General features: G+C 40.6%; 1 protein-coding gene across 1 annotated transcript; it reads right to left on the bottom strand.

Annotated features, from left to right (window-relative positions):
* Nucleotides 1–53590: 53590 nt before the first annotated feature.
* pcdh17 (protocadherin 17) lies at nucleotides 53591–114218 on the bottom strand (the record flags this gene model as incomplete). Its single annotated transcript, XM_080026223.1, has 4 exons — nucleotides 53591–54366; nucleotides 86907–87079; nucleotides 87447–87505; nucleotides 111723–114218. 4 exons carry the CDS (start codon nucleotides 114216–114218, stop codon nucleotides 53675–53677), a joined length of 3420 nt encoding a protein of 1139 aa, XP_079882349.1. The 3' UTR covers nucleotides 53591–53674.
* Nucleotides 114219–144179: the final 29961 nt, after the last annotated feature.

Genomic DNA, 144179 nt, shown 5'->3' with positions numbered 1-144179 from the left:
CTTCTATATTGCCCTTTGACCCGGTGCAAAAGAGGTGAGATGATAGCGGAGCTGCACCTGTATCTTGCGGACACGGCCCGCACGGGATTAAAGAGTAAAGAAAGAAGCAGGGGAAAGGGGCCGAGGGCTCTATGTTATGGGCTGCTCCGGGCAAATAAGCATGAAGGTAGGAATACGTCTTATGTTATTCTCGCAGTGTCTGTGCATTATTGATTTAGTGGGTGCCTAATTAACAATGTAGGTTCAAAACAGTAGGCCTATCTCTCAATCTTCCTCGTGTCTCACTTTTGTTTGCTAGTTGCGATCGTCTCAACGGACACCCGCCCCCTCTCACTCTTCCTAGCATATGCCTGTCTTTTTTCGTCCTTTGTGTGTGTGTGTGTGCGTCATTTAGCCTGCTTGTTTTTTTGTGTTTTTTTTCTTTCGGCGCTAGTAGTTCCTAAATATATTTAATGTAGAAGCCTGGCTGAGGGGAGGAGACAGAGAGAGATAGAGAGAGAGAGAGAGAGAGAGAGAGAGAGAGACGAACGGTAGCCTATAGGCCTACAGTTGTTTATAAATAGGCATACAAGTGTGCGATTAATTTAGATTAATCACAGAGCCTGTAATTAATTAGATTATTTTTTTTAATCGCTTGACAGCCCTAAATATTACATAACATATGTTTTATTTTAATGTCATACACATTGTAGAAAAGCCATCATGCCAAGGAAATACACCAGGAAGACGACCTGGGGCAACCACACGGAAAGAGCACATTCTCATCTTTCCCTGTAACTTTCAGGGCTGGAATGTAGAGTAGGCCTAGTTGTAGAGTATGACTGATGTTATAATCCAGTTGGGTCTTCTCCTGTGTTCTGAGTCCCAGGCTGTTCTCGCTGGTTCTGATTTTCCTATGCTTTGACCCCCAGACACTAGCTGGCTCTAAGGGTCCTGTGTTCTGACCCCCAGACTGTGTTCTAATTTAACTGGTTCTATCTTTCATTTGAATCTTATTAAAACCTTTTGCATTATAATATGTTGTATTTGATTTTGTTCAGAGTTACTTTCAAGTGTTTAGAAAATTAGCTTTGTTTAATTGACCAAACCCCATCATTCTTTTACTAGTCCGACATTAGTTCTGGAATGTGTGGCTAGCTTTCAGGATTCTTACTGTTACAATATGTGTTGTTATGGTAGTTTCAGAGTGGAAAAAGTAAGTGGATCAGTTTACCCCACAGCTGGGGTAAAGTGAGCCACATGACAACTTTTTTTAAAACAATCATATTTTCACTGCCCTTTGTCTTGAAAAAATTCTGCTAATGCCCATTTCTAGGAAACATCCTGAATTAATGGGAAATATGTAAATTTGAGTGATAAATCATTTTAGGTCCCTTAGAGGGGAGCAAATGTAAAAAGTGGCTCAGATTACCCCGTTCTCCCCATATAGTATTAGTTATTTCCTGCAAATAAAAATTAAACAATTCTTTCATATTACACATCTGTATATCTAAATTATTTAACGAACGTTAAGTAACATTATCCTCCTTACTGTAACTGGTAGATTTCAAGTTGTGTTTTTGTGGTCTATTTCAAGGTACCATTTTATAATTTTCTTTTCCTCAATAAACCCTACACAGCTCCTTCAAAAGGAGGCCATGGAGAACAAAAACGACAAACTGTTAAGTCTGATGCATTTTCACAGTCCAATACACAATTCATTCGGACAAATGGGCAGTGGCGATTGCAAACAGCATCTTATTGTGCTCAATTTCGCTGTGGGGGTCAATTAGTGGACCCTCCTCCTCAGTCATGTTCTGCTATAGGACAAGGGCATGCATGTTTTCGTGATGGAAATCAGAAATTGTCACACATAATATGCAAGATGTATTCCTCTGATTACGTCCAAAGCAGTGGCAGTGGATATAGTGTCTTCACCTTCCTTCTGCAGTGAAGAGCAACAATGTTTGATGTAGGCTACTCAAAACCATCACCCACAATCTGAGGATGTTCCTGCTTCTCACAATCACACAGAGCTCTGCTGTGTAAAAAGGCTAATCACTCCATTAGTAACTGTTGCAATATGAACAAAGTCAAAGCCAACATCAGGGTTCATTGTTGGGCCAGAGGAACTGGGGGCTGGATTGAGGGAGCCCCCCTCATCCCTTGCTAATGGCAAAAGGATGAATGATACAGCTTTCATGTAGGCACCAGGGATGTCCTCGGCAATAGGCAATACTGTTTTGGCTGAAGGCCAGTTCATCAGCCTGTGAGAGAGGTGGTGGTGGTCGACCGCCACCCAATTTATGGGCCTCAGGTTCCTTCCTATTGGCTAGAATGAAATTCTGAAAGTGGATAGAGCTACACCTTATGAACTACATGTGTTCAAAACTTAACGAAGCCAGCAATTATTCCCATGCAAACACGTTTGCTGTTTTTGCAGTGTTATATGTTCCAGGAAAATATTCTCTTACTCTGCATAGGCAATCTAATATTTCCAATTTTGCTGGTGAGACATCTTAAACTGTGCTTTTTTGCATTTTTTGAAATGGTGAAATCTGCTATCTGTGCCTCTATTGATTATGATTGTTTGTGTTCAGAATGAATTTGCTTCCGCCAGGTTATACTGTACATACTCAGAATCGGTAAAACTAACTGTGATCAGCTGGGTTGGAACTGAAAACAAGGAGTTTTCTATTCCAGGGTTACTCGACTGAGTTCTCAAAATTAATTAAATCTGTTTTCTGAAACAGACAGCAAGCTTGGGCTAATTGGAAAAAGCGATGCTTTGACAGGTCAAATTGCTGTATCTTCTCTTGGATTTTGTGAATTGTCAAGTAGGTAGGTAGGTAGGTAGGTAGGTAGGTAGGTAGATAGATAGATAGATAGATAGATAGATAGATAGATAGATATAATTGTGGGTAAAAGTAAAGTTACCAAGGAATAAAAAGATATTAATAAAAATAAATAAAAATAAAGCTTTCATACTTTTCGTGAATTATTTTTTTACTCAATTTGGAAGATGGTGTGATAGTATCTAACAATATAACATAACTCCATTGAGATACATTTGGGCATAAGACATGGTTTTAATCACTTAAACCTAGATAATAAATAGCTCAACCAAAATAGATCTGTGTTCCGCCCCGCCTATTCCCTCATGTCTGAGTGTGTGCACCGTTGCTGAATAACCTCCTCCACACTCTGATGGTGGCCAGCTTCGAACTCAGATGGAGGGAAATTGGATGGATAGAAAAAGAAAAAGAAATAGGACAAGCTAGGCCTGAAGCAAATAAAACAGAAGTGGGAATCAATTTTATCATCCAATTATCATTGTGGCCTGACCCCTGTGCACTCAATATTACTAGTTTCAATAATAGATTCAAAAGTGCTTTCCCCACATCCTAATTAGTATAACTACATATACATTGAGATGGCCATCTTTTGTAATCACAATACACCAGGCTGAATTGTTTATCAAGATTGTACCATAAAGCAATCATACATACACATACTCACATATTCATGTCCATTAACATTAAAGTGACCTAACCAAATCTTGAATTAGTTACAGAATGCATATATTATTTCTTTATAATGAAGAACAGTCTCAAAATGAAACCCACCAGTGAATCATCATGACTAATTATACTATGCTGAGATATTGTGCAGCTTTATCCAGGAACCATCACACAATTGAGAGCTATTCCTTCAGATACTGTTTACTGCTTGTTTTGTTGGAACACATTTTTTTGTGTTTGAATGTTCCTAAAGAGTAATGCTGAATCAATCCTATTACAGATATTGTATATGCAAATTTAGTTTTCTAAATCAATTGCTACCGAACATCATAAGGGATCACCTGCCAAATGTCTGCATTTTGATTTAATTTAATCTCCACCAGTTAGTATATTTGGGGCGGAAAGGTTGTATTGATTACATTTTTGAACAATCAAATTAAAAGATATACATAAAACCAAAAACTTCATTGAAGATCGGCAGTGCTGACCCAATGAAGTCGTATAATAATTAAACGTACAGGTATAATGAATGAAGATTGTGTGTCATTGATGGGCATACAGTGCATTAATGTGAAATGATATTACTTGTACACTACAGGTTTGTATACTATAAGTTACAACAAACAGAATTCAATTCATATCTTCCTGTTGCTGGTATCTAACTTATATATTAGAATACATGGTGTAGCTAAGCTGTTCAGAAATGTATTAACTGTTGTAACATTGGTGTTGTTCACTAAATTTACGTTTTAAATTTAATATATTCAGTATTTAGATATGCACTTTAAACTATCAAGAGCTACTCACGTTAGGTATTATTTTAAGATGTATTTTGTAAGAAATTGTGTGTGAAATATCCATGCCTAATATTCTAGCATGCAGTGTTGGCAATGAGTAGCCTGCTGTTATACTGTATGATATTCATGTGACCATTGCATTCCTCTTTGTTAATGATATAAAGATTCCACAATTGTTTTCACTGTATGCAGCCTGCTTGACAGTCATTATATAAATTGATCCTCACAGCTTAGGATCAGTTGATAACTATGTCCGCACAAGTTAATTTTAGAGTTGATATAATCTTAATAGTATATAGTAGGGGAGAATAAAATGGAGATTTGATTTCTTGAAGTGGACTGTTTTATTGTAACACTAAAATTACAGATACATAATAGACCTCTTCTTATTGTGATTGATTTTTCAGAAAAACTCATTCCATTAACAGAAAAATACCAAATAATTACCCAGCTGAAGATAGGAGAAGTCAAGTCTTTCTCCATATGTCTAGCAAAAATTGTCTGATGTACTATTATGTAATAGCACCTCACTTTCCTGTTGCACAATGTGCAGACACCAAGTGTGTTTTGACTAGCAGGGGTCCTGACCTTTAGCCCACACGAACAATTTGTGAACCTTTTCGGCCTGTTTGTGTGCCCCGTGTGTGCTGCCGTCACTCCTGGTCATTCCAGTGGCAGCCAACAATGACCTCTGCCAGCATGTCACAGACCTGAGCTGCTCTCGGGATAATGGACAAATTATGCAAGGATCCGAACAAATAGAATGAACACACAGGTCTCTCCTTAGCTCCCTCCTTTTCCCCCCTCTCTCATGACACGGACGTTATCCCAGTTCAAAAGTTCAGTTGATTTTCCGTGTTCAAATCAATTAATTCTCTCACATATTCCAAAATGGAGAACTGCACTTTTGATTCGATACACATAGGGACCGGTTGAACATTGAATGGTGAACTGAATACCTCACAGAAGTATTCCCTCCTTACACAGACCCTTGAGACATGCAAATTGAAGAATGCTCATTGTGCAATCAAAACAGCAATGAGACCCAACACCGACTTTAATAGTATCACTCACTCCATCAGAACAAAAAAGAAACACACCATAGCAGAACAACTCTTCTCTTGACCAAGAAAAGTCCAATACGCTGTCTATACATTCTGCTATAAAACAATATTACAACCATTTATATAAATTAAATTAATACATTTCTGATGTGTTAATCATTTTATAAATATGGCTATATAACAGATGTGAAAGCCCCATTTTAAGCATGCTGTCACAATTACCAAAGCAGAAGTCATACATTCAAGGATGATAAGGGTGTATCCAAATGCACATGGTCTATAGCTGTGTTGCTTCAGTTATTGTCTTATTAGCCAGTCACTACTTTGCCAGAAACAACATGTACATGCTACATGCAAAGAACAACATACTATGCACACAATGATATATGCTGATCTTATTTCCATGTGTATTGGTGCATGTTGTCACTGTAAATGAGGGCAACCTCAGTGTCTCACAAGTCGAAATAAATGTAATTGAATTGAATTGGTGCTGTTTAGTTTAAAACTAAATAATCCACAAAAAGCTATTTTTACATAATACAGCTTCAAATGACCAATTCATCTAAACACTTGTCTAGAAGGTATTGGTATACTGATTCATTATCGAAGGTTGGGTGCTACTTAGTTATTTTACCTATATCCATTTTAATTCATTGTGTAGGAGGCCCTTCAGTGTAGGGGACCCTCACCAACTGCTTTTGCTTTAATGTTTAGGGTAACATCTGCTGGGTTATATGGTAGCATTTGAACTACTAAAATGTATGTAATTATTTTAAGTGTGCCAAGGGAGACACTGTGCACAGATGCAGGCCGGCACAATGTGGCTAGGGTTAGTAATAAAACTCAAAGTAATTGTAACAGGTTCCGTAGAGACTGTTAGTAATCCATACGGGAACCTTGCAGAGATTATAGCTTTTGACCTCAGTATGGACCCTTTTAGGCAGTCAGCCAACCCCTCTCTCCCTCCCTTTCCCTCTGCCACCAAATACCTCTGGACTCTTTTGTGCACTGTTTAGAATGTATTAATTGTATATGTATATATATATAGATATATATATATACAGTATCTCACAAAAGTGAGTACACCCCTCACATTTCTTCAAATATTTCATTATATCTTTTCATGGGACAACACTGAATAAATGACACTTTGATACAATGTAAAGTAGCGTGTGTACAGCTTATATAACAGTGTAAATTTACTGTCCCCTCAAAATAACTCGACACACAGCCATTAATGTCTAAACTGCCGGTTACAAAAGTGAGTACACCCCTGAGTTAAAATGTCCAAATTGGGCCCAAAGTGTCAATATTTTGTGTGGCCACCATTATTTTCCAGTACTACCTTAACCCTCTTGGGCATGGAGTTCACCAGAGCTTCACAGGTTGCCACTGGAATCCTCTTCCCCTCATTCATGACAACATCACGGAGCTGGTGGATACTGGAGACCTTGCGCTCCTCCATCTCCTGTTTTAAGAAGCCCCAAAGATGCTCAATAGGGTTTAGGTCTGGGGACATGCTTGGCCAGTCCATAACCTTTACCCTCAGCTTGTTTAGCAAGCCAGTGGTCGTCTTGGAAGTGTGTTTGGGTTCGTTATCATTTTGCAGTACTGCCCTGCGGCCCAGTTTATGAAGGGAGGGGATCATGTTCTGCTTCAGTATGTCACAGTACATGTTAAGATTCAATGAACTGTAGATCCCCAGTGCTGGCAGCACTCATGCAGCCCCAGACCATGACACTCCAACCACCATGCTTGACTATAGGCAAGACACACTTGTCTTTGTACTCCTCACCTGGTTGCTGCCCCATACTCTTAACACCATCTGAACCAAATAAGTTTATCTTGGTCTCATCAGACCACAGGACATGGTTGCAGTGATCCATGTCCTTAGTCTGCTTGTCTTCAGCAAACTTTTTGTGGGGTTTCTTGTGCATCATCTTTAGAATAGGCTTCCTTCTGGGACGACAGCCATGCAGACCAGTATGATGCAAAGTGCGGCGTATGGTCTGAGCACTGACAGGTTGACCCCCCACCACTTCAAGCCCTGCGGCAATGCTGGCAGTATTCATACGTCTATTTTCCAAAGCCAACCTCTCGGTATGACACTGAAAACGTGCACTCAACCTTCTTAAACTGGGCCGCAGGGCAGTATTGCAACATGATAACGACCCCAAACACACCTCCAAGACGACCAGTGGCTTGCTAAAGAAGCTCAGGGTAAAGGTTATGGACTGGCCAAGCATGTCTCCAGCCATAAACCCTATTGAGCATCTTTGGGGCTTCTTAAAACGGGAGATGGAGGAGCGCGAGGTCTCTAATATCGACCAGCTCTGTGATGTCATCATGAATAGGTGGAAGAGGGTTGCAGTGGGAACCTGTGAAGCTCTGGTGAACTCCATGCCCAAGAGGGTTAAGGTAGTGCTGGAAAATAATGGTGGCCACACAAAATATTGACACTTTGGGCCCAATTTGGACATTTTCACTCAGGGGTGTACTCACTTTTGTTGCCTTCAGTTTAGACATTAATGGCTGTGTGTCGAGTTATTTTGAGGCGACAGTAAATTTACACAGTTATATAAGCTGTACACACGCTACTTTACATTGTATCAAAGTGTCATTTCTTCAGTGTTGTCCCATGGAAAGATATAATAAAATATTTGAAGAAATGTGAGGGGTGTACTCACTTTTGTGAGATACTGTATATAGATATATATATATATATATATATCTATATATATATATATATATATAGAGAGAGAGAGAGAGAGAGAGAGAGAGAGAGTAGGAATAGAGTTGTGATGCTGCACATTTGTCTGGGGACAGCTATAAATTAATTTAAAAAAGCCTGAGCTTCATCGGTCCACCGTGAGACAAATCATCTACATATGGCTTTAAGAGTGACTGAACATCTGCCTAGAAGTGGACTTCCTTCAAAAATATCCACAAGCACCACAAAAAAGTGATTTTTCAGTTAAAAGACAATACAACCATTACATCTAGTGATTTGCAGACCTCTCTTGCACCATCTGGGACAGATGTGCATGGTTCCACAATAAGGATAAAACTCAGTCAACATGGCTTTCATGGGAGGGTTGATGAAGAAGCCTCTGCTCTCAAAAAAGAACAAAACAGCTTGTCACAACTTTGCCAGAGAGCACCTGGAGATACATGAAGAATTATTCTGTGGACAGATTAGTCCAAAATTGAACTGTTTGGTCATAACCAAAACCGCCATGTTTGGGCAAAAACACAACTCTGCCTACGACCAAGATAACCTTCTCCCAAGTGAAGAATGGTGGTGGCAAATGGTCTGCAAATCTCCAGATGTAATGTTTGGGTTGGCTTTTACCAGAAAAATCACTTTTCTTGTGACGCTTGAGGATATTTTTGAAGGAAGTCCACTTCTAGGCAGATGTTAAGTCACTCTTAAAGCACTCCATATGTAGATGATTTGCCTCACGGTGGACCGATGGAGCTCACACTTTTTATATGAACTTATAGCTCTCCCCAGACAAATGCGCAACATCAAAACTCCATTCCTGAGATCCTCTGAGATTTCCTTCCCCTTTTAGCATGTCTGACCTGTATGGGTTCACTTTGGTGGGTCTAAACTGACTTAGTTTTATCGCTGTTTTACCTTGTGTCACCCAATTTCTTCCCTAATGATCTCTCATTACATTGGTCTATTTCATCAATCAGTTTTGGCCACCTGATTGTTTTTACCTGCTCGATTTAAGCAATGCAGCTCAGGGTTCAGAAACTTTGCACACAGTTGGAAAATAATTAGTTTTATCTCTTTTAACAATTGATTTCTGGAAAAGAAAAATGTTGAATTGATAAACAGACACCTGTTATTTCATATAAAAATACTGCTATTGATAAAAATGTATTAATAATGGTTAAAATAAATACAATTCCAAAATGCTCAAGGGGTTCACAAACTTTCAAGCAGATGGCTGCAAAGTGTAAGTGCCAATTGATATAACAATGCCACTAAATGGCTCTACCACCAAACCCATTTTGATTAGGCCCAGGCTACTGATGTCTTGGAGCAGAAGTGCTGTCTACCCAGTTTGGTGTCTTCTTGATCACAGTCCCCAATATGAAAAAATCACTCCCACGCAGGTTCTGTCTGGAGAAATGAGACAAGGCCTCAAGAGTACAAGACAATATTGAAAATATAGTGGAAATTGAGACAGAGGATAATACATTTGCTGTGTCATATAAGACAGTGAAACACAAGTACACTGCTGTTTCATCCTCTGCTAAGTGGCTGAGATATATGTTTGCCAATACAAAACATATAGATATGCACAATACTTTCCCGTTGACAAAGGAGACTGTTGAGTTGCGTTTTTGACTAGTGCTTTCCCTTTGTAAAGTTTTGAAAGATGCACTGCTCCAAAGAAACCTCTGTGTTGTCATGACAACATTTTGAAAAATCTATTTTAATGGTGACTTGTCTGAAATTAAAACCTTGGAAGAATCTTTTATTTTGATCATCATGTGGTATAATGTGTTTGGTTGTAGTGTACCTTAGAATTTGAACTAGGAAATCCTGTTGGAAATTTCTGTTTTAAGGAAGTTAGAAATTGTGCATTATACAGTACAATGAGCTCAATACATATTTAGTGTAGGCCTAAATGAAAAGTTAAGAAACATAATGCTTTGTTGGCCTTTGTTGTGAGAAATTATTATTTTTAGATAGTGGATAACAATCTGCTTTGACCGACAGTATTCCAGTGTCCCTGAAACTAGAGGGTAGTCAAATCAGGTTGAATTGTTCAGCCATGTTGCCTTTTTTCTTATATGCAGTAGTATTGCATTTTGCTAATTACACTTCATTATTTTATTTTCTAAGCATAAGTTTAGAATATTCATGAGAGGGTGGAGTAGGTATAACCTATGCAGCACATTGGTGAAGCAGCGGTGGCAGCCACAATGCTCCGCCAGTGTGTACACAGGATGTGAGACACATTACCAGCAACAATATGCTGCCACTTGTGGAAATGTGGCCAATACTGCACATACAATGAATTTATGCAAATCTCATTTTGTGAAGGAATGTAATAGGGGAAAAGGGGGAATGTGAGACATCGGGTAATGGAACACATTTTTGGTCATGTGAGATACATGTTTTCAAGCCTCTCTCATTTTCCCTTGGCCATGAAAGAGAGGACCTCATGGTGATGTTGTAAGCATGTTTTTTTCACAAACATTTCTTTTTTGCATGTAAAAGTAAATTTTCTTGCTGTCAACTTAATCAATTGTTGTGTCAAATCAAATTGATTCAGGTAGAAACACTTCTATCATACATGTTGATGAACTACCAACATATGAAACCATGTGATGATGATAACTGAAGATTAGCCTGAATTGCTGAGAGAGGTAGTTTTTTCTGAAATTGTGGCAGTGGGGTAAAGTGAGACAAATGCTGTGGGGTAAAGTAAGACAGTGTCTGTGCCCTCTTTTAATTAATCCATTATATTTAAGGTAGCAAGGAGATAGTTTGAATAAGACAAAAGACAATGTGGGCTGGAGGTGGGGGTTGATGGTTGAAGGGGTGTCAGCAAGGGCATGGTTTGGCATGTACAGTGCTGCTTGAAAGTATGTGGACCCCTTGAGCCTTTATGAATTGTATTTATTTTAACCATTATTAATTAATTTAGATAAATATCAGTATATTTTATATGAAATAACGGATGTTTGTGTATCAATTCAATATTCTTTTCTTTTCCGGAAATCAATTGTTAAAACAGATTAAAAAAAGTATTTGCCAACTTTTGTACGTGCAAACGTTTGTGAACCCTGAGCTGCATTGGTTAAATTGAGCAGGTTAACACAATCAGGTGGGCGAAATTGAGTGATGAAATGGACCAATGTAATGAGAGATCTTTAGGGAAGAAATTGGGCGGTACTAGATAAAGAGAGACAAAACCTGGTCAGTTTAGGCCCACCAAAGTTATCCATACAGGTCAGACTTGCCAAAAGGAAAACAAAATCTCAGAGGATCTCAGGAATGGAGTTGTGATGTTGCACATTTGTCTGGGGACAGCTATCAGTTAATTTTATGTTAATGTTTGGGTTTGCTTTTACCTGAAAAATCACTTTTTTCAGGAGATCCACTTCTAGGCAGATGTTCAGTCTGTTACGATCCTGCCTGTGCCTCAAGCCCTTTGTGGTTGTGTTCTCCCCTTTCCCTTGTCTGATTGCAGGGTTGGAATCAGGTGTGCAGGAGCCAGGCACCAGCATCCACAACAGCCACCAATCTTCTAATGTACTGCTCTACTTATACCCGGTTCAACCTTCCAGACACTGCCAGATTGTAAACTCTGTTACCCAGTCAGTAACTCTCCAGCCACCCAGACTCTTTGTAGTTCCGCCTGCATTTAGCTTGTTGCTTTTTTTAATTGTTGATAGCTGTCCCCAGACAAATGTGCAACATCTCAACTCTCCTCCTGAGATCCCCTGAGATTTCCTTTCTCTTTTGGCATGTCTGACCTGTATGTGTTCACTTTGGTGGGCCTAACTGACCTGGTTTGATCTCTGTTTTATCCAGTGCCGCCCAATTTCTTCTCTAAAGATATCTCACAACATTGGTCCATTTCATCAATCATTTGGCCCACCTGATTGTGTTTACCTGCTTGATTTAAGCAATGCAGCTGAGCTCAGGTTTCACAAAGTTTTGCACACAAAAGTAGGCAAATCATTTTTTAAAATCCGTTTTGAAAATTGATTTCCGGAAAACATTTTATTTGAATTGATAAACAAACATCTGTTATTTCATATAAAAAATACTGGTATTGATAAAAAATGTATTTATAATGGTTAAACTGTATACAATTCCAAAATGCTCAAGGGGTTCACATACTTTCAAGCATCACTGTATATGTGTGGGGGACAGGAGAGTGACCTTTAACATCAATAGACCCTAAGTAACATGTCTCTATTCAATGAATGATCCCAATAAAACAAATGCAGAAATATATTAATCAAAGACTCAAAAGATGAAAAATGACAGCTGGGTCTAGTCCTGTGTTCTGAGTCCCAGGCTGTTCTAGCTGGTTCTGATTGTCCTTTGCTCTGACCCCCAGACACAAGCTGGCTCTATGGGTCCTGTGGTCTGACCCCACAGACATTTTTTAATTGGTCTAAACTGGTTCTATCTGTCATTTGAATGTTAATTATTGAATATGAATTGTATATTGCATTTTTTCAGTTACTTTCAAGTGTTTAAAAAATTGTTTTTACTTAATTGACCAAACCCCATGAATGTGTTATAGTGTTGTTTTTGTCAACAAAATGTATGACTAAATATCGTCGTCAACTAACCTTTTTCACGTGACACGAGACTAGACGAAAATAGTCACAGATAATATTGACTAAGAGAAGACTAAAAAGCTCAAGACATTTAGTCGACAGAAACTTGACTAGACTTAAAAGAGTTTAAACGTGACTAAGACTAATAAAAACTAAAATTAAAGTTTGACAAAAAGACTAGACTAAAACTAAAATTAAAACAGGCCGCCAAAAACAACACTACTCCTGTGTTCCCTGCTCTCCTGTTACATGCAAAGTCATGTTGAAAAAGTATTCCTTGTTTTCTGAACGAGTAGTAACCCTTGTGGACGTCTATCCATCAAAACTATGACGTAGGTCCTTAGCAACGGTCATTATACCCCTGTTATTGTAGCTCTAGCATTCAAGCACATTGTTTCTCTTAATTAAACTTGAATGTAATGTACATTTTTTTCTGGCATTGTCATTTGAAGCTATTTTATTTAGGCCTATTTATTTTATATAAATGTACGTCATTAGACAGGAGATTTTGAAACACGAAGAGAAGCTGTCCGAGCTCCACCAGACTGCTGTTCAGGTTGAGGAATCCGGCATTCTTACATGTTTGGTAGCTCAAATAAATATGATGTAAATTCAATCAGAGCGTCTTCCGTGTCTGGTATTGCATGTATTCTTGAGTCTATAAGGTAACAATAATATAATAAGATAAGATAACCTTGTTTGACTTGTGAAATGGGGGACTTAAAGAACATTTTGATTTTGGCTGTACTATACTAGGTAATTGTACTATATTAACTGGGTATAATTGCATTACTAAAAAGACTAAAATACAAAAGTCATTGACTAAGACTAGACTTAAATGTCATCAGCTTTTGTTGACTAAGACTAGACGAAAATAGTCCCAGATCATTCTGACTAAGAGCAGACTAAAAAGCTCAATACTTTTAGTCAACTGAAACTTGACTAGACTAAAAAGAGTTTAAACGTGACTAAGACTAATAAAAACTAAAATGACAATTTGACACAAAGACTACTAGACTAAAACTAAACTTAAAACAGGCCGCCAAAAACAACACTAATGTGTTACTACTCCGACATTAGTTTTGGAATATTTGGTTTTCAAGCTAGATGTCAGGATTCTAACTGTTACAATTTGTGTTGTTATGGTAGTTTCAGAGTGGAAAAAGCAAGTTAACCCCCTTGATTTCTCTGGTCTGTCTCAGTTTACCCCACAGCTGGGGTAAAGTGAGACACAAGAAAACTTTTTTTAAAACAATCATATTTTCACTGCCTTGAATAAATTCTGCTAATGCCCATTTCTAGGAAACATCGTGAATTAATGGGAAATGTGTACATTTGAGTGAAAAATCATTTTAGCTCGCTTAGAGGGGAGCATTTGTAAAAAGTGTCTCACATTACCCCGTTCTCCCCTACTCAGTAGTACAAAATATAAAAAAATATAAAAAAAACTAATTCCATATTAAAATCATACACTATTTGTATTACATTTGGCATTCATTTAAAACATGTCAGTGTATTCAGTCTGTTTGCTAGCAACTCTTTCACTCTTTCAAATACATTGGGTAACACTTTATATTAATGGTACATGAATCATCATGAATTAATGTCTGAATGAATGCATAAAAAAACATGAATTCATCCATGTAGTACTTTATGAACTATCAGTAATTCACTAGGATGTATGGTATCTCATGCATGATTTAACAAAGGAACAATGCTGAGGTACGTAGATCACCAAGTGTTGAAATCATGATGAACTAATAAGTATTATTACTTCATGACTTCATCATGTTTGTGGCCCCTGAAATAACCATTATCTCAAGGTCACTACTTATACATTGGTGACCTTTTATGCATAGGTCACCACCAACACTATTTGAAGTGAAACACACATGATGAAGTGCATGTTCATGCATTATTTCAGACATGAATTCATGATAATTCATGTACCATTATTTTTAAGTGTTAACATGAATTGTTTTTCATTTACGAGGGTCTTTGTGTTGGTGGTTGGGGCAAGGTTTTTTTTCAATTTGGGTGCAACTGTTGCTCTGCCTTGTACAAATAAAACACATACTGGACCTAAGTAAATGCAGCTTTTAGGTGGGAATACATTAACAGCACACATAGTTAAAGCTTGGGTATATGATTTGTATATGATTGTATATATTGATATTGATTCAGTTGGGATAGAGATTCGAATCCAGATACCTCAACCGCTCCACTTGTGTTCTCTCTGGTCCATCCCTGACACGCTCTACACCAACAACGTTGGTGCCAAGATGAATGGACAGTCCCAACAGCTAATAAGAACGGAGAATCGGTGTCAAAGTGTACATGAGCGGTGGCAATTTTTGGGGCTGGCTCACAGAGTCAGGGGAGAGCAAAGTGATGAGTAGATATTCTCAGACCACTTCACCTACATATGGCTGAATGGCTAATCTGACATTTTTGCCAAATATTCCAGTAAAAAAGTTACCCACCCCAGCTTTGACAAATTTCAGTAATGGCCCATCACATCCGCTCCTTTTACTCACTTTAATAGACATTGTTCTAATGGGCAGGAGGAAGTGTCTATGCCAGCTTCTTGTTAAAGAAAGCAAACGAGGGACAAAGATCCAAGTCTTCAAAATACTGCCAGGGGCAGATGAGGTAACCTTTCAAGCTAAATGAATCTTAGAACAGGCTAAATCCCTGTTATCCTAAATCCCTAAATGTTAGTATTTTTAGATGATAGTGATGTGACAGTGTAACACTCATATACAGTACAGACATGTCACATAGGTTCAGGTATTTAACTGGGCCGTATTTAAGCAACCAACATCATATTTTGCCGTCACGTAAAGATACAAATACATTCAGTAACAGATTTCTGTCTGATTCAAATACAAACTGAGAGCATTATATCACTTTCATCTTGGTCAATTCCCTGCATTGACGGGAGATCAATAAGACATGCTGTTCTCCTCCCGTGGTGTTTGAAGATCATGTCAGGATGGAGTGATGAATGGCAGAAGAACAGGCTCAACAGTAGGGGAAAATGAGCTGGAGAGGGAACAGGAGGTCAACAAGGTTAATGATGTTGGCCAAGATTATTTGCAGGTGCGAATGATGTGAGATTAATCATTCAGGAGGGAGGCTTGAAAGACACCAGATGAGAAATGGCAATGATCAAACTGGTGAAAACATTCCCGGGCTTTGCAAAACCTATACTGATGTAGACCAACAAAATTAAGAAGGGGGGATGGGGGGCCAGCTGTCGATAAACCACTGCATGTGTCAAGACTTATTAGAAAGTTCCAGGATGTGTTCTGCAACTATCTCGGCATTGTGGACCTTTGCTAATTAATTATGAGAAGTAAATCATACAACTCGATTGTCTATCATAACCTAAGGACAATTTATCAGCAACCTCAAATTAGAACAAAGGATGTGTAGTGTCTTTAAAAGTTTTGGTGATTAAATTGTGTCTGTGGTACAGGCCACACAGCATTATTTGACATTATTTTACCTGCTTGAGATGCACAGTCCTATTTCATCATAAGAAAAAAAAGGGAAAAAAAGATGCTAGGTCTCAACCATTTTATAATTAACAAAACAGCTGCAGGCACATTATTAGGAGAATAACGATGATTCAAATGAACGCAAAATTATTCTTAAGAGCTAAAAGCATGACTTCAAGGGCGTTTGTGGCATTAGCTTTATGTTCAGATGTATCTGCATATATATTAGAACAAATAACAACAACAAAAAACATCTCAGGTGCATTCACAGGAAATATGACCCACTCCCTGGACTGTCAGTGCCATGACAGACTCGTTGCACTCGGTTACCCAACTGGACTAAAGCAGATTACCCAAGGCTCTGACAAGAGGAGATACATATATATGTTTTAAGACACACTTGAGAACCCCAGGAAGCAGCTGATATAGATTTATCTGCTCTGTTTAAAATGCATCTGCACGTTCAGAGCCAACTGTCTGTGTGGTGCAATCAACGGCATATACTGTAGTTCTGGGAATATTACTGCAACAAGGAAAAGGTGTGGGTACAGTTCTAGAAGGAATATATAAATATAACGAAAATGGTAAGACAATTTATGTTTACATTCAGGCTCTGTAAACAGGCAAATAAACAAAGGGAGTCGGACCAGACCCTTCTCCAACCAATCAGCTACAAGCAGTTGTTGTCACGTTTGAAGCAACAATCCTATTGGAAAGGTAGCTAGTGACTACGACTACTGTGGCAGGCAAGGCACGTCTGGGGGCAGAGTCTCTAAAGGACCATGAATGATGAATATACTATCAACCAACTTTCACTGGAATGACTTACTACACCTTCTAGTTTTAGGACATTAAGAATGTATCCATGTTTAGAAAGTGAGGGAACTTTGGATTAACAGAACTCTTTAAAAGAGGTTGCTTTCACAAACCTGGGCTCATTACAAATGGACAAAGCAGAGTAAACAAGGAGTCATATGGTTATCATTCATTGGACAGTTTTGGTGACAGTCGTCCTGCATCCTTAGAGCTTCACGTACCCGTGTAGAGAAATACATTTTCCAGGAACTGACAGCAAGTCATAGCGTACTTTACTGACACAAATGTGATTATTTATGTGCTCTGGGGTCACAAAGACCTCACCAGAAAATCAAATCCCCTGGTTGGTCCACTTTGCTTTCACAACACAAATATTCCACCCACTTTTTAAGCATTCTCAGGCCGCTTTTCTAGTCTGGGCTATAGAGTTTGATTGACAGCGTTCACAACGGCCTAAATGAGCTAAACCAAATCAGCAAACGCTCCCAAGGTTGTGTGAACTAAACCAAACTGATTTGCTTGCCCTTTTTCATATAAGTTTAAGCTGAGGAGTTAGCTGCTTAGAAATACAATGTAGGGGAGAACGGGGGAATCTGAGGCATCGGGTAATGTGAGCCACCCCCTGTATTTAGGCAACGGAAAACATTTGTGGTCATGTGAGATATGTTTTCAAGCCCCTCTCATTTCCCCTTGGCCCTGACAGAGAGGACCTCATGGTGCTGTGGTAAGCATGTTTTTTTTCACCAAAATAGGTATTTTGCATGTAAAAGTAAATTTTCTTGCTGTCAACTTAATCAACTGTTGGGCCAAAGCAAATGCATTCACGTAGAAAAACTTCTATCATACGTGTTGATGAACTACCAACATATAAAAACCATGTGATGATATTAGCTAAAGATTAGCCTGAAATGCTAAGAGAGGTAGTTTTTCTCAAATTGTGGTGGTGGGGGAAAGTGAGCCAAATGCTGTGGGGGAAAGTGAGACACTGTCTCACTTTCCCCCACCATGAGGCACAAGTTAAGTTTAGTCTTAAACATATTTTAATGTAATATTACATAACATATGTTTTATTTTAATGTCATACACATTGTAGAAAAGCCATCATGCCAAGGAAATACTCCAGGAAGACGACCTGGGGCAACCACATGGAAAGAGCACATTCTCATCTTTCCCTGTAACCTTCAGGGCTTGAATGTAGAGTAGGCCTAGTTGTAGAGTATGACAGGCTGATGTTATAATCCAGTTGTGTCTTCTCCTGTGTTCTGAGTCCCAGGCTGTTCTCGCTGGTTCTGATTGTCCTATGCTTTGACCCCCAGACACAAGCTGGCTCTAAGGGTCCTGTGTTCTGACCCCCAGACTGTGTTCTAATCTAACTGGTTATAACTTTCATTTGAATCTTATTAAAACCTCTTGAATTATAATATGTTGTATTTGATTTTGTTCAAAGTTACTTTCAAGTGTTTAGAAAATATGCTTTGCTTAATTGACCAAACCCCATCATTATTTTACTAGTCCGACATTAGTTCTGGAATGTGTGTCTAGCTTTCAGGATTCAAAATGTTACAATATGTGTTGTTATGGTAGTTAAGTGGATCATTTTAAACCCAGCTGGTTCACTTTACCCCCTTGATTTTTCTGGTATGTCTCAGTTTACCCCACAGCTGGGGTAAAGTGAACACACATGTTTTTTAAAACAATCATATTTTCACTGCCCTTTGTCTTGAAAAAATTCTGCTAATGCCCATTTCTAGTAAACATCCTGAATTAATGGGAAATGTGTAAATTTGAGTGATAAATTATTTTAGCTCGCTTAGAGGTGAGCAAATGTAAAAAGTGGCTCAGATTACCCCGTTCTCCCCTATGTATGTGAGTGTAAATAGAACGCAAAAGAAGGAAGAAAGGTGTTCCAAGGCAGTCTATCACGGACTCATATGTCGATGCATACACAACTGATTGCAGTTTACAGCCATCATTTAACATATACATTTCCCATGATACTCTTTAAAGTCCTGTGGTGATATTTAATTCAACATATGGCATTTACTGTAATGCACACATTATTCATCATTTGTGGACATATTGTCCATATGTGTCAAGGGCTGACTATCGCCTGAGCAAGAGATGCACCAGGCTAGATTCACAGGAATGACATGATTTGTCGCAAGTATTGCAGATGCTGTTTTATTGTGCAGCATTTAAATTCTTGTCATTATTATGACAAGTTCCATTTTCATACGGCACACATTTAATCACCAATAGAAAAGGTATGGGTTTCTGCCAATAGCCTGTCATTGCATTAAAAGCAAACACCATGAGTCTTAAGCTAATCAATGAAGTGACCTCCCACGGAGCTGTTTACGTTTTAGGCGTCTGACACATAATCCATTGATAAAAGTGGATTCATGAAGTTGGATCAATCATATGCCTCATTCAGTGTTGCATTCCGTGCATGAGCAGCATGACTGAGCAAGCATCCTTCAAATGATTGATAGGAAACTGACGCAGGGAACAACATTGAAGCCACATCCAGTGTATTGCTGTACATACTAGCCGCCGTGGTAACTGTGGATGTTTTTTTAATTGGTGGGGAAGCCGACATACAATTTAGTGTACATAACTGAGGTGAAGCGTTAAGTTCTGCAACTGCAATACATTCATTAATTTCACATATCATAGATGCTATGGGCCGCTCTCTTATTCTGAATGGCAACCTTGATTGACTAGTTATTTAAGTTTAAAATGACCTCTTTACCTTGAGACATATTATATCTATAAATGCAGTACATCTTAAATCTACCCATTCCTTGCATTTTAAATATGTGTTCAAAGCCACCTATAATATGTGAGCACAACATCCTTGGTGCGCATGACAAATGACAAATGAAAAATGGACAGCCAATAATGAAATGTGTGCTGTTTTCTATATAAAAGGCAACCGAATGTTTAAACCAATTGACAGTCTGTTGGATTTTGTATTGTTGTTGCATTGTTTTGTCTTTATAAGGGGCACTTAATAATTCACTTTGATGAAGAACACAGATCTCACTTAGTGTTTTCGAAGATACGCCATTTATTGATCTAGATTATAACCACTTATGAAAGAGTTGGTGGTAAGAAATGACACTACAAAATAAAAATACATGATTAAAGCTAAAGGCCAGGACACACCAGTCCGACTCGTTCCTACTACCCAAAAACTGGAGTTGCCGTTTCAGGAAGATCCAGTCTTTCCGTCGCGGCCAAAAAACACACCGAGACGACTGCTTATTTTCCGTACGCTCTGCGCTTGCGCGGGACGTAATGTCTCCACAACAGCAGGCGGCGCTAATCTGTATTGTGGGCCGAAAAAATACGGAAGCCGGAAATGATGGGACAGCTCTCTAGAGCATAAACATAGATAGAAATACGTATTTATATTTATGGACCATAAGAGCACAATTTTTAGCAGAGAGTGTCGAGCATGGTGTCGAGCAGTCAACAAGGGTTGATGCATGTGAGTACTCGCAAAACGAAACGAACAAACACATTAAAACGATGGCTAGCTGTTGTTAGCTGTTTGTGCTACCCGCCTCACTTCCGGGCTTCACTGATTCGCTAGCCCTCCACCAATCAAATTGCTCCAAATGAAAGACAGTCGGCCGCCGATTGAACATGTTCGGCTCAAAACAAGCCCGACGACCTCTACGTCGGCCGACGTCACGGCACACACCAAACAGATTCGTGTCCCGACCCCCTACCGACACTACGACGGCGATTATCTGGCCGGTGTGTCCTGGCCTTAATATGAATCAAAGAAGAGTCAAACGTTGACAAATATACATACAAATTAAGCCAGTAGTGCAGGACAGTCATTAAAGCGGCAGTTGAGAGTTTTTTTACTGTAATATTTGGCAAAACTGTCATAATAGCCATTCAGCTATATGTAGGTGAAGTGGTCTGAAAATATTTTTTTATCACTTTGCTCCCCCCTGCCTCTGTGTGCTGCCCCCCAAAATTGCCACCGCTCATGTTAATTTTGACCAATCAGAGCGAGGTCAGATTCTCCGTTCTTATTGGCTGTGGGACCTTGGCAACGACGTTGATGCGTCAGTTGCGTGAGCGTTCACGACCCTAGCAGTCTGACACTAGCCTACTGTTTGGTACAAGGCTACTACGGCGGACAGCGAGTGGCAATGTCTTCACAAACGAACCCTCAATTTACCATTCCCAGGATACTAACACCGCTAAGACAGCAAAAAAACGAGGAAAGACGAATATTGAAAAGTTAACTGCTGAAAGGGAGACGGAGAGAGCTTGAAAAAAAGTACACCGGCCATGTCTTCTTGCCCTATCACATCAAGACCTCTCCGACCGCGACCTCGCAACTTTTTTTCAAAACAGCGACAAGCGACAAATCTAGCTTTTTTTCTGGTGTTATTGGTGACTTTTTTCGCCAAAGCAAGTATCATCTCTTCTCAACGAGCAGCGGGAGCCCCGAGCTGAGAGGTGTATCTCCTGCTCTGACCGCAGCTGGGAGGGGCTGCTGCGCGAGGACCGGGCCGTCTGTCAGTGCTCTGTGACGGGGGACGGGCCAGGAGGCTCCCACTACTCGTTGAGAAGCGTTAAAAGTGATATTTGCTTCGGCGAAAAAGTCACCAATTACACCAGAAACAAGCTAGATTTGTCGCTTGTCGCTGTTTTGAAAAAAAAGTCGCCAGGGGGGCTGAAAAGTAGCTAAATATAGCGACAAAATCGCTAAGTTGGCAACACTGCCCGAGCAGCCCCTTCCAGCTGCGGTCAGAGCAGGAGCATTGATAGGAGATACACACACACACACACCTCTCCGCTCTGTTACAATTAGTTTGCTATCTTGCCTGGCTGTTACAGCTACTTTTGTTAGGCCTACCAGCACACTTACAATGATTTTAAGCTAACATACATGGTATGTCTGTGATTAAAATGTATGCTCAATATGTACGTATGTCTATGTAGTTATCATTACTAATGTTTAATCACCTCGGAATAGGACATAGTGTCTGTCTCCTGTCAATGTAACTGAATTCACATGAACGCGCGAAGCTGTCGTTCAGAGGGAGGAGCTACAGCAGGGATCCCAACGGCTCAAATTATCAACTGCAGCTTTAAGTGAAATGAATGTGTCAAAGTAGCAGCAAAGTATATAAGTAGGACATAGGTAGAACAGTCTACTGTAATACCACACAATGGAACACTGTATATCAGGGTTTTTCAAAGTGTGAGAGAGTTAGCCCCCCCTCAGAGAACAAATTTCCCTATTTTACACATTTTAAACATATTTTTGAAACATTCTAACATCTTCATCTTTATATTTATAAGTATGTTTTTGTTTTGCTTTTTCCAAATACATTTGAACATCTTAATCCAGTGGTTTAATCCTGCTTCCTTTAAGCGTGGATAGTAGTGACTGAGTGTGCAGTGGAGTGAGAAAGATAGGCAGACAGACATTCACACACGTGTTTTTTCGCTAGCGCCTCCAATGTCCTGCTGGGTGAAGATAGTAGGCAGCAGAGATCCTGACCCTCCTAGGGGGGTCCGGGGGTATGCCCCCCGTGAGATTTTTTTTACCTTTTTAAAGTGATATGCATGAATCTGGTGCACTTTGAGAGGAAAATTAGGAGGCTCAATATGAGGAATTTTGTGTGAACAAATAATTTGGAGACACTGAATATTGAATATGAATTTAAAATAAAATATGCAGAGTCCTCTGGGTTGGGCTTGGAACTTTTTTTCTTTAACGAGACATATTTCTCTGTAATATAGTGAATGCATTTAAATGCAGTGAGAGGAACGAAGCAGAAGAACTCTTGTCCAGCTATCTTTATTTCCACAGACGAGGCTGAAAAAGGCTGTATACTATACACAGTGCATGGGCAACTGACAGCAGCCCCATTTCCAAATGTTTTTAAATAAACTCAATACACATGGACGTGACGTGATCAGTTAACCTCAGATTACCTCCCAGATGATTAACTATCTAGACCAAAACATTGTATTCCTTTTGTTGTATGATAACTTACATTTGCGTTATATGATGTTAATATCAAAAACACAAACTAAAAAAAAAAATATATATATACACTCAACAAAAATATAAACGCAACACTTTTGTTTTTGCTCCCATTTTTCATGAGATGGACTTAAAGATCTAAAATTCATTCCAGATACACAATTGTACCATTTCTCTCAAACATTGTTCACAAATCTGTCTAAATGTGTGATAGTGAGCACTTCTGCTTTGCTGAGATAATCCATCCCACCTCACAGGTGTGCCACATCAAGATGCTGATCTGACATCATGATTAGTGCACAGGTGTGCCTTAGACTGTCCACAATAAAAGGCCACTCTGAAATGTGCATTTTTTTGCTTTATTGGAGGTCTGGGGACTCAGAACCAGTCAGTATCTGGTGTGACCACCATTTGCCTCATGCAGTGCAACACATCTTCTTCGCATAGAGTTTATCAGATTGTCAATTGTGGCCTGTGGAATGTTGGTCCACTCCTCTTCAATGGCTGTGCGAAGTTGCTGGAGACGGCTTATGGTGGAGAAATGAACATTCAATGCACGAGCAACAGATCTGGTTGACATTCCTGCTGTCAGCATGCCAATTGCACGCTCCCTCAATGCTTGTGGCATCTGTGGCATTTTGCTGTGAGACAAAACTGCACATTTCAGGGTGGCCTTTTATTGTGGACAGTCTAAGGCACACCTGTGCACTAATCATGATGTCAGATCAGCATCTTGATGTGGCACACTTGTGAGGTGGGATGGATTATCTCAGCAAAGCAGAAGTGCTCACTATCACACATTTAGACAGATTTGTGAACAATGTTTGAGAGAAATGGTACACTTGTGTATCTGGAATGAATTTTAGATCTTTAAGTCCATCTCATGAAAAATGGGAGCAAAAACAAGTGTTGTGTTTAAATTTTTGTTGAGTGTATATATATATAGGGGAGAACGGGGTAATCTGAGCCACTTTTTACATACGCTCCCCTCTAAGGGAGCTAAAATGATTTATCACTCAAATTTACACATTTCCCATTAATTCAGGATGTTTCCTAGAAATGGGCATTAGCAGAATTTTTTCAAGACAAAGGGCAGTGAAAATATGATTGTTTTAAAAAAAGTTGTCATGTGGCTCACTTTACCCCAGCTGTGGGGTAAACTGATCCACTTACTTTTTCCACTCTGAAACTACCATAACAACACATATTGTAACAGTAAGAATCCTGAAAGCTAGCCACACATTCTACTAACTGACTAATGTCGGACTAGTAAAAGAATGATGGGGTTTGGTCAATTAAACAAAGCTAATTTTCTAAACACTTGAAAGTAACTCTGAACAAAATCAAATACAACATATTATAATTCAAAAGGTTTTAATAAGATTCAAATGAAAGATAGAACCAGTTAGATTAGAACACAGTCTGGGGGTCAGAACACAGGACCCTTAGAGCCAGCTAGTGTCTGGGGGTCAAAGCATAGGAAAATCAGAACCAGCGAGAACAGCCTGGGACTCAGAACACAGGAGAAGACCCAACTGGATTATAACATCAGTCATACTCTACAACTAGGCCTACTCTACATTCCAGCCCTGAAGGTTACAGGGAAAGATAAGAAGGTGCTCTTTCCGTGTGGTTGCCCCAGGTCGTCTTCCTGGTGTATTTCCTTGGCATGATGGCTTTTCTACAATGTGTATGACATTAAAATAAAACATATGTTATGTAATATTACATTAAAATATGTTTAAGACTAAACGTAACTTGTGCTTCATGGTGGGGGAAAGTGAGACAGTGTCTGGGACACAGTGTCTCACTTTCCCCCACAGCATTTGGCTCACTTTCCCCCACCACCACAATTTGAGAAAAACCTACCTCTCTTAGCATTTCAGGCTAATCTTCAGTTATCAGCATCACATGGTGTTGGTAGTTCATCAACACGTATGATAGAAGTTTTTCTACGTGAATACATTTGCTTTGGCACAACAGTTGATAAAGTTGACAGCAAGAAAATTTACTTTTACGTGCAAAATACATATTTTGGTGAAAAAAACATGCTTACCACAGCACCATGAGGTCCTCTCTTTCAGGGCCATGGGGAAATGAGAGGGGCTTGAAAACATATATCTCACATTACCCGATGCCTCAGATTCCCCCGTTCTCCCCAACATAGGCCTATTTTTTTTTTGTCACATATTCATCCGCGACCCCTCTGCCATCACTCCCCCCGGGGGGGCGCGCCCCACAGTTTGAAAACCACTGGTGTATATAACGTGACACAAAGGCATATGTTAAATAGTTAAGTTGTTGAGGGACTCCATAGACGAACCCTACAGGCAGTTCTATTTGGAGCAATCAGCTGGCAAACCTAGTACTTATTGGGTTTAGGTGTGAGGAAACTTCAGTAAAACGACAAGCCTGAGGCAGCAAATACACCATTTCTCTTAGTCGTAACTGCACATGCATGTTTGTGAGGTAGTTGGTATCATCCACACAGGGAGTGAACATTATTTTGCAAAGACAGAGAAAAACAGCTCAAGAGCACATTGCTCGGAGTGATTGTGAGGTGCCATATTTGTTTTGGCACCTTGCAGATCTACTTTATAGCTAATTTCTTTCATGAGTTTTTCCACAGGAAAAAGCCTGTGCAAACTCTGCACTTCATTAAGGCTTATATGCTCCAATTGAGTGCGTAAATAGAGACGTACGTTTTCAACGTTATATCCGTCACTGCCCTCATACTTCCATGCGTCCTTTATGTTGGAATTGGCATTAAGCAAATCAACCATGAGCGGGCAGTAAATAGTTACTAAAATAGGAAGAAGAAGAGTCAAACAGTGAATTAACTTGAATAAATATTGTATAGCCTAATAGGTCCATGGAAGAAACAGCTTTAGCGATATAACCGTAGCGATGTAAGAGGCTAAACTGGAGGCTGTATTATAGACAGCGAGGGTCAGTGAGGACATTAATCATGACATGTCCAACAAACTATTCTCGCACGGACCTCCGGTACTTCTCTTTTGCTGCCGTCTAGCTGACAGCCTGCCGTCTATCTGACAATCTTCCCCGTGTGATCCCCGCTCATGCTGCTCTGTTTTAGTTGTCTGTCCCTGTACCCCGGCCGTGTAACATCATAGATAGATAGATGTGTAGCTAATTTCGTACCAACTCACAAAAACAAATGTACATTAAGTGAAAGTGAACTGTTGGTTATGCACCCTCCCACGATTTTCGGTAGTAATGCTCCGTGCTGTCTGTTTGTTATGCATCCGCAAGCTTGCAGGATACGTGCAGAAATACGGACGAAATGTACGCAGGGTACGGACAGAAGGCTCCGTCCGTATCCGTATGGGTGCCTAACTTTGAGCATGAATGCTTTACACATCTCTTGTCGGCTGTGGACTTGAGTGTACTGTTTTTCAAGGGAGGAGAGGAGCTGATCTAATTGGCCATGATTGATGACAGCCCATTTCACACCCAAAGACAATTGATGTCTCCAAAATCCAACCACTTTCACAACTTCTGCTGCCCTTGGATCTGGTCATGAAATTACAAATACATGTATTGTCATGGCCAAGTGAGGCTGAACCCCCATCCATACACCCATGTCTTTAGCAAAAGACAATAACTAGGAAGTTGGTAATCTGATGATTTTTTTTTCCTCAATTGTTTTTATTTATTCCACCAACACAAAAACAAACAACATAAAAGGCTCTGTTGCTCTTATTACATTTTGTATGCTAGAATAGAACTATATCAATGGGGGTGGTAGAGACTAACAACAGCCTTGACCTATTAACTCACATGTTTTTAATCCAATAAAAGCAGTGCAGAGTGGTTCCATTACAGATCTTTTTCTTAACACATGCAGACATGCCTTGAGTGAATATACTGCATCTTAATTAATTAGCTCGGTGGGAGATAACACATTTGGTTTATTTGTTTATAGGGTTCAAGGTAAACCCTCAACCTCCCCCTTCAGTTAAGTGGAACTAACTATCAGCAATAGCACATTAGTCCAAACCTCAGTGCATGTGCAATGATATGCCATGAAGTCCACAGACATCAAAACACTCTTACCATTGACCTTTAACCTTTGGTGCATCCTTAAAATAATCACACTCTGCCCCCTAAGGCCTTTTGCGGTATATTGAGAATTGATATGTATATAAAAATAACATATTTTTCCACCAATTTCTTTACATAACTTTCTTTTTCAACTTCAGTCCTCACCATACAAACCACATTCATCTCTATATTAAGGATTTTAACCCATTAAATTCCAGTTGTTTTACAAAAAGTCACTCGCTTTTTTGTGTGAGAAAACAATTAGTCTACATTGGATTTTTTATTGATTTGAATGCATTTTATTTATTTATTTTCTGTCTAAGATTTTTTTTAAACTCACACTCTGCCTCCTAAGGCCATTGGCCTATTAATATTTTCTATACGTATTTGTACAACTCATGGTAAATTAAATAGGTTGTTGTGAATGTTTTGGGAGTATTTCTCCACAGCTTATTCAGACATAAGAATTGGAGAGTTGCTGTGAATATTATTGTGTTCTTTTCTTACATTGTCATCCTAAGCATATCAAATGTGTCATTGATGCCAAACAATCCCAATGATTTCAAAGTGAGAGTAAAAATCCAAAGTAAATATATAGCCTATAGCATTTTCAATGGAAATTCGAAAGAAAGGGCAAATACAAGATCAACAACTAAATGTATTGCTGGATCTTCAAAACAGTAAGTACACTGTTGTTTGGTTCATAAATCAAGGAGCTGGATACACCTTATAATTGGAAAACCTTGAAGAAATAACCAACAATCCCTCTACCCATACCCTTTTTTATTTTATATTTTCTTATACAAATGTGGGAAATGGCATCAACTGTCTCCCTGTCTTGACATCGTCTGGGGAATTAGTTAATGTAATAATCGACCACTTGACTATCTTGTATCTGAGATAATGCTCTCAAGCACAGTCGTTCTGTCTTTTAGATATAAAATAGCTGGTTGACCTTGCTGGCTATACATTTCTTGATGGCAAGCTTCTGTCAAAAAGGGAGAGTTTGCTAATCTTAAGCATCAGAACATAAAGTCAGTTCCAACATAAGCATTCTTAAGCTCTCCTTGGCACAATGCTCCTCCTGAATGGTTCTGTAAAATCTCGGCCTGATGTTGTGTTTCTAGCTCAGACCAAAGAAAAAAATAAACGTTCCCATAATAAGGCTTTCTTGCAATGGTGAGTGCCCATTATACTAGAACTAAAATGGACAGCAACAAAATGAAGGTTTGCCCAGCTGGCCTCCAAGCCGCTGTTTTGAGAAGAGTCACAGGGACATTTTACAAAAGGTCCAACAATGTAATGTTCCTCAGTAATGCTCAGTAGGAACTACAATAAGGCTGATTGATGGACACAAAAGTCAGTCCAAACACCTCTGCGTCTCTGCGGAAAATTCTAGAGGACAGGGAAGCTCCAGAATAAAATATTACCTTAAAACCCAACACAATATAAAACATTCAATTCATTCCAGTTGGAGTGCCAGGGTTACGGGCAGGGCTCACACTCATTCCCCTCCTCCTCCCCACTCTAACTAATGAGAAGCTATAAATGAGGAGGTTTGGATAGTGTTTATCTATGTGGCTCTGAGGGGTCCAAGGTGCCCTCACACACAGCAGTGTGTAGAGAGGGTGACTGCTGGGCATAATACTTCACACATCAGCTGCCTCTCGCATATGGCTGTCCTCGGCTGGCCCTGGCTCCTGCCCCATCTGCCTTCCCACCTCAGTCCCCAAAGTTTTTTTGTTGTTGCAGCCAGTGATTGGCTGCCTCTGAGTCCTTATTGTGTTGCCACATTGCCCCCAAAGCCAGGGCCAGTTCTATCATCCAATGCCCTCTTCTCCATTGTCATGAGATCACAAAAATCCACCCCACTCCCCTCATCGCAAAAGCCCCGTAACCCGCCCTGCCACCATAACCATCCCTCCATCTCCCCCCTGGATGACTGCCCTCGTCCTGCCAAGCATGGCGTAGGGTCACATCTGGAATGGAGAATTATTGCCGCCCCGTGCTGGCCCTCCCTTCTATCTACTCACAGATGGCCTGTTGATTTTAAGCTCTCTGCAGAACAGTGAATGCAGTCTGTTGGCATACAGAGGACGGTTAATGTGGGGGGAAAGCCTATCAAGTGCTGCAGTGCCTAAATTGATTTTTTGGAAAAACAGATGCAAAGATTATTACTAAACATTCCAAACTTGTAATTTATACCAAAGTAATGATCTGCTCAGGTGACCATGCTTGGCTTACTGCTTGGTAAGACCAGAGAGATATGCACTGATATATTTGACAACTGAGCTTGACCAGAGGGGTATACTACGAAGCAAACTCAACAGAGCCTCGCTCTCTTTTATTGATCTGGTTTAACATAACACAAACCATAGAGCATAGAGTGGCGCTGCATACAGTAGGCTATAGGCGTAGGCTATTTTACATTTTCTGCATCAATAGCCTAAAGCCTGATTTATAGGCCTACTTGTGCGGTACCGCGTGCACAGAGCCTCCGCGGAGCCGCAGAGATCCTGTGCGGTGGCCTCAGACCCCCGCAGAGCCGGGTCGCGTACCAACTGAAAATCGTGGCTACGCGCCAGATGCCGCAGACGCCGCAGAGGTTTGGTTGGGCATCAAAGCAACAAGGAGGGATTTCAACAGCACAGGAGCTCTTCCTCATTGTCATCAAACTCAAAATCTTCCAGTTTTCATTTGTTTAGCAACGGATTTCGCCGATTTACATCAAAAGTGCAGTGTGCAATCTGCGACACGGGCGAAACTACTACCAACGGTTCATGAGAACGTTCGGTGTCCGTGCTACCCGGCAGAGAACGCAGAGGCGCAAAGCCGCACAAGTATAAATCAGGATTTACTGTATGCATGTGGTAAAAAGCCGCAGCGCAATGTTACAGTTCACTCTGCTCTAAGCCAAATGTCACGGCTTCATTTCGATCAATAAGTTTAGATGTAACAGTTTCCTCAGTGAGAATGTAGCGCTCAGACAATATTGCCAGGTCCGCGGGATTTATAATAGTTTCCTTAAAGGGCAGCGCTCTAAGAGCCGAATTTAAGCTCAAACTCTGGAACAAAAACTGGTATGAGCAGGTTAGCCGTGCAGCCTCTGTTACCACGGTGATCTAACGAGGTAAAAAGAGAGCCACCTTTCGTGATACTGAACACTCTGGCTTAAGACTCAACAGACCTCGCTCAGCCCTTAATCTCGCTTCGTAGTATACCCCTTTGGCCAAAAATGGTTTGGATGTATTGAGCATGAGAATACATAAGAGGTTTCACTGCTATGTATTTCTGAATTCTTGTTTTCTTCTTTTAGATGTTTTACTGTGCTTTCGTTTTTACTGTATTGAAACAGCTATTGAATGTTTATAGTGTAACAGAGACAAAGGGATCTCTTACCTGCCACTGATCCATATACCGTACATTACTCTGCACTCCGTATTGATCACATGGTATGGAGGAAGCACAACATGTACATACAGTATCTCACAAAAGTGAGTACACCCCTCACATTTCTTCACATTTTTCTTTATATCTTTCCATGGGACAACACTGAAGAAATGAGACTTTGATACAATGTAAAGTAGTCAGTGTACAGCTTGTATAACAGTGTAAATTTACTGTCCCCTCAAAATAACTCGACACACAGTCATTAATGTCTAAACTGCTGGCAACAAAAGTGAGTACACCCCTTAGAAAAAATGTACAAATTGGGCCCAAAGTGTAAATATTTTGTGTGGCCACCATTATTTTCCAGCACTGCCTTAACCCTCTTGGGCATGTAGTTCACTAGAGCTTCACAGGTTGCAACTGGAACCCTCTTCCACCCATTTATGACAGCATCACAGAGCTGGTGGATATTAAAGACCTTGCGCTCCTCCACCTTCTGTTTGAGGATGCCCCAAAGATGCTCAATAGGGTTTAGGTCTGGAGACATGCTTGGCCAGGCCATAACCTTTACCCTCAGCTTTTTTAGCAAGCCACTGGTCCTCTTGGAGGTGTGTTTGGGGTCGTTATCATGTTGCAATACCACCCTGCGGCCCAGTTTACGAAGGTTGAGTGCACGTGGTCAGCGTCGTACACAGAGGTTGGCTTTGGAAAATAGACGTATGAGTGCTGCCAGCATTGCTGAAGGGCTTGAAGGGGTGGGGGGTCAACATGTCAGTGCTCAGACCATACGCCGCACTCTGCATCATTAGAACATCATACTGGTCTGCATGGCTGTCATCCCAGAAAGAAGCCTATTCTAAAGATGATGCAAAAGAAACCCCACAAAAAGTTTGCTGAAGACAAACAGACTACGGACATGGATTACTGCAACCATGTCCTGTGGTCTGATGAGACCAAAATACATTTATTTGGTTCAGATGGTGTTAAGAGTGTGGAGCGGCAACCAGGTGAGGAGTACAAAGACAAGTGTGTCTTGCCTAGAGTCAAGCATGTTGGTTGGAGTGTCATGGTCTGGGGCTGCATGAGTGCTGCCAGCACTGGGGATCTACAGTTCATTGAATTCTAACATGTACTGTGACATACTGAAGCAGAGCATGATTCCCTCCCTTCATAAACTGGGCCGCAGGGCAGTACTGCAACATGATAACGACCCCAAACACCCCTCCGAACGACCACTGGCTTGCTAAAGAAACTGAGGGTAAAGGTTATGGACTGGCCAAGCATGTCTCCAGTCTTAAACCCTATTGAGCATCTTTGGGGCATCCTCAAACAGAAGGTGGAGGAGCGCAAGGACTCTAATATCCACCAGCTCCTTGATGTCCTCATGAATGGGTAGAAGAGGGTTCCAGTTGCAACCTGTGAAGCTCTAGTGAACTACATGCCCAAGAGGGTTAAGGCAGTGCTAGAAAATAATGTTGGCAAAACAAAATATTGACACTTTGGGCCCAATTTGGAAATGTTTTCTTAGGGGTGTACTCACTTTTGTTGCCAACAGTTTAGACATTAATGGCTGTGTGTCGAGTTATTTTGAGGGGACAGTAAATTTACACTGTTATACAAGCTGTACACTGACTACTTGACATTGTATCAAAGTGTCATTTATTCAGTGTTTTCGCATGGAAAGATATAATGAAATATTTGAAGAAATGTTAGGGGTGTACTCACTTTTGTGAGATACTGTATGAATAATTGCACAAATGGTACTTGCAGGAAAAGGGTTCGCAGGGAAAAAAGACGATTGTTTCCTGTCATGTTAACAAGGTTTTCAAATATTTCAGCCAAGTTTGGTTACATAGCTATGAATATGAAACAAAAAACACACTGTTAGTGTTGTACCTTACTAGGGCTCTGTAATATTCATACTATATAGGTAGAACACAGGGACACTGGGAAAAGCCTCAACAACAAAGTAAAAAAAAGGAGAAGGGATGCGTTAGTTATCGTAAAAAAAATAACAAAGCAACTTTCAATGACGATAACAGTAAAATAAACCGAGGAATAAAGGTTTTCATATGTTTACCATAAAATAGCCTTCTCTGAACTATGTAATACATTGTGTTCCAATAGACTATCAATCTTCTCTTCTGCTTGATAACAAAAAGGATTTTTATCTTTTTTTCTTCAAACTCTGGACAATGCCAATGGAAAAACTCTCAAAATGTGTGTCATCTTTTGTAATTTTTCTATGGATCTGTACTTGTTGACATGGCCAGTTTATTTTTCTTGCCTTATTTCATGCATGGATAAAGGGAGGCAAATTCGGTTAGCCTGGTACTTTCCATCCAAACCAAGAAGCTCTGACTCACAGGAGGTGCAACAAATTAATACTATAGTTAAAAACACAAAATGTCAAATGAGGGAAATAATGCAAAATAGAGAACAGTTCAGTGTTTTCATTGGAATTGGATTGCTCTGCAGCAGCCTTTTGTGTTAAACAAAACAGTTTGCCCGGGGAATTTCTGTCTGTGAAATTGCATTTGGCTAGCTTCCCTTAAATACCTCTTTTCCCTGATAGTTCTCTGCCGGTATATATTGGCAGCACTGATCTATCTTTATTTAGGGTTAGTTATTATCTTAGTATTATAGGTGGATGTTATATGATACAATATGTGTAATATATTCACAAGATACAAGCAATAGAGGATACTCTTTTAATATAGCCTTGCACCTTATTTTGCACCTTTTTTCAGTTGCTATGCAGGTGAAAATTATATAAAAGGTGAACATACCTGTTGGTCTGACTGCTATACTCATGATAAGGTCATTCTGTTTTCGAGCAGGTCTTCTGGAGCAGGTATGGACTACTGACGTACTATCTTGCTCAAAGACATTTAAACAAGTTGGATGCCTGCTGTCACAGGGTACTGAAAGTGGGCCTAGCAGTTGAAGTGTGGTGTCCCTGCTTACACTAGTCTGCTGCTTATTTAATGGGATCTACTGACAGGGAAAGCAGAAGTATGTTGTCATGATTGTGGGACCATTACTGACTAGCTGTAGCCTTGCGGTATGTGACATAATCATGCTATAAAAATGCAGAATTACTGCAGTCAAGGAATGCAGCGGTCTGGCAGTAGACCCTGCATACTCATGCAGTCACTTTGGTGAGTCATGGTCCGTTGTAAGATTGGAGACAATGGGCTAATTTTAGTTTTCCTACCCTTTTCCTGCAGAAAATCTGCTGATGATATCAGCTTATTTTTGGCAATTTACAGTAGAGCACAGTGTAGATGCAGTGCTGTTCTCAAACGGTGTAATATAAAATCCTAATATCTCAAAAAATATCTCAAAATAATTATTTCACACTTGACCGGATTTCTTAGTAATTCCGTAATGACCTTTGAACCGTATATCAGAGGAAGTATATTGCAAACTGTCAATGCACGAGGACCCATTTACTGCCGTATTCACTAAGAAACAAAAAAAAACACTTTTGTTTTGCAGAAGGAATGTGCAATTGGGTAAATACTATTAATTTTTTTCTTTAAAAAACATTATAAGTGGCAATTTTAAAAACAAAACAAACTACAGTATTTGTACAAATAAGAGGCTTTCTGATTTCTGTGGAAATCCCTTTGTCTGATTATTACTAGTGGTTTCAGAACTTAGTGCACCAGTATATCATATTATGTCTGCTTAATTTTAACAAATGGAGTGGACTTCTGATAGCCACCTCTGATAAAATAAGCTAAGGCTCTGGGCAGGACCTTTTTGGCATATGCCCATGGCCAGTTTCTACAATGATGAGGAAACCATTTAAAAATTGTGGATAGGGGAGGCTTGTCAGAGTTCAGTGATTTAAACAGCCCTTTATCACAAACACGGTAGTACAAATGCATGTGGGGAAAATTAGACAGGAATACAAGCATCAAACCTAGCTAGATGTAATAACAACACGACACAATGCAAAGTAACAGGTCTGTATTGTAAGCGGTACGCATCTAGTGGATGACATTATCTGGCATCACTCGACATCCTGAATTCAAACAAAGTGAAAAAAAAACAAGAGAAAGAGAAACAGCGTTCTGACTGAAAATTTGCCAGCTCTGGACCGACCACAAAAAGCTGAATAAATACCACTCTTACCCTCAACAGCTGCCATCAAAGCGTAGTTGAGCAAGGCACTGAACCATCAATTGTTCAAGGGGAACTGCACAGTTGCCAACACAGAAAAAAGCCATAATGGTGCTGGGCAAAGTGTAGAGTGTAAACCCCTGAGTGGGTGTCAGACTCTCCAGCTTTTAACTTTCGGCCATTGCTCTCTGTCTGAGTAAAGATATATTTTACATCAACTTGTTGTTAAGTCAAACCCCTAAAATCAATTGTACTGTATTTTGGAATTTCACTTTTACTATGAAAGTCAATGTATTCATTACATCACCCTGCCCCCCTTTTGTATTATTGTGAGAATGGCAACAGGTGTGAGTTGATTACTGATTAACCTTGTTTTGTTGCATGTGAAAGTAACATGTTGTGTTAGTACGGCTCAGTCAGGCCGGGCGGGATTGATGGAGGTGCTGAGCCCTTATGAGGATAGAGGTTACAGTCTCGTTCTCATCGGCAACTATGAAACTTTGATGAGTGGAGGTTTGTAGTTTTGACTGACAACTAAATGCGGAGGCCTGTCACACACTTATATTTGGATAAGAGGCAGCATGCTACTCTAATTTCAGGAAAACACTGCAATTTGCAAAGCATAGCAAGGCATGGTTATAGAGCAGTGTAAAGAGAGGAGATACAGAAGAAAGCGCCGGTTTGTTGCATCATCAGTGTGGTGCACAACTTTATAAACGTACAAGCGTAGTGCAGCTTCATCCCTCACCGCAACATAAAGGGGTCTAGACAGAGGCAAACATAAACAGGAAATCATGAAACTCTTGCACCATCCCAGCAGAGCTTGTTTTCCCAATTGAACCTGATAAAAGAAGGGGTAAACAAAACCAATCTCAGGAAAAAGGGGTTTTCTGTATGAAGTGAGAAGCGATGACTGGCACAGACATAAGTAAGAAAAATTGGTCTTTAGCAGCACAGAGGGGAGCTATTTCCCCTTACTACAGACAAGAAAAACACAATTACATTATAATCATTACATTGGTAGTAAGCCATGTTAATCATAAGCTATCCCAGTTTTTTCTCTTTTTTTTACATAGGGGCCAACATCGCTTAACCTTTCAATGTCATTTTTTCATCTGTTCCAGCATCTGTTCATTTTATAAAATGCCAAAAACAGAAACAAGCATTAGCAAATGTGTGAAATACAAGTTGACTGCCTGGCATCTCTCTTTCTCTCTCCCTCCCTCCCCCTACGTCACATGTTGGATTTACGATGATATGACCTCTACTAAAATCAAAAGGGACAGACAGAGGTTAGCCCCAAACGGTGCACAAAATACATTTGGTCAACACGATCCTTGCCAATGACATATCTCCCCTTTCATGTCTCTCTTTGGTCTTGTGTTCGGTTCTCTTTGCTTGAGTGCCTGTATCACAGATTTCCGGTCCCCTCAAAGGCAAGACATCAGTTGGCAGTGTATCTAACTCCACAGGCCTCCTTCATCACAACAGAACTCCAGCTGTCACATAGACAGTCCTTCCAGTCCCCACAATGAGGGGAGAAGAGAGAGGTTCAGTCCAACAGAGCCCGCGCGGGTTCTTTCTCCGACACATCAAGCAAGAGCAAAGGGAGCTTTTCCTCTGTCCCGCGGCTCAGTGTGCAGAGCCAGTTATTATCGGTGGGAGGAGGTGAGAGAGCACTTTAGGAGGCTACAAGGTGCCGATTGAATGCATCTCTTTCTTCCCTTTCTCTCTTTTCCTTGTAATGCGCCCTATACGGAGTTGCCCCCTCGCTGTGCTTCTTTCACCTTTCCTCTCTCCCCATGCCTCCCCCCTCTGTGCTCCTGCAACACAGGTAATTCTGACTAATGTGACAAATAAACTCTTCTAATCTCGACAAAGTGGCTGTTGCTCTCCGTCGTGCAATCATCTGTGTTAAATAAAAAGGTTTTATGCAAATAAAGGTTTTTACAGGGTCTTACTCATCCAAATAAGCAGCTAGACGCAAAGTTGTAAGCCGGACAGCTTTGAACGTACTATGTAAACAAGTGTCAGGCTTTGTGCTTAAAAATGCAAATGTCCCCAACGTTCACCTGTCAAATGTGGAAACTTCTGGAAAAATGACATCTTTTCTAACGAGGCAACATCTCCCGTGGAGAGGGGTTTAAGTTTTTTAATCAGGTGTGTCTGGAGAGTGATTCACCTGATCTGCTATTTGAAACTCCTGTGACCTTAAAGAGCTTAGCGAAACATTCATCTCTTCCAACCCATAGCCTTACTGTATATGCAAAGCTTTGGGGCTGTCAGCTGTGCAAACCAGATAAATGATGTCGGTAAATGCAGCAAATACGTCAAAGATTTGCCAGTCTGGTCAATCATATTAAAAGTTATATCTCCAAATAAGCTTCATGCATGCTTTTTTTTCTTCCATTTTTCCCCTGCTTGTCTGTGGGGAAGTACATTAGTGTGTTTTATATTGGCACAGCAGAAGAGTAGTTGTTAAACATTAACTACAATACATCAGGATATATGGTTCCTGTCAGGGTGCATTCTGAGTGCGGGTGGGAAACACATCACCAAAGCACAGCTGTCTTGCAAGCGAGGGAAGGTTCAATGCAGCAGAAAAGACAAAGCGTCACCCTGCAGTATTTATGAACAATTTTTAGAGGGGTGGTGCTGAGTGCTCTCCTTTGTACTCGCCAGTCTACATATCCTGACCTACATAACCTATGTGTGACAACAAGCAGTCGTCTGTTGAGTGCTGTCTGCTCTCCAAAGGAAAAGTCTTGTTTTCCTCAAACATTGGCAACACTTTGTACCGGGTTTAATGTGCCAAACAATTGGTTCATTGGGATACAGGTGTACAGGGAAAAGCTGCAACTCATGACAATTCAACCCCAAATAACAAGCAAACATTTTTCCCCCACCCCCAAGTGGTATAAAGCCATGCAGATAGCTTTGGTTGTATTTGCCAACGTTCTGAGATCTCTGCCAGTGAGAAAGCAAGCCAAACACAATGAGGGGGAAAGGAATTGTGTTGTGCTCCGAGAATGAAGAATTTACATTTCAAATGTGAAACAACAAGCCTTTTTAGATACTGAAGATTATTCTGAGTAGAAGTGATGGTGTCTTTACATTTCTTTAGCCCCATGTTTAGACCAAAAGTAGTATCATGTTCAAAGTGTAAATGGGAACAGGTCTCCCTTGCAAAAGAGTCTCCGGACTCAATGGGATATACCTGTATAAATAAAGGTTAAAAAAAAGAAAAGAAAAAGTGATTTCAATGATTTAGCCTGTAAAAAAAACAACACCAATATACTGGTTTATTGATAAGTGATTATACAATATTTTTCCAAAGAATGGAATCTGTTCTCTTTCCCTGTGACCGATTGCCATACAAGATGATAGTGATTATGACACACAGGGCAGTAACAGTAGCAGTAATTACATCACAGGCATAATGATGCAACACACACTGAATTTAGGTCAACACATTTAGATAAGTTGAATACCCAAGAGACCAAATATGTCAGGATTTTTTTTCTTAATTTTTTCACAAGCCTTCCAGTAGTTGTGCTGTGTGTAAATCATTCAGTAATACATATTTCAACAAATGGGAGAAGAAACAAAAGCATGCTAAACAGTGGTTTATGTTACTTACCTAGAGTGTTGTAATAATACAGCAGGGTTTCATTACAGTGAGTAAGAGCTGTACAAATACATACGTTCCAACATAAACACAGAATTTACTTATCTGAATGGTACTGTATGCCTGAAATAGAGCACATAAACATACAATCAAGCCAAAGATAATAATTTTCTTGATGTACTTTGCCTTCATGCATACATAATCACAGTTTTTTTTCTCTTTGACATTTTGTAAACGTTGTTGGGCAGTTCTTCATATGACCCAGCTAGTCATCATCGTGCATCAGTGTGTGCCCCAGTGGTCCGAGATCATGCCATCAGGAATGGATGTGGTCTAGATACCACACAGGCCTCTCAATACCATGCCAGATGCAGCTTTGCCACCCGTGGCACCAACTCAACCTTTTGAAATTTAACGGTTCATGTACGTCAGGGCTGAACCATCTGGCCCATTTGAAGAGTTTTGCATGTACAATGACTTTGGAGGTGATGGAATGGACATGTGAAAAAAATATGTGTTATGCCCTTTTTGTTGCTTTTCTTTTCTTTTGATCACTGGTTTGATGCACCATGCATTTTGTTTATTATGAGTGAATCACATTGTTAATTTTGATATGTCTTTCAACCATGTTGTAAGTGTTTGTCTTTCATTTTCCATTGGCTAAGACAGTTCTAAGATCTAATGAGTTTCTAATCCATTACAGATAACTCTGATAATGTACTCTGCATACAGTGTTTCTTTCATTTATCTTTACTTATGTAGGGTAAAAGGGATGGACAAAATCCCATTTGACCATTACAAAAATGACTCAAATCAGGTTTTAAGTTTGTTTTGTCCTTCTTATTTTTGCGCAATTCCATGCTATAACCTTCTATCTCTTTTTTTCTACTGAGAAAAGTCCTACATCAATACAATTGAAAAAAAGAAAAACATAGTTCAATTTAGCTCTCTGATTGATTACCAACTGCTCCAGGGTCTACACCACCTCACGCCCTGTGTCACATTGGATTGACACCACCCCACCGCGACCCTGTGAGAATAAGTGCTACAGCTGGATGGATGGACAAATGTCTATATACTTATATTCAATATTTTCTGAGCAAATAACTTGTGTTTCTTTAAGGTACTCCGAGGAACTTTCAGTTTGTTTTCATTCTTGTATCCTCTTTTAACAAAAGTGGTAGTTTTTTTTACTTCGCCAGCTGTAGTTCCTGGGTGAGCGTATCCATGACAAAGGCGTAAAGAAAAACTATATAAAAAAAAGCATTATTTTCACTGATGGTCTCGTTTACTCTTACATGCCATTTATGATCATCAGAGAAAAATTGGGACTGTTTCAGAAATATTTAAAAGTTCCTCATAGCACCTTTAAGACAAGCCCAGTTCTATGGGGATATGTTTGTGAAAATATTACCATGAAATATAGATGTGTCTTCTTAGCCCATATGGGCCTGCCATTGTGGATGCATGACACCATTGCAAAGCCAATCAATAAATCTATCAACAGCTTACTCTATTGAGCAGCCACTGGATCCATACATTGATCAAACAGGATGCATAATGACATTCGGAAACAAAATAAGTCATCCAACCTCATTTTCTTGGATGCACAGTGTCACACCTTATTGTAAACTAGTGTCAGGCACATTGTGTCACACGGATCTGAGACAGCACGTTCCCTGTCCTTCTGCCATTCAACTGACACTTGAAAACAACAGTGTGTTCAGATGTGCACTGGGCTGAGATATGAGCTGTAACACTAGCCAAGATGCACAACACACACACACAGTTACACATTCAAGTCCCTCACTGCGATAGTCTTGGTGGTCCAGTGGAAAAGAGAGAGAGAGAGATAGAGAGAGAGAGAGAGAGAGAGAGAGAGAGAGAGAGAGAGAGAGAGAGAGAGAGAGAGAGAGAGAGAGAGAGACACAGAAAAAGAGCAGTATAACTGAAGACGGTTACAGTAGAAGGGCATGTCTAGTGTTTTCCATTAAGGTAACAGAGATGTGATGGCAGGGATGTTAGATCGCATAAGAACAGAAAGGGACACAAATGGAAAGGGAACCCTTTTTCTCCCCTTGATGACCTCAGGCTAACAAGATTTCCAGACTCAAAATGCTCATGTTGTAGCTGTCCTTCAGTGAAACTTTGCATCACCGCTTCTTAGAGAACACTAGCAAATATAATATTCTGTTGATTATTATGTTATATATGTAGCACAGAGATCTGCAGTGGCACCTCAAATAGGGAAAGAAAGACAGAAGCTAGTACCATTGTAAGGTCATATTCTGAATAATCCTAAATATAATTTCTCAACAGCTGGTTAGGTAAATGTCAGATAGCATTCAAATAAATCAAACATCCAAACCAGGGAGTCTTTGTGTTATGTTGCGCGCGTCTCTGGGGACGGCTTGTTATTTATACCCTATCATCTTGTCTAGGTTGGTGCTGTGTGGATGCATCGCATTCTCACTTTGTTGTAGATCAGCTTTTCGACTGGTTTAACTGTCAGTCACAAATAAAACTACACTTTAAATCCCTCAAGGCCCATTCTATTTGCACTGGCCATTAGTCGCAGAAAAGGCCGCTGTCTGTCGCCCAGCATATTTAGGAACTCTTGTTTGTTTTTTCCCTTGCTGATTCCTATTTGATCGTTACATTCTGCGCTCCTCATTGATGCAGTCTGCGTGTTCGTTTTTTCTGTCAGTACTTTATTGTATACGTTTGGGGAATAGTTAGAGCTGGGGGTGGGGGTTCAACACTCTGAAGGATGGTCTAATCACATGCAGGCATGCTGTCAAAGGCTTTAATCGCCTTTGTCAGCCGTGTCTCTGAGTTCAGATAGGGGCCGACGTCCCTGCATGATACCCACTGCTGTGCTCATACTGGAGATACATAAACTTTGAAAACAAAGAGAGGAAGGCAGAGGCAGAAAGGCTTTGATCTCGCTAAAAAGTTGCCAGTCGCCATTGTCGTATATCATACAAAAGTTTGTTTTGACCAAGGCTGAGTCTTTGAAAAGGAGCCAAATCACCAAAGCCTCACAGAATTTTCATTGTGGTCTATTGACAGTCAACGCAAAGTCTTCCGCCATCAAAGTGAAGTATTACTGTGGCAGGAGAATTCTTCAGGCGAATGATTCTCTGTGAGTTGCCATAACTTCACCACAGTTGACAAGAACAGACAATGTGTAAACTTTCATCTTAAAACAGAATGTCCACGCACAACCACAAATCTAAAAAATGTAACCCTTGTTTCCATCTTTGTGACAATGCATTTCTCAGCAAATACTAAGGGCTCAGATTTGGTTTATTTTTTGTGGGGGTGGTGTGTGTGTGTGTGTGTGTGTGTGTGTGGGGTTCGTGATTTTAGAATTCTTATGAAATGAAGGGGGAATTGGATGTTGAGGATGGATGAATGGATAGAGGATATGAGTGTTGGGATGGAATGTGCCCATTACAGGCCCCAGACAGTGCCGGGAAAATGTGAGATCTGAGAGCTATGTACATAATTTAGAGGGGGAGAAAGGAAAAGGAAACTTAATTAAATGCTTAAAGCAAATCATGACATTTTACATGACTCTATATTATTTGGAAAACAATATTCTTGTGTTTTGTATGCGGCAAATTATGACATTTTATCTATAAATCTCTGCGGAATAATGTGATAAAGGTACGTATGTATTTCGCTACCACAATGGACACACCCTTTCTGAGAAAAGCAGCGCTGATATGAGAAATATAAAAAGAGATGTGACTGCCGGCATTAAGTCAAATAAATGTTTGCAAATGTTATTTATATTATTGTTTTAAACAGATAAAGTAAATATGGCAGATAAGGGGCACAAGCTATTTAGGTGAATTTAATTATCTGCACCATTACATTATTTTCCCAAACATAATATTTTTCATGCAGCAAAAGTTGTTGTTTGTTCACATATCTGCATTCGAACTTACAATGTTTATTGCAGATAATGTCATGCAAAGTGCTCTATACTAGCTCAAGATCAAACTTGCACAAACGTCCATTTTCCAATAATTTTTTAAATATACAGTAGATAAAACGGGTGACTCAGGATATATTGTCAAGAACATTGTCAAAATGACATTGTGGTAAAGCTCTGTTAATGATGACATTGCTAATTGATATTAGAGCAAAGGATCAATGGTGCAGCTCTGCCAAAGGAGAAGGGGCTTAAATAGTTAGACGTTTGTCCCCAAGGTCATATTCTGTTACTGCAATATTGACCTTCCTGTTCCTCCCTCCCTCCTGACATTCTGTCCAAAATCACATCCTGTTGTTATCGTACAGCCATTTAGGTATCTGTCTTCTTTTTCATCTAATGCATCCTCACGGTAATACCCTTAGTGGCAAGTTATCAAAGAATAACCAAATAAGAGAACTGATCAGAGCATTATCCTTGGGAAATAACTGTCATTTTACCCACATATTAAACAATTATAAACAGTAATATAGTGGTTCAACATGGTCTCTGGTGTTTTGTTTTAACATTATATCGCCATTTTATTTTGCCTCTTTATGTAATCGAGAAAAATTATGTGGGGAAGCATGCGATTAGTGCCTGAGTAAATAAAAAAAAAATATATGACTCTACCGTTGAACATTTCGAGGAGGTCCCCTCAACGATAGCCTGGTCGAACCAGACCATCGTACTTCATTTCATTTGTGCAGAAGTTCTGGAAGTGCTGTAATTGGCAAACGTTCACTCGCTTGGAGGCAGGTGTCTGTTGAAGTTTAAAACTGTTTGATCTGCCCAGTGCCACTCTGGATTAGCCAACCAATTGCATCACGTTTGGTCAGACGTATGTCATGAGCCGGCTTCTGACGGTGCGTTTCAGTTGTACAGGGAAACCGGAAATTTCCGACTTATCTACATATTGTAGTCTATGGATCTACCGGTACCTGGCAACGGTAACTTGCTAGAGCCTAATGTTTAGTTATTTGGATGAGGAAGGTTGTAGGCGTCCATACTTTCCCGAGCAGATGCACTGGAACACAGACAGGTCGGAACTCGGAACTACCAAGTCCGAAATTTCCGAGCAGCATTCAACTGAAACTGGAGCGCGACTTCGACGTCATCGTTCTCAGCCACTCGCTCTGTTCACTGATTGGATGACTAAAAATTTGGACGAGCAGATTCCATGAACACACCCCACCCCCAGACTGAGGTTGCGTTCCGAATCGCATACTTTCTACTATATAGTATGTAGAAAAAAGATTTAGGATGTCCCGATTCTTGTGGCCAGATTTAGGATGGTTAGAAGTACCCGGATGTCCTACTTCATGCAAAACTGCATCCTATTTGGGCGATTCTGACCCACAATCCATTGCGCACATGAAGTGACGTCACATCGACGAAGCCTCCATATGAAAACAAACAGGGATGCGACGGATATAAAAGCAAGAGGCAAGATCAAGGCGCAATGTTATGATGAAATAAGAGAGTAAAGTATGTCCCAATAGTATGCCTACTGCATCCTAAATAGATTATTTTTATCGTCGGATGTAGTATGTAGAATAGAAAAAAGAAAGAGTATGCGATTCGGAACGCAACCTGAATACTGAAGTGAAATGAAAATTGAGCGGAAGTAGGTAGGCGGGCGGAGCCAGGCTACTCAACGAAGCACTGCAATTGCAAAACTAGAAATTACAAAAGTGAAGACAAAGAAAAGTAACTGCAAACAAAAAAGATGAATACCATTGGTCTAAGGTGGCATTTAGTGAAAGGTCCTCATCACTCTTGAGTGTCTTACACACCAGTTATTAGATATTTGTAAATTGATTCAGCAGTGTCAGTCAGACCTACACTTTGCCAGGGGCACTAATCCATGCAATGGAATTCAAATGTCTACTTCATATTATCCCAGTGTTGCTTATTGACCTTTTCATCTACCATATTCCCCCCCCCCCCCCATCACATAACCTGTCAAGAGCTATTATTTCTTCTATTCTGCTTCTGGTAGGCTATTCTGTGTCTTGCCGAGAGCACAGCAAGACGCGCGTCATAATTGCGCAGGTCTGAACAAGACGGCTCCTTCTCAAACAAGGATAATGTGTTGACACCCCATGGTTGACACCGGCACACTTTTATTGCTTCCTGCCTAATTACGTGTCGGTCATGTGACATTGTGATCCCACAATACAGTGCTGCTTGAAAGTTTGTGAACCCCTTGAGCCTTTTGGAATTTTATTTATTTTAACCATTATTAATTCATTTTTATCAATACCAGTATTTTTTCAATGAAATAACAGATGTTTATTCATCAATTCAAAAATGTTATTTTCCAGAAATCAATTGTTAAAACAGATAAAACAAATTATTTGACAACTGTTGTATGTGCAAAAGTTTGTGAACCCTGAGCTGCATTGCTTAAATCAAGCAGGTAAACACAATCAGATGGGCCAAATTGAGTGATGAAATAGACCAATGTAGTGAGAGATCGTTAGGGAAGAAATTGGGCGGAACTAGATAAAACAGAGATCAAACCAGGTCAGTTTAGGCTCCCCAAAGTGAACCCATACAGGTCAAACATGCTAAAAGGGATACAAATCTCAGAGGATCTCAGGAATAGAGTTGTGATGCTGCACTTTTGTCTGGGGACAGCTATAAATTAATTTAAAAAAAGTTTGAGCTCCATCGGTCCACCGTGAGGCAAATCATCTACAAATGGCTTTGATCTCGCTAAAAAGTTGCCAGTCACCATTGTCGTATACCATACAACAGTTTGTTTTGACCAAGGCTGAGTCTTTGAAAAGGAGCCAAATCACCAAAGCCTCACATCATTTTCATTGTGGTCTATTGACTGTCAAGGCAAAGTCTTCCGCCATCAAAGTGAAGTATTATTGTGGCAGGAGCATTCTTCATGCGAATGATTCTCTGTGAGTTGCCATAACTTCACCACAGTTGACAAGAACAGACAATCATAATAAATAAATAAAATAAAAAATCCCTAATAATAAAAAGAAGAATGATATAGGCCTACATACAATACAAATAGGTTTATTAATCTGAATGTACAACATGTTCACGATGTGTAAGGTGGCCGCCATATGAACAAACGAGGGCTGAGAACAAGGCTACTGATCAGATAAATGATCGATCAAACGTAAAATCATCAGTACATGATAAAAACATCCCGATGGAGATTTATATGGATTGATTTTGCTTTAAACTGTATAGGGACGCGTTGTAACAGTGACTCTTTCTTCAGTAGGAGCTGCAGCGTAACAAACTCAGGGTAGGTCTAACCACCTCCCGAGCAGGTTAGAGCCACGGCGTATGTTGCCGCAGTAACTGACTCTCGGTTGTGCTGAACCAGTTTCCTGAAACGGAAAACCGAGAGTTTCCACTAACTCACAGCGAACAGACTCTTGGTTGCCTCAAAACCAGCTACCTGAAACAGGGCTCTGGTCAGACATGCTAAAAGGGAAAAACATCTCAGAGGATCTCAGGAATAGAGTTGTGATGCTGCACTTTTGTCTGGGGACAGCTATAAATTAATTTAAAAAAAGTTTGAGCTCCATCGGTCCACTGTGAGGCAAATCATCTACAAATGGAGAGCTTTAAGAGTAACTGAACATCTGCCTAGAAGTAGACTTCCTTCAAAAATATCCACACGAACCACAATAAATTCACTTTTTCAGTTAAAAGCCAACCCAAACATTACATCTAGTGATTTGCAGACATCTCTTGCAGCATCTGGGACAGATGTGAATGGTTCCACAATAAGAAGAAAACTCAGTCAACATGGCTTTCATGGGAGGGTTGCTGAAGAAGCCTCTGCTTTCAAAAAAGAACAAAACAGCTTGTCACAACTTTGCCAGAGAGCACCTGGAGATACCTGAAGTCTTATTCTGTGGACAGATTAGTCCAACATTGAACTGTTTGGTCATAACCAAAACCGCCATGTTTGGGCAAAAACGCAACTCTGCCTACCACCAAGAGAACCTTCTGCCAACTGAAGAATGGTGGTGGCAAATGGTCTGCAAATCTCCAGATGTTATGTTTGGGTTGGCTTTTACCTAAAAAATCCCTTTTCTTGTGGTGCTTGAGAATATTTTTGAAGGAAGTCCACTTCTAGGCAGATGTTAAGTCACTCTTAAAGCTCTCCATTTGTAGATGATTTGCCTCACGGTGGACCGATGGAGCTCAAACTTTTTTATATGAATGTATAGCTGTCCCCAGACAAATGTGCAACATCAAAACTATTCCTGAGATCCTCTGAGATTTTTTCCCCTTTGAGCATGTCTGACCTGTATGAGTTCAGTTTGGTGGTCCTAAACTGACCTGGTTTTACAAACATCTGTTATTTCATATAAAAAATACTGGTATTGATAAAAATGAATTAATAATGGTTAAAATAAATACAATTCCAAAAGGCTCAAGGGGTTCACAAACTTTCAAGCAGCACTGTATGTTAATTGCTGTGTGTTTTTCCTTGTCCGTTTATTCACGTTAGAATGATTGTTGTGATAAAAGTCGTACAATTTCTTTTGATGTTCCAGTTGAGACAGGATTGCTTTCATTCAGACAAGGAGGAAGTTCAATTGAGTCTGAATCGGCAACCACATAAAAACTCCGCATATGGCGTTGTTTCCGATTGCCAACACCTCTTTTTATGTAAGATTAAACTGCTTTTCTGAAACACCCACTCATGCTCTCAGCCCATACATATACTCAAAAAAATATAAACGCAACACTTTTGTTTTTGCTCCCATTTTTCATGAGATGGACTTAAAGATCTAAAATTAATTCCAGATACACAATTGTACCATTTCTCTCAAACATTGTTCACAAATCTGTCTAAATGTGTGATAGTGAGCACTTCTGCTTTGCTGAGATAATCCATCCCACCTCACAGGTGTGCCACATCAAGATGCTGATCTGACATCATGATTAGTGCACAGGTGTGCCTTAGACTGTCCACAATAAAAGGCCACCCTGAAATGTGCAGTTTTGTCTCACAGCAAAATGCCACAGATGCCACAAGCGTTGAGGGAGCGTGCAATTGGCATGCTGACAGCAGGAATGTCAACCAGATCTGTTGCTCGTGCATTGAATGTTAATTTCTCCACCATAAGCCGTCTCCAGCAACTTCGCACAGCCATTGAAGAGGAGTGGACCAACATTCCACAGGCCACAATTGACAATCTGATAAACTCTATGCGAAGAAGATGTGTTGCACTGCATGAGGCAAATGGTGGTCACACCAGATACTGACTGGTTCTGAGTCCCCAGACCCCCAATAAAGCAAAAAAAGGCACATTTCAGAGTGGCCTTTTATTGTGGACAGTCTAAGGCACACCTGTGCACTAATCATGATGTCAGATCAGCATCTTGATGTGGCACACCTGTGAGGTGGGATGGATTATCTCAGCAAAGCAGAAGTGCTCACTATCACACATTTAGACAGATTTGTGAACAATGTTTGAGAGAAATGGTACAATTGTGTATCTGGAATGAATTTTAGATCTTTAAGTCTATCTCATGAAAAATGGGAGCAAAAACAAAAGTGTTGCGTTTATATTTTTGTTGAGTGTATCTTCTTGGTGTCTGTTTTTTTGTCATTGGCATCAAATCAAAATAGTCTGTTCCTGATGTGAGATATACATTCATATTTCCAACCTATTTTACTCAACGATACACACACACACTCCACCCCCCCCCCCCCCCCCACCCCCTACACACACACAAGTTACTTCGATTAGCCTACTCGTTGAACACTATCAGATGAATACCTTCTCTGTGATGAATACCTTCTCTTCTATAAGTTGAAAAGATCTTATCTTCATGTGTCCTTTTAGCCTGCTCAGACCAATACTTGATTAAATTCCTCTAGTATAGTTTTTTGGATCAAGGACCATGATTAAAATGAGGAACTATGCTCAGGATGTGTTTTAGCTTGTTTTTTTGTATCACATTATGCACCAGTTTCTGCTCTACTATACATTGGCATTGCCATTCATTTAGCACACTTTGTCAAGGTTTCCGTTACAAGATGTGATCTGTGAAGTTCTAAGCGACTTAATTGAAGGTGAATAATGTTAATTTTTTTTCCAAAGTATAATAGGTAAATGCTTTTGGTTTAAAGAAAACTCTAAACAGTGAGCCAAGTGTGAGACAGCTCCTCGTGTAACATATGTAGTTTTAGAAATTGTGTTTTTAAGCGAGCCTCTCCTATCTTCTTAATTAATATCTGCCTTGAGGCGGCTAGTCTGATATAAACAGAGTAGGTGCATACAAATGTTGTGCACATCCAGTATTGGGTAATGCATTCCCTTTGGGGTCAAAATAAGAATTAATTTGATCGAGTCCTCTTCCAATAATGTATCTTGATGTATTTGAATTAGTCCTTATTAGCATTGAACTTCTCTTGAGTTCATTTTAGAAATCTAAGGGTGTTAGGATGGATTTGAAGACAACTTTAAACATGACTTTAGTTATTCATCAAATAATTTTAGTGTTACATTTTAATAAAAAAAAACAAGGAGTGCAGTCTGTGAAATCACTCAATATAATTGCCAATTGATGTGGGTAGTCATGGAATCATACAACCACATGTACCTCTGCAATTAAACAGCATTGATGGAATTGTTTTGTGAGTTAAATGCAATGGTGTATCATATGATTCCATGCTCTGTCATGTTGTATTGAACTAAACAACACCAAAGAGGTCACATCCGCCACATCTTAGTACCACTCTTAGCGTCTGACACCTAGGCTATCCATTAGTTAGACATTAGACAAACCAGATTTGACAAAGCAAATGGGAAGACTACAGTACATTTCTCTTACCACAGGCCAGTGTTGAAGAGGCTTTAAATTGGCCTCCAAATGCAAATAAGGGTGCAGTGCAACATCTTATCGCAGAAGCGTTAGTATACGTAATTTCCAGGACCAATTATTTTGACTCTGAGCAATTACTAAATAAATAAATAAATGATTTGCATGAGCAGTAATCTTTTGTGTGGCGAAAATGTGTTCTGATGTGTTCTGATGTAGTGAAGAATGATTTGCCCAAAGCACATTGTGTGCGTGTCTCTATGTGTGTAAGTGGTATATGTGGGGACACGTTGCATGCATATGTGCATTTAAAATCAAGAAAACAATGAAAAAAAACAATTTTTTTTTAATCTAAGACAGCTGGCACTAAGAAAGTAAACAGTGCAATCCTATTTGAGAAGGCAAAATTGGCTGCGTAAATGCTTTAGGGAACAAAAACATCGGGTGTGCGAGGTTATCTCTTGGGGGGAAGGAGAATTAAATCAAAGCCAAGACCAGCCATTTTTCAACCAACTCATACAAAGACAAGAGCAAACATGATTAGTAATTGCTTTTTTATTTGATCTTTTCATCTTTTTTTCTCCAGATAAATCACAATGAACACAGCCTTTAGACAATAGCAGTTGAAATAATCCATACAAATGAATGTCTCTGGTCTTTTCACCAGTTGCCCGTTGTAGCGTGGAGCCCTAAGCTATCAGTGCGGGCTTGGGGGGGAGGGGGGTAGGGAACGACACTGACAAACATTGGGTGCTTGTTTTAACTAACCAAAATTGCATGTTGTCTTTATATGTGTGTGTGTGAAGCAGCGGCTGTCTGTGTCTGTGTGGACCTGCACCAGTGTGAGTCAGAGACCACAGGCGGTTAGCCACATTACACAATGCCCTTTTCCTAATCACATGGTAAAACCAACAGTCTCAAGTGGGCAAAAATAACCCACTCTAAATTTGAGTAATGCACTGCCAACAGTGTATGATGCCAACAGTGTGTAATTAGACAATAATGAGAGGCCTTACATCCAACTATGTGTTGACCTCAGTAGCAGCCTCAGCTCTATTAGACAGCAAATAGCCTGAGAGAGGGGCCATGGCTTTAAAGAGTACCTTCCATCAAGTGAACCCAGCTCATTTCCTTCCCACAGTTTGTGAGTGTACAGACCGTGGCCAGTGGAAACACCATTAGAGGGGACAGCACTTGAAATGCGCCTGAACTGTGACAGTGACTGTTTGTGGCAGCCAGACTGAGTAATAGACAGAATCCTGGGTTGACCTCAGCACTTTGTTTTAATTAATGCCCAAAATAAAAGAGAAACCACAGCAGCAGAGGTTTAGTGTGAGTTAGGATTAAATTCCATCGTGCACAGGTAACACAAATTAAATCGGAAGAAAGGAATTGTTTTGTCAAACAATGAGAGCATGAAAGCGCATCAAGCATGTGCAAGCACACACACACAAACAAATACACACACACACCACACGCAGAGAAGAGAATGCTTGATCCGGCGTGAAGACTGAGCACCATGAGATAAAAGCAAAATAAACCATGAAGACAAGTGTGAAAGTGTCACATTTGTCCGGCTAGTTTTTTGCCCTCTCTATCAGCCTTGTGTTTACCTCTGAGGTGCTATGCATTCAAAAGGAATTGATTGAGCTGCGGACGGTGTGTGTGTGTGTGTGCGTGTGTATGTATCTCTGCCAGCCTTTTTGTTAGGATCACAGTTGCAGTGCGCACTTTGAACAGCACATTTTAACCATCTGTACTGTTTGTACAATGTTTGACATGCTTCCTTGATTTATGCAAATATTCAAGAGACAAAAGATAATCCCATTTAAGAATACATACATAGACAATTTCCTTCTCTGTCGAAATCTTCCAAGCCCTCTCTAAAAACAGCCTCTGCCATCACCAAAGGAAAAGCGCCAGGGTAAACCCAGACCAAATACTTAACAGACTAAAGAGAGCGGAAAAGCTAACAGTTACTTTGCTCCTCAGAGGCAAGAAAGCAAACAGCTGTAGAGAATAAACATAAGGAATAGTGAAATAATAAAGAAGAAGATGGCAAGTAGGCAAAAGATACAGCACAATGGCAGAATGACAGGAGATTGTCCAAACATAATCTTTTGAAATAAAAAGCAATAACAGAAATACCAGAGTACTCAGATGTGACATGTGTGCAGGATGCGTTATATCTGCTGTCAAGATTTTCACTCAGTTTAGACACACTTTACAACACACTAGGAGCCGTATGCATGTAAGTCACTGTTCCCTCTCATGGCTGCATCTAACATAGATTTGGTGATTGTGGTCATATTCTGCAGAACATACCTAGTCTAATAGCCTACTGCTTATTTTACTGTCAGTGAATATTAGAAAAAGCATCTCCCATCCTTATTTCAGAGAGTGGCCGAAATGTGCCAAAATTTTTCAAAAATAAATGTCTGTATTATTTCTTTTTTTAAGAAAGCCTGAATGTGAAGACACTTGGTTATACAAACCGTTGTACCTAAACAGCTAAGACATCAAATCCAAAGAATCCAAATTTCTCTGCAAAGTATGAGAATTCTAACACGCATCGAGAAGGAGTACATACATAAACAACACAGACTGCTGAAAAAGAACCTTGTTTGGTCCTTTATAGAAAATGCACATTCTGGTGGACCAGGGCTTTATAAGCAGTCACAAGCTCCACAGATACAACAAGCTCTCCGCAGAGACAGTAAGGCAGTTTTATGATCACCAAGGAAACCACTCCACTTTCCATATGGCAGGTTTCTTTTTTTGGAAAGAAAGTAAAAACATAATAAAAACAAATATATGCAATAGTTATTGTTAAAGAAAATAGCTGCCCTGTAAAAATCTGCTCAGTAAAAATATTCAAACTGTTACCTTCTGGTTGTTGCTTTTTGTTGTTGGTTTGATTTGTATTCTAGATCAACTGGCTCATTAAGCTTTCAACAGTTATTGTATTTGATCCATCTGGATCTCAGGGTAAAAAGAGGCGACATCTCAAAAGCACTGAAGCCAGCCTGCAAAGATTCAAAATGAACAGGAAAAAAAAACACCAACAAAAACCCAAACTAAAGCAAACTCACAGAGTTCGACAGCTACTAAGGCAACTCTTGCCAAATACAATATAAGCCCATGTATATTGCAACACAACTATATATTAATTTAATAAAATACACAATATAGCTTTTGTACACATAACAATTTGGCTCAAATGCACAGAAATTGCAATAAAATCAATAGAAAATATGTCAATTTTTTGATGTAAACACATCGAAATTGGATACATTTACACATATAATGATATTATGTATAGTGATAATGTGAAGGGACATTTTCTTGCTTCATATTTTTGGATATTTGTCTTCAGAACAATGGCAGTGTCCTTCGCAGTTCTTTGAATTAACAACCCACTCTTAACTTGAGGACACTTTTTTTCTGAGATTCCTCATTGCTTTTTTTTTCTCAAAAAATGTATAAATATTTTGTTAATATTTGGACACTATACATGGATTCATACATATAATCATCTATATAATCATATAGATATTGTCTTTTCACAGTTGAGGAAAAATGTCCCTTTTTATACAACTTTTGATTGCCTTAGGGCATAGTCACACACATGATAATTCACTGTACACAAGGGACTGAAAGCTGATGATATTCATGTTTAAGACAATTACACAGATGGCCAGTTGTGTGTAAGCATTATTCTGTGTATGTGTTTGTGAGTGAGGCATCAGTGCATGTGTGTCAGCATGTGTATGTGCAAAGTGTAGTGCACATGTGTTAAGTTGGTGCTTGCAGCTACACCAGTCAGCAACATGAATGATTAAATAGAGGCGTGAGACGGACACAACTTACACGTGTTGCTACAAATGACAGGTGAAACATGGTTACACTGTTAATAATTCTCCTTCAGTGACTAATTTAAGCCCCTTCAACCCCATGTCCATAACCAACCCCTGCCAACACAGCTCTGAATAACCAATCTCTTCATGTTCTGATACAAGATTCATCACACGTTAAACGCCTAAGTTAGAGTCAAAAAAGATACGGTTGTTTTGTGTATTTTCGATATTTCATTGTCCCCAATAATTTAGAATTCTGTTTCTCTTGTTTCCGTATCGATTGTCTGTCTGACCATATATAGTCCTTTTTCATTCAGTTTATATGGTCATCACACGTAACAGAAATCCACCTACACACACTTGAATATGTAGGATTTCACGAGAGACCATGAACAACACACTTATGAGCTGGTGGGCACTTAGATAATAGCTTGCGAGGTGCCAGAGGCATAAGCCTCTGCAATTTCCTTAAGAATCCAACACAAAAAGAGTTCATAAATTCAGCAGAATTCAGATGTTTGTCACCCAGATCCTTTTTGTTGGTAGGGATCCTAACACCACAATTGGTGCCAAACGACTGTCATAAATGTTTTTCATTATCTGTCCAGTGACGGTACTTTTCAACAGCAAGTACAGTGAAAAGAGCTCCGATCATAATAGTCCTTTGACATTTTTGATTTCTATTGGTGACAGTTTTGGCATGAGAGTTTTTGGAACAGCATTCCATTCCTCTCTCTTCCTCCCTACATGTTTTCCTTGTAGTCCTTTCTGTTACTTCCTGAGTGTGCCAGTGGCCTCACTTCCTCTGCAGTCCTGCAATAGTTTGTCGATGTCTCTCACCACCTGGTCAGCGTCCATTCTGTCATGACTGGCGTCAGGTTCCACCTCCTCCAGGACACACTCCATTTCTCCTGCTGCCTCTTGGCTGATCCTGGATCTGGCCTCTGCCAGCACCTTGGCCACTGGGTCTGAGTGAGGCAGGTAGACCCCCTGCTCTCTGCTCTGTTTGCTTGGGGACAGGTACTGACCGTCAGGAGGCCCGTAGTGGCCCGAGCAGCTGGCCGGAGGAGGTTTGCCTTCAGCCCCGTCAGCTGGGCTCTTCACGGAGGAACAGGGAGACATGGTGGAGCAGCCCTTGGTGGGACTGCCAGAGGCTGAGGGGACCTCTTGGAGGAGTGGACTAAGGGCGCGTTTGGCCTTCAGGTAGGGCTTGACATTGGCGACCAGGATGGTGTGGTCGCGCCGCTCTTTTCCAAACGTACAGAAGGTCTTCTTGCCGTTGGGGTTGACGGTCTCGTAGGTCTCGGTCTCAGGCAGAGTCTCCATCCCCGCCGGCACAAACACATTGTTGCGGTAGTCCACGCCCTCGGCCTGGTTTCCTCCAGCGGGGAACTGGGGCATCCAGCAGCGGTCAGAATGGCCCAGGACTCTGCACTCCTCCGTACAATTCACACAATCCTCATCTGTAGATAGTAAGAAAAAGGGGGGGGGGGGGGGTGGGTGGAGAAGAAAGTGATATTTATGTCATCAGTGTGCATAGAAAAGAGTAAAACCATACATGGAGCAGGTAATGGAATCATTGCACAAAGTGCGGAACCCAGAACTTGATGTTTAATAGGAAGAGCCAGCTGAGGACGTCCCATTCCAAACACTAGAGATGTATGCCCATGTGCATGCACACACACACACACACACACACCTTTCCAAGGGACTGGGGGACACCTGCTAGCATTTCCAACACTCTGATCAAGGGGATGGCAGAGCATACAGAAGGGATGGGGAGGGAGCGAGAGAAAAACAACAACAGTTGAGGCTTGGCAAAGGCATAGTGCCGTTATCATAAATTCATGTCAGTGGGCTTTGAAGCCCTCCCTAGACAGAGAGACAGTGCCAAATGGCTTGTGCTTCTTCTTCCCTGTGTGTTTGTGCCTGTTTATTTGTGTGCTCCTTGTTGCTGTTGTTGTTGTGTGTGTGTGCACGTGTGTATACGTGTGAGTGTGTGTTCCTGCTTTCATCTCTATTCAGAGGGATGCACACTCTGGCTGATTATGAGAGTGTTCATGCCTGTGTCAAACAGATCCAGAACTTGGTTAAAACAAAGATGAATTAAATAAAAAAGAGCAGCCTGTTTTTTTCCTTCTCTTTGGCGTGAAGTGAAAAAATAGAGAGGAAAAAAACTGAGCATCTGTTGTCCCATAAATGGATTTTTTCCATTGGCCGGGTGGGATGAAACCAAGAGAAGCCACACAACAGAAAGAGGAGCCTAACAGTGGTGACTATGTGTGAAATTGGTACAACTAGTTTTTTGTTTCGCATCCTCATCCCCACATCAGGCAGTGTAATATACTGTGAGAGGCCAGTTACAGCAAACTCTGATGAAAATACATTCAAACTCTGATTACGTGACATGTTTGGTGCTGTTGCAGCAAGTGCAAACAAGACTATTTGTACAAAATACTTGAAAGATTTTTAAATGCTGCCTGACAAGCCTCCATCAATCATTCCATCAGTTGAAGTGTGAACAAACCAGCAGTTAACACTACTTACAAATTAAATCCAATGATTTGCTAACAAATGCAGCAGCTAAGTATAATTTGAATATTACTTTTGAGACATATCTCCACCTGTTTGTGGAACCAAATGCCACACTTCTAAATCATAACAATGCAACACCTGCTTTGCTTCTAAAATACACTTTTGGGTACATACTAACTGCAACAGAACAGAGGCAGTTTTTCTTTATTTACAGGAAAGTATAGTCATAGGAGGTTAATTTTTGAATTGTCGATGTTTGTATAGGCCAATTAAAGTAACAGACAGCAATATTTGAACAAAAACAGTCATAACTTACACTTAACTTTAGAGTGATGATTCTAAGAGTAACAAAAGGCAGCTTCTTGTCATCTTGAAAGTAACATTCAAAGGGGGTAGAAATAAGGCTACTGAGAGACAAATAGCTTATCCAGTAATTATTCTCGACTACATGTGAGAAGAAAGAAGAGAACATTACAGTTAGGCGCTGTGAAGCCACCCCATCAATTGCATTATGTTATGCATGGAACTTTTACAGCATGGACGAGAGTGCTGCTTTAAAGACCGCAAACTTGGGACTAATACGATCTTCCGTTGATGCAAATGAGCCGGCAGAGTGGATGTGCTTGAGTGCACTTGGCCAGGCTGTCTTGTGCTGTGTTGCGGGGTCAGCAGCCTTGATTCCCCAGAGACCCCCTTCCTAAGCTGTAGAGATGAACTTAACACTTCACAAATGTTTAAAGAAGCCAAACAGCGCTGGCAAAGAGAGCCTGACATTTCCCATGTCGAGGCAACCATCTAAAGGGGGAATAAGGTGAGCCGAAAAGCAAAGGCCAGGGCACTTTCAGACGGACTGAATTTAAATAGTGTGGGTGTGTGTGTGTGTGTTGGGGGAGGGGCTCCGCACACACTGAAAAACGATTGCGTGCTCTGCACACACTGAAAAACGATTGCGTGAGTGTGCCTCTGTTTGCGCAAGAGTGACTCAAGATTTGAGTAGGAAAATATAAACAACACGTCAGGGCGCAAAAGATCGATGATATGGTCGAACGCTTGTACACCCATAATACAAACCTGAATACACTTTTTTCCGACCAGAAAATGCTATTACTAAAATCTGTCACCAAGCCGTAAAATATAAACCACACTTTACAGCTGGACAACCCACTGCATTTTCACACACCCTAGCTCGCATCGCGTTCCAGACACACACAATTAACTTGGCCCCTAAGATGTCTTCATGCTCTGAGGTGATTGTCCATTCACCGTGTGCATATTAAAGCATAAATAATCCATGCAGACATAGCTGCCTCTATTTAGTTGGAGGAAACCTCTGATAGATTATTCATGTCCCAGCTATACGTTCAACCTTGAGGCATTCTACTCATATCTATGGCTAACAATATGACATATGAGAGCAAGGGTGACATTCATATCTACCCCCCTCCCTCTCCCTCTCTCTCTACGTCTCTTCACCATGACTCCACCAACTCTCTTGGATGGGCAATAGGACACATTTGCCTGTGTTGATTTGGCTCAGTCATTCACTCTCTTTATCACTCAGCTCAGTATGGTCCAAGATAAATTACACAGAGATGAGCGAAGCTGGAATATGCAATCATTTGTTACAATTGGATTCGCCAATCAGTCAAGGATTTCATATGTTACAATGATGAAACAGATTGATAATCTGTTTTTTTCTCCATTATTTTGGAATACCCAGTAAATCAACAAGAAAAATAATCATATATAAATTAATTGTTGCCTTTAAAATTATAATGAACAATAACAAATAGTTAAATATTCTCTTTTTTATTGTGTCCTTTATTCACAGATAATTTGCAAGTCTGTCTCTGTTAGGCTTGTTTTTTTCTTTGTCTTGTGTTACAAATAGTTATAGTTATAAACTGATTAATACTTGCACATTACTGTCACGTATTTAGACACATACATGAACAGACATGCATATGCAATTTCAATGTTCACTTTAAAGAGATACTTAAGGGATTGCTCTTCACATCTTATACATGGCACATCATTGGTGCAGAAATAAATAACACAATAACACATTTTCACTTTCACTTACACTGGTGTATCTCACCCCATGTACTGCAAGGAGGGACATCGATATCTGATGTTGACAAACCAGGATGGTTTACCTCTTGTCCTTCTCTTTGCAATGTTGCTGATTTGGTAAAGGTTTCTTTGAAACTATGTGTCTTTATAACTATTGCTCGAATATTTCTTAGATCAGCTTTTTAACTTTAATATCTACTTCAGGGGCTCTTAGTGCTAAAGATAAATGGCAGCTACATAGCTGTTCCGTCTAACACATCGTTACCCAGGCTTGCTATTCTGCCCTAAAGAAAGCCAATTAACCCTGTCAGAGGTAGTAAGATAGGGCTTGCTACTGGCAGCATCCAGAAACATGTGTGCAGTCGATTTAACTTTTTTTAATGGCAATAGAAGTGTATTAAATATCTGATTTCAATCAGGGATTCAGGCCATGTGTCTATAGGGCTAGAAACATCCACTGTCTGCCTGGGAATTCTGTCACAGTTTCAGTTACACTGTCCTTGTAAGTGAGGCTGAATTGATGCTTCTTCTCTTCTTTCTGGATGGCTAATGCTACGTTTAGAATTCATGCAAAATTGGCACATTTTGAATTTTTCTGCTCATGTCTGAAATTGAATTTATTCTTTTAAATTATGATTTGTGGTCTTACATCCAAATGTAAGCTCAGTCTGAACAGTCATGTCGGAATTCATGCGACTTTTACATCACTCTGATTGATACTATTCATAATTCTGCACTGGCCACCGGGGTGAGACAGATGTCATTAAAACTGGCCCTTGACACCTTCAATTTTGGATGGAATCTGTTTCTGTGAAGCCATTCATGTAACGAACCCACCACCTCTGGTTCTTACTCCACATCCACGCACACCTGCGTACAGAAGAAGCAGCGATTTCTCCACAAAAAGCCACGATTAGAAAATGTGGCAGTCTTTCTTATCATCCTCTGCGCATTAACTTATGAATAAAACCATTCACGCTGGCATCCATAATACAGCATGCCGTGAGTGACGTCTTTGCTATTGTTCTGTCATTTGAGTGTGTGTCTCATTTTTCCCCCACTTGTGGATACGAGATGTACTTTCCATTTGCTATGTTATAAAATGGTATTTAAGGACAAATTTTATCAAGCCACATAACATTAGTGCTCGAGATTACAAACTTGTAAAAACAAAGGCAAATAAACATGTGAAAATGTGCAGGTTCAAAGTGAGAAACACCCACAGCTAATATTGTGATTTTCTTTAATTTGTTGTAACAAAAAAAGTCTGTTTGAAGAAAATCATACGGATATAGCATTGAGACTGAGCAGTTGTTGTGTAGTTAGAGTTACAATAACAGGAAACTATTATTGGTATCTCATTGTTCAACCTAACCTTTTCTAATACTCATTGAGGAGCAAAGTTCAGATGCAACAGAAAATACACAAAACTATTTAGGATTGTGGGTCATTCGCACACACACACACACACACACACACACACACACACACACACACTAGCCACCATAACAACTGCACTTGATATGATTCACAGCCCAGTGTCCACTCTAAAATGTCAAGACGGAATGAAATAAAAAAAAATAAAAATAACCGTCCAATAACACAGAGCGTTTCAAAATAAATGCTGGAGGGAAACAGTTAAACCCCGTGGACTGCTATATTGTGTGTTCTGCTGTCATTTAGCTAGTAATCTTAGACAAACAGACACATTTTATCACCTTCTCATATCAAGAGAGTTATCGTTATCATGAAAACCTCTCACAGCCAATATCAGCATCACAGTAAAAGGGGTTTTGTCTAGAGCCGTAAAATGTCTCTCATTTATTTCCAAATTATTAAAGAAATGCCCCTCTGCTTTCCTTTCCCAGAGACAGCGTTTTACTTAATTAACACTTAATTAACGAGCGGCGCGTAAAATCCCAGATATGTGGGCAAGAAGGCACAGAGCTGTACCTCAATACGGACTAATAAAACAATAACTGGTCTCTCCATTACTAACATATTGTGAGTTGTTTTTTTCCCCTCCGCTCAATTAAAACATTTTTTTTAAACTAGCAGGGTGGAGGCTTTCCGTGTGGCTCGTGAAGCATGTGCACCTAAACCTGTGAAAGTAAACGTGTGCTTGTGTATCAGTGTGTGTCATAAAGCATGGTGTGATTTCCCTAAACACCTTTTTCTCCCTCTAGACGCCTCCCCCCCCCCCCCCCCCCCTGGCCCTACATGCCCATCCCTCCTCGCTTTATTACTCAGCCCTGTGATTAATGTCCTTCTGCCACACTCTGTGGTTAGCGGGGAGGGAGGGAGGAAACCAAGAGAGAGCTATACACACGCATTCCATTGCTAGCAGAGCAGAAGCAGCAGCATCAAGCCTAGTGTTCCTTCAGTTCCAAAAAAGGTGCACAAAAGTGAAAAGCTTCACACACCTAAAAATATAGCAACCATCACAGTGGTGGTGAAGTACGTTTACCATCATACACCTGGGAAGTCTGTTGGACAGCTCTATGAGCTACCAATGTAGCCCATAAGGATGGAGAATGATGCGTGATAATGAGTGTGTGTATTTTTTTTCGGTGAGAATCCCCCAACCCACCTAAGGTGGACAGGAGGAATGGCAGCTGACACATTGCGTATAGAGCATCTGTGACAGACCATGACTGCACCTGTTCACCTGGGGGAGCACACAGTGTGTGTTTGTATGTGCATGCGCGTGTGTTATTGTGTTTTTAATCTCCTTGCCTACCGCTATCTAGCCCAGCTGATCCATGCAGCTTCCCGCGCGGTGTTCTCAGCCAATCAGGTTGACTAAATATTTGAGCTGCACAGATGAGAAAGTCTCCACTCTGACTGAGCCTAATGTTTAGTAAATATCTCATGAGTTCTCAGGTCGCAGCGGTGAAAGAGAGAGAGAGAGAGAGACAGACATAGAGAGAGAGAGAGAGAGACAGAGAGAGAGAGACAGAGAGAGAGACAGAGAGAGAGACAGAGAGAGAATCTGGGTGAACAGTGTGTGCTTTGGAAAAAATGCAGATTTTGTTTTCTAAGAAATAGGCTTACAAGGTTGACTGGAGGGCCAATTTGTCCTGGGGCTATTTTATACATTTCTACAGTATATACATGTAAACTGTATACAATATATTAATAAAAATATATTACTGCTACTTATAATAATACAATATGGTATAAACTGTTGAAGTAAATCTTACAGTTGACACTTTTTTAATCTGTGGAAATTACTAAATTTTATACACAAACTGCTGTTTTCTTTGTGTACTCAGTTATTCATTGTGCTTTGAACTTGCCATGAAACACACCCAAATAAATCGAAACATTGTGTTTTCATTATTTCAGAGACATACAACGTTAGTTTATATTCATCCCTCCATACACAGCATTGTTCTAGTGAAAACAAGATCATGACCGCATCATGAAGATCACGAAGCATTGGATATTGTTATGTTTCTAAAACTGAGTGGTGCTGGAAGAACAGGTTCTTCCCCACAGTTGACCAGTCTGTTTTGACAACAGCATTTCAAAGGGTTGGAGTACAACAGCATTTCCACGAAACTGAAGTTGTTAGTGTATTGAACGTAGTTTGCTAAGGGGCCTGCAGTTTGTTCTGGCCTACTGCTCTGCTTGAAATCAATCAACAACAGTAAATGGTTTAAATTATGTAATTTAAAAAAGTCATTTCGAATCAACTGCAGTTTTGTATACATTTACCCCCTAGTTTCTTTGTTGCTTAAACTTTTCATTGATGGAAACAGAGCCCACAATGAATACAATGGGTCAAAATACTGTGGCTGTATATACAAATTGAAACAGCTCCATGATGTTATTTGATAAACTGTTGGTCAGTGTACAACTAATAATTTAAAGTTGTACTGTGAGCATGGGTTGTGTGTCTAGGGAATAAGTCTGGATAATGTTTGCAGTGGGTGGACTTGCATCAAGTGAAGGATAACTTCTATTCAGCGTAATAGCTTTTATCACAGTGGGAGGGCAGGAGAATACAGATGCGTAGTAGAAAATGCTCGGCGGCAGCAGCGGTGGGGGACAATCAAGGACATATATCTCAGGATCAAAACCGTCTTCTCTTCAGGCTTTACCTCACAAACTGCGGGCATCTCCGGCAGCTAATGCCTTGCTAAGTTGTTCAAAGAAGAGCCTGAGGAGAGAGGATATATGCATAATACGGATGGGGATGAAAAAAAAACAAGAGGAGGGAGGAAGAGGAGCATAAGCTCATATTCAAACAAAAACAAACAGACAAAGCCTAATCAATGATGAGCAAGCAAGGCTGTGTGCTGTGGGTGGCGTAAAAGGTCTGTGGGTTGTAGAGATGAGGGGCAGCTGGACAGCCAGATTGATGTTCTCAAACAGCACTTTCCCTTTAACACAAAGCGGCCATGAGGGCCCTAAAACGCACAATGTGGTCCTTATAAATACAAATTTGTTTGCGGATGACCTATCTAGTTATAAAAAAAGGCCGTACTTGTGTGTGCATGTGTGTACATGTTTGCCTGTTGGTCCATCACAGACACAGTGCACTAAAGGTCTGCCAGTGTGGGTGTGCCTGCAACTTGAGGGGCATATTGACTGTTTTTTAATGAATCTACTTGAAGACACTCCATTAAAATATGATTAGCTTTTCCTTGCATTCGGTATGTTTTTCACTGTGTGCTTCAGGTTTGTCAGTCACAGCTGTGCCATGGGCTGCCCGCACTCATCTCAATAATCAAAGGTTCTTGCCTCCTTTAATTGTGAAGTCGGCCTTGGGAAAACTGTGTGAAAAAAAGTTTGGTGGGGGGGGGGGGGAGTTAACGCCGTTTTCCCTGTTATCTGTTGACAGACTAAACAAATAAAGACTGAAAAAAAAGAAAAAAAGACAATCTCAACAAACAGGTTCAACGCACAGCCATGGGAACCTTTCCAAGGCCAAAAAGCGCTGAGAACAGGCAAACTGAGGTTTATCTGTAACCACATCTGTGACGTGACAGCCCTCTACATCATATTCCCACTGCTGTTTTTGTGGGCAACCTATTCAAACAAGTTGGTGCTTTCTTTGCTAGAGACAGAAGAACAGGGAGGAATTAAACTCTCACTGAGACATAACTGTTGCAGTTTTTCTTTTCTTTTTTGCCATCGTGAATACAACAGCTCAGAGCATTCTCTGCTCACAGTGGCCAGAGGCAGCCAATAAATACAGCAAGGTCAGTCAAGGAAGATCGTTGCTTCGGCCAATCAAAAAATAGGCTGAGCACCTATTCCAACCTGTGACTTAAGACCTAAATTCACATTTCACACCTCTCGCCATAGCTCACCCTTCAACTCTTTCCCTCAAGACTACAGAGGGTATAGGCAACATTAAGGTAGGCTGGGAAATGGAAACATTAAGAAAACATATACGTACATATTTTACCTCATGATAAACAGGCAGATTGTGCACACTATACAACCCATATACCCCAAAGCAAAACCTACACATACAACAACGACGTGCACTTGAGTTTTCTTCTGATGTTTTAAGTACACAATGTAAAAAATATTGAGCGTAAAATGATGAGAACAGCTAACAAAACGAGTCTGCTGCACAGCCTACTGTTAAAATGGGATTATGGGGTGCGGGGGGGGTGTTGTTGTCTGAGGCAGACATGGCGGCAGGGAAGGAACAAAGAGAGACAGAAAGCCGCAGGTCAATTGTATATTGCTACCTTTACCTGGAGAGAGACATGGAGGGTGGCGCAGAGGGTGGCAAGGAAACAAGAAGGGGTCTTATTAGACGATGAGGCGAGAAGTGTGGTGAATCAGTGTCTAATCCTCCGTTTCCTCTAAGCCTGTGTAATTAGGACATGGGGGATTGCGCCGTGACAGGGGGATGCTTCTGGACCGCCTTTGCTTTTTTCCCTCTCTTTTGTTTATTTCCGTACTCTTCAGACGGGGTTTTATGGCAGTTTGTCATCCAAACATAGCGTGTGCCTGTGTGTGTCTTGCCTTTATTGTGCAGGTTTTGGAGCATGCTCACTCATAAGCAACATAAACAGACACAGCATGCCTGCACTGTGTTTTATTTCTACTCAATACCACTCACTGTTTGCACTCTACTCGTTTTTTTTTCTTCTGTTGCTGCTTTGGTCGCTGTGTGATACCCTTAGATTGTATTTGGGCATATTTATGGGAATCAAATGGGCTGTCTCAGTCGAACAACACTGCCTACTCTACACTGCACTACACACACACACCAAACAAACAAACACACCATGTTCGAATGGTGCCTATAAACTGGAGAGCCTGAGGAGAGAGAGAGAGAGAGAGAGAGAGAGAGAGAGAGGGCACAGTATGGACCAGACATTATATTAGAGACCAGAAAGGCCGATCAGCGTCTTACTGTCCGTTAATAGCTTTAATCTACTTCCTTCCCCGTGTAGTCGGCAGGGAAAGTTGCCTTGGCCCATTTAGAGATATAGTGTGCATTAGAAATAAAGTGAGAGAGGGAGTGAGAGCAGAGGGGGCAGGGAATTGTAAAAAATTAAGCTGAGAGATTCTATGCCTCACCAGCAATATTACATAAATCCTGTTTCTATCCAAGGAGAAAACAGATTTAAATCACCCTATTAAAGATAGAATGAAGAGAAACCTTTTGTTGCTAATTCACAGAGGGTCGTCTTTTGAAGTGCTTCAGTCCTACATTTTTTTCTTCTTCTTTTTACATTTTAACAATGCTACTTTAATGATGCTATTTCCAACACATGATCTCTTCTTCAACTGATTGGGTTTGATGACTAAAATGAGGCACTGTGGCCCTGTCCTGATAACTGGCCCAAATCAACAGACATGAACACATTGCAATGTAGAGGCTTCACCAAGACAATCCATACAATAATGAGATCTACCAGACAGCATACAATCCTGTCACACTTGCTGAATTAAATCACTTTGTTTTTTTCTTTTCTTTCTCTCTCTCTATGTCTGCCTCTCTGTTTGTCACTCTCTTTGGAACAAAGGGATTTGAGCGACTCCGGGTGTCATGGCTTTGTGCAAGTATTCATTCCCATGTGTCCTGCTTTAGCAGGATTAGAGAAAGTGCCTCTGCTTCTGTTTCACAAATGAACCATCACTGTAACACTGCAACACCCACATACTTAAAGGGTACGCAGTAGGGTAGTGCTGAACTTATGGTTAGGTTATTTGGTATCAAATGACCTTGATCAATTGTTTGCGTTTTTGAATGTAGAATTAATCTAAGCTCTGAGTCAAAAGAAACTTATGTAATTAATGAAACATGTGCAATTAATCAAAAGCATCAAATAGCTATTTAGGAAATGATTTGACTAGTAAAGTTATTTGAAAAGCCCCTTTTGCTGGCAATACCTTCTTTGAATGGCTCCAACAGGTCAAACTCAACACAGACAGAAGTGTAGGTGAAACGTCTCAAGAGGCTATTCACTGGAGCCTACTGCTTTCCAGGAACTGGGCCAAAAACCTAGAAAAATTGACCATGGCTAGTGTTGATCCAGGGTTATGAAAACATTTATTTCCAAACCCAAAATACCAGGAAATATGTTTTGAATACATCTATAAACAAGCTGATCAAAATTCTTCATCGAAGTTTGGTAGTTACATATTATAATAGAAACCCTTGTCTGACTATGGTTAGATAAAGATACAGTAGTGTTGATGATCTGCAATGTTAAATGTCAGATTCAAACCTGCAGACTGTGGTAACACCACCAGGACCTCCAGCATTTCTCAGAGGAACAGATGGGAGATTTGTGAAGATCTGCCGTGTCCCTTTCTAACATTCATTCAGCTAAACAAACTGCATATGCAGCTGTGCAAATAAAAAACTGTGAGGTTTGGCTCACACACCTGATGTGACACCAGTCAGATGTTTTCAAACAGCGTAATCTGACAAACCAAGTCTGTTTACAAGTCTGTGCAAATGTGTTCATTTTCCCCTCCACTTCCACTCACTGGAGCACACAGTGTCAGGCATTTTTACTGTGTGTATTATTCATTACAATTCCTAAGAGTGCACTCACTCAAATGCACATTTACATGTAATCTGGAAAATGTATGGGAGTTCCAGTGTCAAAAAAAAAAGTTTTGGCATGTAAATGTCATTGCTCAAGAGACCACCATGTGCAATAAGAAAACTGCACACTATAGCATATAGGCATTTGATCAATTGTGCCAATGAACAGCGGAGTAGCTCCCCTAAGGGTATTGGCGTATTTTGAACAGAGGCTAAGTGGAAAGGTGCAGAGAGGTAGGTTGAGTCGATGGTGTTGGCTTTCTTAGCCCCAGGGCCTAACACATTTAGAGAGCTAACTGACACACTTTGGATGTATTAGCCACAGTGTGCTCTGCCAACCTCTCCTCCATGCCTGCTGCACCTGCTCCTCCTTCTCCCCCTCGTCCGACCGCCGTCTGTCTGTCACTGCAATCTCTTCTCCATGCAAGACTCAGGAACGTGCCTAGTGTTTCAGCGGCATTGCTTTAGCATTGATGTTCCTTCCTTGCCCTGGCACAATTGGTGTTTGCTGTCTAGACACTGGTTGCTTGTGTCTCTGTATATGGATAAACATACGCAGACACCAACACTCTCGGGCGTCTGTTTATAGGCATGATTAGATTAAAAGAAACGGACGGAAATGCAATAACGGTCTATTAGTCTGCCCGTCAGGGGGGATAATCATTTCAAATAGAAATGTGTTTTCCATCTCCCTATCTAATTTATGTTTTCTTTGCCATATGTTTCACCCATGGGATTGGTGGGTTATGAGCGCAAGATTTTAAAACAGACTGGGGTTCAAATCGAGGCCAAAGCAATAAAACCCAAATGAATAGAAATATACAGCAATAAGGTACCTCTCAGGCTTGGCTTGTATAGAACGAGAGAACCCAACGGCTAGAGGACCCCAGCACTCTCACTGACAAATGTATGCATTGAATTTGAAGGTGAGAAAAACAACTCTCCTCAATCTGCGCTACCCCATTCTATGTGGTGGTTTAAGATTAGGGTCAAAGATTAGAAGGCTTACACAAGATAAGAACAGGATTAAAAGAGCTCAGAGATGTAAAATTACAGATCAGAGAACTGCTGAAAACACCTGAACTGTAAACAAACTCATAACACCACAGCCACCTGTGAGGCTGGACAATCCTGGCATCATGGGGGCAAAAACAAAACAATGTATTCCTGATGAGAGAATAGTAAGTGAATATTATGGATACATATTTCTAATCCAGAGAGGAATTCAGCGGCACACATCAAAGGCTGCGACTGCAGTAAATCTGTTAGATTTGGGATTAATGGACTCCAGAGGGGCCTGGACACACACACAAAAGCAGGCACACACACACACACACAAACAAAATCAACCAACACAATTCCGCCTGATAAGATTCACAACCCAGGCTAGCAAAGCACTGCAGTGCAGAACACATCTATTCTAGTAACTCTCCACAGTAGACTCTACCACAGCATGATGCTGAGCTACACACTGGAATAAGTTAGTGAGGGCAGTTGGTGTAATTTTCTTAACATTCGAGTGCATTTTTTGGACAATAAATGCTTCTACTGTCCAGGTGGTCCGAGTACAAATGTCCATGAATGCAGCAAAGGCTCTTTCCAGACATGTCTAGTAATGGATTGTTTGTACATGTTCTTTATTTTGCTTGTCAAATTACAGAGCACATGTCCAGACATACGTGCACAGACAACCGTAAATTGCCTCCAAGCTCCAATGAGCTCATGCAAATTACAGAAATGCAAATTCTGATGGGTAGGCTCAGCTGTCCTTTGATGCATTTTGAGGAAAACACAACACAATGGTAGGAAACTCCCAGTGAATCTTTTTCCTTTAATCTCAGACAGACAGAAAGACAGCCTAATCCTGAACCCTGACTGCCTTTCCACCCCAATGCCCAGCCTCTCCCCATTCTGCCACCCCCCTCCTACCTCCCCTGCCCTCTTGGCTAAAACCACAGGTGCAGGCAAATGCAAACCACTGGGTGGAAAATGCTTGTTGACAGCATTCTGGTGTGTTTGCGATTGGTCAGTGAACAATGAGGGAGTTTCCTGAACCACTTGTCGTGCTGATGGAACTGCTGGACACAAGCACCAGACACGGATCAGGGTGGGAAGAGACCAGACGGAACAACAGGGAACTTAAAACTCAAATGAGATTCAGCAGAGCTTAAGCTCATTGTCATTTCACAAACTGTTTGTGAGTCGCAAAGAATGGATACAAAATCAGAAGGGACACAATCAAAGCTAACAGACAGTGACCTGCAGGAAAGTCTCTACATTCATGTTTTGTTCCTATTTCACATTGCAATTGTGTTTTCCCATAAATAAGTAATAATGCAACACATGAAATAAGCTGTGTACAGTATGGTATGTCTAGTAATACTGCCAAGTGAAATGGTTGTATATTAGGGGAGAACGGGGTAAGTAGGCACATTTTTTACTCTAGTGAGAATTGCTTATCACCTAAACATCTTTCAATAGTCATTCCTACATTAAATTGAAGCTTAAGGTGTTGGCTTGAAATGTGTACCCCTCACTTTTTCTATCTTATTGTAATAAAGAAGAAATTAATCATCAAAGACACCCTTACACATTGTGACAACCAACCCCATCAAGGGGTCGGTTGTCAAACACTATGGGGTTGTTTGTCACAATGTAATCTTAATGGGAATAATCTTAAAAATAAGGCAAGAAAGTAGAACTAAAGTTGAAAGTTTAATTGCATTGTCAAGTTGACAAATAGGCCTACATAACTTAATGTAGCCTTGGCAGCTGGTCTAGTTTGGGATGCAATGGGTTGTTTTGATTGTGTTGCCCTTTTTTCTTTTGCATGCTAGCTGCCTTTTCCTGCTCTATTATTTCCTTCTCTGGGGTGTCAGTAAGGATACAGCTTGACAATTTCTTTCATTATTGGGTTCCTTTTCTGGCTGCAGCCTTGAGATAACATGTGACAACCAACCCCCCAAAAAATGTGACGACCAACCCCAACTTGAATTTCTTGCTAGCATCAAGGCCAACAACCATCTGACAACTAATTAGCTTGCTAACCACAATCTAAACTATAGTTTACCCTTCACACTTTGTATGGGTAACACGTGTTTTGTTATAAACCCATTGTGTAAAAGCCTAGAAGAAAAATACTGAGGAACTAAATATTTTCAATTTGACATGAAAAACACAAACAGTCGTCTCACCTCAAATTCAGCAGTCTAACTCCAAGAAAGACTATGTAGGTGACCTCTGATCCCAATTCTGGATATTTACATACAAAAATTTCACAGACAGCGCCTTCTGGTTCCGAGATATAACGATTGTGACAACCAACCTGTGTGACAAATGACCCCGTTCTCCCCTAGTTCTCATTTGAGTAGAAGTGGGAAAATCTCAAGGCTGAAAAAGGAAGATGGTGGCAGTCACCTGCTGTTTCATGTATCTTGAATTCTGATGTGGTTGCCTGGATACAGCCACTGCAAGAGTGTTTATTTTCCAGCAGTCTACGTGTACTAATTCATTGGCTCTCACTCTGCTTTTGTCTGCCCCTTCTCTTTTGAACAACACCACCACGCAGGCACTCGAGTACACCCAAGCACAAGCCAACCGCCACGTGCACACCCCCGGCCTGCTCTCCTCCACATGCTCACCCTGAGCAGCATTATCACAATCTAGAGAACTAGATTATCCCTAGGCTCAAAACTTCATCCGCTTTGATCCCCACTTGAGAGGGGATTGAGAGGCGGCACGGGGGGACCATCACCATGATTTCCAACTTGTTAATCAAGGCAGATTTTGATCACCTCTAGGGACAGATGGGCAACTGTCTTCAAAAACATCACAACACATTGGGCCAGCTTGCTCCAGGAACCACAACCTTTAAAATGACTACTGCATACATTTCAATTAATATGATGTATTGTGCAGTGCTTTAGAAAAACTTTGCACCTGTACTGCATTCCCCTTACAAATGTTTTGCTACACTCTATGGAATGCTTCAATAAATATTTTCAACTCTGTAATTCTAACCAGAAAAACGGAAACACAAGTGAGGCTACTAGTTAAGGAGTAACATGTAGAGGTTAGTCGACTGAGTGAACCTACAAATCTGCAAAACTATCCGTTCGTCTTCCTCAACGTGGTCTGAATTTCAATGAAGTGTGCGCGTGTAAACCAAATGAGGAGGTGCAAACACACTCCATAAGCACTATATGAGGATCCATCACACTTAGTTGTTTACAATGCAAGCATTCACAATCTCCATAATAGATCTTTGTTGTGGTTTGAGGTGGGATAGCGAGGTCAGCTGTTAATTGGCTGCTGGTAATTACAGATGCATCCTAAGCTTGCTGACACTGTCCATGGGGCTTTGGGGACCCGCAACTAATGCAGAGCAGAGATTACGGCAATGTACAGACAATTACGCAACTCTCATTCATGCATACTGAGGCTGCAATTAAAAAACTCCTAATTTTAAGATTAATCTTTTTCCCATCCGGGTCAAGTCGCACTTAAGGTATGTAATGCATGAATAACATTTAGGTTGAGTAGGACACATTGTTCGTTTAGAGATTTAAGATCATCACCCTGTCTTTACCACACATATTTTCATTTAAATGTTCAAGCTCTTCTTCCCATCAACTATCCTAGTAGCCAAAAGGGTGTTTTTTTCCCCTCTGTGGGGCCGCTTCCCGAGGAAGAGAAGCAGCGCAGGGACAATAGCAGCCACCCAATTAAAGCTGTGTTGGCCTCGCAATTCCTCAAGGTATTGCCATGTGACAGTTTAATTAACCAAGCCCCTTATCTTAATTTAGCAGGATCAAAAAGTAACAAACTGAGGTTATCGGAGAAAAACACTCCCAGTCGCCATCCTCACATACCCACCAAGACACACACATGCACATATTCCGTCTCTCAATCTCCATCAAAATGACAAAGCTAAAGTACCGCGCCACACATGTAGCAGATATATTTCTTTCATTTTTTTCCCGCCTTCAACACAGACACACACAACAAATAACCATTCATTGTGCAAATGATTTAACACATATGTATTTATCACATCTGTAGGGGTCGGCTTAATGTCTTTTAATGCCGCCGCCGTGTGTGCATGCACGTACGTCCCTGGGTGTGTGTGTACACATGACTGAGTTCAGACATGTCTTAGCAGGGGATGTGTTTACGTTGACAGGTTTTTCTTTTGAATTTGAACCGGAGGCTCAGTAACAGCAGGAAGCCCAGCACCATGCTTCTTAAGCCAATCTCCCATTGGGCCCACCTGCTGCTGCTGTCCCACCTCTCTTCATCCAGCCATCCATCCATCCACCAATCAGATATTTCTTCTCATCATCTCATCGCTTGTCAACATGTTGCCATGAATCCTCCTTCCTTCTGTGTCTTTGTTTTTTTTGTTCTTTAAATGCACTGTGAGTTTTGCATTTATTTCATACATTGAAGCCCTGCTATTGTTCCATCAAATATGTCATTTGTCTGACATCTCCGATTATCCCATCCACTGTCACCACAACAAAAAAAAACATCCTCTCTTCCTCTCTTGTTTTAGTGTTTCCTCTTTTTCAAGCACTCCATTATCTATAGCACTGCAGGCAGTGGCTGAAAGGCCAGTGCTAGTTATGGTTGAAAAGCGAAGAAGTCCTGATGCCTCGGACAGGCCAGACCCATTTATCTCTCTGGTTCCTGATGCAGTGTAACATGGGGAAACAATGCCCCAGGGCACCACACATATTCATTCACATCAGCCTAGGAAACAGCCCGGGCCCCTTCCCTTGTATCTTATTGATTCAAAGTTGTGCTGAATTCCCTGTCAAGGGACATTCTTTACCAGGCATTTATTTTTCACATAATCGAAGCTGAACAATTTCCCCCAGTTTGTATCCGCCTGCTTAGAATTGATCAAACAATCTGTCACTAATTAATAACATTGCTTCATCCAACATAATATACTGGTCACAATGTAAGTTGAATCATATAACTGTGTGATCCAAACCTCAGCAGAATCTGGCTGTCCCAACAAGAACATTTATACAGTATACATTAACCACACGCTTCTAGATACCACTTTTCCACTGGGTCTTTATAAGTAGTACAATAACTTAAATATGCCTTAGCTATTGAGCTACACAAAAAATGGAAACAGTGCTTAGTGCCAACCGGTTTGCTAATTCAAAGTATTTTTAAAAAATGGCAGTGGAATTGGTAGATATCACACCAGAAAAAGGAATTGCTAAGGAAGCAGCGGAATTGCATGGGAAATGCGTATGCTAAGTTAAGTGACAGAAGTCATGTGAAGTCAACTCCTACACTCTTGTCACCATCTTATGAAGGAAACTGCTTTTAATTGGGAGAACAAGCTACAGGTGTAAAGCTGTCAAAAGCAATACATCAGCGCTAAAGAGTAATATTCTTGTCCCTTCATATGTCCCTTTATAATAAGGTATAATGCTGTAGACTCTTGGTTTCATACTACCATACTTTGAGATGTAAATTCAGGTAAGGTTAAAGCATGAAATAACCCACAGCCCATTAATAATACAAAAGGTATACAGCCAGTGAAGGAATAGAGAATATTTGAGTAGTGCTTCTCCGTAAAAAAAAGAAAATAAATAGTAATATTAATACAGTATTGGAAGTACAGTTCACATAGCCTTCATCTTTATTGCAACCCCAGGACATAAAAACTAAAACCCAAACTGTTACATGTCATTATCTGCAGTCTTTGTAATGTTTCATTAATTTTACGACATGGATTCTTGGAAGATTAGTTCCTTGTGGTCTCAAATAATCTAATTCACACACTGCAGCACTGCTTTGACTGCTACAATACTATCTTACATAACCCACAATGATACTAAAGCTGCAACTGATAAATGTTTCTAAACTAATTATTTGTACCATGAAACACATATTTAGCCTATAAAACATTGCTAATAATTACAAATACCAAATGAACCAAGTAATTTATTCTTAATTCAATTCAAATAACAGCTTGAAGAAGAGAAAATCCAGCAGGTTCTGCATTTTCTTTCAATGTATGCATCACATAAGAGGTTACAGTTTGTTCTGCTCAGCGATCGCTCAAACAATCATCAAATTTGGAAACAATGAAATATACAAAAAAAAGTAGATCAGGGCTGTAATGGATGAAAGTGATAATGTACACGAGTGAAACAATGATAGTGATGAAGTGAAAGAGGCTATCAAAGCATATGCAAAGCTGTGTGGTTAATGTCTAGAATTACACCCGAAACACAGACACACACACAGACACACACACACACACACACACACCAATGCCCGGCTGTCCATGGACAGTGGACAGATGGCCGCCGAGTGGCTCTGGTCCAGGAAGTGACGATGTTCTGTATTATTATAATCTGCTCCGTAGTATCCTGCCTACTGCTGTGCTGGACAACATGTTTCACCAACTGAGAGCAGATACTGGAACAGCTCTGCTGCTCACACATTCCCTCAAGAGTGGTGCTGTGAGGACAAAACTAACTTGTTTAATGAGTGCTCCTTCATTTAACCCCTTACAGTGCATAAGGACAGCGCAAATCTAAAGCAGCAGCATTGCTCTAAAACACATCCACTCACCCCCTTTACAAATCAGCCTTGGATTGTTTACAGAAGTTATTTCTGTGAGTCTGTGTGTGTGTTTCTCACACACACACACACACACACACACACACAAGTGCAAGGCGGCGTAGCATTGAGTCTGATTCACTGTTCAGCCTGTTTGTTGTTTTTGGTAAAAGCTCACTCGGGCACCACTCCTAGGCTGCAAAACTGCATCAATGTATCCGCTCTCTGACGGTGCCAGCAAGCTTCTATCTTCAAATATCTCAGCCTCAAACGTTATGATAGCATACTAATTGTGTGTGCTGTTATCAAAAAAATCTAACTAAGCTTTTCAATTAGTGGTTAATGCCTTTAAAAAAACAACAACAAAAAAACAAAAAAAATTAAAACTGCGAGCAGTGATGACCGGGCCCTCGTACCTCCGTGCTGCACGCCGTGCTGGCCGTCCTCGGCGCTCCGGGCGACCGCGTGAGAGAACGCGCCGCGGTCTCCTCCTCTTCGGGGTGCGCGGCACAGCGATAGTTGTCGCCGGAAGCGCGGAAGTTGCCGCTATATTGTAGAGGACCATGAGGCTATATTGTAGAGCACCATGAGCTGTACATGTGTAATCAATTTCAAGTCAATCAGAGTCGGGTGATTTTTGTGGCGCCCCCTATGGATTAATCGCGATAAGCCTCGAGGGACATGCTACCACATGACTTCTGCACATACCCAGCAAGTTTGATGATGATAGGACCTACGGTTAAGGAGTTATGGCCAATTTGTGGATAGGCCCGCCCCTGTGGCGCCCCCTATGGGTTAATCGCGATAAGCTTCGAGGGACATGCTACCACATAACTTCTGCACATACCCAGCAAGTTTGATGATGATAGGACCTACGGTTAAGGAGTTATGGCCAATTTGTGGATAGGCCCCGCCCCTGTGGCGCCCCCTATGGGTTAATCGCGATAAGCTTCGAGGGACATGCTACCACATGACTTCTGCACATACCCAGCAAGTTTGATGATGATAGGAGCTACGGTTAAGGAGTTATGGCCAATTTGTGGAAAGGCCCGCCCCTGTGGCGCCCCCTATGGGTTAATCGCGATAGGCTTCGAGGGACATGCTACCACATGACTTCTGCACATACCCAGCAAGTTTGATGATGATAGGACCTATGGTTAAGGAGTTAGGGCCAACGTGTTATTAAGCCCCGCCCCTGTGGCGCCCCCTATGGGTTAATCTGCTTCCACATGACTTCTGCACATACCCAGCAAGTTTGATGTTGATAGGACCTACGATTAAGGAGTTATGGCCAACGTGTTATTAAGCCCCGCCCCTATTCACATATTTCACTTTAAAAAAATTCCTGTTGATTTTGGGGCGGGGCTTCAAGAGGCTTTTTTGTGGGGCCTGCAAAGATATATTTGGGTTTGAAATTTGGTGCAGCTAGGTATAACACAGCCTGAGTTATGATGAATTAAAGTTTCATGAGGTGCGTATTTACGCGAACTTTGACCCCCAATAGCTCCCTGGTACTATGGAATTGTAGAAATCTTTTCGCAATTTACCATCGGGCAAGCGTTTTGAGTATTTGAGAAGTGGTTCGACGTCCCTGCCGTCAAAACTCTAGGAGCCTTTCGTCGAAATGCGAAAAGATGTAAAGTGGCGGTTTTAGGCACTAAATCCAACATGGCCGACTTCCTGTTGATTTTGGCTAATGACATATAAATTGCATTTATGTGCGCCTTGGGCCATTACATGTTGTCCTAAAATTTCAGGCTTCTAGCCCAATTTTTGAGCATGCATTTCCTGAAAAACTGTTTTTGGCCATAGGGGGCGCAATTTTTGAGATCAAATCCTGAACCACTGATACATTGCAATTTTTTGCAGGTCTGATGGGTACGCAAAGTTTTTCAAGTTATGCATGAATGGAAGGGGGTGAAAAGTGCCAAAAATGACTACAAATAAGAATAATAATAATAATAAAAAGAATAAAAATCCTAGCGGTTTCAATAGGGCTTCGCACCGGTCGGTGCTCGGGCCCTAATAAAAATAAATAACGCAGGCTGTACTGCCATGGGGCTCTGCAACACAATGTTAATTAATTTCATTTATAGAACCGACACCGTATCTACAAGGTTGTTGTTCATGTGATTATAAAGAGAACAACTGGGAGCAGAAACACGTCTGTTGTGATGATGGAGCAGATAAATAAACTGAATTTCCCGTGCTGCTGCTGCCGTGTGTGTGGTAGAACAGGTTTCGGGAGAAGGTTTCTTTGTTGTCGGGGGTTATTTTTCCCTCTCACCAGTGCAATAACTCACACCCTGGATGATAATAGTAGGTTACTAGTGTGTTTACAGCAAACAAGCCTGTGTGCATGTATGAACTGTAAACATTAAATATGCAAACTCATCAAACCGCCTAACCCCAATTTCCAAGTTCCATTACACACAAATGAGGCATTAAAACAAACAAATTCAAATTCATCTGCAGCTGCCTCCTGGCAAGAACAATGACAAAAAAAATATCTACAGGTTAGGTCAGCATACAGAAGTATGTTTAATACTATTCATGTTATTTTAAAAAATCCAGGAAGCTGAGTAAGACAAAAATAATCATAGTGATAGTCAGTGAGGCGTTGCTGGATGGGCTTATGGAGGACAAACAATACGTTTTAAGGGGCGATTTACTTTCCATCTCCATGAGAAAATAGTAAGACTAGTCATTGTATTCAACTAAACCTACTTTTTTATTGGGCCTTGAATAACATTTCTAGAGCATTTAATGGCTTTGTGTGCTTTCCCAATGTCTAATATGAGTAAGCACACACTTGGATTAATACCCTGCAATGTTCTCATTACAGAGCATTGTGCGGGGAGAGGGCTGGGCAGCTGTATGCATTTTCAAGGGCTGCTGGCAGCCTTTTGCTCCAAGGGGCAGGAGAAAAGCACTCTCAGTGGGATCTAATACAGATTATTTTTCAAGATGAAAGGTCCAATCATGCAATGATGAGAGGTTGTGTCTGTGAAATAAGACATATTTTTGCTGATTGCTTCCATAAACATGCCATAATTACTCAGTGCTACTACCAGAGTAAAATGATCATGTCAGAGATTTATAGCCCAAGTGGTAAGAGTCCGAGATATTCATCAATCCTCTCCACCACTGTGGTGCCACAGTGCTTGAGATAGGCTTCGCTGGCTGAATGAGGATCAGGGGGTGAGCCGCCATGCAGGCGGGCTGAGGTTTACAAGTGGAAATCACATCCACCAACCCAGCCAAATATCACACACAGAGACACACACATCACAAGAGGCAGGACACACAAATGGACATTGCCCTTCATGAATCACAATCATAACAATATACTTTAATAAAACGTTGTGTTTAAAAAAAATAGACTAATCCCTTTAAATCTTCCATAATGAGAGAAAAAAAATCCTAAAACTGTGATATTTCCCCTCCCTTCGCCCTACAAGATTTTAGGCTTTCCACGGGATTCCACTAGCTTAGCCGCAAATCGCTTAACCGCTGTGCGATAGCGGTATATCCTCCAAGAATGGGGTGAACACAAGATCTGGCGCATGTGTATTGGTTGACAAACACACACACACACACACACACACACACACACACACACACACACACACACACACACACACACTCACTAACAGAAAGCTTATTTGACTTTGACTGATGCATCCTGCAGAACTCCAGATTGCGGATGGTTCTCATTTTCCACAGCAGGAAAGTAGCTGGTGATGTTGCCATGAATCAGACCATCAGCCCGGCCAGGGACAGGCCATGGAGAGCTGAGAGACTAGGAGCAGGGGGAAGATGAAAGGCTCAGAGACAAATCCTCTCTGTCCAACGGCTCGCACAAACAGCAAGAAGAAACATGAGCATCTGGCTGCCATTTTCAGACGTTGCATGCTTCTCCTTTATCTACTCCCCAAGGACATGCTGCAGACTTTTAGATCGATTCAATGTTTTTTTTTGTTAGACCATGACAACTACGTCATAAAAAGGAAGCAAAAATGTATTTTCATTTTTGAATTATCTACTGATTTAAATAGCATCTATCTAGTGAGATTGTAGGCATAGAGGAGCTCCTTAACTCGTCAAGTCCTCTGCATGTTCACAACATCCAATGGGTGTAAACACGCCCCGATGGCCTCAATGAATCATGTTAGAACAGTTACATGTGACAGCATCACAGGTAACCATGACTCGTCCATGTGCTACCTTTCAAGTTATTTCCATAAACTAACTAATTACAATGCTCTACAATGAAGGCTCTCTGTTAGCAGATGTTAGCAAAACAATTACGTTAATATGGTGTGAAGAATTGCACATTAACCATGCCCTCTCTTCACAGGAGAGTGTCCCCTGACACGTGCTGAACACAAGCTTATTGAGCTTACTGTTCAAAATGTAAGTAATAAAGGGCTACGTTTGTTATTGCTCTTGTAGCTTTGACAAACTAAGCCTTTGCTGTAGAACAATATAGGTACAAGCACTCCATTTTTCATTCTTTCTTGTTCTAAGTGTAAATCAATGAGAATTCATTGTGCTTTATGTGTTGTTGTCAGCAATGATTTATACATTTGCTAAGGACTTGGAGTTATTACTGCAATATTGCAATGACGCTTCTTGATCAAACTGCCAAGCAGTATGAATAATATATAATCCTAATATCACATATACAGACGAATTTCACAAGTACGAAAGAATATTCATAAAAGTAATGTTCTGGCTGCACCATGGCTCCATCATGTCTCCATTTTGGATCCAAAGCCAACTGGAAATGTTTCAGACCAAGTGTGTCTTCGAGCAGCCAGACTTTGTATTATTTCATTCATTTGTTTTAGGGATTTGATTGTGCTGTGTCTGAACTGTGAAGGAAACTTACAGTTTTCTCTCTGTCTGTCTCTGTTCTGTGTCAACTGAGAACTTTACATTAACAACAATTTTCTCCATGATTCTAAAAACGAAGAAAGGTATAAATCCAACCGTCAGACTGTGATAGACCACCCTTGACACTTTTGAATGGCAACAACCACAAGCAACAACTTCATGTTTTTAAACATTTGTTCTAGAAAACAACAACTTAAAGTATATAAATATAAATTAATCTTTCATGCACGGTTATTCCTATAAACTTATAATGACATGCATTTTAAACGCATGCATCATTAACAGCAAACATCATTGTAATGTATATTAACTGTATAGTGAAGTGCACTATTTGTAACATCAATGACATAAAGGTCAACAATAGACCTCATGACAGGCTGAATGTGATGCATTTTGAATGCAAATCATCCAAGCAGTCAAACAACTGAGGAAATACACATCTACCCACCCTATGAAAAACGTGTCTGCATTTATCTGTCAATGAAATATGAATGATGTTGAATAGAATGCCCTTTTCCAACAGTCAAATAAAGGTTTATTGAAGGCCAGAGTGAGCATGATAGAGGTTGCTATGGCTACAAGTGTCGAAAGGGCATCTGATCTGACTTCTGACCAGTCAATTAATCTTGGAATTTAATTTTTTTCTTCTTTATCAGGTTAATTTATATTTCAAAATGAAATGCTGCGAATAAAAAGGGGGAGAAAAAGGAAAGGCTGAGATTGCGGGGATGGGGGACTTAAAACATGTTAGAAAAGTACAGTAATGCTGGAGTCTTAAGATTAAGACAAGGGAAGATGGGTGAATATTTAAGATGGATTAAAGTCTACATATTGAGTTTGTTTAGTATGGAATGAAATCAGTATCAATATTAATGAATGCACAGAGAAGGATTCACACTTGTATTTTGTGATTTATATATAAATGACTCTCTTCTCACAAATACATTTCAGTGCACACACAAATGAAAACCGTCATATATAAATGTAAAATAAATCCATCTATAAGAAAAACGTTTCACAAACACATTTCCGATCCACACACAAATGAGTATTGTTTTAAATAAATGTTATATAAATCCATAAATATATTAATTTAAAAAAGATTTGCAATTTTCATCAAAAATGTGTTTGGATGTTGTTACATTTATATACAAACTGTTACATTTGAATTTACAAAATGCTTTTAATTTGTGAACTTCCTTGCATTCATGTGTGAATTGGTCTGTATTTGTGTGTGGAATTTTGAGACTCCCCTGAGGTCGCTGGTTTCACAAATGTGTTTTTTTCAACCAGGAACTACCTTTAGCCAATCGGATGTCTTCCTCGTTTTTAGCCAATCACATGAGCGCAGTCTCACAAAGGTCCGTTTACGCCCAGAGACAGAGGACGGTACGGCACGACTGAATGAGCTCAACCTCAATGCATTATTTTTAAAACTGCCGTGGAGTTGTTTTGCCGCAGTGGACCACGTTTTTGGTGAATCATAAACGAGTCACCAAAAATTTCAGCATTTGCAGCGTCCATTTCTCCAAAGAAGAGTTTAGTAACTTTGGCTAGAAGGCTGCTGGCTTTGCAGAGCAGCTATGTCTAGCTGATACCTGCTGGAGCTGCCTTTCTTTACTTACTACCGACCCTGTGCTGATTGCCGATCATGTAAGTCACTTATCAGCTTAGCTGTACATTACATTTTACTGTCTCATTAGCTTTAGTTATGCTACTACAGTGTATTTCACTTGTGTGTGTTGCTAACATTTAGCCCTAGGCCCAGTGTTTGAAGCTAACGTAGCTAACGTTGTTATCATAGTAGCCTACTACCAAATGTTTATTTTTAGCAGGTCATGCTAGCTACCTTGATGACAATCACACAAAATATAGCCACTGAATTAAGAATTATATTATACCCTAACAGAATATCTCTGTATTACAGCATTACAGCCAGCCTATGCCAGAGTGAATGCTAGTGTTGAGGGCTAATGCGACATTGAGCCTGAACCTCTCATCTCAACCCGGGACCCTGGAAGACAGACGATGTGACCTACACCTGCAGTAGTTAAAGAACCATGGAGACGAAAAGGAACAGAGGTATGATGAAGAATCTACTCATGCTAATGTAGTTAAAGATATCCTAAACAGCATAGAACTCTCTGTATATTATATTTGATTGTTTCACTTAATAAGCTTATTAGGTGAACAAGCAGACTGCATTTATTCTTCTCATAAGGACTGTTTTCTTCAGTGTCATCATTGTAAATATATTCAATTTCTTCTTAAAAGCAGAAACAAGGTTTTACTCAAAGACATCTTGAAGCTCAGCCCACTGTACCAGACCTCCAACTTGGAAGTCATCAAGGTGTTGTCCAGGAGTGTCCTCTGGTTGCCTCATTTTCATACTTTGGATGCAGATCAGGTACTTATGAATACATATGCTAATCTTATAGTGTATGTACAATAAACAATTAACAAACAACATATTGTACTTGCAGGTGTTCCCGTGGAGAGTCCCAGACGACGACAGTAACTATTTGAAATTGTATGTTGCAGTTTGTAACATTGGTGTGCAGTAAATAATAAATGTATTATACCTCTCAAATCTCTTTATCTATATTCTGTGATGGCTTACCTTGGCTGAAGGAGCATAAACTAAATTACTTTTACTATGAAAAACATTGTTGCTGTACCAGTGCATGTCCCTGTACAATAATACTTTCTCCAGGTCAGGAACGAGGTGCTTCAGGAGCCTCCAAAGTGCAGGACGCTTCTTCAAGGCCTTGAACCAAATGTTTCTCAACCCTTATGCCTTAGAAGCTGCTCTACAGGGCACATTATGGAACCCTGCCTTTGAGAGGGAAAGCAGCTTACTAGATAACTCAATATCCATCATTCTTCAATAATACTGTATCTACTATTTGAAAATGCTTCATCATTTATTACACTTCAATTATATTATAATTAAAATAATTATTTGAAAATGCATAAATACACATGCACACAGCGTTGAATGAAAATATGTGAGGCTTTATTTAAAGAGTTTGAAGTCAGTAGGTCTTTGAGCAGGACACTTCCACAAAAACACTTTGTCCTTTCTCGTCCAGTTCTTGATAACTGCAAAACAAAAGCACAGTGACAGAAAATAGGTAAAGGTTTGCTTATGGTTAACACACACAGGCCTGGCTAACTGTTGTCAAATGATCTACAGTGGGTTGCAAAAGTATTCATACCACTTGAACTTATTTTACAAGCCACACTTTTCATTTTTTTTTATTTATTTAAATATAAATATAAATTATAAGCAATGCTGTGTTGGTTTATTACATGAAATCCCAATAAAATAAATGTACGTGTGATTTATCCATGTGGAAAGGTCTAAGGGGTATGCATAGTTTTGTGAGATTGTGAAGATGCACTTCGAGATGTCTTTGAGTAAAACCTTGTTTCTGCTTTTAAGAAGAAATTGAATATATTTACAATGATGACACTGAAGAAAACAGTCCTTATGAGAAGAATAAATGCAGTCTGCTTGTTCACCTAAAAAGCTTATTAAGTGAAACAATCAAATATAATATACAGAGAGTTCTATGCAGTTTAGGATATCTTTAACTACATTAGCATGAGTAGATTCTTCATCATACCTCTGTTCCTTTTCGTCTCCATGGTTCTTTAACTACTGCAGGTGTAGGTCACATCGTCTGTCTTCCAGGGTCCCGGGTTGAGATGAGAGGTTCAGGCTCAATGTTGCATTAGCCCTCAACACTAGCATTCACTCTGGCATAGGCTGGCTGTAATACAGAGATATTCTGTTAGGGTATAATACAATTCTTAATTCAGTGGCTATATTTTGTGTGATTGTCATCAAGGTAGCTAGCATGACCTGCTAAAAATAAACATTCGGTAGTAGGCTACTATGATAACAACGTTAGCTACGTTAGCTTCAAACACTGGGCCTAGGGCTAAATGTTAGCAACACACACAAGTGAAATACACTGTAGTAGCATAACTAAAGCTAATGAGACAGTAAAATGTAATGTACAGCTAAGCTGATAAGTGACTTACATGATCGGCAATCAGCACAGGGTCGGTAGTAAGTAAAGAAAGGCAGCTCCAGCAGGTATCAGCTAGACATAGCTGCTCTGCAAAGCCAGCAGCCTTCTAGCCAAAGTTACTAAACTCTTCTTTGGAGAAATGGACGCTGCAAATGCTGGAATTTTTGGTGACTCGTTTATGATTCACCAAAAACGTGGTCCACTGCGGCTAAACAACTCCACAGCAGTTTTAAAAATAATGCATTGAGGTTGAGCTCATTCAGTCGTGCCGTACCGTCCTCTGTCTCTGGGCGTAAACGGACCCTTGTGAGACTGCGCTCATGTGATTGGCTAAAAACGAGGAAGACATCCGATTGGCTAAAGGTAGTTCCTGGTTGAAAAAAACACATTTGTGAAACCAGCGACCTCAGGGGAGTCTCAAAATTCCACACACAAATACAGACCAATTCACACATGAATGCAAGGAAGTTCACAAATTAAAAGCATTTTGTAAATTCAAATGTAACAGTTTGTATATAAATGTAACAACATCCAAACACATTTTTGATGAAAATTGCAAATCTTTTTTAAATTAATATATTTATGGATTTATATAACATTTATTTAAAACAATACACATTTGTGTGTGGATCGGAAATGTGTTTGTGAAACGTTTTTCTTATAAATGGATTTATTTTACATTTATATATGACGGTTTTCATTTGTGTGTGCACTGAAATGTATTTGTGAGAAGAGAGTCATTTATATATAAATCACAAAATACAAGTGTGAATCATTCTCTGTGCATTCATTAATATTGATACTGATTTCATTCCATAGTTTAGGTCTCAGTATTAAACTGTAGAGAAAACCAATGATTCGCTAAAAAAACATACTGTATAAAGACTTAATGATGATTTACAGATAAATAATTGCCAAACACACCCTCGTAATGCCTGGAAGTTTCACAATGCCACAATGAGGATTATCTTGTGCTTAATGGTTTGGATACCATATTTAATTAAACATGCTCATGATAAGAATAAGAATAGCAGTAGATGTATCAGCTCTTTGTCCAAAAGAATGAATAAGCTCTAGTGGACTCTCTTTATTCCTAGAGGTATATTAATATGAAATACTTTACAGTATCCCTTGATATCTTTGATGACAATGTTGTCTTCAAATGGCTAAAATGTCAAATTAAGATGCAGGAAATATGCAGATGAAGGATCAACAAGAAAGCACTTAAGAGCTCTGACATGCTGCTAGTTATTTAAATATAAAATAATTGAGCTTTAAATTAAATATTTATATAAAAGTATGGGTGTCTAGTTTTTGAGGTTCTATCCTACTCAAGATAAAACATTTCGAAAATTGCTCATTTCATATATTATATATTGTTCATGTAATCCAGTTAAGAGGGTTGACAGACAGCCTCAGCACCATAGATTACTTAAAACAAGTGTTATATACAGGTGGGGTTTGGGTAGTGATAATTATATAGTATGCCAACATCAACATTTATTTGTTTACAGTATAAACTGCATGTCTGTGACTGTGTGCATACACATAATTATTTGGGCGTGCATGGTGAAGAAGTTTGCATGTGTGAGAGCAATCTGACAGAGCACGACATGGTATCCCTTATTCAAGCCATTCACAAGCTGAGGGGGGATTTCTATCACCTTGCAACACATTACAGGAGGAAAGCCAATTCCACCACCAATAACTGCTGTCATATGAGATGTGTTCTTCTGCTGTCTCGCTTCACTGTAACCACGACGTCCTTGTATTATCACACAGTCCTCCCATCTCCTTCCTGTCCCACTCATGCCTCCCTTTAAAAACAAGGGAGTAGGCAGTTTGATTATCGCACTCCAATCGCAGCTAATTGGGACAGGTCAGCTGGTAGAGTCAAGCAGTGTCCCTGTCAGACAGTGTTCCTCCACACTCTTCCTCCAGTTCCTTCAGCTCCTCCATCATCCCTCTCTCTCTCTCTCTCTCTCTCTCTCTCTATCTCTCTCTCCATTTCCTGGGACAGCCCTATCAGTGGATAACATCTCCGTACAGCTCTGCCTGCTGTCTGTTCCAGATAGCGACTGTGGCAGTCAACTCCACAGAGGCGAGGGATGTGCTGCCAGCCACTCCACTAGAGCCAGACGAGGCCCGTATCAGCGTCTGCTGCAGACGCTCTGGAGCGTCAATTAATTACCATTTAAAACTGGCAAAAAAAATGCATTTGATATACTTAAGCTTAATGAATACATTGCTACCAATTTTGCAGGGCTAATTAATCAATTTCAGACTGGTCCCCTGTGCGAAGATGTCCAGATTATGTTGTCTGGAAGGGAAACCACACTGAACATCAGAGAAGAAGATTAATTACAAGTAGTGAAATAGGGAGTTGTGTGTTTGTTTAACCGCTGCCTATTATTAGCAGAGTATGAATAGTGAAATGAAGGGGAACGAAGTATGATATAAAAGAAACAAGGCCAAATCAGTAACAAAAATGGAGCAGGACACACAATTGTGTACACAGTCACTAGGCCAAAACCTAGTGACTTTTAAGAATAAGAAGTGAAACAAGGCTGGGGATTGATGGGATTGAACTACATGCTTTGTGCACTTGTAGCTCTGTTTATACTGAGCCAGTGAGTAAGGCTGCAGTGTCCTGGCAGACAAGCAGAGAGAGCTACATAGAGTAATTGGGAGGGCTATGCTTGGAGAGAAACAGAAGACTTAGGATGGGATGAAGGAGGGAAAAGGAGAGCGAACTAAGAAGTAGATGCTGCTTAGTGCTGAGAAAAATAAGCCTGCAGAAAAGTGACCACAGGGCCAGTGACCAATGACCAGCTTCCTTTTCTTCTTCTATTTATTTTAGAACATCCAACAGTATACATACAGTACATGTGTGCTCCCATGTGTACAACGCAGTAGTGCACAGGGAGTTTTATTTAAATCAGATATAGCAATATACCTGAATACAGATCGGCAAATTGCACAATATTTCCTTTTAGGAGTTGTAGTTTCAGTTTCCTCTAACCCTAAAATGACCTGTACTTGAGTGAGTTACATACAATGTAGCATGTAAGACTACTCTTGAGCTCACTAGGTAGAAGGTGAATATCTTGAGATTCATATTACACAACAGGAGGAGATCAAACAAAGAAACACACCTCTCAAAAGAGATGACATTGTAATTTTAAGGGGCGCATAATATAATATTCCCATGCAAATATTAACTCAAAGTGAAGCATAATTTGCTGCTTTCGAGCGTTCAACCGGTGGCCTTGCAATTTAATAAAGATGCACTGGAACACTGCCAGAGGGATGTTCACCACCCCGTACTTCTCATCGCTGCTCTTGCATGATGCGCCTTGGCCTCCTGCATCTGCCCTACCCCACAGTTTAGCTAAGCCCACATGTTCTGTGTGTGTGTGTGTGTGTGTGTGTGTGTGTGTGTGTGTGTGTGTGTGTGTGTGTGTGTGTGTGTGTGTGTGTGTGTGTGTGTGTGTGTGTGTGTGTGTGTGTGTGTGTGTGTGTGTGTGTGTGTGTGTGTATGTGTGTCCATTTGTATATGGGTGTGAGAATCTCCTGTCCAAGCCCATCAAACAGATAATGCTTGTGAAGACAAAACACTTAAAAGGTGGATGGACAGGCTGGTTGTTGGCACTTTGAGGCAGTCGCAGTGTGTGCGCATCACAAGCCATGGTGACTGACTATAGGCCTACTGCCCCACACACATCAAGCGCCCTTTTCTGTGTGTTTTCTGTGCATACATTTGATTCTTTCAGTCTCTCATGGACAATTAAATGGGACCATTTTCAAAATGAGAAACATATGGAGCCGGTTAATTGGCCAATTTCTCTTGCCAATGTGTGTGGCTTTTTTCTTCATTCTAAAAAACAATGTAAAGGGGAAAAGAATGCTATGTAGTCAGACATGCACATTGTAGCACAACATTGTCATTGTCCTTCCGCAAGGAGTAAAACAGCCCTTCTGTTCCCTGGATTAATAGCACCATTATCAGTACACACCAAGATACTTCTGGATCCACTGAGTCAGATACATAGTTTTTGCTGTAAAGTTTTTAGTGAATTTGTACTACTATGGGAATATCTTTTTCTTCTTATTTCCTAACAGGTAATGGTCCATACGAGGTACATGAGGCTGCAGGGGGAAATCAACCTCCCGTCCAATTACTTTTCTATAAATATATATATATATACTATATACATACTGTGTAATCTTGTCTTTCTTGCCTCCCGTGACCCTGCACTAACCAGCTGAGGTGAAGAGGACTGTGACAACTCATATCTGGGGAGTTATTGTTCTACACATGTCATGTGTAATCTGCCCGACCCACAGCGCCTAGAATAATTATTCATATTTAATCACCACGCTACCAAGCTACATCGCCTGCCGCTCACTAAGTCATTTTCCATGTTCCATTATCAAAGTTTCAGAGACGGGTGCTCGGGGAAGGGAGACTAAATGGAGAGGCTGAAGTAGTTGGGCTTATAAAAACATAATGGGCTTGTCTGCTTTGATAAACTGAGGACGTGTATTGAATGCACACTCGCTCACACCCCCGGATACACAATAGACATACACACACAAACACACACACACACACACACCACGCGCACATTCAATGAGAAAAGTGAAGAGAACAAAGTAGGGGAGTCTAAAGTAGCCGAGTGTAGGCTCAGATTGTGAGCTTTCACGCCAGCCAGCAGTGCTATTGTTAAGACAAATAACTGCAGCACAGACAATTGATTGATAGTCATTTGCCGTGCGAGGGGTTCTTTAATTTTTTTTTGAGGAGCCAAACTTGCCAGTGAGGTCTCACCTTGCTCCAGAGGTGGTGGTTTCACTCCCGTAGCCTTCAACTTGAGGGCTTCCTTTGCAGACATATCACAGCAGGAACCTTTGTTGGTGTCTTGGTCGCTGTCAGCCTGGTCACTGTCGCCATGACCACTGTCTCTGAGGCTCGCCCGCTCGGGGTCTTTGAATGTTGAACTACTAGACAAATGAAAAGGAAAATAGCATTAGACACAGTGTAAGGCTTTGTATTGTTTGTTTTGTTGACCTAGGTGGAGGTTTAGAGACAGGGTGAAACATTGACGAGTAATTTAAAAATAAAAAACAATGAAAGAGATCTTGTGTGTTATCACATTTGATTTATTATTGGGAATACTGTTAATGTTAGTGACCATTTTCAAACCCTAGCTAATTGAATATGCCCTTCCTCTCCCTGCTATGCCTTGGTACAATGAATTCTCTGTTAAGTTACTACCCCATGTTATTGTGATGTGTTGTTACAATTAGAGAAAAGAACACAACAGTCTGAGATGTAGCCTAGTGATGGTTATACATATAGAACTCTTACCTTTGAACAAACTGTTGTCTGCTTCCCATGTAATTAGGCTCAGTGGGGAAATTATCCGTCTGCGGAGAAGAGAGAGAAGACAAAAAAAAGATGTAGTGGGCAATACAGAAATAAGTCCTAATGTGCAACAAGATTTCCTGGTGACATGTGATTAATTATGCAGAAAGAATGAGGTATGGGACAGAGCAGGGGTTAAGGTTTGATAATTATAATTACTACATAAAGAAGGTGGATTAGCCATTTGAAATAAAGCTAAAGAACTGAACAACAACTCTGGAAGATACAAGATAACTAACCAATAACCACTAGTCTTGACGAGCGTCGAAAAATGCAGTTGTTGAACTGTCTGGTGTTTATTTGATATGAGGCTACCTGTTTCTGATGCAGAGGGGGGCTTCACGCAATGTGGATTGGTGGAAAAAAAGGGCACGAACACACACAAGCACACACTGACACGGTGAAGTCTTACCTTTTACATTCACACAAAGAAACAGTATGGTATGTCAAAATACAGTAGTATAATGGAATACTGGTACAAACAAAATGCTGCAGAAACAGCACAAACAATCTTCAATTCTCAGCACGGTATGCAGCAGTACATCACATTGGCACTCGAACGTACTCTGTCTCCTAGTATGTCTCTCTATCTCTCTCTTAATTATGTCAACATATGGTATATGGGGTTTTTAATCATGCCAATTGAAGTAAAAGGTCACAAAGAATCCCACTTGTGTATGGTATGCTATTTACAAAGGCACCCGTCAACCTTGCTAATAAAGAAAGCAACTAATGTAAAAATCAATCAGGTGTATAGACTTCATAGTAAGCCACAAGGGAGGACAGAAAGTAATGCGTTTAACTTTTGTTAAAATTATTATAGTCCTTGCTGGGTAGGTGTAGGAAAGATGGAAACAAATTCCTTCAGGAGATATAGCTTTAGTACTGTTGTAGAGGTATTCAACACAGTTACACAAAGAATGTCCCTATGTAGTGCACAGCTCTCTGTCTTGAATTGATAGCAGTAAAATGTCATGTTAGTAAGTAATGTCTCCTTGGGCAAGGCTTTTTCACATGCACAGCTTGACTCACAGTCGATAGTATTTCAATGTCATCCGCGCTCTGCGGTGGCTCAGTATGAAAAAGGGTGCGTGAAGGTCAGACAGGCCACCTCAGTTCTTTGACCTTCCATGCTTTCGCCAAAACCTTTATCTCTACCTCAACACTTTATTCCACCTCAGCCTTCGCCGAGATTAAAAGAAAACACCCACAGAATATATCAAAGGCTGGAATCTAACCAAGGAGTTAAGGGAAGAATGGATGTTCGAAAAAGTTTGGCATTGAAATGATAACAGCCTGGGCTTTTAAAAGGGGAGATGGAAGTCTTTATTTTGCTGTTCACATTCTGTACTTTAATGACCAGCGACCCGTCCTTGGACATATACTTTTAATCTCTGCTGGCATTGAATCTGATCAGGATGAAATGACATTACTAGAAAAAGGTTTTTATTGATTGTTATATGGTTTTTACATCCGTGTATATAGAGCAAATATATTGTGCACTTTACATTTTCTCCATATTACAACAGATTAAAAAGTGTATTTTACTGTAACGTTTACTAGAAATATAATCCTGAGTCACATAGAAAGTTAATTATTATTGTAGTTTTTTTTTCTTACAATGAAGAAAAAGGAATACAGACATTGCACTTAAAGTAGCATGTTCTAAATCCCTCCATCACATACCCCCATACAAGCCAATAAAAAGCACATTATGCCACTTCATAGAAACCACTTTCCTTCCAATTAGAGTCCAGGCTGATCTTAAGCCTCCATCTCTTCCTGTCTGTCCATAGTGCCCAGCCCTTTCACTACAATGGGGCACTTTCCAATTAATGGATCGATAATAGTCTGTATGGGCTGCTTTGTACTTAGCCAGTCAGAGCCCACAATGAATACAGGGTCATTTGATGGGGGGACGATACATCCAGTTGTTTAATAATACTGTATGTATGTGTGTAGCCTATAGTATGTGTGTGTATGTGTGTGTGTATATATATATATTGCATGTGTGTGTGTGTGTGTGTGTGTGTATGTATACATATATAGTATACATATATTCACACACACACACACACACACACACACACACACACGTACAGTATAAAAATGCATGTAGCATTGTAATTATGTTTTACTTTTTCATCCTGCCTCCCTACATTTCTTGAATTTAACTAAACTAAACTGACCTACTGAACACAGACCTGACCCAAACTGCAGCATCTGTATATTTGGCCTTTAAGATGATAACATATTAATCATTTATTGACGTACCAGACATTTTTGACCTTAAAGGTTCAGAGGATCACTGAACCTGTTCAACACACACTAATTCCAGCACTTCTGGGTCAATGGACTTTTTGTTGATATCAGCAGAGGTTAGGTGGGTTTGATGTGTGGATATGAATTGCAAAAGCTTGTAGTTGGACTGTAACGAGTGTTGTGTTGTATCCAGTGCATGCAGCAAGGCCACAAAGGTCAGAGAAATATCGAGTACAGTGAGCTGAATAAGTGTAAAAAGCAGCACTCTATTCTGTATTCCCGTTGAGACCCTAAGACTGACTGAGCGGACAGCAGGCCGATTGAGACAAATGGGTTGAGCATATTGGAGTGCTATTCTTCTCTCAGGCCTTGTTGGTGCATTTTGGGACACTGGTTCATTTCTACGGGACTATGTTTGTGTGTATCTCCCTGTGCTTGTGTGTTTGATATCTTAGGGGTGGTGAAAGAGGACAAATTGAGGCTTCTCTTTCACACACCATTGGATAGCTCTCTTGTGTTCACATGAACATGAGTACAGCCAGTCCCTTTACCCACCCTCCTAGGTATGATACATGCATGAGTCCTTTACTGTCACCTAAAAACACACATAGTACTCTGGGTGCGTGCCTGTATTTCTAAATGACAGTGAATGGTTTCCAAATTGAACATAACATCATTGGTAAGCAAAACAGATCTGTACTGCAGCTTTTAATTTGACAAACTATGCCTTTGTTGAGTGAGGGTATGGAAGTGTGATGTTACCACTAAGAGAGTGGGTAAAGGATTAAACAGATAGAAATTGAGCTGAGAGGAAATCAAACACACTGGTGAAGGGGGATGCAGTAAAGGATGAATGTAGAAGAAGGGGCGCAAAGTGGCCAAGTGAGAGGATGAAGAAAGGGAGTAAAGAAAAAGGGGCGGAGAAACTAGACAATCATTAGACTGCATTGATTAGCTAGTGGCTGTGGAGCATTTGAAAGTGATCAAATCTAATTAGCTGGTCCTGTACATCTTCCTGGAGATAGCAGACCAATCAATCAAGTGGCTTAAGTGAACGTAAAGCCATCACAGCGTCTACTGCCTGCTAAATATCTTCCACTATCTTCCAAATAGCTTAAAAGAGGTCAGGTCCAAATGACTTTCAGACAATCAAGGAAGTGCTACTGATGCCATTCAATGGCGACTACACAGATTTCAACCACATTGAGGTCTTATCAATCCAGATGGACACCTTGCTAATGACTATGGACGGTACTTAATCATATACCAGGCTTTGAAAGAATACATCTTACCCATTTGAAGACACGTTTGGATTTCAAGGTGACAGGGGTCATATTGATGGTGTGCCTCACATCTGAATCTGATATTTTCGTGTTCCATCAAAATAATTTGAGTTGGACATTCAAAAACGCGAAGGATTTTTTTCAGTTTTGGGCCGTTCATAAGACAACAGCGTTTTGGGGGGCTGAAAACTTAAACTTTTGAAACAAGGTTGTAGAGTGGAATCCTTTTAATACGCAACTGCAGCCTCACTGTGTAAACTAGAAAAGCTGTTCCCTGTGGGAACAATGACATCATGGCACCACTCTGTACATGCGTATCAAATTTGCTGTCACAAATAGCCACACCCGAAAAACATTCCTATTTTTAGCAAGACTGTTGCTATGTAAACGTGGCATATAATTCCATGGAGTCCAAGTGAACTGTGTTGTGGACAAATGTCACAGAATAAAAATAAGTTGTGTTTTTATATTATTTTTCACTGGCTTTTTGTCCACAGTTACCATTCCACTTATATTTTTTCTTTTAAATTCTTCTCTTAAAACTATTTTGAGTCGCTACTGCCTGCCGCCTACTTTCAAGCCAGAATGATTGAGGGCACTAAGGAAGTGACGTGAACGTATAACTTGCGACCAAAATACAATCACAAACAGGCTTTGGATTACTATAGTGCTAATTATTTAGACACAGCAGAGCAGTCAATAAAGATACCACAACTTCCACGAAGGAATGCTACCCCTCAAAAAAACATAGATAAAAAAAGGAGATAAGAAAGGAGCCAAAAAGGTGGAGGAAGGAGAAGCTTTACAGGGCCCCCTGCTGCTGGCTTCATGCAGTTTGAGGACAGCCCGCCACGGTTGATCACAGTCTTCTCTCCTGCAGGGAGGGACGGGGCTCCCGGCGGGACTGTCAACCAGGGCCCGACCGCCTAGCACCGCCTGATATTTCAGCACGTGTTGGCTGGGCGTCAAATACCCAAATGTACAGTATTTGCACCAGCACTGAAAAAGGGCATTTTTCCTAATATTTCCCCTTTAAAAAAAAGTATGTTTCTGTGATAAAAAGGTAGTGTTAATTCCAAAATTGACTTGATGAATTATTCAATAATTTATCGACAGCTTCCAGTGAAGACAATATACTGAATATTTAAAAGGGAATGAAAGGATGTACCTCAGTAAACCAAGAGAACATGGCGTTAGTGCTAGTGTGACAATACCACAGAGACTGTATCAGAATGTATCGACTATTCGTACCACTGTTTGTGATCAGTCATCTAAAGTATCTTGCCTTAGAGCCTCTCCTCTCTTCAATATTATGCATTGTACTAAGCTTGACGTCAGTATCCAATACAACCCAAGCTGGATAAAGTCCCCAGCATCTGTACATGTCACCACTGTCTTAAAATCCTGTGATTACGTTTTGTATTGAACTATTCTTTTTTAATCTGTGGTTCATTATGAAGCTGGGGACTCAGGCAGCTCTAATTCACATCTATCTATTTGCCATAATTCATAACATAGTAGGGCTGCAACTAACAATTATTTTGATAATCGATTAATCTGTCAATAATTTTCTCGATTAATCAATTATTAATCGATTAGTGTTTTGGTCCGTAAAATGTCAGAAAATGGTGAAAAATGTTGATACATTTTCCAAAGCCCATGTTGACGTCCTCAAATGTATTATTATGTCCAAAACACACAGATATTTCAGTTTACTGTCATAATAGGATTAAACAAACCAGAAAACATTCACATTTGAGAAGCTGAAATCAGAGAATTTGGAAAAAAAATATTAAAACATTACTCGAAACGATTAATCGATTATCAAAATAGTTGTCGATTATTTTAATAATCGATTAATAATCGATTCGTTGATTAATCGTTGCAGCTCTATTAAGGCCAGGACACACCGGCCAGATAATCGCCGTTGTAGTGAACATGTTCAATCGGCGGCCGACTGTCTTTCATTTGGAGCAATTTGATTGGTGGAGGCAGGCCCGGTTCTAGACAGTCAGACTTGGGTGGGCCTGTAGAAATTTTAGGTGGGCACATTGGGCAGAGAGACCAAAGATGCGAGCGCGCGCAGAGCGCACAAGCCGAAATTTTTTGCCCTTGTAAGATCTCTGTGTCAAATTTTTGGCACATTTACTGTGAATTGTGTAGAACACAATATGCAAATAAACTTTGAGTGTTGCTGTGTGGGAGATTTGATTCTTGCATGTTTTTTTTCTCCAAAATGTTTATGAATAACATATAATATACATTATATACAACATAATGTATCTTTTTTTTTATCGCAGTATTAACTGTAGGCAGCCTGAGCTGATTGAAGAGAAAGCTTTGGGACTGGGCAACCTGGATGGTGGTAGTCCAGAGCTATATACTATACACATAGATATATAGTATTTCCACTATTGGCTCCAATGTCCAGCTGGGTGAAAATAGTAGCCAGCCGAGGTCACAACTCTGCTAGGGGGGTCCGAGGGTATGCCCCCCCGGGAGATTTTTTTTTACCTTTTTAAAGTGAAATGCATGAATCTGGTAGCCTGGAAATCCAGACCCTGATATCTTGAACGATAGAGGGTCTGGCCACGATCAATAGTAATTTCCAACTCAAGGGGCGGCTCCTACTCGTGCATTTCAAATGCCACTGCACGCAGTTGAATAGCACTACAACCAATCAGAGCGATGCACAAGGTGCCATAAGCCCCTTTCGTTTAGCGAACAGCTGTTACACTGTTAAATTAAACGTTTGCCGTTGTCGGTCGGCAAAATAGAACATTCCACTTACTTGCTAATGAAAGATTTGAGTGCCGTCTTCCAAATCGTTAAGGGTCGAGGCCAAAGCAGTCTCAAACTCACACAACATATCCGCAGCCATCTGATGTTTACTATCACGCCTTCGACGTCGCATGCACGTCACTGTCGTCATCCGGTTACGTCCTCCCCAGAGCACCATATAAAGGGCTCTGGCGCGCCCATATTAGATAGAACTAGGGTTGCTGAAAATTCCCGGAATTGACCCTTTTCAATTCCCGGGAAAAAAGAGCCTCCTCCCGGGAGATCCCGGGAATTCCCGTTAAACCGGAAGTGCCTTTTTAATACTTTATTTTGTACCCACGTACTCGGCCGAGTGGTTTATTGGGCACGTTATAGCCTCATAAGCCCAGGGCAGACTGGATGCTAGCTCTAGAATGAACTAAGGGCATTAAAAGTTAAGTCATCTAAAGGCGTTTTCAGACGGGAGGAGACATTCTGTCTGTGCACTCGACCGGTGGAGATAGGAGGCTCCGCGAGGAAACGCTGTGCGGTAACCATGGAAACAACTTTTGTTTACAACCCTGTGTCGCTGCTGTTAAATATTTACTCATATTGTTAACATTTGTTTAGTTAATAAGTGGATTAGTTATTCAGTTTGGGTTGGTTTAAATGTCTACTTTGTGGATTAGGTCTAGGTTTCACTTTAGTGTTTGGTGGAAGGAACGGGGCGAACAGCGATGCTCCAGCTGTTTCATCTCATTAGATTCATGTCGCTATAAGAGAAAGCAGCAACAGAAACAGGCTGCTTTATGTTCATCATACAATCTTGACTTGAATACAGAAGAATGGTGAATATCACCATCTCATTGAGGAGAGAAAAGTAAAACACTGTTCAGCTGTGCCAGGCTGCAGGCGCGCGTGTGTGTCTGTGAGAGAGAGAGAGGAGCACAGACGTGACAGTTTAGCTGTGCGGCCGCTTGTCGCTCCGTCTGTAGAACTGCGGACTCTCTCTCTCTCTCCACTCGCATGTCAATAGCTGCGTTACAGACGTAACAACAGTTTAGTGCGGCCGCTTGTCGCCACGTCTGTAGAACGGTAGTGCGTCTCTCTCCACTCGCATGTCATTAAAAATGTATTACCAGACACGTCAAAAGCCTCCCTTATGAAAAGGCCATGATGGCGAGAGTATATTTGATTAGTAAAGGCCACTATTAATGAATTAAAAGAATAAAAAAAATAAAAAAAACGGGAGGACGGGTCCCGTGGCCAATTTCCGGTACTCCCGGACTGACTCATTTCGCGGGAATCCCGAAATCCCGGGACCCGTCCAGCAACCCTAGATAGAACCAATTGAAACCACCAGCCAGATTTCTGGCTTTCTTGATAAAGCTTCAACGGAGCGTGTCCAGACCAACACACGCAGCAAATTTAATTTGCCAGCGCCTAGTGGCAGGTCTGGGAATGCCAGGCTATGAATCTGGTGCACTTTGAGAGGAAAATTAAGAGGCTAAATCTGAGGAATTTTGTGTGAACAAATAATTTGGAGTCACTGGGTCAGATGAATTAGAAGCTATTGAAGAAAGACACATGGATTTTTCATAGAAATATAAATTTGAAATAATATAAAAATATTATGCAGGGTCCTCTGGGATGGGCTTGGTGCTCTTTTTCTTTTACGGGACATATTTTTCTGTAATATAATGAATTCATTTAAATGCAGTGAGAGGAACGAAGCAGAAGAACTCTGTTGTCCAGTTATCTTTTTTTCCACAGACGAGGCTGAAATAGGCTATAGACTATACACAGTGCATGGGCAACTGAGGGCAGCCCCATTTTCAAATATTTTTAAATAAACTCAATACTAACTGTGCATGCCATGGACTTGAACGTGACGTGATCAGTTAACCTCGGATTACCTCCCAGATGAACTGATTCAATTATTAAGCTATTAACTATCTACCAAAACATTGTATTCCTTTTATTGTATGATAATTTACATTTACATAATATGATGTTGATATCAAACACACAAACTAAAAAAAAACGAAGTAAAAAAATAAATTGGGGGGGCCCCCTGGCAGTCGGGACCCTAAGCAACCGCTCATTTCGCTTAAGCCTCGGACCGGCTCTGCTGACCAGTGACCACTATAATCGGGTGGGTAACTTGGAGGCAGGCTGTCCTGCCCACCCAATAATACAATTAGAAGCAATGCATGGTAATGGTATATTATTTAGTATTAATTAATTGTCTGAATTTTATTTGACATTTTCTTGGACAGCGAATGAACAGGTCCGTCCGATAGTGGGTCTGGACTTCCACCTAAAAAAAAAAAAAAAAAAAAAAATGTTTTTTTTGATTGGGTGGGCACAGACCACATTTGGGTGGGCACGGCACACCCTGGCCCCTGGCTACCGCCGGCCCTGGGTGGAGGGCTAGCGAATCAGTGAAGCCCGGAAGTGAGGCGGGTAGCACAAACAGCTAACAACAGCTAGCCATCGCTTTAATGTGTTTGTTCGTTTCGTTTTGAGAGTACTCACATGCATCAACCCTTGTTGACTGCTCGACACCATGCTCGACACTCTCTGCTAAAAATTGTGCTCTTATGGTCCATAAATATAAATATGTATTTCTATCTATGTTTATGCTCTAGAGAGCTGTCCCATCATTTCCGGCTTTCGTATTTTTTCGGGCCACAATACAGATTAGCGCCGCCTGCTGTTGTGGAGACATTACGTCCCGCGCAAGCGCAGAGCGTACGGGAAATAAGCAGTCGTCTCGGTGTGTTTTTTGGCCGCGACGGGAAGACTGGAGCTTCCTGAAACGGCGACTCCATTTTTTGGGTAGTCGGAACGAGTCGGACTGGTGTGTCCTGGCCTTTAGGCATGCATTTTGTTTTGCGTTTGTGTTCATTTGGTGGGAAATAGGGCTCCTCCCTCTTCATTAAATAGGGCTAAGTAGCACTTAGGAGTGTTTTTTTTATATATATGGTGGCATTAACCGCACGACCATGCATGTTCACTGCTCACCAGCAAGGAAACAGTATTCATAATTAATATGCAACCACTCATATTGATTGCCTATTATTTTGGTTGACCATACAGTGTCATTAGAGATGCCTATTATGAGCTCTGTGGAAAGCATTAACTCATCTTGGAGGCACAGCATTAATTTTTATTTTTTTCAAATCATCAAACCAATTCATATAGTGATAGAACAAATGTTATTCTAACCACACAATGAGTAGGACACATAAATTGTGGATAGGTGAACATAAAGAAGGGAAGGGAGAAAAAAGGGCTCCACATGGCAGAAGGAGGGCTGAGGTGGTTTTGCTTGTATCTCTTTATCGTGAGACGCGAGACAAAACCACAACTTCAAAGCCTATTGCCTTCAAGCTGTGCAGATACAAGTGCTTTATTATTCCTTTTAAGGAAGAACCAAGCGAACATAGATATAATGTTCTCGTCTGTCTACAAATGACTACGTTGGTCTCATTTCTAAAGGTAATTTCTGCATACAAGTACAAGTGGGATAGCTTGAGGAGTGAGGGTTGTATTTGTCAAGCACCTTCTCCCTCTGTTATAGCGTATATGTTATTTAATTTATGAGAAAAAATGACTTGACTAAAGAAAGACCATGCAAATAAAACTCTATCCAGACCCTGAGTCTGAAAGATGGGAAACAAGTTTTCATCTTGAGAATCAGCACACAAAAGAAAATAATAAAATGCAACCCTCTTGAGTGGGTGCATTTCCTTGAACCTGTTTGACTCTCTCTCTCTGTCTTGCTTTAACACATACACGGCGTACGCAAACCCACACACACACACACTTACAGGTGCTGTAGATCCAGTCTAGCCTATTTTATGATGCATGCTAATTAAATAATGGGCTTAAGTAAATTCTTCATGAGTAGAATGGCTCAGAAGGCCCGTATTAATAGGCGTGTACTATTAGAGAATAATCAATTTACTACACATCACAAAAATAATAGAATAATATGGTTTTTACTCCTATGCTTGTAATTGATTTATTAATAGACTGATTAAGCTATTATTGAATAAATCATCCTTATCTAACAAAAGGACATTAGACATAAACCGTTATGATGTTGACCAACATCCCCTCGGGTAAAGATTACAATAAGCTGCTACAATGGAAACACACAACTGAGGCTCTATACTACTGCAAACTGTCAACTTATTTTCTTCCCTGTGCTTAACCCTCGTAATGTACTCCCGACAGACTTACACCCATGGTCCTCTGGGGTCATATTGACCCCAAACGGTTTGGTGTTTTTTTAAAGCCTAAAGTATAAATTGTCAATACATTTTGTGTTACACCTTTAGTCTGACTTGAGTCCAACCCATTACCACAAATATTTGCCTTAGTTTTGGAATTTTAGGCCAACGGACCTTGTTTACATAAAAACATACAATTTTTTCGATTTGAAAAAAAAAAAAAAAAAAAAAAAAAAATCCCTAACATGATTTTGACTATATGACTCATTAGAGAGTGGCTTATGTCAAAGGTTAGTGAAAAAACTGTTTTTGAATCACTTAGATTTTTTTAATAGGAGCAAATACAAACACCCATGGTCCTCTGGGGTCATATTGACCCCGCCCGGTTCGGCTGTTTTTTAAAGCCTATAAAGTATAAATTATCAATTAATTTTGTGTTACACCTTTAGTCTGACTTGAGTCCAACCCATTACCACAGATATTTCCCTTAGTTTTTTAATTTAGGGCCAACAGACCTTGTTTATATAAAAGTATGCATTTTTTGATTTAGACAGTCAAACCAGGCGGGGTCAGTTCTCACCTGGTTTGACTGTTTCTAAGGCAAAAAGCATAAATAATCACTAACCTCAGTTTTTCAGTTTTATACTCAACTTTATCCTCACTCTTTACCTGACATAATAAACATCACAACACAACATTAAAACATGTAAAACTTTGCAAAAATGTACTTTTTAGAAGTGAGTCACCCTCGATTTGGCCCTCAGTTGCATGCGAGGCCGGTAGTTATGGAGTGATCTTTGCTGATTCACTTCATTGCATTTTGTTGAACTTGGTTCAAAATGAGCTCACAAGCCTGTTAGGTAAAGCCTGCTGCCTACTGATCATGCTGCCTGTCTCAGACTAAGGTTTGTAATGGTGCAGAGTCTGCGGGAAACGATCTGTTTATGTGTTTTGTTTTCCTAACCATTGCTTGACCCCACACATCAAAGGCACAGGTGTTGGTTCTGTTTGTGTGTGTCTGTGTGTGTTTTTTTTGGGGGGGAGTGCTCATGTGTGCATGTGTGTGTGCGTGCGTGTGTGTGTGTGTGTTTGTGTGTGTGTGTGCGCTCGTGGGTGTGTGCTCATGTACAGGTATGTGCATGTGTGTGTGTGTGGGTGTGTGTGTGTATGTGTGTGTGTGTGTGTCTGTGTTGTGTGTGTGTGTGTGGGTATGTGTGTGTGTGTGTATGTGCGTACTTGCGTGCGTGTGTGTGCTCCTGTGTGTGTGTGTGCTGGTGAAGTGTGTGTGTGTGTGTGTGTAGGTGTGTGTGTAGGTGTGTGTGTGTGTGTGTGTGTGTGTGTGTGTGTGTGTGTGTGTGTGTGTGTGTGTGTTTGTGTGTGTGTGTAGGTGTGTGTGTGTGTGTGTGTGTGGATGTCGTTAGAAGAAGGGGGGGCGGGTATTTCCTCTGTTAGAAGCAGTATAGTGTGACATTTTGCCCCATTGCACCATTGTGTGCTGCGGGGTCATATTGACCCCAGAGTACAACAGGTGTTATAAAATTCAATAAAACACCCATAATTTTATCAAAACACTTCAAATGTATAGGAATCATCAGAAGCATAGTATTGAACAACCCCTATAATTTTCAGACCATTTGGTGAATGACAAACATGTTTTCCCCTCAAAAGAAATGTCTTGTGGGGTCAAATTGACCCCAGTACAATAGGAGGGTTAATAGAAGTAAATTAAACCAATCTGACTATGACTCATAACAACTTGTGTGTGTGTGTGTGTGTGTGTGTGTGTGTGTGTGTGTGTGTGTGTGTGTGTGTGTGTGTGTGTGTGTGTGTGTGTGTGTGTGTGTGTGTGTGTGTGTGTGTGTGTGTGTCTGTCTGTCTGTCTGTCTGTCTGTCTGTCTGTCTGTCTGTCTGTGTGTGTGTGTGTGTGTGTGTGTGTGTGTGTGTGTTTGTTTTGCCGTATCTCCCCAAACATGACGTGGCTGTTGTGTACAGCAAGTTATATCTGATTTTTACTTCGATTTTTGTTGAATTATCTTGTTTTTTTAATTATATCTTTCCATGTTTCAATGAAAAAAAACATTCCTGAAAAAGGTGTTAATTTGTAGCTGTGTAGCAACCGCGAGACTCAAGGAACAAGCAATCAGAAAATGGATCGTTGGATTGAGGTTTTCACAAAAAAAAGAAAAAAGAAGTAACAATCAGAGGTGGGTAGTAACGCGCTACATTTACTCCGTTACAAATACTTGAGTAACTTTTTGAATAAATTGTAATTTTAGGAGTAGTTTTATTGTAACATACTTTTACTTTTACTTGAGTAAATATTTGAAGAAAGGACGGTACTTTTACGCCGTTCCATTTGGCTACGTGACGGTCGTTACTTTATTGTTTTATATTTTTTTTTATTACATGCGAGAGCCATTTCTCTCATGATTTCTCTCCCCGGCATGCTCCCCGGGGACGTCTTCAGCCAACATCTCTATCACGTGACTATTTTAATCAATAAAAACCACATTACAAAAGCTTGCCAATCAAATGCAGCCACTTGAGTCACATGACAAGTGTTGTCATGTTGTCATAGGGCTCAACAATGTCCGCGGACTTTTTTAACAGCTCCGGTGTGAGTACCAGATGTGCTCGGCTGACAGATCGGCTCGGGGTCCTCACACCGGTTCCGCACCGATGTTGTGTCCATGGCCGTGCCATGTAGGCTCCATGCAGATTTTACAGACTATCTGGGTGAGTCGAGAAAATGGAAGAAACCGCTGATTCCAAGGAGCAATAACCACACCCCTGGACTCACATACAAACTCACAAGCTCTCAATTACACAAACTCACAAAATAACAATCACACACTCACAATCACATAGACACAGTCTCTCACACACTCGCAATTAGGCCTACAGAGACACTGTTCTTCTTTGACACATGTCCTGTTCTCCCTGTAGTTTACTCACTGGCCCCCAGTCTGGCTGTGTGACAGTCTGAGAGTGGTCTCTTTTTTTCAGCCTCTCTGTAGTTTCATACGTTAAGTGAGTGTGCCAGCAGGTTTTGATGTGTAACGAACACAACCTAGATAATTTTCTCAGGGCCTGTGACATATTGTAGGAATTAGTTTAAAAATGTGTATGTGCAAAACAATGTTATAAGTATATTGGTTTTAATTAATATAATTTTGGATAAACCTAATTTATTATAATTGTATTTGAAGGGTGATGTAGGCTATTTAATTTGGTAAATAATTAATGTATTATTGTTTTTGTTCAAGGGTTATTCATTTTATTTTTAAAAACCTTATTTATTGTTTAATTTTAAAGGATGTTATTTAAAATATCTTTATTTGAACATTGCTGTTTTATATTTTGTTCGTGTCTATTTTGTACCGTTTGTGTTACTCTGTATATTACAAAAATAAATCCGGAGTAATTCAGTAGGCCTACTTGTACTCTTGAGTACTTGAGTAGTCTTTTCACTGCATACTTTTTTACTCTTACTTGAGTAATTATTTGTATGAGTACTTTTACTTCTACTTGAGTAATTATAATCTTAAAGTAACTTACTTTTACTTGAGTACATTTTTTGGCTACTCTGCCCACCTCTGGTAACAATACCTAAGAATGCAGAACTCTCGCCAGTGGAAGTCTGTGGATGGCAATAGACATGTACATCTAATTACATATATACATCATGTATCAACTGGTGTCTGAGCTTGTATGATACTCCTGAGCCATTGGTAGGAACCGCAGTCACACCTAGTGCAGTGCAATTTAATGAGATGGTCTGTTTAGGCGTTGGTGAGCAACACTACACAAAGACAAAGAATCATAAAAAAATAAGAAGAAAAAAATAAACTGGGGATGAAATAAATGAATACATTTCCAAATCACAGTACGCTAGACAAAAAAGACTCTGACTGGAACAGGTTGTGACCCTCTCTATATTTTACAAAAACAATGGATTTTAAGTATGCAGGAGATAAAGGCAAGAAGCACTTCTCATTCTAATCCTAGTCAAGTGTTACTACTGCCCCTGTTATATTTCCTTTATATTGTTTTATATACTGACTTCAATGTTACTTCTTTATGTCTGCCGTCATTATCTCCTTTAAGCTATCTTTTTTAACATTGAAAACAATTCAGTATCAACGTCAGTCTCAGCCGCCATCAGCCAGCTCAGAGAAAACCTTTTTTTGCTGTGAAGAGGAGGGGCGACACAAGACACTATAAACAACATCCCCATCTGAGGCAGTTTAGCCCCAGGAGTAAATGATAAATGTAGCTTTTGGCATAGATACTTATTCCAGCACACAAAGAACCACCTAACGCAGCAGTTTGCCAGTTCTCCTAAAATAGCAGTGTTGTTTTCCCTCACTTCTTGAGAGACATTTTTAGTATAGACACATTTAACCAGCTGGTCTGGGCAACTTACAGCTGGTATCAGTTTTATTATAAATGATTAAAGGAAATATGTTAACTTTTATGTAAAAAAGTGAAAAAAGAGTGGAAGACAAAGGATGTTACTTGATGTTGAACCACTTATACACAATTGAAAATGTCAGGAAAACAGAGGGAAAAAAAGAAGAAAAAATAATAGGTGCAGTTTGTGATCTTGGTGTGGAATCTACTAATCATTCAGCACTTGCTCATCAATAGTTACAACAGCTCTGCCGTTAACTGAAGCCTTGAGTCAGCACTGACCTTGCTCCACCCTCATTAATCCAAAACCAACTCAGCTCAAAAAATTCAAAGCTGTCACAGAGGTAACAGCCCATCATACTGCACATGTTAACACATTAAAGAACACATGAAAATTAGTACGAACCGTAATTATTGAGCAAAAGGCTTACAAACAAAACTTAAAAGCAAGAGTTTTGACAGTTTGGTAAAAACACAAATTTGTCCTTTTACAGAAAGTTATTTGAAAAGATCGATCACTGCTTCTTGCCAAGAAATACCCTAGTGCCAAAACATCATTGTGACATTATGGGTAGCTAGCTATATGTCAGACAAGTTCTTTAGAAAATCTAAGTGTCCACAGCCTTGCAGTGTAAGAATTAAACAGTATCAACCTGTTTTCATACAAAAGGCAAACATGTTTACTACGCTTTAAAACTGATATTATTAAGCCCTCTCGCCTCTCAGTACTGGTATTAAATTTGACTAACGAATCAACATTGTATGATTCAGTTTTGAAGTTAAACATCCGAAAAATGTGGTTTAGTTTGCGGGTTAACAAGACAGAAGCTGAGAGCTTGTGAATAAAAACATTAAAGAACAAAATTATTCCATTTGAATTGATGGAGAAAGAGCCATACCGTGGATGAAAGGATTTTAGATATTTCCCCAGAGACCAAAACCGAGACCAGGCGTAGATAAATAAAACGCGCAAAGACACGCAGAATGCACACCCACATGTCTAATGTCAATACATGCACGAGTGGGCACACACACACACACACACACACACACACACACACACACACACACACACACACACACACACACACACACACACACACACACACACACACACACCTGCGTTCTCCCTCTACGTTTCTATATGCATACATGTACACCCTCACGCAGCAGATGGACTCTAATTTCATTTCAAGGTGACCTATCTACTGTATATGTATCGGGTCAGAGGTATCTGTGTGGAGGAGGGGCCAGAAAAAAAGAGAGAAGAGAAGACTGTCCATACACCTGGGTAAAAACTGACAAAAAGGGCTTTCGGATAAAGCTCCGTTGTCAAACTGTGGCGGACGCCAGATCCTATGTCTCTTTTAAGTGGGTCTGTGGTGCATTAAGTATCTGTCAGACCAGCTTTAGCATTAATCAACCAGCCCACAGAAGAAACAATCACACATAATCTCACGCTCTAAACCGTGCTGACCTTCTCTTCAAATGCACAGAGAAACTCCCCTTGAAACCTCAGTCATTCAAAGACAACACAGGCCTGAGCTACGGCGCTGGTTAATTCCCCCCCCCCCCCCCCCAACCACCCTCCACTCTCCATCCCCTGTAGTCCATCTGATTTGTTCCTGGTGTAGCAGCACCCATGTCTCTCCACCTGGGAGAACATTGACTCAGCATGTCAGCGTGACCTCAAAGAGGACGCATTACAGACAACGTGTGTGGGGAGAGGGGCCGCTTTAACCCATCAATCTGGAAATTGGAGAGGAGGCAGAAAGGAGGGGAGGAGAAGAGGAAAGACAGGAGGGGAAAAGAAAAAAGAGAGGAGAAGGGCATAATACACCAGTTCCATTCATCATCTCAGCAGCGTTGAGAGTGTATAAATAGCGAGAACTGTTCAGAGTTATCACTGAGCCAACGCTTCCATCGTGGTACTTCATTTATTAAGACAGTGCGCGGATCAATACGGCAGACATATACACTCCGTACTGTTGACAAGATAATCTCATCATTATGAATTTGGCTTGGGTCGTCAGTAACATGAGCAATTGCAACGCTTATCTGAGATGACAAGAGCAGAGAGAAAGAAAGGGAATTCGTAAAAAGGGAGAGTCAGAGCAAGAGCGAGGGGAAGCAAGGCAGAGAGAGCACTAGTTCTTTTTCATTTTAACTAAGCAATGCTCAGAGCGAGGAATGTAATACAGTTTTTCAGTACAGAATAGAGCAAAAATCTATAAGAAATGGAGCAACCAGCAATTGATCTGAATGCTAAAAGTCCCCAAAAAGATATTGCTCAAAGACATAAAGCCAGTGAGGGGCCAATTGAGTACATCTCTGTAATACAATAGAAAAAGATGAAACCGGCCAAATGTACCATTTTCAATACGCCATTAGCACTCAGCATCGCGACCGCTACCCTGAGGAGCAGACACAGTCAAACGTTTGACGACAAGTCTTGTGTGCCCACCACTTAGTGGACCTTTTGTTTAGGCAATAACATCGGAGAGTGCCGACTCATTCGCCTCTGTTGCCACAAACACATAACAGCCACTGCAAAACACAGAGACTGTCAATTCCCTTCAGACACACACTGGGCTTTAGCAGTGGGAGTCAGATTTCAAACTGTGCTACAGATATAAGCAGGAACCGAGGAGACAGTAGGATCTCTCCTATTACAGTGTCGGACCCTCTCCAAGACACATACACAAACATATACTGGCAGGAGCACACTGCTCAGAAGAAGTACTCAAATTGCAAAGTTGCGAAGTTGGCACTTCCGGATTGAGTGACTGTAATGCACAGTGGTTGTATGACAAAGAAGAAGCCCGTTTTGATAGCGGCTTGTTTTTCAACATGCAATTAGCTAAAATTGGAGCAAATGAGATGGTATTAATGGTATATCACTCCAATCAATTAATCACATTACTGATGAAGCTGAAGAAGTGGTGAATTGTACAAGGCAAGGACGAGTGGAAATAGATGGAGGGAGAAGGGTATAAATCATTTCTCTTATACTAATGAGATAGAAGGTGAGGACAAATTCACATAACTCATTCTTTGAGCTACGTGTTGTTTCTCAAGCACATGCCTAGGGGGCACAGTGAAGGAAGATGAGGCAGAAATAAAAGCTCTCTCAGGTTGGACCCGTGCCATGACACAGTAGAGCGAGTTCCACTTTGTTTGACTTTGAGAGAGTTTGATTTAGAGCAAGGAGACCCAGCTGCTGGCTAGCAGTTCAAAGAATACATTGGCGCGCCACGGACGCCTATGTAGCCTTCTGTAGCGCTGTGTATCTCGGTGCACATTACTGAGCGGTTACTCCAATATAGACCCATCTATTGCTGCAGCTCCCACACCCTGCTGCTCCAAATGTTAAGTGAAAAGACCCCAGGAGGGATCAAAGACTTCTCAGGGGGCAGGAAGGTCCCTACAGAGAAACCCATTCCAATCTGACGGAACCAGCAAGACCGCTGCTTCAGAGCACAGCTGGTAGTGACTCAGGTGCGTGTGTGTGTGTGTGTGCACGCAGATACAAACAAACACATGGCAGCTGGATCTTGGATTCCTCCACTGTGAAGGTCGTATGCGTTTACATGTTTTAGTGACCTCTGTTGATGCTTGTTAGGCGCTTTTTGCATGATTTGTTTGAGCACAATGCCGGCAGCACTAAGTTAAATATTTCAAAATCTACTGGGGGCATGCACAGAGACCACTTGTTTTTACTTCATAAAATAAGGAAAATAATATGTGCAATGCAGTCATATAGCATGTACGGGAGATTTTTAAATCAAATTAAAATATAACAGTGAACGTATTGTGAGGTGCATGATGCCGTGAGCTTGTGAAGCGTGCACTGGCAATGCCACACAAATATGGCAAACGTGCAGTGACAGCAGGGTTAGACAAATAAGACATACCATCACACAGATAAACATCCACAACAAATGCAAATGACAGGCAACATAACAAAGGCATGCTCTTGGTAGCTTTGTAATAACAGAATAATAATTTAGTGAATTATTAAGTTGGCTTTATCCAAAACCCGCTTAAAATGCCAGTCCTCCCTATGGAAGGTAAACCAAGGTAAACAATTAGCACTTGCTCTTTAATAAAATGACTTGATATTTGCGAATCAGACCGTCCTGATTATCCATTACCCCCTCTATCCAAGCACACAACTCGAGAGTGTATGTCCGCTTACAATCAACAATCATATTACCGTGCCCAGGTTATCTCCAATAGGCTATTTCCTATTGAACCACGAAAATTGGTTTAATGTGTCCTGCCAATCCGGCTATCACTGAGGTCAACTTCTGTTCTCATATCCTGTCTCTTACTCTACACTGATAATAAACAAACTAAATTCCTTTGTTGCCCTGCATTGTCAGATCGTAGGGTCTGTTAAAATAATGAAATTATGCAGCACAGATAAGTGCTTTGTCCACATTAATGCAAAACAGCCGGCTAAAAGGAATTCTGGTGGCTGACCAATATAATGTAGACACGTAAATAATTCTCACCATCCTTTTATTTTCACTGTTTGAATGGTTCTACTAGAGTTTGGTGTAAGTTAGAGGGGGGAATTGAGTTTAGTGGTGGGTGAAGTCAGGGTACGGCATTTATTTTAAATTATTAAACAGGCTTACTTGGATTTTGGAGAAGTTGCCATAAATAAAACATTTATTTTCACAGCTTCCTCTGATCTGAAAACAACTTTCTCGGTGCTTGTAATAAGTATCTGAAAATGAAATCATTTCAGCCTGTTTAAAAAAAAAGAAATCGTTGAAATAGTGGCCAAAGAACGCATTAAAAGATAGGGCAGACGATAAAGACATTTGTGGTGTTTATTACCAGAGCATATTTCCTCTCTCTCTCTCTTTTTTTTCTAGAATAAAATAAAAATTCCATAACAACGTGGGGAGATTGCTACAGTTGTCTCCACTTTCTTTCATGCTTTCTCACATTGCAAACAGACCCGGAAACAGAAAATGAATGCTCAATTTCGGCTACTACCAGAAGTGAAATAGCTTTTCCCACTTACCCCGTGTTCTCCCCTCCTCTTCCCCCCATGTTCATTAATGTGTAGCCAGAGACCTCTGATGTTTATCGTGACATCTTCTGCTTCCCTCTGATTTGTTAAACGTTATGATTTATTAATGAAAGACGATGCAAATATAGCTGCTGTTTCGTGCTGTGCGTAACACTTCTGCTTGGGCATCGAGACACACTGACGCCTCTGTACTGAAACAAGCACCTCTGCAAGATATAATACCAGTATTGGCAGCTAAAAAAACATTCAATTACAAGATTTCTATATTTTAGTTACAACAAGTTAACAAAATATACTGTTGTTCCCTAATGCAACATTAAGTGATCTGACAGAACTTCCTCTCAGTTGTATCTATCACAAGAGCTTGGGGGAGATAAAGGAAAACTAAAACTGCCTATTAATTATTCAGATCAGAGTGTGTAGTGTTATGTATAGCAGCAGGTTTATTTGAGGAAATATGAAGATACGCCCTAAAGCAAGCATATTTTCGATTTCTTTTATGTACTGGCAAGTGGCAAACTAAAATGAAATAAATGTGTCCCAGTTGCCCAGAGGAGCCTAACTGAGAGACTAGAGTACACATATTACAAATGGCTTCTTGATCTGTCTCTCATTGTTATAAATGACTACTTCTACATCTAGTAGTTGAGCGGCTTGAGCCCGTCTGCAAACAGGCTTCAGAACATAGAGGTTTACCAAACTCATTCCATAAAAGCTCCACAGGGAAAGCAGTTATCTAAAGATGAAGGAAGACAGAGAGAAATGAAATAAAGAGCACTTTTCTTTTCATTGCCTCAGTGGCCACTGAAGTGTGGGAGCAATTTCAATACAATATACAGTGGAGGCATTGATAAGACTTTTCAGGAGAAGCCTTAAAAACAACGTAAGCGTGGTAACATGTGCATCTGTGTGTTAGTGTGCTCTAGCGTGTGTGTGTGTTTGCTTATGTGTTTCTTGGAGGAAGTGTGTTCCAAGGCTCGGACAAATGCAAGATTGTCCCACTCATAAAAGAGAGGGGCTCTGTCACAGAGCTTGCCAGCTAAAGGCTTAAATCGCATGCCTGGAATGCACAATGATGTTTCTCCCACACACACGCAAACACACAATCTCCCTAAATTATGCAGAGTAAGACCATTCCTAGAAGCATTGATTGCCAACATCTGTTCAAGCTACATTGTTGGAATGCACATGTTCAATCTAAACAGGTCAAAATTAGTGACCTTTGTTGCCTCATATATTGAATAAACATGGCTTGAATTATCACAGTTGCACCTCTGCTTTTTCATAATAGTTTATGCCTTTTTTATGTCCGTTCTTTTGAGAATCAATGCAACTACCTTTGTTTATTTTAAATTGTTACAAGATAAGTATGCCTTGCTTTTCCAAATCTTATGCAGTTAAACAAATTGAACACATTTATTTTAAATATAATCGTTTTAGTGCCTACTAGATACATTAAGTCACCGTCATTCAAAGAAATTGTAACACAATACTGCAATAAAGGAAATTCAATATTTTTCACATTCCATGTGTTATGTATTAATTTTTGACATTTTTCATTAGCAGCACCTACTGCCCAAGTGACAATGTCAGCAGAGCCCCTTTTCTCCTTGACAATCTCATATCAAAGCCACCATGCACAAGGCAGAATGCCGCCACCTAAAGGCAGTTTGTATAGCCTTTCAGACTCCCCCCTTTGCCTCTGTACCACCTGCACCTTATTAACATGGATGGTCTCCCACCGAGAGAGGATAGTCATAGAGTTTGGTGGTGAATCAAATTAAAATACTCAAAACCTATCAAAACAAATGAATATGATAAATTATTTGACAATTAAAAGTAATGACACAGGGGTCTTAGAATGTTTTGGTAACAATGAGTGCAGCCTCTATGAAAAGGGTAGCAGAGAAACGTATGAACCAGTCAGTGGGCCACAGCCTAAAGCTAAACGTAATGTGGGACAAGATCTTAAAACGTATTCAAAACAGAGTGGGTGCAGCAGGCTCACTCTTTGGAGGGAATTTACTGAAATCCCTTCTTCCTAAGCATTGAGGAATTTTGCAGCAGATTGGTCTTAACCTTGATTCCACACTAAGTAATTCCCTTCGACGCCTTAAGCGGAATTAGGCATCATTACGTATCATCCATCTCCTTATCCCAGGAATTCTCTTTAGAAATGAAACGAAGCCCTGCACTGGGCCGGGTGCTGGCACGGTGGTGACAATGATAAGGCCAGCAGGGCTCGGCTGATGTGTTTATATTATTTCCCTTTCCCAGCTAGAGACCAAGCCCAGGCTGTCTGTGAGTGCACCACTATAAAGCATCATTAAAGGCCAGCAGCATTGTGTGGAGAGAGACTAGGAGTTGCAGGCAGCCACAGTAGCGCTACTAGGTGTAGATGAAGACAGCAGCACTAAAGGTGCCCTTGTGAAACTGAATGAGCTTGCGACATGCTCACACGCTTTACACTCACATGACCATCCCCTTATTTATTTTTCCTATGTAGCCTCTCCGTTCGTGGCAACTGTAGTGACAGATGGGCTGGGAAGCCTTGGGATCGATGGAAGGGGAATTCTGTCTTTGTTTCCTGACATTTTTCCCATAGCCACTCTACTCTGACTCAGGTTACTTAGTGTCCACACGATCGGAGAGAGGAGGGCAGAAGCCGAAAGGAGGGGGGGGGGGGGGGAGTGATACGCTTCTGTACAGCTTCTGAGGAAACTTAATGCCTGAGGCCATCTCCCTCTACACAGGTTTGTGTTGAATAATACAATAGAGCACCCTGAACATCTGATGCGTCGTGGGGACTCTCTGTAAACAAGACTCTAAGCAATGTGTTGTTGTTGCTTGCTCCTGCTTGTTTTCCCTTTTCACAGTCTGAGGCAGGAGAGAAAAAAGTTAGTGCACAAAATGGATGTGCAACAGCTTCACATCATCGCCACATTAGCAGGGACACAGCCTGCAGAATGGACCAGCAATTATTCTATTCCTCTGATTGGGAGGCCTTAACGGTCTTTTCACTGACCCTTGCCCCGTGCAGCTGGCTCATAATAGAAGCAAGGCTGAGACGGAAAGTGGATACAACAGACACTGGCCTTCCTCCCTGGTGGGAACACGTCACATCTCATGACAGTCATTGTCACATCCACGCCCAGTGCAAATAGTGGGACTGAAAAAGCCCAAATTAAGAGACTAATGGTCAGAGTCCATCAGGATTTAACTGGAAAGAATGCAATTTTCCAGGCATGCCAAATAGTGAAAGGCCATACACATACAAAAATAAGGCCATGTAATAATAAAGCCCACTGATGAATAGTATTCCTATTAAATAAAATTGCAACATAAATAAGGGGGTTAATTTTTGCTACAACTGACTAGTATCCCCAATGTTACTTAGGACTGTTTTAAGCAGGTCTTAAACCTTGTCTGACATGACAGACTTTTAATGGGCTTAAGGCCAAAGACACAGAGAAGTTATCAGGTTATAGGCTTATACACCTAAGTACTCCACATTAAGACGCATTAAGTAGCTGTGAAAATAAATAGAATACACTCATCTCTATTTATTAGAATTGCAACAATAACCACAAAGATAGCTATAGAATTTGATTACTGATATGATCTTAGGAACAGGGGCATCTGGTTGGATTGACTTTACTGTCATGATATTAAATTATACCTGTTACCATTACTGTGTACAGAATCTACAGATATATTAATATAATATATAGGTAGTTATATGTCTAAAAAAATCTAGTCATTGGATTAAAACATGTCTGTGGGATAATTGGGTTGTTTAAAATGGAATTGGGCCATCTGCTAATAACTCAGCCACAGGCTAAACTCTTTATTCCACAGGAATTAAATGACAGTGATTGAGTGATTAAAGAAAAAAACCTACATGGAAAATGATTTCAAAAGCCTGCCATGACATATTTCAAGCAAAACTGATTTGTGTTGATGTCACTGGCACTGTTCTATGAGAGGACCAGAATGACTGTTTAATCCTTCTAATGCTCATCCCTCCCTCCCTCCCTCCCCTATTCTCTCTTTCTCTCTATGATTCTGGGCCTCTCTGCCTCTGCCTGTCCTTATCTCATTTTTCTTTCATTTTACAAAACAAGGGGCCAACGTTGGAAATGGGAGCTCTCTGGGGATTGTGACGTGAAAATGGTGGCACAACTGTGAAGGAGAAGAGTGCAATTTCTCTTACCTGTATGACGGACATGCGGTTAGTAGGTGTGTCTGTAGTGCTGGTGACTGGGCCAGTGAAGCTGGTGTGGCATCCCACGTGGCCTTGGGGCACGCTGAGGTTATTGGTAGTGGGTTTCAGGTACATGACCTCTGACCTTGGTGAGCTGAGTGGCAGGCGTGTCTGGTAGTCAAAGTACATAGGAGAGGTGGCCAAGGAAGGGCTGCTTACCACATTCATCACATTCATGGCATCCCGCTCCTCCACCTCGCTCTGCACCAGCATGATGTCGTTCTTGTTAATCTTCTTCTTCTTGCCCTTTCCAAGCTGCGGGTGCGAGTACTCTGCAATGCGACAATTATAGGTACGAATTTCCTTGTTTTCTCGCTTGCACTTGATGGCAATGGTCACCATGGCAGCCAGCAGCATGATGGATATGATGCTGAGAGTTACGATAAGAGGCAGGGACATGTCCCAGTTCTGATTGTCCTTGGTACGTGGAAGTCCATCAGGAGGACGTCCGTCAGAGGCCTTGACGATGAGCCTGGCTGCTGCAGTGAGAGTAGGCTTCCCATGGTCTGATACACGGATGATCAGCTCAACTATTGGGCTAACATCTTCCCAGAATGGGTGAGCTGTCCGTACTTCCCCAGTCACCAGATCAATCTCAAAGAGGTGCTCCTCATTGCCATCTGATATCTCATAGGTGAGCCTCCCACTCTCACCATAGTCATTATCCACAGCCCTCACGGTGGTAACAATGTAGCCAACGCCAACATTCCGTGGCACATGGATTTCAGCGGTGTCGTTTAAGAGTAAGGGCAGAACTATAACAGGGATGTTATCATTGACATCCAGAACACTGATGCGCACTGTAGCATTGCTCTCCAGGTGTGGAGATCCTGCATCTCTAGCAAGAACCTTAAAGTCAAAATACTTTATCTGCTCATAGTTAAAAGATCTCACAGCATAGATGGCTCCATTGGCAGCGTTCACATTAACATAGGTGTTGACATCACCCCCACTCACGTTGGAGTTGATTATGCTGTAGTACACTGTACCATTCTGGCCAAGGTCTGGGTCATGTGCCAGAACGGAACCTAAAAACTCCCCAGGGATGTTGTTCTCAGGAATCTGGAGAAGGTAAACGGCCTTGGTAAAGCGAGGAACATTGTCATTCTCATCCAGAATCTTTACGGTGAAAGATTTTGTGGAGTTTAGAGGAGGCATGCCATTGTCTTTGGCGACAATGGTGACATTGTACTCATCCTGCACCTCTCTGTCCAAGGGTCTGTCAGTCACCACTGTATAGAAGTTATCATAGTTCTCCTCAAGTTTAAAAGGGACATTGCCCAGCACTCTGCACTGAAGCTGCCCATTTCTGCCTGAGTCCTTGTCTGTTACACGGACCAGAGCAATGACAGTGCCTGGAGGTGCTGCCTCGCTGATGGCTCCCTGTCTCACAGACACAAAGCCTATAGATGGCCAGTTATCATTCCTGTCAAGCACTTTAACAGTGACTTTACAATGGCCTGGGATTGGATTTGGACCCAGGTCCTTTGCCTGGACGTCAATCTCAATAATTGGGCTTTCTTCGTAGTCAATTTCACCCTGAATCTTTATGACCCCTGTTCTTGAATCTATGGAAAAGAGCTCCCGAATTCTCTCTGGGGCATAGCCACTAAAAGAATAGACTACTTGTCCATTGTTGCCCTCATCAGGATCAGTAGCATTTAAATCGATCAGGGCTTTACCAGGAGGTGAATTTTCAGGAATTTCCACAACATACGAAGGCTGATCAAACACAGGGCTGTTATCATTGGAATCAATAACTTTAACATTTATCTGCATTGTACCTGATCTAGGATATTCACCCCCATCAGTGGCTGACAAAATAAGGGTGTGATGGCTCCGTTCTTCTCTGTCCAGTGGTCTTTGAATAACTAATTCTGGGAATTTCGAACCGTCCCCGCGGGTTTTTACCTCCAAGGAAAATAGATTGTAGTCGTCGCGAGTTATTTGATACGTTTTCAGGCCGTTTTCTCCTGCATCTGGGTCATGTGCGCTGGTCAGGGGAAACCGTGTTCCTGGCACTGCATTTTCAGAAATGTCTATATCAATCTGATCGGAGGGGAAAATGGGTGAGTTGTCGTTAATATCCTGAATATCTACTTTGATCATGCAGATCTCCTTGTCGTTAGCGAACACCTCCATAGAGAGCTGGCACTTGGGGTTTCTCTTACACAACGTTTCCCTGTCAATGCGCTGCTTTGTGTATAACAGTCCACTTTGGGGGTCCACGTCGATGAGATGTGGAGCCGAGTTCTCCAGAACCCTGAAGTTGGCTTTCTTACCCTGTCCTGCCTGCCCGCTCAGTTCAAGTCCAAGTCTGGCATCTTTGGCAATGTTCCCAATCACTGTCCCCGGACCCTGTTCCTCCGGGACAGAGTAATTCAAGTTTTTCAATGTCAGGGCTTGAGCCCATAAGAGCAGGAAAAAGAAAATAGAAAGATACATCCCCACACCGTAAAAATCAGCTTTTATCTGTGTGGTGTTTACACCTCCTTTGACCTGTTGATATTTTGTTCAAATTTGGTATTTTTATTATTCAGGATCAAATAAAGAGTTTTGACCATCATGTGATGCCTTGACAATGTCTTTGTGGATTGTCTTTGCTCTGTCTCTCTTTTCCTCTGCCTCTTCCAGCAATATGTGGTGCTGAACACCTAATTTATATTCAGCTGAGCGCCCAGACTCATCTGAGCAATAATAGCGATCCAGTCTCCAACCAGAATAATCATTGTAAGGGTTCACTCGTACCACCTAAGAAGAAAAACAGAAAAAATATATATTTGTTATAATATATGTGTGTCAATTTAGTAACCAAAATAAAATTAGACTTGTCTAAACACAAGCCATTCTGCCAGTAAGACATCAGATCCACCGCTGAGCCGAAATGAAACGGGGCTCATGTGTAATTCATCTCCACAATTATGGGGGACGCTTGTCAATTAGTTAACCTTGGGAAGACACTGGCGCAGCCTTGATACACATACAAAGACTCCTGTTACACCATATGTATATATAGCCTATGTATTATTATAAACACAAGACTCTGCAGGATGCAGGTTTGAATCTATCTCAAATGTGCAATGTACGACCTGACCCTAGCATGATAATGGCCCATTCAGACAGTATGAGAATGCTGACTGAAACTGGAATAGGGCAACTTTAATAATATGGTAACACTGCATGCGTACCACTGGAGATGGCCTATTGTGGCGGCTATTTGAATAAGTGTGTATAAAATGAGCCTCTTACACGCATTAACAAATCCGCATAATCCGGATATTCACAATGAGCCTTCTAAAAATTCGGAAATTAGCTGCCAACATCTCAGCACAGCCGTGTAATTATCTCCAGTGATGCTCTCTGTCTCTTTCGCTCTGCAAGATTCAACGGTCCTAGGAATAGGATGAAGCTGTTGCATCCGCATTCATAAGGACGGTTGTAAAATAAGCTTTCAGAAATAAGCAACAGACCGGTTTTCCAGTGGGGAATAAATAACACAACGAAAGACAAATAAAGAAGATAAAAGAAGAAAAAAAGAAAACTTACCAAAATAAACTGCTGTAATAGTCCATTTAAATATAGCCTAACTGTAAAGAATCAAAACAGTCAGTTCCAACAGGGTTCAAGGAGAGTTGTATCCTCTAACCACTTCAGTAGGTAGGCTACCACCCGTATCCTCTTCCCCCTCCGTGTGCAGGAAAGAAGCCACAAGCCTCCGTTGCACGCGCAGGCTACAGTGAAGCGCAGTGGAAATAAAAAAAAAAAGTGCTCCAGAAAAGTATGACTGTAATGTCAATGAGCTGAAGTCCTCTCCGCTGTCTGATTAGAATGCGGCGGCTTGCCTTCTGCCTGCAGTGAGTCACCGTTTCTTCATAGTCTAGGCATATGATGAGGAGAAGGGGAACAAATCCATAGATGTGTAGTAAGGTAGATCCAAAGTGGACATTTAAAAGCGCGAGTGCTTTATCCGCCGGTCCGCAGAGTGACTGATTCTCGCTGTGGCATTTTGTCCTTGTCCGCGTCCCCGTCAAAGTCCACACACAGCTAGAGGGACAGCTGCCGAGGAGGTGGTCAGCAACAAGCTCGCATCCTCGCACAAGTCTCTCTGTATTTGTCAAGCGAAAGGGTGGTTTTCTTCAATATACGCGCAGTCGTTATTTTGTATTCCCCGCACGTAAAACAGCCCTAAGCACATTGAACGCTTCCTCTCACTGACTGAACTCCGGACACCGCATGGTGCATTAAACATTGTCGCTGCTCCTCTGGCAGCCAATGAATTTGAAGAGGTGGGAAGAGAAGGAGGGATTCAAAAGCCGCTTCGGGTATAGACTACACATGATTGGTGGCTCGTAGTTCACCGGCTTCGTCGCATCTGTATTTTTTCAAATATCACACTTCATTGTTGTTTACAATAAAGGAAACCGTGTGTGTGGGACAGTTATCCCAGGAGAGTTTAGGGGGCCAGGCTAAAGCGGTTTGAAATGTAACTTTGTTCAGTGTATAACTGACGACAGCACTCAAATAGCCTACAGAGGAAATGTATAATCTGAATAAAAGATGTTGATTTTCAGGCCTATACAAAGATATCATTATTGAGTGTCAACTTTAGGATTGTGCCACATCAGATTGTGTGTCTGTGTTTGTTTGTTTTTGTTTTTGAATCGGCTATGTATGGTATTAGGCTATTAATGAGATGTTATGCCACAAGCAGCAGTAATGGGTAAACATGTGTGTAGCCTGCCTTATAATTAAAAGTATTAAAAACCAGGTTAGTTATGTGATGGAAAAATATTAGCGGTTTGGAGTTCATTATTGCAGGTGGTAGCCTATTTGAAGTGAAAAAAAATCCAGTGTAGTCTTTTTCATTATTATGTTCTCCACAATTATAATTTGCAAACTTTCATTTGTTAATTTCATCTTGTCTCTGTCTGTTTATAATAGTTCCTATTTATTTAAAAAACGGAAACTGTCAACACTGGAAGTAGCCTACAGCTGGAATGAGTAGTCAATCGACACAACATAAATGGGCAACTATTTTGGTGATCAATTCACGGTTGAAGTAATTTTTAAAGCAACAAATCCAAACATTATACGGCTTTCAGAAAACTGTAATTGGTGTTTTAGATCACGCAATCAACTGACATAAAAAGGTCAAAAGATTATTAAATAATGACAATAATCTTTCTTTCGAAGTGAACGCAAGAATAAAGAAGATGTGCACAGTAATCAAAGCTTTTTTTGCTTATTACTGAGCCACCATGCCACCCAAATGTGTGTTAATAAGCAGTTAAACATATATTGTTACTCATAACGTATCCATAAAAATGTCAGACAACGGCCTGGAGGACTTTGAGTCATCTTTTGACTATTGACCTAATCCTGTAGTTTTGTGAGAGTGTAACCATGCCCTTCATTCTGTATTTTGTTATCTAAACATGTCAGCTTTGTTCAGTATAATCTTGTATTCGCTCCATGTATAAACATAGGTCTCAACCTCTTTGACTTTCTCCCTGACCTTTCTCTCTGACAGGAGCCAATGACGGGAGTGTCAGAAACATTGGCTAGTCAGATGGCGACCAAAGCTCATTATTAAACAGCAAGTCTGATGTACTAATGTCAAGATGTTTAGAACTGATAAAGGTAAATGTCACATCACTGTCTCTATTTGCATGTTGTGCATGTGTGTGTGTGTGTGTGTGTGTGTGTGTGTGTGTGTGTGTGTGAGAGTGTGTGTGTGTTTTCCCTGTGTGAGTTTATTTAAATGTGATGCATATTTTCTTTGCTGTAACATTTAGTTATTGTGGTTGCTCCCAGAATTGTAGAACCCCACACAAGAGAAGCTGAAGAGCAATAAGCCAGCTGTTAATAATAATACAAATAAGATTAGCAGCATGTGTGAAAAATAATTAGAAAATAATTCAATCTGCTCTTGAAAGAAGTCAAATAAAAAAAAGATCCTCCAGCCACAGATTTTATTTATTTATAATTTGGCCAAATACACGTACTTTTTTCACCTTCCAACCACACAATTATACCTGCTGAGCTCAAACAATGCCTGAAAATCACCTGCCTTGATGAAATGTCAGCAGCGCTACCAGAGATAAACCCAGCCATTAGCAGCTTTCTTCATTAGCCCAATTAAATGGCCCTCAGGAAATGCACTGACAGAAAGCGTATTTGGAATGGGCTGCTGGTGAACAGCTGCATTAAAGCGCAATTTTGTAAATTAAATTAAAATCTAACGGCAATGGCCTTTCTTCAGGTGGTAATAAGAGAGAGAATGCCTCTTCTTGTCTGAACTATTTAACCCATTGGTAACACTTTATTTGAAGCCGTATGCATAAGACTGTCAATACACTGTCATAACTATGACATGACACCTGTCATGAACATTATGAATAGTTGAGGTGCGCCCACACCAAACGCGTTACGCGCGTAAGAGGCGTATAAAATCGGCAATTTGTCCATAGGGAACCATTGGTTTAGGCGCGTAGATGCATTACACGCGCTAAAACAACACGTTAGGTGCGTATATACTCACCTAATGCGCCTAACGTACCTACGCACAGAGTTCAAAATATTGAACTTTTTACGCTCTTACGCGTGACACTTAGCCGCGTTAGCCAATCAGCTTGGAGAATGACCTGACGTCACACAAATTGGCACGGTCGGAGAACAGTGTACACAGAGGCTGAGAAACACCGAGGAGGAAAATTTATTTGTGGGCGGCCGGTGCTGTATGAAGCTGCTCGGGAATAGAAGACGTGGAGAAAGTGAACCAGGAGAATAGGCTTCCTGGTTAATTCAGTGAATATGTGCGGCTGTGCTTTAGCCGATAAACCAAGTTAGCGCCGAATAGCATTAGTTAACTCACCCGGTTGTATGCGGCTAGCCCCTCTATACTATGAACCCAAACATGATGGCTATGTCCGGGGAACTTTTACGACAAGTTCAGCGAAGCACCGGTGTTTATGTCTACGCCAGCCACAGTCCCCTGTCACAGCCAGGTAGGAATGTTGGCTACTTGCCTTTATTTTGTGCCGCCGTGCACACAATACTGTTGTATGTATGTGTTTGGTATGGTGCTGCCTTGCTGTTTGTGTGCATTTCCGAGCGGCGTGAACATGCAATGCTGTTTTAATGCTAGGCTATTTGTGCTGTTCAGTTGCTGTTTATTTGTCTTTTGGCACAGTTGTTGGCCGTGTTGTTGTTTTTGAGCGGACATGCACGCTGTTGTGTCGGGTCTGATCGCAGCCATGGTTGATTTGGGGAAATAAATTATCGGGAGGGAGACTAGGCGCGTTACGCGCGTAGAACCATTTTTGACACAAAAAGTTACTAATACAAGATTCACGAAGAAACAAGAAAAGTCAATTGAGTGCCATTTGCCCTCCTTTTGTGTTTAAACTGATCTCTTCCTAGTGATTTTTAGCTGCCATTATAACATATATTATTTATTTTAAAGCCACTGTTTTATCTTCGAATTGTTCATTTAAGGACTGAAAAGTGCATTTGATTTTAAAGTGGTTCTTATTTCAGTTTTAAGTATATGTATATATGTTTTGTTTGGTGTCTCAAATAAAATAAAATGGACTGTCCTGACTTATATGGCTTTTTTTAAGGTATTTTCCAGATGTAATACCGACATGCTTCATGTTAAAGGGGCTACTACTGCAGTTAACACACAGTGCGTTTACATGCAGACTTATAATCGGATAACTAAACGAATAAGACCTCAACAGGACTTTTAAACTGCATGTAAACACCTTTATCCGATCTACTTCGGACACAAATCGGCACAATAACGGACAAGAGAAGTCGGATAAGAACACCTAGATAATTCGTTCATTGTCGGCTTTCTCTCTGCATGTATACAGGGATCGGATATCGCATATCGGACTTCTCGTTCTGTGCTTGTGTGCCTGCGCGTGATTGGCTACACCATGGGTTATTGACGGAAGAGAACCGGACGTGGCTCTAAAACCACTTGTTGAAAGCATGGTTGAAAGGGCTACAGCGCCACCTAGCATAGTGGAGACAGCCATGCATCGGACATTTATCCGATTTCTGAAAGGCCATGTATACTCAGACAAGTGACACGGTCCGTTCGAGTGTCTTGTTCGATATATGTGATAATCCAATCTAGTTGTGCCATGTAACTGCACTGACTGTTGTGTGTGTAATTAAGTGTAATACCATTTACTGAAAAGTCCAAATTGTTTTACTTAAAGGTAAAGTGAATAATTCATGACAGTATAATAAAGGTCTCATGACAGTCAATGTCAAAATTAGACAGTGTAGTAACTCTTTATGACATATTATTGAAATGTCCAAATGGTTTCAGTTTACTTGAGGCAAACATAATCATTCATGAGCCTGTTATAAAGGCATTAGACAGTGTAATAACGCTTCATGACATGTTAATGAAATGTCCAAATGGTGTCACTTTACTTGAGGCCAACAGAATCATTCATGACAGTATAAGGTCCCATGACAGTCAATGTCAAAACGTTTGACATATGACAGTTTAATATAATCTTACCACATAAATTGAAATAGTTCATTTACATTTGATTATTAAGCCTACTATGCCATGTGTATGACAGGTAATGTTATTGGTTAATGTCAAGTCGACATAACCAAGACATTGACAAAATATTGTGTCTAGTTTGTCATGTCATAACAAAGACATGGATAAGTTATTTTGTCTTAGCTTATGTAAGGTTGTCATCACTAAGACATCGACGAGTTATTTTGTCTTTGTTTATGTCAGGTTGTCATAACAAAGACATCTCATACAATGTCAATGTTGCATTAAACGTGACATAATTGACCGAATGACACTTTATAACAACAGTCATAACTATTCATAAGGTTCATGACAGGAGTCATGTCATGGTTATGACAGTGTAATGCCAGTCTTATTACAGTCTTATGCATACAGCTTCAAATAAAGTGTTAACAACCCATTTTTAAATTCTCTTTTCCTCTTTTCCCTAGGTTTTTTAGTTGTATATTCCCCTGAGCAATTAAAACATGTGTTATACTCTTCCACCATAAAGAAAGTTAAGCCATGCTGACCACATGTAGTCTGTGTGAGTGTGCGCTTTTCCCTCTATTACATTCTGTCAGAAAAAAAGGAAAATAATCAGAGCTGACTTTAACACATGCAGAGTTTTTTTCAAGTAGCAAACTGTCACCTTTTTCCACCACTACTCTTGCCTGTTGTTTGTCTCCCACATACGTTTTTTCCATGTTTGCTGTCTGAATCTGTGCCTCTCTTCGACTTTCCGCTGTTTAACTGCTCGCTATGTTGGAGGAAGTTAGGGAGTAGAACCTTATTGTTTACTTACCACTTTGTTATGGTTCAGCAGTGGAGCAATGGTTTACCAGATAGTTAGATTCACCGTTTCTGTCCTTGCCTATAATAGCATGAAAGCTGAGACTGTAGCATTGATGAACTTTTTAAGACAATGTCTCTCTTTCAAGACATAAGCCGTCTGTACATCAGGCTACATTAGTTACAGCACCCATATTTAATGCAGTCCAGATGCACTGAGCCTTTAACATTATTCTTTTTCCCTACATGTGATATATGAGACGCTTTACTGAAATTTAGTTCAACCTGCATAGGCCGCATATTTTACAGATTAATCCTCAAGCATTTAGGAAACACTGTTAGAGCTGCAGTTCAATTCAATTCAAAGCCAAACCATATGATTCAAATGAATTGCAAAGAGGGATATGACACAGAAAAATACTCAAATAAAGTTAACTTAAAGTTTCTAACTCTCACACATGCTCTCTGCTGTTTGCCTATTTGGGGTCTTTTTTTCCTGACCTTCTATTCTAATGCCATTATTTTAGCCTTGATTGTGCATATGTAAAAAAAAACACCTGTGTGAGGAAAGAAAAGAGAGAGCTTGAGACACAAGAACTCTTGAGGGAGGAGTAATGTTGCCTCACATCTTCATTAATGTTATTTACACCTCAAAACTCATCAAAGGTGAGTGATGTCCAACTTTTATTTAAACAACCATGTCAGGAAGGCAGTTAAAGCCAAGTCAGATACCAATGCATTGACCCATTCAGATGGACTGCCAATTATTGGTTTAACCCACTTCACTGTGTATGTCTGTAAAAGGTATAACAGATAGGTATTGATCAGCATGGTCAGGGTTTGCAGCTTGAGACATGGGAATATATCTACATGTTTACTATGCAGTCTCTTTTCCTTTCTTATCTTTCAGGTCTGTTGCTGTATTTGCAACAGAGCCGCTTCAATCTCTGACCTGGCGTAGCAGTGTCATCAAACCTCAAGAAAAACAATGGTTTATTGGCATAGAGCGATAGACCAAATCCTACCCTAGATGTAGTTTGCTATTCGTTGGGTGTGTATCTGCTCACGATGAGTCTATTTGAATGTGTCCATATGTTGATTTCCAATGTAACTATACACGGGCTGCAGGTAGTAAATGCCTCATTGAGAGTCTTTATTGGACAGGATGAATGTGTTTAATGGTCACGCAAAACCTGCATCTGCTTGCATGCCTGTGCCGGTTCATTTGCATGTGTTTTTTTGTGTCAACCAAATGTTCACTGTTTGCACGTTCAAAATAAAAATGTCCCCATCAATGCTCACCGTGTAACTGATTTTGTCTCATCGCTATCCTCACTGTTGGATTGTCAGCCACAGTGGGCTTGAGTGGGTGGACCGGCGTGGTTTTTCACGAGGGTCAACGATCCTCTCCTCGGCCAGAAGAACGACACCTATTATCACCTATGGCTTTTCAGCAATGTCTCCTAGAGATACAAATCATGTTTGACATGCAAAGACTGGACACAGGAAATATGTGGCATAATGAGAGGCAGGCTAATGGTTGCCTGAGGCGCAAATAATTACCAATCCTTTCACCTGCAGAGCCAAGTATCACGCTGAGATAAGGAGATGAGACCCGCAGCTCCCTTTGGCACAGGAGGGCTATTAAATGTTAGCGCGACATCAAATGATACACCGACACACGTAACACTATATGTTTGATCACCATCCACTGAATTGAAAAATGTCATGGAACCATCTGTTCTTACCTCAGTCAGATCAGATATTTTTTACTTCAGATACAACTTTATTTTATGCAATGGTTTAAAAACCTGTGGAAGAAACGAAGCTGGACAGCCATCGGTAACAGCACAGCCACCCACACTTTTCTCTGCACTGCTTTTGTTTTGATTATTAATATTTCAGAGATTAATTTAGGCAACAAACAAAGGTGTTTATTAGACAACAAACAAGGCTTATAGCAATGTGCCCGAAAATGCCCTGCGGCAAACAATGTACAGACCAAAGCTTTTCATCAATACTTTTTGACAAGTTATTATTCATTCATTTTCCATCAGCCAGGATTCTAACTGTTACAACATGTGTTGTTATGGTGGATCAGTTTACCCCCCTTGATTTCTCTGGTCTGTCTCAGTTTACCCCTAAGCTGGGGTAAAGTGAGACACAAGACAACTTTTTTAAAACAATCATATTTTCACTGCCCTTCATCCTGAATAAATTCTGATAATGTCCATTGCTAGGAAACATCCTGAATTAATGGGAAATGTGTAAATTCGACGAATAAATAATTTTTGCTCGCTTAGAGGGAAGCAAATGTAAGAAGTGTCTTACTTTACCCCATTCTCCCTTACTGCAAAAGCATGTAAAACTTGCTTTTTTCTTTCAATTAAAACATCTTTACATGATTTAAAGAACATGTGCTATTTTAAATCAAAATAGGTCAAAGTGATTATCTACAGAGGAGATAAAATCATATGGGTCACTACATTATTTCTGGAAATTCAGAAAGAACAAGCGTTGTAGGAATGTTGAAAATGACAATTTTATATAGGTGACCTTGTGGAGACTCTATATTTGGGTTTTGCTGGGCTTTCTGTATTTGGAAGGAATGGATTTGTCTCTCCCTCTATTTCACATCTTATCTAACTTTATCTGGACTTTATCATCTTTGCTCTTTCTCTACATGGCTGCCTTTCTGCGTTAGCTGTCAAGGCTAGACTATTACAAGACCATTGTAAAAGTGCCTTTTGAATGTCAATAACTTTGTCATAGCATGTTCAAGGTCCCGTTTAAGAGAATTGGGTGCAATGACTCTTAATCATGCCTGATATAAAACAACTTGTCTTACAATAATGTTAAAAAATAACTCTTAATTGGTCCACTTTTTCTCAAAGGACAGTGTGCAGCATTTGTCATTTTGATTTCGAGAGATTGAGGGGATTTGTAAACAGGATTTAAAATTTCCTCTTTGATGTTTGGCTTGACTTGGATTCAACTAGGCCAGCCCAGTTTGTCTTGTGTAAGGGGATTTTGACTCGAGGGATGGTCACAGCCTCAGCCTCTGTCGCTGAGCATCTCTCTCTTCCTCTTTCTCTCTCCTCCCTCATCAGCTGCTTCCTCCTCCTTTCTGTCTGTGCACTACACCAGCCAGCCAGCCCTCCCTCTACCGTCCTCATCTCCTTCCCCTCCCAGTGCCCTCTGTCTCTGCCGCCCTGTAGCGAACAGGTGTATCTGTCTCTCTCCTGATGAGTTTATTACTCGGAAGTGTCTCCATGGTCCCCGCGGACCCCCTGCCTCCTAATACGCTTAGCCCTCACAGCTTATGTCAGCCGGAGTGGGTGGTCTGATAACGCTCCGCTTGATCAAGCCATCCACATCAGGGTCCATCTGGTCCACAGTCACTTCGGTCAGCTCGCAGTGTCAGGCAGTGGACAGGACACAGAGACAGACACCACCACAGAGTCACATCCCCCCCAACACCCATTAAAGGTGATGGGAGTGACACTGCAGTGGGGTACCATGGAGACCAGCTCTCAAGATCTGGGGAATATTTTTAACAATTCTTTCTTTTTATTCTCAGCGGACAGGTATGGAGACCAATGCAGAGTGACTCAGCTTGGCTTAAATCATCAAAATGCTATGCTCTCAAGAGCAATCTAAAAGTCTATATCTCTAGATATACTAGAGCTTAACCATTAAAGTCCACTCTCAGCAAGTCTATTTTACTTTTATTATTATATCTTATATCTTTGAATTGGGTTAAGCTTTATGTAATACTTACCAACTCAATGCTGCAAATGTCATCTCAATCTCCTCTCCATTATCATCTTAACAATAAACCGTGGTAGCAGGATAAGACGCAATGATTTATAAAAGCTGAATTTGTTTCTGCTTATCCATCATTATCAAAATGAAACCTGCATTAACCAAGTTTGTAGCTACTTATTAGCATCCGTTTGCGTTTCTGGCCACCTGATGAATTTTAGTCCAATACACACTCTCCTTTTAGCGCTGGTCTGGTCTCCACTCATTCCCTGGGGAGATATCTGCCTCATTAGCTGCTAAATGCCTCATGTGTTTACTAGCTAGTGTGCCATTTGGTGCTGGGTAGGTTGCGTACAAGCAGTGGGTTGATCAGAGCTTTTCCCTCTGAAAACAGACACTTTGCTATCTGCATCTGCAAACAGAGCTGGTGATACCAAAAAGAAAATCATAATTTGGAAGTCCCTGAAATGCTCTGGGAATGCTGAAGGGAACTGCAGAGTCCGGAGATAACCACACCACTTCAGGCTGACCCTTAGCAATTTGATTGGTTGTTTATATCAAACTATTGACAGCTGTAAAGCCATATAATATGTTCCATGGCATGGCAATACATTTACAACATCGTGCTTATATAACTTATTGAAAAAAATTAAAACATTTGAACAGTTTAAAAACATGATAAATGGACAAGGATCTCTTAACAAGATTCTATGGGGTCAAGGTTCATATTGCGGTTCAATGGTGCGGTGAATATTACGTATAAGAACAGTAACTGAGATTGTATCGTCTTTTCATTCATGTTACCCTCCTCTCTGTCTCACTCACAGTGCAGTATATAAATCACAGCAAGCTAACACATGTACTAAGTAATCCATATCAGCTCTGTGCTCTGATCCTGGGTAGCACAGGCGAAAGCAGAGGTAAATGTTTTGCTTCCCATCAACAGAGGAATGATCCCTCTCTCCACCAACCTTGTCTCCTTTCCTCCCTCACTCTCACACTAGCTCTCTCTCACATTTGCCATGTTTTCCTCTCTGTCTTTTACATGCATGCAAACCCCAACTAACAAACACACACACACACACACACACACACACATGCACGCACACATACACACACAGACACACACACACACATAAACACGTTCCCACCAGGAGATATCAAAAGGGTTTGAATGTAAGACAAAGACTTCAACCCATCCCCACCGTGCCAAGCAGTGCCTTTGCATCCGTGTACACTGAACTGAGAGTGCAGCACCAGATTCCCCTCTGAGCTTGTGCAAGTCATTGAACGCTATCAAGGCCTTGACGTATGCATATGGTGTGTGCTCCTCATCAGTACATGTAGCAGCAGGAGACAACCCTAATAAGATGACTGTGTGACGTGCCTACAGGTGTTACAGCACAAAGATGTTTCACATGCATGTAACCCAGGCTGTGGCACATTTCCCACAAGCATCAGAGAGAGAATTTATGCTGCGCTACTTGTTAGAGCCAAAGCCACGTTGCACTCTAATAAGATGGATGAAGTGAGACGTAATAGCTTATTTATAGTGATATTTTGCATTCAAGGTACACTCCTTTCAGTGTTTTAAATATCCCCATAGTCTGTATCAATTGTAAAATAAAAAAAGTACTTTACTTTATGGCATGCTTTAATATCTGGTTGTCATGGCCTTTACATTTCTATTTTTGTTATTTCAATGAATGCAAAAGACGCACACAGCACAACCTAATTCAAGCATTTGAAATGTTCTGCCTTTTTAGTACAGTTAATTTTTCAAGCATCACTAAAAGAACATCCATCCGTTGAAAGAAAGGGGGTGGAAAACACATTAGCACCATCTAGTGGTCAGCATGGAAGAGCCTTTCTGTCACAATGCATGATCTCGCATGTGTTTTCTTCACATAGTATTTTATGTGAATAATATCATAGCCTCAAACAGTAAAAAACAATCACCTGAACACATGAATAAATCTGTCTGTCCGTCTCTCTGTCTGTCCGTCTGTCTATTTGTCTGTCTGTCCATCTGTCTCTCTGCTATTTCTGGAAAATGCAATAAATTGCAGATCAAGTGCTCTGATTGAGAGAAATCTCAAGCAAGGGCTAATTAACTGGATAATAAATAATCCTGAATGTCAAGTCAATTATGAATACATGTTCATGTAATTATCTCCAAATGCGTCCTTTTTAAAATACCCCTTTACCTGTTTGAAAGTGCCAGTGCTTTGTGTTGTATAAAGATCAGGCTGATAGCCAGAGCATTTAGAGATGCTAATAAGCATTGCCGAACCCATCTCTAAATAAACCTAAATCAAAGACGTCAATGCACATAACCAGCCTGTCTGAACACATGCCACGGAATTTCTCACAATGTCATTTGTAGGGATTTTCTGATTTGCGTCACTCATAATGGTGTGGATGCTTGTTTCCATGTGTTAAATCCATTTATTACATGGCACTGATAAATACTCAGTTCTGATTGGTCAATCACAGCATTCTACAGGTCTGTTATTTCCAGCAAGACAGACCGCTTCCAAGGATTTAATGACCGTTGCTAAGGGCCTACGTCATAGTGTTGATGGATAGTCGTCCACAAACAGTCAATTAGGGCTACTACTCGTTCAGAAAACAATGGAATGCTTTTTCAACATGATTTACATTATCCCTTACTTAAGGGGTCTACTTAATACTGTGTACAGTTTTTATTTGTCTATGGTTATAATTTGTGAGTGTATCTTTGATAGGGGAAGCAGTAGAAGACTGAGGGTACATTTTGAATCAATCTGGCTTTGGTTTAGTGTAATTTATGTAATTGCATATTCACTGTTTGAAGAATTAGCTCAAATATGTAAGGTGGAATGCTTATTAAGTCCTTCTTGAAATAGTGTGTTTTTTTATCTATATAGGAGAGTTAAAGCTGCAGTTGATAATTTCAGCTGTTGGCATCCCAACGGCTGTTTTCCCAACGCTCTACCTGCTGTAGCTCCTCCCTCTGAACGACAGCCTCGCGCGTTCATGTGAATTCAGTTACATTGACAGGAGACAAACACCATGTCCAATTCCGAGGTGATTAAACATTAGTAATGATAACTACATACGTACATATTGAGCATACATTTTAATCACAGACATACCATGTGTTAGCTTAAAATCATTGTAAGTGTGCTGGTAGGCCTAACAAAAGTAGCTGTAACAGCCAGGCAAGATAGCAAACTAATTGTAACAGAGCGGAGAGGTGTGTGTGTATCTCCTACTATCTATGCTCCTGCTCTGACCGCAGCTGGGAGGGGCTGCTCGGGCAGTGTTGCCAACTTAGCGATTTTGTCGCTATATTTAGCTACTTTTCAGCCCCCCTGGCGACTTTTTTTTCAAAACAGCGACAACCGACAAATCTAGCTTTTTTTCTGGTGTAATTGGTGACTTTTAATATTGAAACGGGCCAGATTTGGCCGGCGGGCCAGAGTTTGACACCCCTGCCATAGATAGTAATGACACCCATTTTAACTTGATAATTCTGTTGAGCGTTAATTTGTAACAGTCTATCAGGGCAATAACAGTGAGAACTTGTAAAAAATATAATTGTAATGTTTAAACCAATAATTTTTAGGGAAATGTAATTAGATATTCCTCCAAACTTTGGTGAGTATTGTCCTAGTCACTTCTGGTGAAGTTAGCATGTTACAACAAACTCATGGGTTTTTTCCTCTTTTTTGATAATATAGGCTTATTACACAATTTTCCCTTTTTAAGTGACCTTTGATGATGGTCCTATTTTTGATGGTCATATTCATGCTGCTGGTTTGATAATTTAAGATAGTCTGTGCTCAAGAAGTAGAAGGCTGCTTTAAGGCCAGGGGCCTATCCGAAAACTTTTTTTTGCATAGGAAATTTCCTTTCCTATCGAGATGAACCGGAAGTACTCGGCAGATAGGTGATCCGAATTCTCAAAATGCTTAGGAAAGGCATAGGAAAGGAGCCTCGATTCATCCTTTAACCCTCCTTTAGCATAGGTTACTCCTGACCAACCTATGCTAAAGGAAAGGAGATAGTGGTATCCCATAATCCTTTACGGCGGCAAGATTTAAAGCAACAGGCCACCGCCGGAGTTTACCGACTCTACACGAATACGAGCGAGAGGTAAAACAGAAGAGAGGAGAGGAGAAGAGAGGAAGATTTAACTCGGCTAAAACAAAATACCCCCTCTCCCCTATAAAGATAATAAAGAACTCATAAAAGACCAACATCATAATAGTTATTTTCGTAGCACATAATTTACACCATAAGAAAATAAAATACCAACTTCACATTTAATGAAGTTACTGGGGGCAGTTCATCAACATTAGTGTAGCCTCTTTTTATTCCACATGTGAATTGGGATATATGCCAGTGATTCTCACTCTGTTGGCGACCACCTGATTAAAATCAATATGAAAAGAACGCATGGATCAAACGAGGGCTTGTTGTAGTCAATTTTCGGAGAATAGTGTAGTTTCACGCTAGTGACTCACGTCAGCAATACTCGCCGTCGCGCAATGACGTCGGTTAGGAAAAGTGGAGTCGAATTCATTTGAAACAGCGCTGTCCTTTCCTATGTTCGATAGGAAGCACCTTTCATCTCTCCTTAACCCCGATGACGTTTAGGGGTTAAGGCATAGGAAAGGAGGTTTATAGGTTAGGAGATTGGACTTTTCGGATAGGCCCCCGGACACACCGGTCCGACTACCCGGAAATGGAGTCTGCCGTTTCAGGCGGCTCCAGTCTGCCCGTCGCGGCCAAAAAAGTGCCAAGAACACACCGAGCCGACTACTGACTTTCCGTACGCTCTGCGCTTGCGCGGGACGTAATGTCTCCATAACAGCAGGCGGGGCTAATCTGTATTATGGCCCAAAGAAATACGGAAGCCGGAAATTATGGGACAGCTCCCTAGACCATAAACATAGATAGAAATACGTATTTATATTTATGGACCATAAAGAGCACCATTTTTATCAGAGAGTGTCGAGCATGGTGTCGAGCAGTCAACAAGGGTTGATGCATGTGAGTACTCGCTGAACGAAACAAACAAACACATTAAAACAATGGCTAACTGTTGTTAGCTATTTGTGCTACCCGCCTCACTTCCGGGCTTCACTGATTCGCTAGCCCTCCACCAATCAAATTGCTCCAACTGAAAGACTGCCCGCCGCCGACAAAAGAAGCCCGACGACATCTACGACGACCGACTTCACGGCACACACCAAACAGACTTGTGTCCCCGCCCCTTCCAGACTCTCCGACGGCGATTATCGGGCCGGTGTGTCCTGGCCTTTAGAGGACTGACTCTTATAGGCCTTTCACACCAAAAAGAACCATGAGCCAGTTCCGAGCTGGTGCTGGGGCCAGTTCAAAACTGGTTACAGCCTTATCCCAGTTATGAACCGGTTGGTTTCACAACGACCAGAGCCAGCCGGCAAGAGAGCAACGTCATGACGTCACTGTAAACGTGTGTGTACGTCGCCCGACGCCGCTGCTCTTGTGGCTAACGCTAAAGCTACCGCTAGCTTTAAGCACAACAACAGCGGCGAATACGTCTTATTTTTACATGTTTAGGCTCTCACTTTGTGTGTGTGTGTGTGTCTCCGTTTGTCGCGCTGCTCGGCTCAGTGGGCTCTGTGTTTATATGTCCATGCTGTGAAGGTGCTGCCTGCTTCTGCGTTTACTTTCATGTTACTTCAAAATAAAAGCCAACTCACGTTTGTCCAGTGAAATGCTAATGTGAAGCCAGTGAAATGCTTTTAATGTGAAGCCGCAGCCTTAATGCTCTATTTGTAACTTAACTGCTGCGCGCTGATCTAAAGATAGTGTTTTTCAATATAGAAAGCCGTGTCTGGCATTACCGTTGGTGACACAAGTTTATTTTGCTAAAAAAAACGGCACATTGTCCCGCACAAACGTAGTCTTTGTCCCACATCTGGTGAATTGGGATCTGGTCACCCTACTTTGCAAACAGGACCCATACAGCGTATTTTCGCCGGTCAATTTGATCGCTACGTTCGGTAATTATGTTATGTTTACGTCTCGTAGTAGCGGTGTTTTTAAATATGGCGGGCATGAGGTTTGAGTTGGTCTGGTTGGTCAGGATAATCCCTCCCCCAGCCGCTGGCGCAAGCAGTTCTTATCTCAAACCCTGCTCAATCCTGGGGTTTGAGTTAAACCGGTTTTTACAGCCCGGAGCCTGCTCTCTGGCGTTGTGAAACCAAAACACTGGTTCTAGCTCCGAACTAGGCCGGAACTAGCTCCGATTTTGCGGCGGTGTGAAAGGCCTATTAGAGCCTGTGTTCATGGAACCAGTTGATGATTTCACTATGAATCTCTGCAACATAGAAAGTCCTAATTCTCTCTCTGTTCTGTCTACATGACTTTAATGTGAATTTCTTAAATTGATCTTATATGAAAAACTAGAAAAGTAAATTGACTCCAAAACCCAACATACACCAACAATGCTTTATAAAGATAATTGGACAGTGAATCATAGGAAAAAGTTTAACTAATTACCTTACAAAAGGCAAAAGCTAAAGGCTGTTACATACTCCGCGAGAAGAAAGAACAAAGTTCTCGGTGACAGAGCTGCGAGAAGAAAATGACGTCATTTTCTTCTCTCAGGTCTTGTTTAGCTGTTCTCGCAGCTTGTTCTCGACACATCACCCGGGCCGAACTTTCTTCTCGCAGCTTGTCCGAGAACTATTGTGTGATTGGTCAGTCTGAAGTCAATGAGGAAAGCGAAGTGAAATCAGCTGGCGCTACTGAGTCAATTACCATGGTAACAATGCGCCGCGGTGAGGAGTTCGGCAGTTGAGTTCTCGTGAAGTATGTAATGTCAGACCAGAAAGAACTTCTCGCAGCTCTGTCACCGAGAACTTTGTTCTTTCTTCTCGCGGAGTATGTAACAGCCTTAACTATATGTCAGGTAGCTTGCATTCTTCCTGCATTGTAGTGAAATAAGAATACAATTACACTCAAGTCTGCCACTAAATGCAATCGCTGATTTGCCAATTAGTTTAATATAATGACAATGCAGCGCTCTCCATGGAACTGATCTTGCGGGTGTGACCATTTAGTGTGGTTTCTTGCTCACTCTTACGGTCAGCAGGAGGTTCAAGCCAGTAACTTACAATCATTGACTTCAACTGTGGCCTGACATTGACATATCAACTGTTAGTGTTTCCTGGTTGCTGAGTCCTGAGTTTACCTCCAAAGCCTGCTTCTGCCAGAAAGTAGTTATCCCAGTTATCTTCAGGAGCCTTGTTGGTTTTAGTGTTTTTGTTTTTCTCCGGATAATTGATTTGTTAAACATGTGTTCAGTCTCCTGCTTCTATTTGCACCCCAGTCCTTTCTGCTTTGGTACATGGCAGCTGGGGCTATTGGCTTTCTCTTAGCCTAGGTATCAACAGAATAATGAGTTTAGGAAAAACAACTGGATCTGTCGTTTGTTCAAACATTTAAACAACCTGTTTTTGCATTTTTTGTTTACAAATTACCTTGTGTTGTGCGAATAATGATTGTTCAATCTCGGATGAAAAGGTGAATACAGTCTCCAAACAACATGTCAACATTACTTTCTCTTAAAGCCACAACGAGTAACTTTGTCTGTTGGCGGATCCTTTGAACAAAAGCGGAAGTATTTTTACGACGCCCGCTGTCGTAAAGCTGTTTTTCTAGCTTGTGCCAGGCGTGCGATTGTCAAATGGTTAGGGCGCCGCGCAATATAGTGCATGTCTGTGTGTTGAAAGTGTGAGAGCACGGACTCTTTTCGGCTCTGTGAGAGTGGTTAGTGACACCGCATCAACTAATGCCAGTCAGTGCCACACACACCTGATTGCAATGAGTTGATGCAGCAGTGTCACCTAACTAGTCTCACGGAGCTGAAAGACTCTGTGTCCTCACAGAAAGCGAATGAACGAGAGACGGGAGTTAGTATGGATCACAATGAGGTAATGTGTTCATGTTGTTGTAAATAATGACTATTTCAGATGAATAATGGTAATCTGATGATGGTGAAGCAAAGCAAACTTTGTGTTAGTACCGCTCATTCATTTAGGAGTAAACACTGCAGTCTAGTTTGCTCCAGTGACAATGTGTATACGTTGCTTGGCAACGTCCTCCTCCTGCCCGTAGCCTATATCACGCTCCCTTTTAGCTTTTCTTCATTGCATTCTCTTTTTTTGATGGTTCAGCCCCGTTATCCGTCATTATGACGACAAATAACTGTCTCAAACAAGGCTCCCGCTCCCCTTCCCTCACCTGGAGGGATAGGCTTATCAAATCGTGTGAATGCGCCACACTGAAATCAGCGACCAATACGAATATGTGACCATAGAGCCTGCATGCGTAAACCGAAAATCGGACTGGGTGTGCGACCAGACCAAAAGCAGAAATAAAAACTATATAAAAACGTCTTTCTTTGCACTGATGGTCTCGTTTGCTGTTAAAGGTAATTTATGACTATCAGAGTAAACATGAGGCTGGTTTAAAGATATTTAAATGTTACTCGTAGCTGCTTTAATCTGAACCAGATTTTTAGTTGCCTTAAATTATCTAATCTTAACAAGAGACGTTACAGATCATAAAATGCCTTGATTATATATAAGAGTTGGTATAATAGTCTTTTTTTTAAGTCCTCAAGGATAAACACAACATGTTGTAGTTTGTGAGCACCATAGTATTTGTATGTAAAAATCAGTTTTTATTTTCTATAAGCATCCATTGAAAACATGAACTCTCTTGCATTCATTTGATTTCCTGTTCCCTGGCTGCTCAACAAAGCCTGGACTCATGATGAATATTGACAGGATGAAATTAATTAAGAAAGCTCTTACCAGCTGTCCGGGAGGAAGTCTGAAAATTGGAGAGAGGAAAAGGAGACAAGGAGGATTTGTGAAGGTTAAACAATGAATCCACAACAAATGCTCTCACGTGAGCAATACAGCTACACTTTAACTGTATCTTTGCCCTAGCGTTGGGTTCTAATACTACTATAATGTTTCAGTTTTTTATAAAAACAGTCTTCCTGGGATTTGTGTATGTCCTCTTAGATGAATGCTCCTCATGATAGCAGAATGAGGAGGGCTCAAAAATTGCAACATGCACTATACAATATAGAGTGGATTTAGGAGAAAAGTACGGTGGCCCTGAGAGGTCACAGCACGCAACATCAGAAAACACATGCAAGAACACAAAACACCAGCAAATTAGGCCACAACACAACGGAAATAGGCCACAACACGACGGAAGTGTTTCCAGAGGACACTTAAAAGTGATGCACACGTCCTGGCAGGCTTGTTGTTTACGCATATTTTGACTATGATTTTGACTCACAGTGCTATTAAGGTTATCTTTCCGTCTACACTAGCCTACTCTGTGTAGACGGAAAGATAACCGGCAATCTAAAAGTGTGATTAAAGCCGTTTACTGGACTGTGGAGGAGAAGACTGAGACACCATCTGTCCGAAATGTAAGTAGCCATATTTTTTAAATAATCATGGCCCATTGTTAGTTGAATGTCTGTGATGTCCTTTATCATATCCCTCCTATAATAACCAACACTGACTGAAAATAGATAATGCTGTGGGGTTTAGTAGTTAGCGTTAGCGTCCGCTAGCTTAACTGTTAGCTTTAGGCTAACCGTTTGAGCTGTGGAGTCTTTGGCAATGACTGTTGTCGCCTGCGGCTCGTTTTTGTAAACTCACATTAGACCTGCAATGAAGGTCCCTGTGTTAAAAACAAATAGTGAAACTGACTGGTGTGTTGGAAACTGTAAAGAGTATTTTTTTTTAATAGCTTCAGGCTGCTACCTGCTAGCTGTCTGACTAAGCAGTCTGACTGTATCTCCAGTGTAATAGTCAGCTGCAGATATGACTTGACCCCAAAAAAATTCTAACAAAAGGTTTTTCAGTGGATTACAGTAGTATCATATGTACTTAAAAACATACTAAAAGTCTACCAAAATCTGACCACTAGAAAGGCCCCATTTTCAAAATTTCCAAAATGGCGGCCGTCAGGTCCTTAAAATGAACATTCCATTCCTTTGTATTCTTCCTAGAACAGGAATACTGGTGCCCGATACATGTTTTGGCCATGAAATATTCTAATTAGCATATTTGCACGATAGATAAGTGAATAAAAAGTACAGTTATATATTAAAGGAATTGGTAACAAGCATAATTATGCAAAAAATAAGGACAATTTCCCTTAAGTAACTCCATATTTCTCCTTTCTCATATCGTTTTGCCTAGTGTTGGTGGTTTCTGTGGTTCATAACCATTCTCTCTGCATGTCCTCTCCTCTTTGCCCCATTTCCACTCTGTCTCTCCAATCTATCTAATAAAGAAAAAATGCCCCCAAAAAATAACTGTGGTACTGTAAAATTAGTCAAAACTGGGCTGCCACGTGAAGGCTCAGTACCGCTAACCCCTTCTATTTTTTTGTTTTTTTATATATATTTCTTTAAATGTTATGTGTTTTTTTTGCCTTTTGTTTTTTTATATTTTTTTTATACTTTTCTAATTTATACACATCTTTTTTATATTTTCATCAGTTGTTTCCTCTTATTCTGATTTTTTTTCTTTACTTTTTTGCACCTTGACCTTCACTAGATTTACCATTAGTCGTCACACTCTTCCTGCCATAGAGGTTGATTATAGTGATTCTCACAATTCCCTACTTGACATGGTCCACAAGCAGACATGCATGGTAGTCCTAAATGCGGGAAGTTGTATCACATCCTGTGAAGGCGTGAATAAACAGCAACTGGGAACACAAGTCACTACCAAGGACTTTTTTCATCTCACTGATGTTGTAAACCTTAGTAACTTTGGACTTGTCTGATCGAAAATAGAGGCCTCTACTCCACGTCCCAGCATAGTAGAGGAGAAGAATGAGTAGGTCTGTATCCTCCCCTATCAAGGTTGTGGGCTGATGTTCTGAGGCCTTGACTGCAGCTTTGACAATGTCCACGTCTGCATCACCTAATGCATTGATAACAGTGCAGCCCTTCTTCTCCAGCTCCACTGTCATAAGATTGATAAGTCCTTGTTTGTTGCAAGATCTTGAAAGGAAATCATCCTTTCTTCCCACAAACTCAGTCTCTGCATTGAAGTTAACAATAGGGTGAGTGTTTTCACCACGTCTGTGATGCATATTGTCTTTGATGGAAGGACCTTCGCTATAACCATCAAAAACAACGGTTGCTTTACCATAATGGCGTATGGTAAAGTCTGCATATGAATGTGCAATGGCACCGTAACTCACACCCTTTTTCCATGCCAAGCGGTGAACCAGGGAGCCAACATCAAGGACATAATGCTCACTTGGTGGGATGGAATCCAGGATAGTTTTGTTTGTTGTTTGTTTCTTGCTTGAAAATTCAGTGACTGCCTGTGCTAGTTGGGGCTTGTTGGCTTTACGGAAGATTTCCTTGCCTTTGAACAGGGCTGCAGGAAATGAGCACAGCTCGTAGCTCATTACGTCTTCCAGTGAAAACTGTCCAGTTTTCGACATGATCAGGAAGCGTTGGAACAGCAGAGCAGGATCAATGGTTCGGTCTTGGGCAACTTTGATGGTGGAGTCATCTGTAAGTGTTTTTGCCCGGTCTTTCCGTTTGAAGGATATTCCAAAAACGGGTTTTCCAATGATCTTTTCAATGATCTATTTGCCAACAGTCTCAAACTCATGCACATTCACCTCCTCTTTTGCAACAACACCAGTTACAATATTTCTCAGAGATGGGTCTGGGGAGAATGGTGTGCAAATGCTAAGCTTTTCCTTGATCTTTTCTAAATCAGAGTGATCTCTTTTCATCCTTGCTTCTGAGGATTCTCGGTGCTGCTCGCTGGTCGTGTAGGTGAGGTCATTGAATTCCTGCATGGCGTTGTTGTGTTCAGATGTTATGGGTGTAGACATGGTCCACAATGCTCGCATTTCTTCAATCATTCCACTTCCATGGGTCAAGGCTCCACTGCTTTTCAAGGATCGCATCAATGTCTGCTCGATGACGAGGTCAGAGCTAAGGCCGGCCCAGTACTGGTTGCTGCGGCGTATCACATGGAAGCCCCTGGAAAACTTGTCATGTACATCAGGGTGTCTTGTTTCGAGTTGACACATTTCTTGGAGGTAGAAATATGCCGATTTCAGGTAGTTGTAGTGCCCAGCGGCAGCAAATATTGGCAGACAGTCCAACATTGTGCGCAAGTGCATCTTCCAAGATCCGGTACGATCTGCTTTGATCAGAGCTCGGGCTGTCTGCAGCATCTTCTGATAGTTTACCCACAGCCGGCTGGTTTTTGACCTTGTGCTAAGGTCTGCCCTCTTCATGTCCACCTTTTCCTTGATTTGGTGTAGCATATCTGATGCTGCAGCACACCAATGTCTCAAACTGTGAGTCATCCTCCTGCAGCTCTGACACAACTAGGTGATTAAGACATCTGTCCACCAGCAAATGTCCACGAAAAGCTCTTTGCACTGACTTTCCAGTCGTCATGTGCTGGACGGCATTTGATCCATAGACAACTTCCATAATGTCCCTCAGTCCTGTGCCTTCCATCAGTGTGCCTATTGCACCAAGTAGGTTCATAAAAGTATGGAAACCTGCAAGCATTAAGACTATGTTTTTTAGGGGACTAAAGATGGTCATAGAAAATGCATTTCCTGCTGAAAATGCGTGTGAATGCTGAAACAGCTTACGCTAAACTGGATAGCTGAGTATGAAGATTTGAAAAAGTTTATGAAGGTCATAATTGTATAAAAGGAGTTTAAATGGAGTTGAAAAGTTGAATATATAGAGGTTTGAATAATATTTATTTCTGAAATTATGAATACGTTGAAAGACATGGATAAAAAAACTTAGAACTGTGAAATAGTGATTGAATAGACTTGGAGCTAAAGTACATTGATGGCTTGATGGAGGGCTCGTCTGAGGACGACCTAGAGAGAGAATGTATATGAATCAGCTAAAGGACTATGAAGATGTGGAAAAGTAAGAAATAGTCTAAAGTATGAACGGTAGTGAATTGTTGAACTCTAATTGAAACAATGTGGAATATTTAAACATTTCTAGATAAAATTATTATTGAAAGACATGAACATTTTTTTCATGTGTGAAATAGGCCTTCAAAGAGCAGAGTGTTTACCCCATTTCAACTTTGTCTCTCCAAACTGTCTAATAAAGCGGAAAAAAGAAGAAAAAAAATCTAGAAAAAAATGTGAAATTGCCCTTTAATGGGCAGAGTGAGTCACCAAGGTGAGTGTATGTCTTATTGAGGGTCTGTGATCAGACAGAAATCCCAACTTTTCGAGGCCTCAGAGAGGTAATTTCATCCAAAACGTCACCTCAAACCACTGCCTCTAACTAACAGACCATGAGTCTAACTGACAAAATAATTTTATTGTTAGAACCAGAAGAATCTGATGAAGACACAGTGTGAAGATTGTGTCTGTAATGTGAAGGATATGAGAACCAGAGCATTTTAAAAGTGTGGTACAGTCTGCCTTTCTCCAGAAATGTCATGTCTCAGTTATCAAGGCGGCAGTTGGTTGGACACCATTTAGCTTGGAAGCCTAAAACTTCCATTGTGTAAGTCCGATTGCTTCAGTAGTCACATCTATGCGACCGGCAGAATATGTCCTACATTTTGTTGTAAGAATTATCCATGTAGGGTTTAATTTGTGGGAGTGAGAGGCAGTTAAGTGGAAGGTTTTGGTGTATTTTTACAACAGTTCTACACTGTAACAGTTGGTTTCCCCACTCTGCCTCTGAACATTCTGTCCCATCCGGATCCCATTATAAATTTAGAAAGAGGTTGGAAAAAAGCTTAAAACTAAAACAATGCCCATCTTGAAAATGACACCTTTCTAGTGGTCAAATTTTGGTAGACTTTTAGTATGTTATTAAGGACACCTAGTACTACATAAAACAGCTGAAAAACCTTTTGTTAGAATTTTTTTAGGGTTAGGTGTTTTTTTTCCATATATGCAGCCGCCTATAATGTGTATACAGACAAGAATACTCTAAGTTGCCTCTGCTGGTGTTTGTTTCCTGTCCAAACATCACATTATCACTCAGAACTAGTTTCTTATTGAGCCAGGGCTATACTGAATTTATTAGTAGCCTATCTTATTTTATAATGGAAGAAAAAACTAATCTCTGTCTGTAGCTTTGCCATAACTACAGATGTATGATGTACACGATGTTACATTGGATGTGCCATGTTTTACAGATGTGAGTGACCTGAGGGAGCCTGTGTTTGATGAAGTGTCCGTTGACCCACCCGGACCTTCACACAGCTATCTGTTCCATCACAGGACGTGTTCACTGGGTGGGACAGTGGTCTTCTTCAGGGATACCAGCAACAACAGCAGCAACATCTATGACATGAGCTTTATTACCAGCTGACAAAACAGCATACAAGAAGTCCTTCACCTACATGATCTGGACAGTTACATAAAAGTTATGGCTTTGCTTCCGTTTGAATTATGTAGACTTATTATTTCCATTTCACTGGCTATGAATAAACTGCTTTATTTTTAAGGATGGTGTTGGTAATTTTAAAATGTAATAATACTGTCTTATCAGAGAAATCTACAGAGAAATAAAGGGTTGAAATGAGAAACGTATAATTCTATGCATGTAGATCGGTCAGAAATCTAGTCCAACATCCTGACTATGAAAATGTGAGTTTCAAGTAATCCTTTACTACAGGTAGCAAACGGTGACAGTAGGGAACACAATCCATTTTTTTAACAGTAAAACTTTATTATGAATGAGATCACAACACAAATGATACATTATCTACTAGATATTGAAATGGTGTCAAATCATTTGCAGCTCTGACAAGCCATCTAAAGCATTATTTCAAAAATACATTTTACAAAAGATAATGCCTTTCCAGCGAATCTTGACATGATTCATGATATATTCTTTTCCAACCTCATTATGGTTACTGTTAACTATTACATTACGTAACATGCTATGTAAGAGCCAATTAGCGCTCTTGTATAAAGTAGGAACCAATCTTTGGTTCCACAGTTGCTACCCAGACATTGAAACAGTTTTTGAACACACACAACCCACGTTACGTCAGGGTCTATGTTGGGTTTAGAGTTTGTAGCAAAATAAAGTGAAAATTAATGAAACAAATGTTTTAAACTGCAAAAAAGACGGGCCTTTACATGTAACATCAGCATCGCTTCACAACCAAAGCTTTTTCACTCCACTGGGCTGTAGGTCATTCCTCCGTTGAACATGTAAAGACAAACGTAAAACAGGGTGTATTTTACCAGTTTAGAGAGTTTATGCATAAATACTTAGTTCATATTCTGTTATTGACTGACATATTTAAACTGTATTTACCGTGAACACGTCCTCTGATGGAAGTTAGCTGTGTGAAGGTCCGGGTGGGTCAACGGACACTTCATCAAACACAGGCTCCCTCAGGTCACTCACATCTGTAAAACATGGCACATCCAATGTAACATCGTGTACATCATACATCTGTAGTTATGGCAAAGCTACAGACAGAGATTAGTTTTTTCTTCCATTATAAAATAAGATAGGCTACTAATAAATTCAGTATAGCCCTGGCTCAATAAGAAACTAGTTCTGAGTGATAATGTGATGTTTGGACAGGAAACAAACACCAGCAGAGGCAACTTAGAGTATTCTTGTCTGTATACACATTACACTGGAGATACAGTCAGACTGCTTAGTCAGACTGCTAGCAGGTAGCAGCCTGAAGCTATTAAAAAAAATACTCTTTACAGTTTCCAACACACCAGTCAGTTTCACCATTTGTTTTTAACACAGGGACCTTCATTGCAGGTCTAATGTGAGTTCACAAAAACGAGCCGCAGGCGACAACAGTCATTGCCAAAGACTCCACAGCTCAAACGGTTAGCCTAAAGCTAACGGTTAAGCTAGCGGACGCTAACGCTAACTACTAAACCCCACAGCATTATCTATTTTCAGTCAGTGTTGGTTATTATAGGAGGGATATGATAAAGGACATCACAGACATTCAACTAACAATGGGCCATGATTATTTAAAAAATATGGCTACTTACATTTCGGACAGATGGTGTCTCAGTCTTCTCCTCCACAGTCCAGTAAACGGCTTTAATCACACTTTTAGATTGCCGGTTATCTTTCCGTCTACACAGAGTAGGCTAGTGTAGACGGAAAGATAACCTTAATAGCACTGTGAGTCAAAATCATATAGTCAAAATATGCGTAAACAACAAGCCTGCCAGGAAGTGTGCATCACTTTTAAGTGTCCTCTGGAAACACTTCCGTCGTGTTGTGGCCTATTTCCGTTGTGTTGTGGCCTAATTTGCTGGTGTTTTGTGTTCTTGCATGTGTTTTCTGATGTTGCGTGCTGTGACCTCTCAGGGCCACCGTACTTTTCTCCTAAATCCACTCTATATTGTATAGTGCATGTTGCAATTTTTGAGCCCTCCTCATTCTGCTATCATGAGGAGCATTCATCTAAGAGGACATACACAAATCCCAGGAAGATTGTTTTTATAAAAAACTGAAACATTATAGTAGTATTAGAACCCAACGCTAGGGCAAAGATACAGTTAAAGTGTAGCTGTATTGCTCACGTGAGAGCATTTGTTGTGGATTCATTGTTTAACCTTCACAAATCCTCCTTGTCTCCTTTTCCTCTCTCCAATTTTCAGACTTCCTCCCGGACAGCTGGTAAGAGCTTTCTTAATTAATTTCATCCTGTCAATATTCATCATGAGTCCAGGCTTTGTTGAGCAGCCAGGGAACAGGAAATCAAATGAATGCAAGAGAGTTCATGTTTTCAATGGATGCTTATAGAAAATAAAAACTGATTTTTACATACAAACACTCTGGAAACACTTCCGTCGTGTTGTGGCCTATTTCCGTTGTGTTGTGGCCTAATTTGCTGGTGTTTTGTGTTCTTGCATGTGTTTTCTGATGTTGCGTGCTGTGACCTCTCAGGGCCACCGTAGAAAAGCAGTCTTGATAATCATTCCTAGATAAGTTGGTTTGTGTTTCGGCAAAAGCAAAATATTCATGATGGAGACATAATAACCAGGTCAAATCACATGGTGCATAGTTATTTTACTTTATGGCTGTAGCATTGTTGAAAATGGGGATGTGAAGCAAAATTTAGCGACAATGTGCTCTCAATTTCAATCTTCATGCCTGCTTGAAGAGGAGGAACGTGTAAAATTACAGTAAAAAAAATCAACGTTCACATAGCTCTCTCTCTGTCGCTCACACACACACACATACACACACACACACACACACACACACACACACACACACACAAACACACAAAAACCTCAAAAGTATGGATAATTAAATAGATAACTGATGAAAATGTTTCTTTTACATACAATATCTATTTGTCAATTATGATTCTTATCATTTCTCATATGCATTTGCATTATCCTGTTCAAACCTGTTTCAAACTGAATATATTGTCTGTTTATTTTATTTGACAGGACTACCAGTTGTAAAATACTAAATACACAGATCAAAAAAGTAAGAGGTCATATTATTGTACCCTTTCTTCACCTTCAACCGTATTTTCCTTTTAAAAAAGACTTTTAAGAATCCACTTTGATTTTTGCAAAAACCCTTAAACCGTTTTTGTGGATCTTTCTCTCTGCTTCTGTCTACTTTCTGATGGTCTGCCAGACAGTTCCTAAGCAACCGAAAAACACATATTATCCCTTGACAACAGCATCCCCTCACGCTCCCTCCCAGTCCTCACAAACACATGAGCATGCACCTCTTCAGCGTCTCTGTTTCCCCAGGTCTTCTACTAAAGAGGCAGAAAATGAGTCTCCACTTTGATGTTGGAGGGTAATGCAAGCAGCCCCCGGAACGCTGTATACCACTGTGGTAATGGAGAACAAAGCCCAGGGAGGTGAGCTGGCGTGACTCTTGACTTTTCAATTCTCCTCTGCCTTTTCCTAATACTACCACCTACCATCACTAGCACTTCTCATTAAAGGGCACTTCCCATTAGAATATTGGAGCAGTCCTTCAGAGTCTCTGGCTACAAGGCTTGGGTTACATCTCATTAGTCCCACGCTGTATTCATTATGTCCTCTCCCTTCCCGTTATTCAGATTCAAGCTCCTGAAATGAAACAAGTAAGCTTGAATGTAAGAGAGAGAGAGAGAGAGAGAGAGAGAGAGAGAGAGAGAGAGAGAGAGAGAGAAGCAAAGTTTGGTTTGGCCCATGAAGATAATCAATGTGAGAGTCAGTCAGTTACATAAAACTCAAGAACTGATCAGTCAAAGATCTGGGTTAATAACATGTATCTGAGTTGCCTTTTTTATGTGAAATATTCCTGCTTGTTGAATCAGAAATACGATAGATGCTTTTGAGCACAAAGCCAGGAGTATTCTGCATAGATGGTCTCGAAATCAATCATGTTGAAACCTTAGGGACATTATTGTGATAATATAAAGCACATATGTACATAAATTAAAATACACTAGTGACTGAGCCACTAACGTTTCGATAAAATATGTTTGATATTATCGTAGCTTTTTTAGTCCTGGGGCCTCATTTATCAACAGTGCATAGAAAAGGTTCTAAATTCACTCTTACGAATGAAATTTAGTATGTGCTTAAGTACAAAAAAATCGGTATTTATTAAATGTGCGCTGGCCTATCGTACGCACACCAGTAGTGCTGTGTCTGAAATCGCGCACTTACGTAAGTGCACTTACATTGAGTGCACTTTATTATCCCTACAGTACACTTACTTACAGACGCAGTGCTCTCATTTCTACAGTGCACTGTCCAAACTGCCGTTGCGCACCTACCGGAAATGACTTTGCATTTTGACGGTTCTTCTTCGGTGGTATTTTTTTCTGCTTGCGTTACCGATAGCCAAAAAAGGCAAATTAGTCGCGGAAAAACAAACACAATGTGTAATTTAACTTTTGTAGAGCGCGTCCGTCTCCACGGTTGCTTCAAGCTCCTCTATTTTGATTTTAATGTCCCGTCTTCTCCGTTACGTAGGCAAGATGGCGGCCGTTGAGTGTGGAAAGTGTCCATCGCTCCACACTCAAGTTTTAGACCTTTTTGAGTGCACGACCGAGGAACTTACAGTGCACTGCATTTTGGCACACTCTCCGGTTTTGCGCAAAGTGCACTCAAAAAAGTAAGTGTAAGTACAGGAGTGCGCGATTTCAGACACAGCATAAGTCATCAATCTTGATAAATCCCACATGTTCTTATAGAGGACCTATGATACTTTTCGACTTTTATGA

The sequence above is a fragment of the Ammodytes marinus genome (genome assembly GCF_949987685.1).
Source record: "Ammodytes marinus genome assembly, chromosome: 1".
In the NCBI taxonomy this organism is placed as follows: Eukaryota; Metazoa; Chordata; class Actinopteri; order Uranoscopiformes; family Ammodytidae; genus Ammodytes; species Ammodytes marinus.
This window is presented reverse-complemented; position numbering and strand designations above follow the sequence as displayed.